The sequence below is a fragment of the Platalea leucorodia genome (assembly GCF_965183815.1).
Source record: "Platalea leucorodia genome assembly, contig: HAP1_HAP1_SCAFFOLD_71, whole genome shotgun sequence".
Taxonomy (NCBI): domain Eukaryota; kingdom Metazoa; phylum Chordata; class Aves; order Pelecaniformes; family Threskiornithidae; genus Platalea; species Platalea leucorodia.
In genome coordinates, this window is record NW_028121444.1 from 380211 (window position 1) to 505070 (window position 124860).

A 124860-nucleotide genomic window follows, 5' to 3' on the forward strand; every position below is an offset into this window, starting at 1 on the left:
CTGCTCTCCTTAGAGACCTGGCTGCACACAGGCACAGAAGGGTTTTTCCTATTTACAAGCAAAGGAAAAGTCAAGCATGGTCAAGTTCCATAATGAAAACCGACTCTGCAAGCATCTGCTAAGTACAAGCTGCCTCTAATGAGGTTGCCTTTCTACAAGGGATGATCTTAGGAGAACTATTTCAAATAGGGAGATCCAAAGAAGAGAGATATAAACATAATTAAAGAGTTGGCTAAGGAGACAATTAGACTGCTGCAAGACAGGCAAACTTTTAAGTCCCTGATGTCAGAGCAGCAACTGGATGGGTGAGAGGAATCTGAATGAACAAAGAGTAAGGGGAGGAGAAAACTGAAGGATAAGGGAAAGGGCTTTTGTCTGGGCAGTCTGCATCTGAAAAGATGACATTAGAAATGGTTCTTCTATCAAGAAAGGTGAAAACATATGAAAGATAAAAATTAAATTAATATAAATAATTTTAATTTATTTTAATAATTTAAATTTAAATTTAATTTGAATAAAAATTCAATACACTGTATAACAGGCAGAATAGTGGTAATGAAGTGACACTGGAAGATTGATATTTCTTTGGAATATCCCTTTTGAAAGGTCACGGGATTGGCAGAGGTCTCTTGGGAGTGAGGACAAGCCAGTGCTGCAGCCATCTTTGAAGAGGCCAAAAGTGCAGCCCTGGGAACCCCAGGCTGTACACGCTCACTTGGGGGAGGAGTGAGCCTTCCCATGAGTGCTCTTGGGGGACATTGCTGGGCACCTCAAAGAGCAGAAGGTGTCCAAATGCAGTCAGCATGGATTAGCCAAGGGTAAATCCTGCCTCACCAACCTGATGGCCTTCCTGATGAAGGAACTGCTTTTATGCACAAGGGGAGAACAGTGGCTGTCCTTTACCTCTACTCCAGCAAGACTTTTGGCATGGTCTCCCTCGATAGCCTGGTACCCACATTGGGCCATTACAGTCTGGATGGGTCGACAAACAGATGGGTAAAACAGCAGTTGGAGGATGAGGCTGAGAGAGCAGTGGAGAAGGGGTCATACCCCACCTGGAGGCCAGTGGGCCATACTGGGGCATTGTGGGGCAGCACAGGGGACTCTCCTGAGCCCTGTGCAGTTTAACACCTGTATCCATGACCCAGAGGAGGCAACTGTCACCACGTTTGTCGATGGCACTAAATTGGGAGGACCATTCCTGTGCCCTAGGGATGCCATTCAGGGCAAACCTGACAGGCAGAAGGACTGTCCTGTCAGGAACTTCAGGAGACAGAAGAAGGACAAAGAACAGGTCCTGTGCCTGGGAGAGCCTAACAGCCTGCAGTTGCAGGGGCTGGGGACAGCCTGGTTGGGGAGCAGCTCTGCGGAAAAGGCCCTGGTGGTGGTGGGGGACAGAAGGCAAAACATGACCCAGCAGTGCAACCTGGTAGCAAAGGCAGCCAGCAGTGTCCCAGTGTCCTTTAAAACCAGAACTTTTGATCCAATGGAATGCAGTGTTACCTTGAGTTTAACCCCAATACCACTGAGAACAAAAGGAGAACAAAATATATAAAAGACCAATTTCTTAGACATTTTCTTGGAAGCAACTCTGGTGGAAGACCCCAGCCTTCAGGCACTGCACCCAGGAGATCCCCTTTTATTGAAGAGTTGCAATCTGACAGGCCACATCTGACACAGTATTGTGCAAGGGTCAGACTCAACAGGATCAAATCTCCACACAGAAGGAATATAAACCCAGAAAAATATCTCAAAGTAGAATTATGAAAAGAGAAAAAAGCAGACTTGTGACATAAGATAAACTCTGGGAAATGTGCAGAGGAGGGAAGGCAGGTTATTGTCAGTGAAACAGCACCGACTGGATCAGTTGCCATACTGCATCCTTGATTTCCTTGTTCCTCATGCTGTAGATGAGGGGGTTCATTGCAGGGGGCACAATGAAGTACAGCACTGCCACCACCAGGTCTTGAAATGGGGAGGTGATGGAGGGGGGCTTCAGGTAGGCAAAAAATGAGGTGCTGATAAACAGGGAGACCACGGCCAGGTGAGGGAGGCATGTGCAAAAGGTTTTGTGGTGTCCCTGCTCGGAGGGGATCCTCAGCACGGCCCTGATGATCTGTACATAGGACAGAACAATGAAAAGAAAACATCCCAAAAAAAGAAAACCACTAACCACAAGAAGCCCAATCTCCCAGAGGTAGGAGTGTGAGCAGGAGAGCTTGAGGATCTGGGGGATTTCACAGAAGAACTGGTCCACAACATTACCGTGGCAGAGGGGGAGGGAAAATGTATTGGCAGTGTTCAGGACAGCATAGAGGAACCCAGTGCCCCCGGCAGCTGCTGCCATGTGGACACAAGCTCTGCTGCCCAGGAGGGTCCCGTAGTGCAGGGGTTTGCAGATGGCAACATAGTGGTCATAGGCCATGATGATGAGAATAAAATACTCTGCTGAAATCAAAACTTACAATAGGAAAACTTGGGCAGCACATCCCGTGTAGGAGATGGCCCTGGTGTCCCAGAGGGAACTGGCCATGGATTTGGGGAGAGTGGTGGAGATGGAGCCCAGGCCAAGGACGGAGAGGTTGAGGAGGAAGAAGTACATGGGAGTGTGGAGGTGATGGTCGCGGGCTACGCTGGTGATGATGAGTCCGTTGCCCAGGAGGGCAGCCAGGTAGATGGCCAGGAAGAGCCAGAAGTGCAAGAGCTGCAGCTCCTGTGTGTCCGTGAAGGCCAGGAGAAGGAACTGGATGATGGAGCTGCTGTTGGACATTGTGTCCCTCTGCCCATGGGGATCTGTTCAAGGAGGTAAAAGCAGTCAGAATTTAGGGCAGACTGGTTTGTGAAAAATCTACTGACTTTCTTATAGAAAGTGCCCAAACAGCCTTTCACTTTTCAGGAAGAGCTTTGGTGAGCTCTGGTTGGTGCTGGCTGAGGGTGCCCCAGGGTGCAGGAGGCTCTGCTGGGGGCTCTGCAGGACTCAGTCCTGCCCTACAGCAATAAGGAAACAGGAACATGGGGTGATCTCAGATGTGATATCAAAGAGCTTTTCAGCATTGTGGCTCCCAAGTCACCTGACTGCAGAGCAGAGCTGTGGGAAGTTTGGTTTGTGCCTTCTGTTCTAGTTGCCCCAACACAGCTGAGTGGTTTGAATGCAGCAATACCTGGCATTTCTGCTGCACTGCAAGGGAAACCTTGTGGGTGCTGAGATTGGGCACAGGGACTGTCCCTTAGTGCAGAGTGAGGACAGCCGCTCTGTCCATCAGCCCTGCTCTCAGCTGCCCGGTGCTGGCAGCTCTTTCAGCTTGAGGACGATCGCACATGGGACTTGCCCCAAAGAGGTCAGTGCTGGGAGCAGAGGAATCCAGTTTCCAAGTGCAGATCTCCAACCTCCTCAGACACAGTCAGACACTTGAATTTTTCTCCTATTGTTGGTCAGGCTGATGTGAAGGCAACTTATGGCTGTGTCCCCATGACATTCAGGACAGGGGCTTTGCTGTGTGAGTGAGGAGACCAGAGGGTTGCTCCAGGGAAAGTATCTGCACTGCAGGGGATGGCAGGGAGATGCCTGAATCCCTCCTCCCACAGCATTTCTGGCAGCAGGTCTCTCTTCCTTCCTGCCCATGGCTCTGCTGCCTGGAGCTCTTCTTGGCCACAACCTCTTTCTCTGTCCCCACGGCTCCTCCCTCTCCACGCTCACACAGCCCATCCCACCTGCTGTGTGCTCAGCTCTGCCCTGCAGGCACCTCCTGGCAGCAGGGCACTGCCCAGGGGCATCTTTGTGTGTGCAGGGGCTAAGGAGTAGATCAGACAAGTCCTAGAGAGAACTGGGGTCTCATTGCCTACTCCAGAGCAGAGAAATAAATTCCCATCTCCCACTGCCCACCCAGCCAACCAAGAGCAGAAAACCCTGGGTCCTTAGACCTGGGTTTAGAAAGACATGCAGCTCTTTCTTGTCCATGCCATCTCTGCTCTGATGAAAAGCCTTTGTACACAGGGGGTCTTGGACTCCTGGTACCAGGATTCCTTATGGCAAGTCAGATTTTGTGTGGTTCCACAGCTTTGTTGCTTCAGCCCAAATGTGCAGCAGTGCCCTCAGCCAGGGGCACAGGCAGGAAGAGCTGGAGCTGTTCCTGAGCAGACAGAGCTGTGACATGGTGGCAGAGCTCAGGACAGCTGCTCTTCAAGGACAGCATCCTCCAAGCTCCGCAAGGGTCCAGATCAAAACTCAGTCTAAACTTGAAAGGCAATTGAAGGGCAGCATAAGGAGTGTTTACTGCTTCAGGAACAGTTAAAGGAAAAACAAAGATCCTGTGTGGCCACTGCTGAATTTAGGAAGAGCAGGTGCAGATAGATGTGAGATTCTGTGTGTCCTCTTTGCCTCAGACTTCCCCAGCAAGGTCTCCCAGGCCTCTGTGACTCAGGGCAGGACTCTGGAGGTGAACAGCCAGCGGTGGATGGGGATCAAGTAAGGGATCACTTGAGCAAACTCCAACCTTCCCAGTCTATGGGACAGGAGGGGCAGCATGGCAGGGAGCTGAGTGAGCAGGCCAATGGCACAGCCAGGCCACTCTCCATCATTAACTTTGAAAGGTCACGAAGACTCTGGGAACTCCCTGATCACTGGCAGCACCTCTACAATGCATACACCTTTCCAGAATGCCCAAATGATGAGCAGGGGAATGAAAGGTTGTGCTTCAGCACGTGTGCACTCGAATCCCATTTCTGGGTGTCTGAAAGAGAAGGGGACTGGGTTTACCTAGGGGAGCTTGTCTCTCACCATCCACTTTGCTTTCTGTGATGAAAGGACAGGATTGCTGGATGCAGGGAGAGCAGAGATGGTCTTTTACCTCAAAGTCATCAAGGCTTTCAGCATCATCCCTCCAGAAAGTTCTTGTGTCCAAGTTAGGATCGTATGAGCTGCATGGGTGGATAAGTAGCTGAGTAAAATACCCACTGGAGAGTACCTGGGCTTGGAGGAGTGTGGTACATGCGTGGTGCTCTGCCTGGAGGCATCTAGCTAGTAGGGTCCTGCAGGGGTCTAGCTTGCAACCTGCCCTGTTTCACATCTTTTGAGTGACCTGGAGGATAGGAGAGAGTCATTTTTGATACCATTTGTAGAAGACATCCCAGTGAGGAGAGCAGGGCAGGGCTGGAGGGCAGGGCTGGAGGGCAGGGCTGCCATCCCAAAGGACACAGACAGTTTAGAGGGATGGGCCAATAGGATCGTCACAATATCCAGTAAAGATTCAAACAAAGTCCTGCTCCTAAAGTGGACTGGCTCTGAAATGTCCTAGGACAGGGAGTGTCTAGGCAGGTAGCAGCTCTGCAGAAAAGGGTCTGCTGGTCTTTGGGTTCCATTAGGCAAAAGATGAGCCATCAGCAAAGATGGCCAACAACAGCCTGGGCTACATGAGCAGGAGCACAGCCAGGGCAAGTGATTCTCTCCTCTGGTCAGCACTTCTGACACCACATCCAGAATACTTGCCCAGGTTTTGGTTGCCCACAATACCAGAGAGACATTGGCAAGCTGGAGGATCCGCAGAAGTTCAGCGGAGGGCCACAGAGATGGTCAAGGCTGGAGCACTTGTCCTGTTAGGAGAGTCTGAGGGAGCTGGGCTTGTTCACCCTGGAGAATGGAGGGCTTTGTGGGGAGGATGGAAGACACTTGCTTTGCCTATAGTGAGGTTCCCAAGAAGACAGTGTGGTGCGAGGCAGGAGCACAGGAGGCAATGAGCTGAAACACGAGGGGGTCAGGCTCAATATAGGGAGAAGCGTTTGCTAGGTGAGGACGGTCAGTCATGGGAAGCCATTTCCCAGAGCGTGTGTGCTGCCTTCATCCCTGGAAGTTTCTCAGACCCATCTGGGTAAAACCATGAGCAACCTGGTGTGACCCTGCTTTGAGCAGGATGTTTCCTACAGGTATCTAGCAAGGTCCCTTCCAGCCTGAATGACGCTCTCATTCCTCACCCTTCATGTCCTCGACACTACGGAAAGCCCTCAGGTTCCCTCTGACTGTGGAAATAATTCACATCAGCTACAAGGCAGCAGCACAGGCACCACAAACGGTCCCGATGCCATCCCTGGCCTCATCTTTAATTTACTGCTTCCCTTTTCCCCCCTCTCAAATTCTTCACTGTTCTCATTCTCACACCATCCAAAAAGGCCAGCCTGCCCTGGCTGGCTGGGATGGAGTGCATTGTCTTCATAGCAGCCCGGAGGGTTCCATGTTTCGGATTTGTGATGAAAACTCTTTTAGCTATTGCTGAACAGTGCTTAAACAACAGGAAGGCCTTCTCTGTTTTTCATGCTGCCCTTCCAATGAGTGGGCTGGGCAAGAAGCTGTGAGGGGACGCAGCCAGGACAGCTGAACTCAAATGACCAAAGGGATATTCCATATCACAGGATATCACGCTCAGCAATAAAAGCCCAGGGAAAGGAGCAGGAAGGGGGGACATTTGTGGTTATGACATTTGCCTTCCCAAGTCACTTTTACATGAGAGGAAGGCCTGGAAGGTTTCCTGGAAATGGCTGAACATTTCCCTGCCAATGGCCTGAATTCCTTTTTTGCTTTGCTTGTGAAGGCAGCTTTGCTTCACTTATGAAACTGTTTTAATTCCAACCCATGAGTTTTTCTCACTTTTACCTTTCCAATTCTCTTCCCCAGGCTGCTGTTCGGGGAGTGACCGAGTGACTGGGTGGCTGATTAGTTACTGGCTGGGGTCAATCCACCATGCTAGTTAATCCTTTCCACATTGGCCATGCTTGTCTTCTTTTAGATCCTCCTGTGGTGTTGCTGAGATGGTTGCTGTGCCACTTTCTACCTTGGGCAGCAAATCCATGAAACAGGTCACCCCTTACATTACCTTTACTGTCCTGCAATTGCTCATGGTGTTATCTTGTCAGAGTGTCGGGCATCTGCACACATACCATGACATCGGAGCCACTGCCTTGCAGTGTTCCCAAAGAGAAGAGATTCAGCTGAAGCTGAGAGTCTCGACATCAGGCACTCATGGGAGCAGAATTCAATCATTGGCAGCCAGGAACGTCACCTTTATTAATTTCTTCTCCTCCCAAGACCTGAGCAAGTGATGGGGAGAAAGGAAGAAAGGAGAGGGTTCATCACTGCTTTTGCAGTCCACACACAGCTGAATTTTGTCCTACTATCAAAGGTTTAGTTCAGGTTAATGTTGCTACTAAGCAGGATTTTTTGAAAGTGTTCTGATACTGTGTGCCTCTCTTTTTAAGGAATAGGGAGTCTAGAAAGGCATCATCCAACATAAACAGCTGTCCTACAGACATCTGTGGAGAAGTAGTGAATTTTACTCATGAAGATAATTAACTAAAGAGTGCAAATCCTCAAATTATCATAAGGGGACTGAGGCACCTACATGCTGCTATGGAGGTCATAGATCCACACGACACAGGATGAGTAAGACCACCTAAAGGAGGCATCTGGAGGGCTGGCTGGTGCTGTCAATGAAGAAAATTAAACAGTATTGGAGAGCAATGAGGAAAGCCAATGTTCGGAATCAAGAGCTTGCTGGAAAGAGCCAAAATAAACATTGGGTGTGGCTGAAAGACACCTCATGCTCTGGGGGTAATGTATGGAGTTCGGATGGCTTCCCTGGTGGCTGATTCTCTGGACTAGAGTGGGGGCTGTGGCAGGGGCAGGAGGCAGGTTGGTGGCAGATTCTGTTTCTTGAATGACAAAACTGTGGTTTTCTGGAGATGTCCCAATGCATGTGAGTTCACAAAAACCATCTGGCTTCATAGATTTGCTATTTAGAAGCCTTACCCTTGTATGTAAGGGGGATGCCAAAGCCAAAGCTCCCATGAGCTTGAGAGTTGCAGGGATGGGTAGCAAAAGCAAAATGAGCTGACAGAGGCTTAGAGGGTCATGCAGAATGAGTCACACTCTGCCTGGAGGCCTGGAACAAGTAGGCTCTGCAGAGGTTTGCATCTTGAATGCATGCCTCAGCCTAGCAGATGGGGATTCCCCCTGATGGGGGTGGTTGTGCCAGTCCATCCCCATGGGTCTCAATGGTGCAGACTCTACTTGAAGACATTCCTATAACCCAAATACGCTGGGATTAATGCAGAACTGGCTTTTCAAAATCAAGCATTTGATTCACTTTGCGTCTTTGCTTTGACATCCTTTCACTTTGAATACACTCCTGAAATCTCTCTAGGAAGCCACATAAGAATTGACAACTAAAGGAAAGTTATGCCCAGGCTTGGCTCCTTGTGGTGCTTTGTGTGGCAATGAGCCCTCTGGTGCCGAGTTCCTGAACTGCAGCTCCTGAAAGACTGACCAAGCCTCCAGAGCAGTAAAAGCAGCACAGCTGAAGGTTTGGGAGGGTGTTAGCAGGCCCTGCTGAAGGCCATCACTGAAGAGACCATGCAGGGAATGAGCAGACAAGGTTCCTGTCCCTGGGGGCTGGTGGAGACATGAAGTCACAGGCACTTGGCACAGGAGGACATTTCAATGTGAAATGTTTTCCCACTGTGAAAGCTCTTGATGTGCTTCACCAAGCAGGATGGCCAAGCCCTGACCCCCATCCCCTGCAGAAGGGGCTCCTTTCCCTCTTGTGATGCTCTGGGCTCTTCCTGGGGGCATTGTTATGTGGGAGTGTGTGATGGCAGGCGCAGGTCAGTGGTAGGACACCTGCCAGGATCTATGGACGGTGGGTGAGGAGGAGGCAACAAGGCGCTGGAGCTGTAACGACCTCATGTCCTCTCGTGGGTCTCAGTGGAAGAGACAGAAGCCATAGCTGAGTGGACAAGGGCCCCAGTTCTGTTGGGGTGTCAAAGCCCCACCAAGGCCCTTGGCCATCCCCACCACAGCTACACTGTCCTGTGCCTGTGCCTGTGCCTGTGCCTGCTTCCTTGCTTCCAGCACCAAGCTCTGTGTTCCTGAGCATTTGCCAATGCCTCTGAGTTCCCCACAACCCATCCCGTTTCTTCCAAAGCCTTGCTAATGCTGCTTTCTCACCCAAGAGTTCCAAGCCTCAGACATGCTAGAATCCTCTGTTTAGCTCCCCATTCCAGCACTCAACTGCACATCCTCCTACTTCTGCTGCCTCCAAATGAAGACTCAACGTATTTCACTTCAGCATGACAGCCCCCGACATGTCAAGTCTTCTTCCTGCCTTTAACACACTCACTGCTGCACCTGCACTGCTCTCCCCCTGCATGCCCATGTGTCTCACCAACCCTTCCTCTTCCCCTGCAGTGGTGGGACCTCACCCCAGGAGGGCTGTGCATCCGCCAGGCTCAGGGAGGTTTCCTGACACCCACCCAAGTGTGAGGAGTGAAGGAGGGGAGGAGAGCCAGGTCAGCTCATGGGGCATGACTGAGCACAGACACCCCAAGCAGTGGGTGTTCCCTGTCTGTCAGGCTGAACCATGCACATGAAGTAAAAAAAATTTGTATGTGGTCAGGGCAGTTTGGGGACACCTGTCAAGCAGCCCTGAACCTGATGTGCATGACTTCTGGGGTCAGGGAGAACCTGAGAGCTCTCCCGAATTGGAAAACATGAAGGGGAAGGAAAGACAGCATCATTCTGTCTGGAAGGGACCTCGGGAGGTGTCTGGACCAACCTCCTGCTCAAAGCAGGGTCAGACAGAGTACTCAGGCCTTTATCCAAACATCTTGATCACATTCTAGGATAGAGCCAGTGCACGCTCCCTGGGAAACAGCTTCCACCGCTTGACTGTCCTCATGCTGGAATAATTTCTCCCTCTATCTAGCCTGACCCTCTCTTCTTTCAGCCCATTGCCTCTTGTCCTTGTGTCATGAACATGAGCCTGACTCCACCTTCCTGGGAACCGTGCGATGCTGCTGCATGTTTCCCACAAGATCTTCTCTACTCCTGTCTGAACAAGCCCAGCTCTCTAAGCCTCTTCTCACAGTACAATTTCTCCCACCCTACTCACCTTGGTGGCCCTCCACTGACCTGGCCCCAGTTTGTCCAGGTCTCTCTGACATTGTGGGATGTCAAAACCTAGGAAAATATTCTGGCTATGGTGTGAAAAGTGCTCAGCAGACTGGCTGTGCTCAGGCTCCTACAGCCCAGGATGCTGTTGGCCTTCTTTCCTGATTGCTCCTCTTTTGCCTAATGGAACCCAAGGACCACAAAGCCTTTCCCACACAGCTGCTGCCCACCTGGGCAGTCCCTGGCCTATGTTGTGTCATGGGCTTAGCCCACCTCAAGGGCACAACTTATTGGCTATCCTGGGGTTCCTGTTGGCCCATTACTCCAGCTTGTCTTTGTTCTTTGGGATGGCCACCCTGCCCTCCAATGTAGCGTCTGCTCTCCTCAATGTTATGCAAAAGCACTCTTTCATCTCCTCTGGGTCATTAAAAACGTATTAAACAGGGCAGGTGGCAGCACAGACCCCTGCAGGACCCTGCTAGCTAGATGGCTCCAGGCAGAGTACCATGCATTGACCACGTCCCTCTGAGCCCGACCATCCATCTGGTTATTTACCCACCAATTTTTCCAAACAGGCAGACCATAATATACTAACGTGGGCACAAGAATATTGGAGCAAGTGGGTGATGTTGAAAAGTTCACTGACTTCCAGGTCAAAAGACAACCACTGCTCTCCCTGCATCCAGCAATCCTGTCCTTTCAGCACAGAAAGCAAAGTGGATGGTGAGAGACAAGCTCCCCTGGGTAAATCTAATCCCCTTCTCATCCAGAAACCCAGAAATGGGATCCGAGTGGACACATTCTGGGGCACAACCTTTCACTCCTCTGCACATCCTTTGGGCATTTTGAAAGGTGCCTGCAATGCTTGCATTTTCCCCATTGTCAGGGAGTTCCCACAGACTCCCTGACCTCTGAAAGATGCTGGAGAGTGGCCTCGCTATGACATTGGCCTGCTCACTCAGCTCCCTGCCATGCTGCCCCTCCTGTCCCATAGACTGGGAAGGATGGAGTTTGCTCAAGTGATCCCTTACTTGATCCCCATCCACCGCTGGCTGTTCACCTCCAGAGTCCTGCCCTGAGTCACAGAGGCCTGGGAGACCTTGCTGGGGAAGTCTGAGGCAAAGAGGACACACAGAATCTCACATCTATCTGCACCTGCTCTTCCTAAATTCAGCAGTGGCCACACAGGATCTTTGTTTCTTCTTTAACTGTTCCTGAAGCAGTAAACACTCCTTCTGGTGCCCTTCAATTGCCTTTCAAGTTTAGACTGAGTTTTGATCTGGACCCTTGCGGAGCTTGGAGGATGCTGTCCTTGAAGAGCAGCTGTCCTGAGCTCTGCCACCATGTCACAGCTCTGTCTGCTCAGGAACAGCTCCAGCTCTTCCTGCCTGTGCCCCTGGCTGAGGGCACTGCTGCACATTTGGGCTGAAGCAACAGAGCTGTGCAACCACGCCAGCTCTGATTTGTCATAAGGAATCCCAGTGCCAAGTGTCCAAGACACTTTGAAAAGGCTTTTTGTCAGTGCAGAGAAAAGGCATGGAAAAAAGAGAGCTGCATGTCTTTCTAGCCCCAGGTCTAAAGACCCAGAATGAAATGCCTATTTCACTCAACTGAAGATATCCCCCTGGCTTGAAGAAATCAGATCTTTCCTTGTCACCTTCCTGGGTGTCCTGTCTAATGATGGGACAAAAAAAGGGGATTCTCATGCCAAAATCTATTTCTGATAGGAGAAATGACACTGCGGGAAGTAAGTGTCTCTCTCCCCCCAGCTGAGAGAGGGAACATCAGAGATGCCTTCAGCCTGTTTCACAGCAGGTTCCTTTGGAGCCCCAGGGACACCTGGAGGGAGCCCAGAGGGGCAGAGAAAGTGGTGCCTTGGGCTGGGCCTCTGCTGCTGAGCTGGGCTGGGCTCCTGGGATGGAGGGAGCTGCTGGCAAGTGGGCAGCGCTGCAGAGAGACAGCTCTGCCCAGGAGCAGCTCCTCTGCAAAGGGCAGCAGGGCTGAGGGCACTGCCTGCAGGCAGCGAGGGGAGATCTGCAAGGCTCAGAGAGGTTAAAGGCAGTGTGGAGTGGGAGGATGCTGAGAGCTCACTGGAGGAGAATTATTCACAGCCATTGACACAGTAAGTCTCTGGCAGTGGGGCAATGCACATGAGTGTCTTGGAGGGGTCTCCTAGACATGGCACATCATGCTGCAGATAGGAATTGGCAGGGTGGTTCTCAGGGTTTCTTTACTGTGGAGAAGGACATGCTCTCTCCTGCCACACTGTCAGAGGACAGGACATCATGGCTGCCTTCTCCAAAGGATTGCTACAAGGGTGTGCATCCAAGGGTGGCCAGGGCTGTCCTTCAGAGCAGGGTCCCTGCACCGCAGGGGGCTGTGTGCTGGGGCAGGGACTCTGCCACCTGCCAGGGTCGGCACTCAGCCCTCCCAGAGAGACGCCTACAGCTCTATGAGAAGAAGCTGTGGGTGGAAGGAGGGACCACTGGCAGGGCAGTGTAGGATCCTTATGATGCTGGGAGGGTGCTACATGGGACATTGCAGCTCACAGATTGAGCTCGTGCCCAAGTCATTTCCGAGGGGACTTTTCATGAGTCCATTCAGGGCAGGGCTTTCCTGCTTCAGTCTGTGCTTTCCTCAATTTGTGCTTCCACTTTTCTCTGGCTCGGCTTAGTGGGAATGGAAACACAGTTGTGTGCGTTAGAGAAAGGGCTGAGACTCCTAAGCCATCACACTGAGGTTTACTGGGAACTTCAGCAAGTGCCTTCACCCCCACCAGCCCACAGATAACACCAGCATCACCTTTCCAGGTTCATCAGGGTTTGTGCGACCTGTTCTTTAACACCTGCGCACACAGAGCAGCTGCAGGGTGTGCTGTGCCCTGAGGGTGCCTGCCCTGCACTGTCACCGTCTGGGAGGTGGTGCGCAGTGCTGGGTAAGCGAAAGGCTTTCCTGAGTGCCCCCTGCCTCTCTCCTTGCCTCCCTCAGCTGGTCTTGGTGTTGATGTCAGGCTCTCTGGGAATGGGAGTTTCAGCTGCAGAGTCAGGAACTGATCTTGTGGGTCCTCCCATTTGGGTGTGTTTATGGCAATGAGGTGTCCCAGCTTTCCTCCAACCTGTGACGCTCTGGGCAATGCAGTCTGTGAGGCTCGAGAATGAGCTGACCCTCCCTCAACCAGATGTCATCATTAGCACAGCTGGCTACCTCCTTGGGGTGTCCTTCCAAGCTGTGAGCTGCCTTCCAGGATGCAAACCTGCCCTATAGCACCTTTATGCTATCTGAAGGCCCCATGGAGAAGCGCAGAGATGCTACAACAGAGAAAATGCTGTTGAGTTTGTGAAAAGACCCATGTGTGCCCTAGGCTAAATATGGGGTGCTGAGAAATTGAGAAATGGCGAGACATTTAGTGGTCTGCAGTGGATCCCTCTGCTCTCACCGGTCTGGTGGCTTTTCAGGGTAAAGTGGGAGTGTGATCACCCTCCAACTCAGAAAGATGCAAGCACAAGGCAGCTGGGAACAAGATGAAGAAACAGACCGGCTCCCCTCACTCTGCACTAAGCCACAGGCACTCCTCTTGCCTCGCAGGGCTCCCTCTGTTCTCCCTGAGTGCAGCACAAATGCTGAGGCTTTCTGACATCCAAACACAATCCCCAGGAGAGATGGAGGGAAGCCGTAAAACTAACCTCTCCAACTGCCTTCTGCCATCCCCGTTCCTTAGCACTGGGAGTACAGATGCTGACAGGCCCTTCTGTGCTGGGAGCAGTTTCATTTGACAAAGTCAAACACCAGCACTGGACCCTGCACCCACCGTTCTCATGAACTCTGCTGCAGAGCAGGGCTGACTCCTTGGCAGCCAGCGGGCAGAGCCCCTGCTCCTCATGGCACACTCAGCCAGTGCCAACCTGAGCTCCAGCCACAGAGCTGAAGGAAGGTCTTCTTGAAAAGGAAAAGGGTGAGCATGTGTGCCAGGGAGAGGGTCCAGGGGAAATGGCTTTGATTTTGCTCAGAGAAGTTTATCCTAACTTGTCGCTGCCTTTTGCTCCTTGGACAGTGCCCCATGCCCAGAGGTAACAAATGTCCAACACCAGCTCCATCACCCACTTCCTTCTCCTGGCATTCGCAGGCACATGGGAGCTGCAGCTCTTGCACTTCTGGCTCTTCCTGGCCATCTACCTGGCTGCCCTCCTGGGCAACGGACTCATCATCACAGTCATAGCCTGCGATCACCGCCTCCCCATGTATTTCTTCCTCCTCAACATTTCTGTTCTTGACCTGGGATCCATCTCCACCACTCTCCCCAAAGCTATGGCCAATTCCCTCTGGGACACCAGGGACATCTCCTACATGGGATGTGCTGTCCAAGTCTTTCTGTTTGTCTTTTTGATGTCAGCAGAATTGTGTCTCCTCACCATCATGGCCTATGACTGGTATGTGACCATTTGCAAACCCCTGCACTACGGGACCCTCCTGGGCAGCAGAGCTTGTGTCCACATGGCAGCAGCTGCCTGGGGCACTGGGTTCCTCTATGCTGTCCTGAACACTGCCAATACATTTTCACTCCCCCTCTGCCAAGGCAATGCTGTGGACCAGTTCTTCTGTGAAATCCCCCAGATCCTCAAGCTCTCCTGCTCACACTCCCACATCAGGGAAGTTGGACTTCTTGTGGTTAGTGTCTTTGTGAACTGTGGGTGTTTTGTTTTCATCATGCTGTCCTATGTGCAGATCTTCAGGGCTGTGCTGAGGATCCCCTCTGAGCAGGGACGGCACAAAGCCTTTTCCACGTGCCTCCCTCACCTGGCTGTGGTCTCCCTGTTTATCAGCACCGCCATGTTTGCCCACCTGAAGCCCCCCTCCATCTCCTCCCCATCCTTGGATCTGGTGGTGGCAGTTCTTTACTCGGTGGTGCCTCCTGCAGTGAACCCCCTCATCTACAGCATGAGGAACCAGGAGCTCAAAGATGCAGTGTGGAAAATGATGACTGGGTGTTTTTCTGAAGCAATAAACTGTCCATTTTCTGATGCATACCGCTTATAACGTATCTCATTACAGCTCAGCCTTTCTTCTGGAAGTTTGGTGGTTGTGGTATTTTTTTTTTTTTATTCAGTTTTACTTGTGATAATGTTGTGCACAAAGAAATGTCATTTTTCATACTAATATTGTCTAATTCACTATATCTACCTTTCTAGTGTTTCCCACAGCCTTGAAATGAGAACCATGTTCTCTGTGCATTTAAAAAATAAAGCACCCCGCAGTGACTTTTTTGTCTGAAACTTTCCTTTTTCTGAGACTTTCTCTGGAGCTGCACGGCACTGCCTGTGTGCAGAGGTGGAGGAGAAAAGAGCCTCAGCACAGCAGCCTCCAGGTAGGGCATGACCCCTTCAGCGCTTGTCACGAATGAGCGGTTAGGTCGCTTAAATAATCACCGCCACAGATATTTGTAAATAGTGATTTTAATAGAAATTTAAGAAAGGGTGATTTAACAGAGTTCGATGGCAAGGTTCACTCTATTACTTAGTAAATGAATGGAATATATGGAGAGAGAGAGAGAGAGAGAGAGAGAGAATGGAATACAAGGAGGGGGTGGGTAAAGGAGGTCCTCGCGTTGAGCCACGAGGTTCAGAGTGGACCGCCATGCTTTCTAAACACCTTATCAGAGAGGAGCCTAGGTGCGGCTGGATCCAATCCTAGTCTCAGACTTGGTCAATGGTTTATGTCTAAGGATTATATGTATTTAGCAGCAACTTAGGTTTATTCACAATGAGGAGAGAATCACAAGAATTTAGTAGTCACTAATCATTGGTTACTCTAGCATCTACAAAGTGATTAAATGAAGCTTACTACAGTATTTGTATAATACACACACACACAATCACACAATAGGCCTAATAAAAGAATACCTCTTAAAATCCCTCGCGAGTTTGATATGCGCAGGTAAACATACCCATCAAAAATTGCCCTCGAGTTCAGTGAAATACTCACTTCAATGGTTGTCTCAACGGGTGAAGGGTTGAACCTCAAGGAGTGAAGGGCACTGGAGATCAGCCCAGGTCCTGTTGCCAGGCCTCTGTATGCAAACTTAAGGGTTCGCAGCTCTGAGAGGCGTCCCACTCCCAGGGAGATTCTGGCATAGTCCACTGCGGTCCAGGAGAGCACAAAGGGTCTCCCGTGGCACCGCTGTTGGGGTTGTGAGAAGATTGACATGAGGCATCAGAAAATTTCCATTCTGTCCACAGCTCCGGTTGGTAACTGCTGAGTTCTCAATAATCTCAGCAAGGCAGGTACGATCGTCCCGTACCGATCCGCCTGAGATATGATCCACAACGATACATTCCCATGCTGTCAGGGGGTGACTGATTTGGCCAGGTGAGCTCAAGGCATTCCTGTTCCCCAGCTCAGCTATGCCAGAATGCCTGGTACGACCAAGGGGCGCTTAACCGCCAGGCTCGTTGCTCAAAGGCCAAGCATTGACAGGAGTCCCTGTGATCGTAAGGTGGTCCAGAGGAGGGGGGGATGCACCACCACACAATGGCGCTCAATCACCTAAGCTGTCCCTGTCCCAGACTTGCTTGCCTCCTCAATTTGGATCCATATCCCAGCACTGCACTGCACACCCTCCTTATTCTGCTGCTCTCAAATCAAACACTGAATGATTCTACATTGATATGACTTCCCCTTGCTCTTTCAGGACTTCTTCTGGCCTGTCACACACTTCCTTCTACGCACACACCACTCTCTCCCTCCAGTCCCATTGGTCTCACAAAGCTTTCCCACCTCCCCTGCAGTAATGGGACCTCACTCCAGGAGGTTCATGCATTCTCCAGGATCATGCACGTGCAAGGCCTCGGGGGAGATTATCTGTTGCCCACGTTTGTATTGCAGATGGTTGGTCTGCACCGGACCAGGAAAGAGACAGAACTGCTGTCAGGAATGCCATGGGAGGGGAGACTCGGTGTCCTGGGTGGGGCTGGAGTGGAGTTAATTTTCTCCATAGTGGCCCCTACGGTGCTATGTTTTGGGGTTGTGACCAAACCAGTGTTGATAAAACACTGATGTTTTAGCTATTGCTGAACAGTAGCTGCACCGTGCCAAGGCTTTTGCTGTTTCTCCCACTGCCCCACCAACGAGCAGGCTGGGGGTGGGCAAGAAGCTGGGAGAGGAAACAGCCAGTACAGCTGACCCCAACTGACCAAAGAGATGTCCCACACTGTATGACATCATGCTCAGCAATAAAAGCTGGGGGAAGGAGGAAGACGTTTGGAGCTTTGGCATTTCTCTTCCCAGGTAATTGTTACTCACGATGGAGCCCTGCTTTTCTGGAAGTGACAAAACACCTGCCAATGGGAAGGAGCAAACGTATTCCTGATTTTGCTTTGCTTGTGGGCACAGCTTTTGATTTACCTATTCAAGTCTCCTCATCTTGACCCATGAGTTCTTCTCACTTTGCCATTCCAATTTTCTCCCAACCCCTCAGGAGAGGAGAGTGAGTGAGTGTCTGGATGGGGGCTTAGGGGCCACATTACGGACTTATTTCTGTTTTCATTAAGAGCAGTAATAGTACCATGCTCTAAAATTTCCTCTTCTTCTTCATGATGATAAAATTAATTTTGTTAATTTTATTTTTGTCATTCACTCTGAATTCACAAGATAGCTATAACTTAAGAGTATTTAGATTCTGGCATGAAGTGTTTAGAACACTGCTTTTTCTCTCATTGCTAACCCTTTCTTACCATTTCATGGTAATACCTTTCAGACAATGTTGCCTCAAATTCAATTCTGCTGTCTGTCTTTCATCCTTATTTCAAGTGTGTGTGGGTGTGAGGAGTTCATTGTTTTACAAAAAAATGTCAAGGGGCAGATCCCGAACTGTTGAAACGGAAAAAGCAAGGCAAATTTTTCTGTGGTGGACACTGACACAACACCGTTATCTTCATTTTGCATCTCTGAAGACCTAACCCTTCCACAGAGGGCCTGGAAGGTCTGAAGTCCCTCCATCTGCCCTGTACGTCAGCACTGAATGTGAAACTACTCAGTCAGAGGTGCTGTTTGGATTCCCCTCACAGCCTAAACCACCACATGGGTCAGGAGATATTCCAGGACTTCTCAAGGGCCATCATACTCCTCTGGACCAAAAAGTGGAATCTCAGGGGTCAGGGCATGCCAATACTTGTGTTCAGGGATCTGGTCACATGACCCATCTCCATTTCTGTAAAGGTGCTTGAGTTTCCTCAAGGAACCCTTGAGTCGATCCCCATCCACTGCTGGCTGTCCTCCTGCACAGGAGGAGAACACAGGGGGCATCTGCTCAACGCAGGGGGCATCCCCCAGACTCATCCTCTCTGCCAGTCTCTCAGCAGAGCCTGTTTTCCTCCACTGCAGAACCCCACATGAGCAAGCTGTCCCACCACGTCTCATTTCATCCCAAACCATCACAGTTGTGTGACAAGCCCCGGGGCTCCAGCTCCTCCTGCCTGCGATCTACCTCCTCCTGGCTGTGCACTGGTTGGCTGCATCAGCTCAGCTGTGGCACCAGGGTGGAGCGCAGACTTCTCACAGGGAAACCTGAGCAGTGATCCTGACCAGAAGACCACGGTACAGCCAGCTGGGCTGCGCTGCACGTACAGCCTGGCCTTCATGCCTGTGCTGTGCTGCACAGATCCCTTGGCCGCAGGACAACCTCAGCAGCTCATTGTCCCAAGCGGCCTGCAGGCAGCTCCCACTCAGGACCAGCCCTTCTGCCTCCTCTGTGGCCTTGCCTGTACCTAACAGTGCAGCAAGGAGTTCTCATGAGAACATCCTTGCTCTTTGACTGTAGAGATGAGGAAAAGAGGTGGTTTCTTGTAAACAAAGCTAAGAGCAGCTTGAATGACCAAACCAGGAGACTGTCTTCTATGGGTGGAGTCTGCATGGCATGCTGTGAGGGGGTCAGAGGCCTGTTCAATGCTACACCACCTGGGGGTCCCACCATCTAAAGGCACCTAAGATTATCTGCATGATTCTCTCCTTACAGGGTTAGTGCTAATGAACAGCATTTTAAAAGATCCCTCACAGCGTCCGAGTGCCTTTCTTACTGGAATTAGAATGGACCAGTACCTCCTGGTGAAAAACACTCTCTCAGCACCCTTGGGTGCAGCCCCTCTGGTCCCATAGACTGGTAAGGGTGTAGTTTGCTCAAGTAGCCCCTGCCTTGATCCTCATCCACTGCTGGGTGTTCTCCTCCAGAGTTCTGCCTCAAAGCGGAAAGGCCTGGGACACCTTGCTGGTGGCAACTGAGGCAAAGAGTGCATAGAGTATCTCAGTCTACCTACACCTACTCTAACATTTAGCAGTGGTCCCACAGTATTTCTGATTCTTCTGTAGCTTCTGTTTCTGAAGTAGAAACAGCTCATCTTGGTGCCCTTGCATGCCCTTTTCAGTTTCAGTTGAGTTTTGGTAGGACCCATTGCTGTGCTTGGAGGAGACTTTCTTTGAAGACAAGGTGTATCCAGGCACACGGTGAAAATGGTTCGTCTGTTCCTTGGCTGTGTCATTGTGGGTGTGAGTAAAGACCCCAGTGTGATGTGCTTTGTGTTCAGGCAATGCCTGCAGCTCTTGGGAAGAGAAGGGACAAACCTTGCCTCTCTGATGGCATCTGATGATTGATACCTCTGACTGATGGTATCAGTCAACAGCACACAGGCACCAAATCGCACTGCTTGCAATGCCTTCTGGGGTGTCTGTCACATACCCACCCTGAATGGGAATTGCTTTCCTGTTGGTCATAAAATCATGATAGATTCACAGAATGGTTTGGGTTGGAAGGGACCTTAAAGATGATCTGGTTCCAACACCCCTGCCATGGGCATGGACACCTTCCACTAGACCAGGTTGCTCAAGGCCCCCATCCTTGAACACTTCCAGGGAGGGGGCATCCACAACTTCTCTGGGCAACCTCTTCCAGTGCCTCAGCACCCTCAAGGTGAAGAATTTCTTCCTTGTATCTAATCTAAACCTACCCTCTTTCACTTTAAAGCTGTTACCCCTTGTCCTAGCACTACAATGCCCTTATAAAAAGTCCCTCTCCAGCTTTCTTACAGGCCCCCTTCAGGTACTGGAAAGTCTCCATGCAGCCTTCCCTTCTCCAGGCTGAACAATCCCAACTCTCTCAGCCTGTCTTCAGAGAGCTGCTCCAGCCCTCTGGTCACCTTCATGGCCCTCCTCTGGACTCACTCCAACAGGTCCATGTCCGTCTTCTATTGGGAGACCCAGACCTGAACTCCACACTCCGGGTGGGGCCTCACGAGAGTGAAGCAGAGGGGCAGAATCACCTTCCTCGACCTGCTGGTCATGCTTCTTTTGATGCAGCCCAGGATACAGGTGGCTTTCTGGGCTGCAAGTGCACATTGCTCGGTCATGTTGAGTTTCTGATTAACCAACACCTGCAAGTCCTTCTCCTTCAGGGCTGCTCTCAATCCGTTCTCGGCACAGCCTGTATTTGCGCTTGGGATTGCCCCGACCCATGTGCAGGACCTTGCACTTGGCCTTGTTGAACTTCATGATGTTCGCATGGGCCCAACTTTCAAGCCTGTCAAGGTCCCTCTGGATGGCATCCCTTCCCACCAGCGTATCGACCGCACCACACAGCTTGGTGTCATTGGCAAACTTGCTGAGGGTGCACCCAATCCCACTGTCCAAGTCACCGACAAAGATGTTAAACAGCGCCAGTCCCAAGACTGACCCCTGAGGAACACCACTCGTCACTGGCCCTGTGCTGTCTCTGCAAGCCTTGGCGTCTCATGGAGCTCTGTGGGACTGGATTTAAACATTAAATTGAGTAGACACCCTGATCTCTGTAAGGCAATGTGGGGATGAACATGAGGCAACTGCCAGCAGAGTGAGTGCAGACCTAGTAAATACAGCTGACGGAGAAGAGAGAGCCTGAGCTCTCCCTGTGGCACGTGGCTCCAGTGGTTCAGATGAATAACTCTCAAGGCTGCCCTGAACATAATGAGTGGGGACAGGTTCAGGTGCCCTCATTTGGGCATCAGCTGTCATTTCAGTTGGCAAAAGAAAATTCCCAGCAGCCTCTAAGAGGATTCCCCCAGATGTTGGCCTGTCTCTACGAACGGCTCCATTAGAGCTTGCAGCTGCCTCCACAGATCTTCGACCACCCCTTACACCTTCAATGTCGCCAGGTGTTGTGTCTGAACAGCCCAATCCTGCCCTCCATCCCCATTAACAGGCATGGGATCTGAGGCAAGGAGCTCCCATGCAGGTGCCTATTCTCTGCCCACCAGCACACCTGATGCAAGAGGACTCTCACCTCCTGTTGGTTTGTGTTGTGCGTGGGAGGGAGCTAAGTCCCCTTCTAGCCCCAGGACTGCAAACCCACAAATGAGATGCGTCTATTGACTCATCAGCATCCCTTCCCTCAGCAGGGGTAACGCAGATCCCTCCTTGTCACTGTCTGCTTGTCCTGTCTCATGATGGGACAAGGAAAGGTGATTCTCCTGCCCAAGTGTTTTCCTCATAGGAGAAATGACAGTGCTAGGAATAATTGTGTCTCCCCAGCTGAGGGAGGGAACATCAGTGACTCCTTCAGCCTGTTTCACAGCGGGTTCCCCTGGAGCCCCAGGGACACCTGGAGGGAGCCCAGAGGGGCAGAGAAAGTGGTGCCTTGGGCTGGGCCTCTGCTGCTGAGCTGGGCTGGGCTCCTGGGACAGAGGGAGCTGCTGGCAAGTGGGCAGCACTGCAGAGAGACAGCTCTGCCCAGGAGCAGCTCCTCTGCAAAGGGCAGCAGGGCTGAGGGCAGTGCCTGCAGGCACCGAGGGGTGAGGAGATAAGTAACAGAGATGTTAAAGGCAGTCTGGCATGGGAGGACAGGTGAGAGCTCACTGTGGGAGAGATCTTCACAGCCCTTGACATGGTAAGTCTCTGGCTGCAGGGCAATGCAGATGGGTTCCTGGAAGTGTCTCCGAGACCTGGCACATGCCACAGAGGACAGGACCTGTTAGGACGGCTCTCCTGGTTTTTCTGGTGTGGAGGAGGAGGAGGACATGCTCTGGAGCAGGGCTTTCCTGCTGCACCATCAGAGGGACAGGGCATCTCGACTCTCCTGGAGATGGCTGCAGGGGTGTGAAGCCAGGCCTGCAGGCAGGGGTGTCCAGGGCTATTCTGGGCAGTGTCCCTTGTACCCCAGGGGGCTGTGTGCCAGGGCAGGGACTCTGCTGTCTGCCAGGGTCAGTGCCCAGCCTGCCTGGGGTGCTCCCCCTGGGACTGTGGGAAGCTGTGGGTGGAAGGAGCAAGCCTCAGCAGGGCAGGGCAGGGTGCTGCATGGGTCAGGGTCGCTCACAGCTCCAGATCATGCCAGGACATTTCCGAGGGGACTTCTCAAGAGGAAGGTCAAGGTGTGGTTACATGAAAGGGAACGAGTTTGTGCTTTGAGTTTTCTCCTCCTGTTTGGCTGGGTGGGCATTAGGAGATGGGAATTTTTTTCTCCACTCTGGAGAAGGCACTGAGACCCCAGTTCTCATTACAACTTTTCTCAGCTGCTCCTTAGGTTCTGCACACACAGAGCTGTGTCCGGGGAGTGCCCTACTGCCAGGAGGTCTCTGCAGGGCAGAGCTGAGCACACAGTGGGTGGGATGGGCTCTGTGAGCACTGACAGGGAGGAGACCTGGGGATGAGGAAACAGCTGCTGGCAGGGAGAGCTCCAGGCAGCAGAGGCATGGGCAGGGAGTGAGAGGGAGCGTCTACCAGAAATGGCATGGGAGGGGGGATTCAGCATCTCCCTGCCATTCCCTGCAGTGCAGACACCTTCCCCAGAGCAAGCCCTGGTCTCCTCTCCCACCCTTAATGTCACAGGGACTTGATCATGAGCTTCTTTCCCAGCAGCCCAAACACAGAAGGGGAGAAACACTCTAAACTATAACAAAATGAACACAACAAAATTCCCACAGTGGTGCTCTGCAGTTGGGAAAACTGGATGGGACAATGCTGGAAAGCTTTTTCATATCACAAGTGGCTTCAATCTGAGATCACGCTGTGTTCCTGTTTACCTATTTCTATAGGGCAGGACTGACTCCTGCAGAGCCCCCTGCTCCCAGTGGCACCCTCAGCCAGCACCAGGCCAAGCTAATGAAAGGGACTGCTCAAGGTCTGTCTGAAATGGGAGAGGCAGGTGGGGGTGTGGGGGGGAAGTGTTTTTGTGAAATTGAATCAGTTGTTCTCAGAAAAGTCTACTGTAACTTGTCACTGTCTTTTCCTCCTTGCACAGGTCCCAATGCCGTGAGGCAGCAGATGTCCAACAACAGCTCCATCACCCAATTCCTCCTCCTGGCATTCACAGACACACGGGAGCTGCAGCTCTTGCACTTCTGGCTCTTCCTGGGCATCTACCTGGCTGCCCTCCTGGGCAATGGCCTCATCATCACTGCTGTAGCCTGCAACCACCACCTCCACACCCCCATGTACTTCTTCCTCCTCAACCTTTCTTTTCTTGACCTGGGCTCTGTCTCCACCACTGTCCCCAAAGCCATGGCCAATTCCCTGTGGGGCACCAGGGCCATCTCCTATGCAGGATGTGCTGCCCAGCTTTTTCTGTTTGCCTTCTTGATGTAAGCAGAGTTTTATATCCTCACTGTCATGGCGTACGACCGTTACATTGCCATCTGCAAACCCCTGCACTATGGGGCCCTCCTGGGCAGCAGAGTTTGTCTTAGAATGGCAGAAGCTGCCTGGGGCAGTGGGTTTCTCACTGCTGTGCTGCACACAGCCAATACATTTACAATTCCCCTCTGCCACGGCAATGTTGTGGGCCAGTTCTTCTGTGAAATTCCTCAGATCCTCAAGCTCTCCTGCTCACACTCCTACCTCAGGGATGCTACACTGACTGTTAGTGTCTGTTTAGTGTTGGGATGTTTTGTTTTCATTGTGCTGTTCTATGTGCAGGTCTTCAGGGCTGTGCTGAGGATCCCCTCACAGCAGGGATGCCACAAAGCCTTTTCCACGTGCCTCCCTCACCTGGCCATGGTCTCCCTGTTTGTCAGCACTATTATGGTTGCCTCCCTGAACCCCCTTTCCATCTCCTCCCCATCCTTGGATCTGTTGGTGGCAGTTCTGTACTCAGTGGTGCCTCCAGCAGTGAACGCCCTCATCTACAGCATGAGGAACCAGGAGCTCAAGGAGTCCATTAAGAAAATCTTTTCATGGTGGTTTGTCAATATTGATAAACTTTCCTTCACTCTCCAGAAACGAAATCTAGTGTATCCCAGTGCAGGCCTCTACTTTGTTTATTGATTTATCCTTTCTATTGTTAGTACTACCTGTTCTGTGATTTATGCTTGTTATGTTCCTACATAACCATTTGTATTCAGCTCACTCTCCTGAGAAATGAACTCATCTCTTTCTGTCACTGAAACTTGTATAAATGTTATTCTAGCACTGTTTCAGAGCCGCCTCTCTCATAGCATCTCTGTAGTAAAATGACATCTTCCCGATGCAGTTCCTGAAGATTTGGCTGTTCTTCCAAAGCTGATTTCAACAACAGGCCTGGGAATTGCACCTCAAAAGGGCCTGAGTTAAAAGCTCACTGTCACCTTGGTGGCTGTTAGAGAACAAGGGTTGGATTCAGGACACGTCCCTTGTTGTCTGTTGACAGTGGAAATGATGGTGAATGCTCACTGAGACACTGTCATACCATGCTGTCCCAATGCATGACAGGGCAGAGGATATCCTCCAGGAGAGGAATCTGGAGCTGCCTAGAGAGCCCGTGACATGTGCATGGACCACGTGTGCCTGGGGTGGTCACTGACTGGAGTCCCACGAAGTGAGAGATCGCCCGAGGTGGAGTCAACCAGAGGGAAAGCGCTAAATCCAGGTATCTGCAAGGAAACACAGATGGACACAGCCAACCCTACACAGACCAAATCCAACAGGCCACAGCACCTTGACAGCCACCACATCACCAGCAGCACTTACACAACCATGAGCAAAACAACCGTCCCCATCCCGTCCCCCTTCTCAGGCTGATCTGGTGTGAAGGTTGCACGAGTGGTCTGTGCATTCCCAGCAGAACTTACCCACAGGCTCACACACCCCTGCAGTCCTTCCAGCATGTGCTTGGGCTTAGATCTGCCCAGGCTCACAGATATTACCCAAGTGGTAGTTCCAGCCCTGGGTCTCTCCAGATCCTGGGGTCCTCCTCCTCCTTGCTAGCCCCACTTGGCCAGCAAAGCATGTACATACATTCACACCCAAACACATGTACACACACACCAGTGAGCCCAGGAAAGGTAAAAGTGAGACAACTCATGCGCTGACATAAAGATAGTTTAATAGGTAAAGCAAAAGCCGCACACGCGAGCAAAGCAAAATGAGGAATTCACTCACTGCTTCCCACCAGCAGGCAGATATTTAGCCATTTAAAGGAAAGCAGGGCTTCATCACTCCTAACAGTTACTTGGGAAGACAAATGCCATCACTGCAAACATCCTCACTTCCTCCTTCTTCCCACAGCTTTTATTGCTCAGCGTGATGTCCTATGGTCTGGGATACCCTTTTGGTTAGTTGGGGTCAGCTGTCCCAGCTGTGTCCCCTTCCAGCTTCTTGTGCACCCCCAGCCTACTCTCTGGCAGGGCAACGTGAGGAGCAGAAAAGGCCTTGGCGCTGTGCAAGGACTTCTCAGCAATGACTAAAGCATCGGTGTGTTATTAACACTCTCTTCATCACAAACCTAAACCGCAGCACCATACAAACTACTATCAAGATAACTCTACCCCAACTCAAACCAGTATAATAAGCAGGACAGACCATGGTGATCAGGCACAGGGTTTGGCCAGACCACCACTGACCAGCCACCTCCCCATGGGCACCTGGCCCCAACAATCCTCCTCCTCTCTTCTCTTCCACAGGCTGCTTCTTCCATGATCCACCTTGATTCCTGCTTCTCTCTGCCCACGTCTCCTCTCCAATTCATAACCCTCAGCAATTTCTTTTTCCCCGATGGTCTCAGGTTTTCTCCGTTTGTACCCAGATTTGATAGCTTGGATACCATTGCCTAGGTCCTCTGGGACTTCAATGGCGGCACTGATGGTTTCCCCAGGCACTGATGGCCTTGCAAGACTTGACTGCCCAGCAGGTCCCCAGTGCTCTCCTCCGTGCAGTTTGGCCACTTCTCAAGTCTGCAGCCACCTGCGAGACCCAGCCGGGACACACGGTGCTGCCCATACTTCTGGTCCCTTCTCACGCTGTTCTCTGTCACATCCCGCAATTTCTCATGCCGCGTCCCATAGGTTCCCATGTCATGTACAGGTGCCTTCACCCCAGGGCAGGGCCTCACCAGGGGCCCAGTCATCTGCCTGCAGCCTTCCCCATCTGGTGTCCTTGATGCCCTCATGACACCTGCCTGCTCCTGGCCAATCACACTGCTGTCATGAGGTGACCTCACAAGCAAAAGCCCAACCACGTTGGCTTTGCCTGCCTCTACCCCTTTCCACTGCCTGAGCAGCCATCTGTGTCATGTTGGGGTTTGTGATGCGTTTGATGATGTCACAGTATCTGCCTGCCTGCCGCAAGTCAGTCCGGTTACTGCAAGAGAAATGGCATCACAATCCACGTCCCAGCCATGTCATCTTCACCTTCCTCTGCATCTCCCCTCTCCCAGGCTCTTAGCACCGCTGCAGGGGTTTTCCGACAACCCAGGCGACATCCCTGGGCCTGCCCCAGCACCTGGCCAATTGGGTTGTTCCCAAAGAAGTGACTTCAAAAGCCACCTCCCAGCTATGATGCCTCTCCTTGCCTCATCCTCTTCTGGCAACATGAGTAACCTCCCAGCCAGCCTCCCAGAACCCTTCCCCTTTACCTGCCTCTCCTCTCCCCTCCCCAGCGCTGGCATTTCTGTTGGGCAGGCAGCAGCGTGCTCCCCCCCGGGGACTGCAGAGCCCTGCTGGGACAGCTGGAGTGGTGGGAGGGCAGCCATGGATGGCAAGGGCTCCTCAGGAAGGCAGGTAGGCAGGTGAGGAGGTGGAGGTGAGCTCTGTGTGAAGGGGAGGCTGGCATGCACAGAGCCTGGCCTTGGAGGAAGCCTCGTGGTCACAGGTCCTCAATTACGTGGCAAGTTAAGCCACTCCATGATCTGCTGGGAGGGCAACAGGGCTGGGCACAAGCAACCCAGGAGATTCCGGGAGGGTGTGGAAGACAACATTTTGACACAGACACTTGATGAGCTCCCTAGGGCTGGTCTCTTACTGACAGACAAGGTGGATCTGGCCGGGGCTGGGAAGGATGAGGGCAGCCATGGCTGCAATGACCATGGGATGGTGAAGAAGTAGGACAAGGAGCAGAATGACAGTGCAGGACTGCAGGAGAGCTGATTTCAGTTAGCTGAGGATCTGCTTGGACTGTCCTGGAGGACAAAGGGGCTGTGAGTCCCTCCTGGATCTTCAAGGACAACATCCTCAAAGCCCAGGAAGAAGCCAGTCTGATGCAGGGAGTCAAGCAGGGCCTGGCAAGAGGTCAGCGCAGATGAACAGGGACCCTCCTGACTTAGGAGGTCACACTCGCGAAGGAAGTGCAGGGAGGCTGGAGGGGGAACGGGCTGCCCAGGAGGGAGAGACCCCTGGCCTGTGGGTGCAGGGATGGAGCCAGCAAAGCCTTAGCTGAGCGGTGGCTGGAAATGGCCATGCGTGGGGAGGGCAGCCAGAAGGGCTTCTCTGAATGTGTTGTCAGCACAAGGAAGGCAGCTGAGGGAACCCTGGTCCCAGTGCCCAGCGGTGCAGGGGACGGAGAGACAAAGCCAGTACAAACAGAGTAATTCCTCAGAACAAAGCTTCTCCCTTGAGAGTGCTGGTAGGAAATGTATTTTGCTGAGTAACTGGACACACCTATACATTTTTCAATACATTACATTTACATTACATGGACAGAACTATAGATTTTTCCATAGACTCACATAGAAAGACAGATAACACAGATTTGATGAGAATTGTGCAAATTTGGCCATCAAAACACAGAGTGTTTCACTGAAGCTTTGTACCCTGCTTTCCTCCATCAGGCACGAGTGGTCAACACCTCCGAGCGTGACTCACTCTGTGCCAAGAGTTAGAAGTGGCATGGACAGTCCAGGGCAGGGAGTGTTTTGGGGCCCTGGGCTCTGTGCAAGCCACAAAAATTAATGCTGTAGGCCTCAGTATGATGGAAATGTTGAGACCATTTCCAAAAAATGAAGCAACAAAGAAACAGAATGAAAGACGTAGAGTGAAGGAGATGTCCTATTACAACTTTAAGCTTTGAAGACTGTTGATGTTGTTCTCCTCCTTGCTTTGTTTTGTCTTGTTTTAATGTACTGATCTCTGGGGGATTTTGTGTACTGCCTTTGTTTGCAAAGGAAAATGGTCCTAAAATTGGGGTGGGATGCACTTACAGGGACACAGGCTCCAGCTGCATATTCCAAGTGTCTCCTCTGTGACACTGCCAGGCCCAGGCTCTGGGCACTTCAGAGACACTGGGTCCTCCAGAAGCAGCACTGGATACTTATGGTCAGGCAGTGGAGCGCTGCCTGACAACCTGAGAAATTTTTACACGTGGTTAAAACTATGAGCATGAGCTCATCAGCTGAAACACTTGAATACTTTTAATAAAAAGTCAGTGTTTTCCCATGAGATCAAACTGAGGGGTTTTCAGGATGTACATTAATCGCAAGAGGAGAACTGTTGGCCTTCCACTATATTTGCATTGTCAGTACTTTCTCTCTTAGGCCGTGCATTTAATCTCCCTTATCTTTCACCTATTTCCACTTGTCCTAACTAAACTGACCATGTCTGAAGTCACCTTTCCAGCAGCCTATCCGCACATAAACACTTGCAGTTGCTCTCTAGATTTCCCTTCCCTTTACTCTTGGATCAGTCAGATACCTCTCAACAATCCAGTAGCTGCTTTGAGCACAATGGAGTTAAAAGCGTGCCTATCTTTCAGCAGTCTGTCTAATTCTGTCTTTAGCCAACACTTTGTGTTTATTTTATCATTTTCTTTCTGTGTAAAAGATTTCTTGCACAGTTATCCCTTGTGGAAGGTGAACCTCATTGGTGGCAGCTTGTACTTGGCATGCAGTTGAGGAGTGTGTTATACTGTAATGGTGAATCTTATCAGTTTTTTGTTTGTTCAAAAATCAGAAAAGTCCCTCTTTGCCTTTGTGCAGCCAGGTCTCTAAGGAAAGCAGGTGGGGGCTGCTGCAAAGGAGCTGTAACATCCAGCTGCAGACTGCAGAGGAGAAGTCAGATGTAAGGATATAAGTCCCAGGTGGCTGATGAGAGACATGAGGGGGTTGGGGAGGTGAGAAGCAAGTTGTCCATGCTGTGTCAGACCTCAAGGGACAGCTTCTTCTGCCAGTCCAGACCTCCTTAGGAGAGACCCTGCATCAATATCAATCAGAGAATGCTGTTATCGCCTCTTCTCTACACTGAAAAGTAATAAACTACACCCTTTAAAATAAAAATTCATTTTTATTGGAAGTTCTTTGAAGTCTTTCTCCATAACTGCACTAGGAAAACCTCTCTAATAAACTGTACAAGACTAGAAGAAAATTACAGGAAGAGATATAGCTTGTTAGGGCTTGCTTTATTTTAAAAAGCCCTGTGGTGTATTTGGTGCCAAGTCGTTGAACCTCAGGCACTGAGAGGAGATTGCACAAACCTCTGAAAGAGTCAGCATCAAAAGCAAAACCCAAAGTACCTTGAAGTATTCATAAGCCCCACTGAGGGCCATTACTGGCAAAGCCTCCCCAGGGACTCGTTAGAGCAGAGAATTGGAGGCCCTGATTGCAGGCAGGCAAAGGGAATGTGCAGGCAGCTCAGATGCTGAGAAAACCCTGCCTTTGTTTTATGAAGCAGAGAGGCCAAGCTCTGCCCCCCAGCCCCTGGGAAGGCAGGTCCTGTCCCTCACGCATTGCTCAGGGCTCTTCCCGGGGCAGTGGGATGTGGGAGGGTGATGCTGAGTGCAGGACAAGGCTATGACAGCTCCCAGCCTTACTGGGGGTGTGCAAGGAGGCAATGAGGCCCCCACTGCCTTAGGACAACATGTCTCCTCATAGGCCTTGGCAACAGAGACGATTGCTGTACCCAGGGGGACAAAACCTTGGGTTCTCTTGGCCATGTCCAGCCTTGCCAGTGCTCTTTGTCATCTCCACCACAGCTTGTCCTACGCTGTCCCACAGCTGCTTCTTTTGCCCTGCAGGCTGCAGACACCCATCTCGCTTCCTCACCTTGCTCTCACCCTGGCATTTCTATACATTCACTGACGGCTGGCCACCCTCACACTCTGTTCCTTGAAACACAAGGAGATGGACTGATCTCATACTCCTTCTGGAGGACTTCATGTACCACAGCACTACCCTCTGAGTGACGTTTCTTCCTATCATGTCCAGTCTCCATCTACCAAGCTGCACTGTGTGGAACTGTTTCTCTCTCCTGTTCTTTCCTACAACCACACGGGAAACAACCTTTCAAGCAGGCACCCCAACCCATCAGCCTTCTTGCAGCCCTTCACCTGACCAGACAGAAGTAACCTCACCGTGATCTTCCAAGGCTGCGAGCCTTTCTGCTTCTTGGATAGACACGACCAAGCTGTGTGCCTGCTGCTGTCCCATCCTGTACTCAGGCAGAAGAGACAGGACAGCCAAAATAGAAGCCCCCTTCCTGCACTGAGCCTAGGTCCTTCGGCAGAGGGGGTCTCCCAGCCAATGTGCAACCAGGTGCCTTCTGATGGCAGATGTGAGTTTAGAAGAACATATCCCAGCCATGAGTCAAGGGCTGACCTATTGGCTGTTTCAGGAAGAAGTGAGCTCACAGTGCCTTTCCCAGACACATTCCTGCTGTTGGCCTCTCACCTCCAGAGGCAGAAGTGACCTCACAGCTCCCTTCACAGCCATTGGCTTCCTACTGGATTATGAGTTTCTGAGACACAAATGACCACATGATACCGTATCCAGCCATCACCCTTCAGCAAGCAGATAGATGTACGTGAGCAGATAAAAGTAAGCTTGTTTCATCATATTTATCTAATAGATTTCCTACCAATGGTTTGATTAGAGAAATGTTCCTCAGAGGAACTGCTATATTGGTGCATTTTATGCCTCTACTTCTGCCTCTCTGTTTTTCCTTCTTCTTCTGTCTCTTCTGTCTTCAAAAACCTCTCCAAGGAAAACATTCATTGAATCCTAGAATAACTCTAGCTTGGAAGAGACCCCTGAACATCACCTTGTCCAGCTATCCTGCTCAAGGCAGGGTGAACAAGATGAGGCTGCTCAAGGGCTCTGCCCAGTTGGGCATCATCCACAAAGGAGCTGAAAAGGCACTCAGGCACATTATCCAGGCAGCTAATGAAGACATTAAAGAGTGTTGGCCCCAGTGCTTGCACTGAGGGATGCCACTAGGAAGTGGCCACCAGCAGGACTCTACCACTGCTGACATTTGGGCTGGATCCACCAGCCAGCTTCCCACCCACTACATCACCCACTTCTTCAATCCAGGTATCACCTATCTGGCTATAAAGAGATTATGGGAAACAATGTCAAAACCCTTGCTAAGGTCCAGGACCAAAACATCCCCTTCTTTCCACTACCCGCACAGGTTCAGCAATTCCTTTCTTGTCCTACAAGTACCTGGAAATGACTGCAGCAGTATTTGGCCCATCCCCTTCCCAGGGACCGAGGTGACGTTGACCAGCCTGTAATTCTCCCAGTCCTCCTTCTTGCACTTCTTGAAGAAAGGTTTGATATCTGCCTTTTCCAGGGACCTCAGAACCTCTCTGATGGCTCTGACACCTTTGAGGGCACAATCCAGAAAGGGTGACGTGAGCAGACAGGAGCATTTGCAATGAGCCCGTCCGAGGCATGGGAGATGAACCTCCCTGGGCCAGTGGGGTTTGTTCCTGGAGTCACACACAGAAAGTGCAGGGTTCTGTCGGGCGTCCACATCTGAGCTGGCCTCGTGGACTCCTTATGCACCCAGGGGTGTTCAGAGACACAGTCTTTCCCTCTTACGCACAGAGGCAGGGCACTGCAGCAGGCATAGGGACTCTCTGGCCTCCTGTTGCCAGTGCCAGAGCCTGGGAGGCACCTCAGCCCTGCGGTGTATTGCCCTGCTCTGCATTCATCTGAGATGCCCCTTGTCATGAGGAATGGACACAGGGAGCGCAGTTCAAGGAAGCACATCCCACTGCTGCCTTCAGGCAGTTTCCCATGGGACGTTGCTCCCATCGAGAAGTGACCTTGAGGCGCTGTCTGTCCCACAGGCCTCCATGGAACCCCAAGGAATAGCGGATGGCATTTGTGCTCACTCAGGACCATCTCAGCTCACGTACATGATGTGCATGCTTATATCTCCTCTGTACAATGCTGTCCTGGTTTCAGCTGGGATAGAGTTAATTTTCATCTTGGTAGCCGGTATGGGGCTGTGTTTTGGGTTTAGGATGAGAACAATGTCGATGATACACTGATGCTTTGGTTCTTGCTAAGTAGTGCTAAGCTGTTGCTAAATAGGTGCTAAGTGGCGCTCACACTGGTCAAGGGCTTTTCGGCTTCCCCTGCTCTGCCGGGTGCACAAGAAGCTGGGAGGGGGCACAGCCAGGGGGACTGACCCAGACTGGCCACAGGGCTATTCCATACCGTATGACGTCATGCTCAGTATATAAGCTGGGGGAAGAAGAAGAAGGAAGGGGGGGGACATTGGGCATGATGGCGTTTGTCTTCCCAAGTAACCATTACGCGTGAGGGAGCCCTGCTTTCCTGGGGATGGCTGAACACCTGCCTGCCGATGGGAAGTAGTGAATGAATTCCTTGTTCTGTTTTGTTTGCGTGCACGGTTTTTGCTTTGCCTATTTAACTGTTCTAATTTATTTTACTTCAATTATTAAACTGTTCTTATCTCAACCCAGGAGTTTCCTCCCTTTTACCCTTCTGATTCTCTCCCCATCCCACTGGTGGGGAGTGAGCGAGCGGCTGCGTGGTGCTTAGTTGCTGGCTAGGGTTAAACCACGACAGTCCTTTTTGGCGCCCAACGTGGGGCTCGAAGGGTTCGAGATAACAACAGATTTAATTGGAATGCGCTAGATCGAATTTATAGCTGTTATTGCTGTTTAGCTGTTAATCAGCAGGCTTCTGTGCTTGCCATGGGGCTTGCTTGCCTTACTGTATGTTAGAGTCATCTTACTGTGTTGTGCCTGGGAACATTTTGATAACAGCAATGGCCATGTACCCGGGCTGGCAGATGGCCAGGGCATCGCTGTTTTTTTGTGCTGCTGTACTGGACAGGCTGGAACTCCAGTGTCAACTCGAGTCGAAGTGACTGTGACCTGTGGACGAGTTCCTGCGGGAGCACGACACCCCAAAGCGTCTGTGGACGTGGATAATCCCATGTCAGAGCAGCCCATGGAAGTTAAGAGTGGAGCAGAGATCCACCTGCAGCCCATGGAGGACCCCATGCTGGAGCAGGTGGATGCCCGAAGGAGGCTGTGACCCCGTGGGAAGCCTGTGCTGGAGCAGGCTCCTGGAAGGACCTGTGGACCCCTGGAGAGAAGAGCCCACGCTGGAGCAGGTTTGCTGGCAGGACTTGTGACCCTGTGGGGGACCCACGCTGGAGCAGTTAGTGAAGAACTGCAGCCCGTGGGAAGGACTCACATTAGAGAAGTTCATGGACTGTGCTGTCAGAGGGACCCCATGCCGGAGCAGGGGCAAGGGGAGGACTCCATTGCAGTGTTAAATCCTATTAACCTGGCCCAAAGGGGCCAGGGGAGGAGACTGTAATGGAAATACCTTTAAATTGTTGTGACCTGGGATTTGAGTTGCATGTTATGGGAATTACTATAGCAGGAACCCCTTGTTGCTAGCCAGGCTAGGAGTAAGGGGAGGAGTTCATTGCAATGTTAAACCTGGCCCAAAGGGGCCAGGGGTGGAGATTGTGATGGAAATACCGTTAAATTGTTGTAACCCATGATCTGAGTTGCATGTTATAGGAACTACCATAGCAGGAACCACCTGAACCAATGGAGGAGAAGCCTTACAAGAAGCAGTGCAAGTGCAGCAGTGACCTGACCTGAGCTGGCTTTGGTGCCCAGTAACTCCACGCAACACACCACCTCTCCTGTCCCGAGTGACCACTATCACAGATGGAGCCCAAAGTCATGGACTAAATGAGCTCAATGGACATTTTTGGGACAACAGGGGTGGCGGTCAAAGAGGATGTATTGGATAATGTGGGACCTGAGCATGATGTAAATGGTATGGAATAAGGGGTGGATACTGTCCTGGTTTCAGCTGGGATAGAGTTAATTTTCGTCTTGGTAGCCGGTATGGGGCTGTGTTTTGGGTTTAGGATGAGAACAATGTCGATGATACACTGATGCTTTGGTTCTTGCTAAGTAGTGCTAAGCTGTCTCTAAATAGGTGCTAAGTGGCGCTCACACTGGTCAAGGACTTTTCAGCTTCCCCTGCTCTGCCGGGTGCACAAGAAGCTGGGAGGGGGCACAGCCAGGGGGAGTGCTGGCCCAGACTGGCCACAGGGCTATTCCATACCATATGACGTCATGCTCAGTATATAAGCTGGGGGAGGAAGAAGGAAGGGAGGGGGACATTGGGTATGATGGCGTTTTGTCTTCCCAAGTAACCATTACGCGTGAGGGAGCCCTGCTTTCCTGGAGATGGCTGAACTCCTGCCTGCCGATGGGAAGTAGTGAATGAATTCCTTGTTTTGCTGTGTTTGCGTGCACGGTTTTTGCTTTGCCTATTTAACTGTTCTAATTTATTTTACTTCAATTATTAAACTGTTCTTATCTCAACCCAGGAGTTTCCTCCCTTTTACCCTTCCGATTCTCTCCCCATCCCACTGGTGGGGAGTGAGCGAGCGGCTGCGTGGTGCTTAGTTGCTGGCTGGGGTTAAACCACGACAAATGCAAACATGGACTTCTGACCTAGTCATTCGGTGACCTTCTATGGAGGGGCAAAGAACCTCTCCGACCTGGAGTGAGAGGCCAGTGCTGGGAATGGTGGTTGTGAGGGGCTGGTCTGTGGCCATTGCCCTGGGGCACCTTGCCCAGGGTGTCAGGCAAACAAGGTCACAGACCAGATCCTGCTCTGCTGCTCCAAGTCTCTCGCAGGAGGCCTTGCTGTGCAAGGGACACTGCTGTGTGCCCCAGCCCTGCACACTCACACACTTTGGGTGTTCACTGGTGTTTTCGTTAATGGGGCACTATCTAGACCTTGTTCTTGACAGCGACTTTGGAAGAATACCTAAGCCTTCATGCACTGCCCTGAGGAGATCACCCTTCTTTATGGAAGCGCTGTTACGGAGGCCAGCTCCGTCACAGAAGTGCCCATTGCCTGTCCCTGGCTGCGGTCACAGGACGACCACACAACACGACTGTGACCAAGCTGCACTCAGGGCTGACAAGGGATCAGAAGGAGAGTATAGAAGTGGCAAGAGAACAGCCCTGGAAGACCAAGTGTTGGTGCTCCCTGGCAGAGCTGCCATGACGGGACTCTTTTCCTCTCCACCCGTGCATACAGGAACTGTCCCTGCAGCTCCAAAAAGGCCTTGGAGGAAAGATATCAGGAAAAAAAAAAGTCACTCAATGGCCCTTTATTTTGTTTAAACACACAGAGAGAACAGCTCCTCATTTACACAGCCACTCAATCAGAAAAGCAAAGCAACCAGTGAATTAGAAAGGGGATGACAACATTACAATGATTAAACCGTGACCAGCTGCTAGGCAGAAGATGATGGGAAGTTTATTGCTCCAGAAAAACATCCAGTTATAAGTTTCCACACTGCATCCTTGAGCTGCTGGTTCCTCATGCTGTAGATGAGGGGGTTCACAGCTGGAGGCACCACCGCGTACAGCACTGCCACCACCAGATCCAGGGACGGGGAGGAGATGGAGGGGGGCTTCAGGTAGGCAAACATGCCAGTGCTGATAAACAGGGTGACCACAGCCAGGTGAGGGAGGCACGTGGAAAAGGCTTTGTGACATCCCTCCTGTGAAGGGATCCTCAGCACAGCCCTGAAGATCTGCACATAGGACAGCATGATGAAAAGAAAACATCCCAAAAAAAGAAAACCACTAAATACAATAAGTTAAATCTCCCTGAGGTAGGAGTGTGAGCAGGAGAGCTTGAGGATGTGGGGGATTTCACAGAAGAACTGGTCCACAGCATTGCCTTGGCAGAGGGGGAGTGAAAATGTATTGGCAGTGTGCAGGAGAGAATTGAAGAACCCACTGCCCCAGGCAGCTGCTGCCATGTGGACACAAGCCCTGCTGCCCAGGAGGGTCCCGTAGTACAGGGGTTTGCAGATGGAACATAGCGGTCGTAGGCCATGATGGTGAGAAGACAATACTCTGCTGAAACCAAATATGCAAACAGAAAGAGCTGGGCAGCACATCCTGCATAGGAGATGGCCCTGGTGTCCCAGAGGGAATTGGCCATGGCTTTGGGGAGAATGGTGGAGATGGAGCCCAGGTCAAGGAGGGAGAGGTTGAGGAGGAAGAAGTACATGGGGGTATGGAGTTGGTGGTTGCAGGCTACAGCAGCGATGATGAGGCCGTTGCCCAGGAGGGCAGCCAGGTAGATGGCCAGGAAGAGCCAGAAGTGCAAGAGCTGCAGCTCCCTCGTGTCTGCGAATGCCAGGAGGAAGAACTGGATGATGGAGCTGCTGTTGAACATTTGCTGTCTATGGGCATGGGCACTGTAATAGGAGGAAAAGACAGTGACAAGTTAAGGGAGATTTCTCTGAGAAAAGTCAAAGCCATATCTCATACACCCTCGCCCTGCTACATGCAGACACCCTTTTCCAGTTCTAGGAGACCTTCCTTCAGCTCTGTGGCTGGAGCCCTGGTTGGTGCTGGCTGAATGTGCCATGAGGAGCAGGGCCTCTGCCCGCTGGCTGCCGAGAGGTCAGCCCTGCTCTGCAGCAGTGGGTTCATGGGAAGAGTGGGGGCAGGGGCCAGTCCTGGTGTTCGACCTTGTCTCATGAAACCACTCCTAGTGCAGAAGGGGCCGTCAGCATCTGCACTCCCAGTGATAAGGAATTGAGGTGGCAGAAGGCAGTCTGAGAGGTTGGGGTTTTTTACAGCTCCTCCTCCCCTCGTACCCTGGGGAGTGTTCTTGGATGTCAGAAAGCCTCAGCATTTGTGCTGCACTCAGGGAGAACAGAGGGAGTCCTGCGAGGCAGGAGGAGTGCCTGTGGCTTAGTGCAGAGTGAGGAGAGCCATTCTTTTTATCCATCTTGTTCCCAGCTTCTCTGGGCTTGCACCTTTCTGAGCTGGAGGGTGATCACACTCCCATACTACCCTGAAAAGCCACCAAGCGCTGCTGTGAGCAGAGGTATCCACTGCAGACCACTAAATTTCTCACCCTCTCCTAAGGTCTCAGCACCCCACTTCTAGCCAAGGACACACATAGCTCATTTCACAAACCCAAAAGAACGTTCTCTGTCATAGCATCTCTGATCTTCTCCATGGTGCCTTCAGATAACACAAAGGTGCTATAGGGCAGGTTTGCATCCTGGAGGGAAGCTCACAGCTTGGAAGGAATCCTCAAGGAGATAGCCAAGTGTCCTAATGATGGCATCTGATGAAGGGAGATTCAGCTCATTCTCGAGCCCCACAGACTGCATTGCCCACAGCCCCACAGGTTACAGGAAAGCTGGGACATGTGTTCCCATGGACACGAATGCATGAAAGGACCCACAAGATCCACCTGTGACTTTGCAGCTAAAAATTCCCATCCCCGGAGAGCCTGGCAGCAAGAACAAGAGAACAGCAGCAATAACACAGAGCAGTGGAGAAACAAGGCAAAAGACAGTGAGGATGTGGCTGAGAGAGGCCAGGGCAGAGGCATTGGGGCACTCAGACAGCGTTCCCCTTCCCCAGCTGTGCACGCCACCTCCCAGACACCACCATTGCCGGTCAGCTGCTCTCAGCCCCTATGCTCTGCAGAGGGAACTGGGCCCGTGGCTGGAGAGCTGCACCACGGCTCTGCTGGAGCTCTGGCTGCAGAGGAGGTGGTTCATGGCTTGGAGCCCCCAGCCCTGAGGGCAGAGGCTTTGGTGGGTGGGAGAGGAGGCAAGGGGTCTTGCTCAGAGGCAGGGGTCTGCATTGGAGGGGATCAAATGAAGGTTTCTGAATTCTCCCTCCCACAGCATTTCTGGTTTTAGTTTCCTCTCATTCCCAGATCATATCCCTGCTGCCTGGAGATTTTCCTGCTGGGAGGTGTTTCCCTGTGCCATGTCTTTTCCCTGTCAGCTATCACAGACCCCATCCCAATCTCTGTGCACTCACCTTGGTCATCCCCCTGTTTGCCGGGCACTGGCTGGGTGCGTGTTCCTGTTTGCAGGTGGAAAAGGGCAGGTGAGAAGAACCCTGATGTGTCCAGCAGAGGTGATGCTGGTGCTGTCCATAGGCAGAGCAGTGGCTGAAGGCATGTTACGTGGCTTCTGACAGATCTACTGATCACTCAGAGTTACAGTTCAGGAGTCTCAGTGACTTATTAAACTTCAGAGTTCCTTTTCCCTTTATCTTTTTCTCTCCCCCTCCCAACCCCCCTGGAACAGGAAACTGTAAAGACAGACTCAGGAAATCTCCTTATCTTTCTAGTATTCCTTGCCTTAATATTGTCCTTGAGACAAATATTCTCGGGATGATCTGGACCTGTGAGCAGCCCTGACCCATGCAGCACCCTCTCAACAGCAGAAGGACCCTGCCTTGCTGGGGGTTGCTCCTTCCACCCACAGCTTCTCCCCGCAGCAGCAGCATGGTGAATTCCTCAGACAGGCTGAGTGCTGACCCTGGCAGGCAGCAGAGTCCCTGCCCCAGCACACAGCCCCCTGGTGTCCAGGGACTCTGCTCGGAAGGGCAGCCCTGGGCACCCCTGGCTGCATACCCATTTTTACACCCCTGCAGCCATCCCTGGGAGAAGGCAGCCGTCCTGTTCTGTCCCTCTGATGGTGCAGCAGGGAGTCCCTGCTCTGGAGCATGTCCTCCTCCTCTGCACCAGAGAATCTCTGAGAGTGCTACTTACATATCTCACAGCCTGTGCCACATGCCAGCTTTAGGAGATCCCACCAGGATCTGCAGACGCAATGCCCCGCAGCCACAGACTTACTGTCTGTGAAGAAGATTTCTCTCCTGGTGAGTTCTCAGTATCCTCCCAGCCCAGGCTGCCTTTAACCTCTCTCTGCCTCGCTCCTCTCCCATCCGTGCCTGCAGGCACTGCCCTCAGCCCTGCTGCGCTTTGCAGAGAGCTGCTTCTGGGCAGAGCTGTCTCTCTGCAGTGCTGCCCACTTGCCAGCAGCTCCCTCCATCCCAGGAGCCCAGCCCAGCTCAGCAGCAGAGGCCCAGCCCAAGGCACCACTTTCTCTGCCCCTCTGGGCTCCCTCCAGGTGTCCCTGGGGCTCCAGGGGAACCCGCTGTGAAACAGGCTGAAGGAGTCACTGATGTTCCCTCCCTCAGCTGGGGAGACACAATTATTCCTAGCACTGTCATTTCTCCTATGAGGAAAACACTTGGGCAGGAGAATCACCTTTCCTTGTCCCATCATGAGACAGGACAAGCAGACAGTGACAAGGAGGGATCTGCGTTACCCCTGCTGAGGGAAGGGATGCTGATGAGTCAATAGACGCATCTCATTTGTGGGTTTGCAGTCCTGGGGCTAGAAGGGGACTTAGCTCCCTCCCACGCACAACACAAACCAACAGGAGGTGAGAGTCCTCTTGCATCAGGTGTGCTGGTGGGCAGAGAATAGGCACCTGCATGGGAGCTCCTTGCCTCAGATCCCATGCCTGTTAATGGGGATGGAGGGCAGGATTGGGCTGTTCAGACACAACACCTGGCGACATTGAAGGTGTAAGGGGTGGTCGAAGATCTGTGGAGGCAGCTGCAAGCTCTAATGGAGCCGTTCGTAGAGACAGGCCAACATCTGGGGGAATCCTCTTAGAGGCTGCTGGGAATTTTCTTTTGCCAACTGAAATGACAGCTGATGCCCAAATGAGGGCACCTGAACCTGTCCCCACTCATTATGTTCAGGGCAGCCTTGAGAGTTATTCATCTGAACCACTGGAGCCACGTGCCACAGGGAGAGCTCAGGCTCTCTCTTCTCCGTCAGCTGTATTTACTAGGTCTGCACTCACTCTGCTGGCAGTTGCCTCATGTTCATCCCCACATTGCCTTACAGAGATCAGGGTGTCTACTCAATTTAATGTTTAAATCCAGTCCCACAGAGCTCCATGAGACGCCAAGGCTTGCAGAGACAGCACAGGGCCAGTGACGAGTGGTGTTCCTCAGGGGTCAGTCTTGGGACTGGCGCTGTTTAACATCTTTGTCGGTGACTTGGACAGTGGGATTGGGTGCACCCTCAGCAAGTTTGCCAATGACACCAAGCTGTGTGGTGCGGTCGATACGCTGGTGGGAAGGGATGCCATCCAGAGGGACCTTGACAGGCTTGAAAGTTGGGCCCATGCGAACATCATGAAGTTCAACAAGGCCAAGTGCAAGGTCCTGCACATGGGTCGGGGCAATCCCAAGCGCAAATACAGGCTGTGCCGAGAACGGATTGAGAGCAGCCCTGAAGGAGAAGGACTTGCAGGTGTTGGTTAATCAGAAACTCAACATGACCGAGCAATGTGCACTTGCAGCCCAGAAAGCCACCTGTATCCTGGGCTGCATCAAAAGAAGCATGACCAGCAGGTCGAGGAAGGTGATTCTGCCCCTCTGCTTCACTCTCGTGAGGCCCCACCCGGAGTGTGGAGTTCAGGTCTGGGTCTCCCAATAGAAGACGGACATGGACCTGTTGGAGTGAGTCCAGAGGAGGGCCATGAAGGTGACCAGAGGGCTGGAGCAGCTCTCTGAAGACAGGCTGAGAGAGTTGGGATTGTTCAGCCTGGAGAAGGGAAGGCTGCATGGAGACTTTCCAGTACCTGAAGGGGGCCTGTAAGAAAGCTGGAGAGGGACTTTTTATAAGGGCATTGTAGTGCTAGGACAAGGGGTAACAGCTTTAAAGTGAAAGAGGGTAGGTTTAGATTAGATACAAGGAAGAAATTCTTCACCTTGAGGGTGCTGAGGCACTGGAAGAGGTTGCCCAGAGAAGTTGTGGATGCCCCCTCCCTGGAAGTGTTCAAGGATGGGGGCCTTGAGCAACCTGGTCTAGTGGAAGGTGTCCATGCCCATGGCAGGGGTGTTGGAACCAGATCATCTTTAAGGTCCCTTCCAACCCAAACCATTCTGTGAATCTATCATGATTTTATGACCAACAGGAAAGCAATTCCCATTCAGGGTGGGTATGTGACAGACACCCCAGAAGGCATTGCAAGCAGTGCGATTTGGTGCCTGTGTGCTGTTGACTGATACCATCAGTCAGAGGTATCAATCATCAGATGCCATCAGAGAGGCAAGGTTTGTCCCTTCTCTTCCCAAGAGCTGCAGGCATTGCCTGAACACAAAGCACATCACACTGGGGTCTTTACTCACACCCACAATGACACAGCCAAGGAACAGACGAACCATTTTCACCGTGTGCCTGGATACACCTTGTCTTCAAAGAAAGTCTCCTCCAAGCACAGCAATGGGTCCTACCAAAACTCAACTGAAACTGAAAAGGGCATGCAAGGGCACCAAGATGAGCTGTTTCTACTTCAGAAACAGAAGCTACAGAAGAATCAGAAATACTGTGGGACCACTGCTAAATGTTAGAGTAGGTGTAGGTAGACTGAGATACTCTATGCACTCTTTGCCTCAGTTGCCACCAGCAAGGTGTCCCAGGCCTTTCCGCTTTGAGGCAGAACTCTGGAGGAGAACACCCAGCAGTGGATGAGGATCAAGGCAGGGGCTACTTGAGCAAACTACACCCTTACCAGTCTATGGGACCAGAGGGGCTGCACCCAAGGGTGCTGAGAGAGTGTTTTTCACCAGGAGGTACTGGTCCATTCTAATTCCAGTAAGAAAGGCACTCGGACGCTGTGAGGGATCTTTTAAAATGCTGTTCATTAGCACTAACCCTGTAAGGAGAGAATCATGCAGATAATCTTAGGTGCCTTTAGATGGTGGGACCCCCAGGTGGTGTAGCATTGAACAGGCCTCTGACCCCCTCACAGCATGCCATGCAGACTCCACCCATAGAAGACAGTCTCCTGGTTTGGTCATTCAAGCTGCTCTTAGCTTTGTTTACAAGAAACCACCTCTTTTCCTCATCTCTACAGTCAAAGAGCAAGGATGTTCTCATGAGAACTCCTTGCTGCACTGTTAGGTACAGGCAAGGCCACAGAGGAGGCAGAAGGGCTGGTCCTGAGTGGGAGCTGCCTGCAGGCCGCTTGGGACAATGAGCTGCTGAGGTTGTCCTGCGGCCAAGGGATCTGTGCAGCACAGCACAGGCATGAAGGCCAGGCTGTACGTGCAGCGCAGCCCAGCTGGCTGTACCGTGGTCTTCTGGTCAGGATCACTGCTCAGGTTTCCCTGTGAGAAGTCTGCGCTCCACCCTGGTGCCACAGCTGAGCTGATGCAGCCAACCAGTGCACAGCCAGGAGGAGGTAGATCGCAGGCAGGAGGAGCTGGAGCCCCGGGGCTTGTCACACAACTGTGATGGTTTGGGATGAAATGAGACGTGGTGGGACAGCTTGCTCATGTGGGGTTCTGCAGTGGAGGAAAACAGGCTCTGCTGAGAGACTGGCAGAGAGGATGAGTCTGGGGGATGCCCCCTGCGTTGAGCAGATGCCCCCTGTGTTCTCCTCCTGTGCAGGAGGACAGCCAGCAGTGGATGGGGATCGACTCAAGGGTTCCTTGAGGAAACTCAAGCACCTTTACAGAAATGGAGATGGGTCATGTGACCAGATCCCTGAACACAAGTATTGGCATGCCCTGACCCCTGAGATTCCACTTTTTGGTCCAGAGGAGTATGATGGCCCTTGAGAAGTCCTGGAATATCTCCTGACCCATGTGGTGGTTTAGGCTGTGAGGGGAATCCAAACAGCACCTCTGACTGGAGTAGTTTCACATTCAGTGCTGACGTACAGGGCAGATGGAGGGACTTCAGACCTTCCAGGCCCTCTGTGGAAGGGTTAGGTCTTCAGAGATGCAAAATGAAGATAACGGTGTTGTGTCAGTGTCCACCACAGAAAAATTTGCCTTGCTTTTTCCGTTTCAACAGTTCGGGATCTGCCCCTTGACATTTTTTTGTAAAACAATGAACTCCTCACACCCACACACACTTGAAATAAGGATGAAAGACAGACAGCAGAATTGAATTTGAGGCAACATTGTCTGAAAGGTATTACCATGAAATGGTAAGAAAGGGTTAGCAATGAGAGAAAAAGCAGTGTTCTAAACACTTCATGCCAGAATCTAAATACTCTTAAGTTATAGCTATCTTGTGAATTCAGAGTGAATGACAAAAATAAAATTAACAAAATTAATTTTATCATCATGAAGAAGAAGAGGAAATTTTAGAGCATGGTACTATTACTGCTCTTAATGAAAACAGAAATAAGTCCGTAATGTGGCCCCTAAGCCCCCATCCAGACACTCACTCACTCTCTTCTCCTGAGGGGTTGGGAGAAAATTGGAATGGCAAAGTGAGAAGAACTCATGGGTCAAGATGAGGAGACTTGAATAGGTAAATCAAAAGCTGTGCCCACAAGCAAAGCAAAATCAGGAATACGTTTGCTCCTTCCCATTGGCAGGTGTTTTGTCACTTCCAGAAAAGCAGGGCTCCATCGTGAGTAACAATTACCTGGGAAGAGAAATGCCAAAGCTCCAAACGTCTTCCTCCTTCTTCCCCCAGCTTTTATTGCTGAGCATGATGTCATACAGTGTGGGACATCTCTTTGGTCAGTTGGGGTCAGCTGTCCTGGCTGTTTCCCCTCCTAACTTCTAGATAAAACCCCAGCCCACTCATTGGAAGGGCAGCGTGAGAAACAGAGAAGGCCTTCGTAATGTTTAAGCACTATTCAGCAATAGCTAAAAGAGTTTTGGTCAGAAATCTGAAACTTGGATCCCTCCGGGCTGCTATGAAGACAATGAACTCCACCCCAGCCAGCCAGGGCAGGCTGGCCTTTTTGGAAGGTGTGAGAATGAGAACAGTGAAGAATTTGAGAGGGGGGAAAAGGGAAGCAGTAAATTAAAGATGAGGCCAGGGATGGCATCGGGACTGCTTGGGGTGCCTGTGCTGCTGCCTTGTAGCTGATGTGAATTATTTCCACAGTCAGAGGGAACCTGAGGGCTTTCCGTAGTGTCGAGGACATGAAGGGTGAGGAATGAGAGCGTCATTCAGGCTGGAAGGGACCTTGCTAGATACCTTTAGGAAACATCCTGCTCAAAGCAGGGTCACACCAGGTTGCTCATGGTTTTATCCAGATGGGTCTGAGAAACTTCCAGGGATGGAGGCAGCACACACTCTCTGGGAAATGGCTTCCCATGACTGACCGTCCTCACCTAGCAAACGCTTCTCCCTATATTGAGCCTGACCCTCTCGCATTTCAGCTCATTGCCTCCTGTGCTCCTGCCTTGCACCACGGTGTCTTCTTGGGAACCTCACCGTAAGCAATGCAAGTCTCTTCCATCCTCCCCACAAAGCCCTCCATTCTCCAGGGTGAACAAGCCCAGCTCCCTCAGACTCTCCTAACAGGTCCTGTGCTCCAACCTTGACCATCTCTGTGGCCCTCCACTGAAATTTTGTGGCCCTCCAGCTTGCCAATGTCTCTCTGGCATTGCGGGCAACCAAAACCTGGGCAAGTATTCTGGATGTGGTGTCAGAAGTGCTGACCAGAGGGAGAGAATCACTTGCCCTGGCTTTGCTCCTGCTCACAAAGCCCAGGATGTTGTTGGCCATCTTTGCCGATGGCTCATCTTTTGCCTAATGGAACCCAAAGACAAGCAGACCCATTCCTGTGGAGCTGCTACCCGCCTAGACACTCCCTGTCCTAGGACATTTCAGAGCCTACATCTACTTCAGGAGCAGGACTTTGTTTGAATCTTTATTGGATATCATGCGTATCCTATTGGCCCATCCCTCTAGACTGTCTGTGTCCTTTGGGATGGCAGCCCTGCCCTCAAGCCCTGCCCGGCTCTCTGCAATGGGATGTTTTCTACAAATGTTACCAAAAAGTACACTCTCCTATCCTCCAGGTCACTCAAAAGATGTGAAACAGGGCAGGTTGCAAGCTAGACCCCTGCAGGACCCTACTAGCTAGATGCCTCCAGGCAGAGCACCACGCATGTACCACACTCCTCCAAGCCCAACTACTCTCCAGCTGGGTTTTTACTCAACTACTTATCCACACAGGCAGCCCATACTGTCCTGACTTGGACACAAGAAATTTCTGGAGGGATGATGCTGAAAGCCTTGATGACTTCCAGGTAAAAGACCATCTCTGCTCTTCCTGTGTCCAGCAATCCTGTCCTTTCATCACAGAAAGCAAAGAGGATGGCCAGGAACAAGCTCCCCTGGGTAAATCCAGTCGCCTTCTCTTTCAGACACCCAGAAATGGGATGCAAGTGGACACGTTCTGGGGCACAGCCTTTCATTCCCCTGCTCATCATTTGGGCATTCTTGAAAGGTACATGCAATGTGTGGGTGCTGCCAGTGATCAGGGAGTCCCCAGAGTCTCCGTGGCCTTTCAAAGATAATGCTGGAGAGTGGCCTTCCTGTGCCATTGGCCTGCTCACTCAGCTCCCTGGGATGCCACTTCTACACTCCCATAGACTCCCAAGAGTGTTTGGTCAAGTGACCCCTGACTTGATCCCCATCCACTGCTGGCTCTTCTCCTCCAGACCCTGCCTTGTACCTGTGGCCACACAGTATCTTTGTTCTTCCTTTAACTGTTTCTGAACTCGTAGACACTCATTGTGGTGCCCTTGAATTGCCTTTCAAGTCTAAATTGAGTTTTGATCTGGACCCTTGCTGTGCTTGCAAGACGATGTCCTTGAAGACCAGCTATATAGAGGTCTGCCACCACACCTTGGTAGTTTATTGCATCAGTGTCACAGCTCTGTCTGTGACTAACATCCAGCTCATCCTGTCTGTGCCCCTGGCTGAGGGCACTGCTGCACATTTGGGCTGAAGCACTGCAGCTGTGGAACCAGGGAAGCTCATATTTGCCTTAAGGAACCCTGATACCACGTGTCCAAGACCCCGTGTGTGCAAAGGCTTTGCTTCAGAGCAGAGACAAGGCATGGAGAAAAGAGAGCTGCACATCTTTCTAGCCCCAGGTCTAAAGACCCAGGATGAAATGCCTAAATTCACTCAACAAAACATGTCCTCCCAGCTTGGAGAAATTAGATCCTTCCCTGTCACCTTCCATGTGTCCTCTCTAATGATGGGACAATAAAAATGATTCTCATGCCCAAGTATTTTTCTGATAGGAGTAATGACTCTGCTGGAGGTAAGTCTCTCTCCCCCCAGCTGAGGGAGGGAACATCAGTGATGCCTTCAGCCTGTTTCACAGCAGGTTCCCCTGGAGCCCCAGGGACACCTGGAGGGAGCCCAGAGGGGCAGAGGAAGTGGTGCCTTGGGCTGGGCCTCTGCTGCTGAGCTGGGCTGGGCTCCTGGGATGGAGGGAGCTGCTGGCAAGTGGGCAGCACTGCAGAGAGACAGCTCTGCCCAGGAGCAGCTCCTCCGCAAAGGGCAGCAGGGCTGAGGGCACTGCCTGCAGGCACGGATGGGAGAGGAGTGAGGCAGAGAGAGGTTAAAGGCAGCGTGGAGTGGGAGGATGCTGAGAACTCACTGCAGGAAAGGATCTTCACATCCCTCTACATGGTAAGTCCCTGGTTGCAGGACAATGTAGCTGGTGTTCCTGGAGGGATATCCAAAAGCTGGTACATCTGACAGCACATAGGATCTTTCAGGAGGACTCTCACAGTTTCTCTAAGGTAGAGGCGGAGGATGGGCTACGGAGCAGGGCTTCCCTGCTGCACATCATGACAGGGCAGAATGGCTGCCTTCTGGGTACCACTCCGGGGTTTTGAAGATAGGTGTGCAGCCAAGAGTGCCCAGGGCTGTCCTTCAGAGTGCTGGGGAGAAGCTATGGGTGGAAGAAATGACCCTTGGCAGGGCAGGGTCCTCCTGCTGTCCAGAGGGTGCAGCATGGGTCAGGGCAGCTCAGACTTCTACATGACCTGGAGGACATTTGCAGAGGGTCATTTTAAAGATGGATATCATGTTAGGGGATTACATGAAAGGGAAGGTGTATGTGCATTGAGTTTTCTCCTGTTGGTTGGCTGGGTGGGCAGTGGGAGATGGGCATTTATTTCTCTCCTGTGGAGTAGGCAATGAGACCCCAGTTCTCTTTAGGATTTTCTGAGCTGCTCCTTAGCCTCTGCACACACAGAGATGCCCCTGGGCAGTGCCCTGCTGCCAGGAGGAGCCTGCAGGGCAGAGCTGAGCACACAGCAGGTGGGATGGGGTCTGTGAGCATGGAGAGGGAGGGGAAGTGGGGACAGAGAAAGAGGTCCTGGCCAAGAAGAGCTCCAGGCAGCAGACACATGGGCAGAAAGGAAGAGAGACAGGTGTGGGGGGTGAGGATTCAAGTGCAGCTCAGACACCAATGCTGTGTGTGCTGTCATGCACATATGGCCATGGAGGAAAAGCATCCAGCTCGCACCCTGTTCACCTGTGGGGCTCTGGGTGCCGCAGTGTGTGCGGCTGGCACTGATCTCACCCTCCCTTCAGGACATAACAAATGTAGGACAGGTGACTCTGTCCTTGGGAGGTCCTGCTGGGCTGCAGGCTGCCCTCCTGTGGGGCACAGCTCTCCCAGGGCATCTCTATGTTTTGCAGGAGCCCCATGGAGAACACACCTCGGTGCTAAGGCCATTGAAATGCTGCTGGGTGGCTGCATGTGGGCAGCTGTCATGAGCCCTCTGTGTCCCTGTTTGGGAGGGCAGAGCTGAGATCCTCCTCAGGTACGATGAGATGGGGTGAGGGTTTGGAGATCTGCACTTGGGAGCTGGATTCCTCTGCTCCCAGCAGTGGCCTCTTTCTTTTGGGGTGAACACCCGAGTGCGATAGTCCTCCAGCTGGAAGAGCTGCCAGCACAGGGCAGCTGAGAGCAGGGCTGATGGACAGAGCGGCTGTCCTCACTCTGCACTAAGGGACAGTCCCTGTGCCCAGTCTCAGCACCCACAAGGTTTCCCTTGCAGTGCAGCAGAAATGCCAGGCATTGCTGCATTCAAACCACTCCTCAGCTGTGCTGGGGCAACTAGAGCAGAAGGCACAACCCAAACTCCCCACAGCTCTGCTCTGCAGTCAGGTGAATTGGGAGTGACAATGCTGAAAAGCTCTTTGATATCAGGATTGGATTTAATCTGAGATCACCCCGTGTTCCTATTTACCTATTGCCGTAGGGCAGGACTGAGTCCTGCAGAGCCCCCAGCAGAGCCTCCTTCTCCCTGGGGCACCCTCAGCCAGCACCAAACAGAGCTCACCAAAGCTCTTTCTGAAAAGTGAAAGGCAGTTTGGGGGGGTTCTATGATAACTTGGGTAGAATTTTCTCGAAGCAGTCAGCCCTAACTTCTCCCTTCCTTTACCTCCTTGAACAGATCCCCATGCCCAGAGGGACAAAATGTCCAACAACAGTGCAGTGCCTGAAGGCTGGGCTCTTCTTCCAAAGTTCCTTCCAAGAAAATGTCCAAGGAATTGGTCTTTTAAAGTTTCTGTTCTCCTTTTGTTCTCAGTGGTTTTGGGGTTAAGCGCATGGTAAGGTTGGGTTCCACTGGACCAAGTGTTCTGATTTAAAGGAGCTCTTCTTGGTGTCCAATGGCAGTGGAGATGGTCCATGAGCTCCCCATTCTTTCCTCAGTTTGCTTCATGTATGACAGGACTGATGGCATGTACCAGACTCTCTGAAAATGAATTTGGAGGGGACAGGAGAGGATGGGCCTCACCACATAACTGACGTGGGACTGGAATGAATGGAAATGCAGAAGATGGAACACCCTCAAAGGTGAAGTCCCCCAAAAGTAAAGCACTAAATGGAGGTATCCACGAAGAAGGACTCTGCAGTGCCATGGGAGTCAGTGGGGACTCGGCAGGCACAGGGAAGGAAGAGTGGAGAGCTGCAGGAGCTGCCTGAGGAACCCCCAGGGCCAGGACTCTGGTGCTGTCCTGGGGAGTCAAGCTGGTGGCAGCAGAGGAGGGGGAAAATTCAGTTGGGGCTTGGGGATCAGCTAAAGATGAATTGAGGAGAGCCAGAGAGTGCCTAGCCTCTGGTTCCTCATGCCCTTGTGGCCAGCACCAGCCGTGGGGGCTGATGGGGAGCCTGAACCCCGCTGCCTGCCCCCCAGCAGCTGCTGTGGCCTTCAGAGGGGCTGGGGCTGTGGGGTGAGTGCCCAGAGCTCTGCAGCAGCCTGCGCTGGGCAGTGCCATGGAGCCAGCCCAGGCTGGGCTGCTCTGCTGGGCTGGGCTGGGCTGGGGAGAGGGCAGGGGAGGTGGGGAGAGGTGGGGAGGGGCTGGGCTGGAAACAGCCTGGGAGAGAAAAACACCAGTGTAGAGCTAAGGTGTGTGAGTGTGCAGGGTAGGGGCAGCCAGCACTCAGTGCGGAGCCAGGTGTCATGGTGAAGAAAGCAAGGCATCCAAGGTGCAGAAGAGAGGGTCCTGGTTTGTGCCATGTTTCCAGGACACCCTGGGGAAGCTGCCCCAGGAAATTGTCCCAGACCAGTCCCACACACCAGCCATTTCCATCTCTGGCCATACACCCCAGCCCTGAGGAGGATCCTTTGCTGCATGGTCACCCCCATCATCCTGTGAGTCTTAGTGATACCCAACTCCACTGCCATTAGTAATCAAAAGGAAACGAGTTACCTCCTGACTCTCATTACACACCAAGTCCCACAGCTCTTGCCGCAGCTGGACTCTCAGCCAAGCCTCTTCTCAGACACCTCCAGCCCAATCAGGTGCTTGTCTCAACCAATTTTGAAAATCTCCATTGACTGAGATCTCCCCAGCTGGCCTGGGTCCTTGCTCTGGTGTTTGGCTCTGAGGGATTTCTGATAAACCCAGCTCTCTCAGCCTGTCCTTCTCCATTATGTGCTCCAGGCCCCAGCCATCCTTCCGGCCTCTGCAGGACTTGCTTCAGTCTGTCAGGATCTTCCTTGTGCTGCTGAGCCCCAGACTGGACACAGCAGTCCTGCTGTGGTGGTCCTGTAGTGGGTTAGCCTTGACCAGCAGCCAGACACACACCCAGCTGCTCACTTGCATCCCCAGCTCAAAAGTACAAAGGCAGAAGATAAGGTGGACTAGCTCATGCATCAAGATAAAGACAGGGAGATCACTTACTCATTACTGTCATGGGCAAAGAAGAGCTGACCTGGGGAAGATCAATTGAATTTATTGCCAATTAAAAGAGATTCAGATAGAGAGAAAGCATAGCAAAAATATTGAAGACCATTTCCCCACCCCACTCCTTCTTCCCAGGCTCAAATTACTCCATTGCTCCCAATTCTTCTACCCACCCCAACCCCAAGAGGAGCTGGGGGGATGGTGAATGGGGCTTACGGTCAGCACAGAACATCTCTGCCACTCCTTCCTCCTCACACTTCTCCCCTGCTCCAGCGTGGGTCCTCTCCACAGAATCCTACTCTGTTTGCCATCAAGACTGTGTGTTGTTCCTTTCTTTCCATCTTACTTTTCTCCTTCACACTCACAGAATGACAGAGATGTTGAGATTGGAAGGCACCTCTGGAGTTCATCAAGTGCAACTTCCCAGCTGAGACACGGTCAGCTAGAACAGGTTGCTGAGGACCTTGTCTAGGAGGGTCTGGAATACCTCCACGGATGGAGGCTCTGCAGCCTCTGGGCAACCTGTTCCAGTGTTTGACCACCCTCACCGTGAAACAGTGTTTTCTTGGATTCAGATGGAATGTCATGTGTTTTTATCTGTGTCCACCACCTCTTGTCTCGTCAGTGGGAACTACTGAGAAGAGTTTGGCTCCCTTGTCTTCATTCCTTCCCTTCAGATATTTATGCACATTCGTAATATCCCCCAAGCAATTTTTTCTCCTGGAAAATTAGTGAAAAAAACATACTTTTTCTAATTTTTCTCCAGAGCGCTCCATACAGGAAAGACATGGACCTGTTGGAGCTGGTCTAGGGAGGGCCACAAAAATGATCAGAGGGATGGAACACCTCTGCTGTGAGGAAAGGCTGAGAGAGTTGGGGTTATTCAGCCTGGAGAAGAGAAGGCTCTGGGAAGGCCTTCTTGCTGCCTTTCGGTAATTAAAGGGGGCTTAGAAGCAAGATGGGAACAGACTTTTTATTAGGGCCTGTAGTGATAGGACAAGGGGCAATGGTTTCAAACTAAAGGAGGGGAGATTGAGACTAGATATAAGGAAGAACTTTTTTATGATGAGGGCAGTGAAACACTGGCACAGGTTGCCCAAAGAGGTGGTAGATGCCCCATCCCTGGAACCATTCAAGGTCAGGTTGGACGGGGCTCTGAGCAACCTGATCTAGTTGAAGATGGCCCTGCTCACTGCAGGGGGGGTTGGACTAGATGACCTTTAGAGGTCCCTTCCAACCCAAACCATTCTGTGATTCCATGATTCTTTCTGTGATTCTATAAGTAAGTACAGTGCTGGGATATCTTAGGTGACTGAGGAGCATTAGCTTTGAAAGCAGCTGGATGTGTTGCTTGGGGATTCACAGCTTTGGCAAATCCCCAGAAAACCACAGCTTTGTGTTAGAAGCAAAAGGCAGGCAGCACAAAAAGACATTTGTAAAGCCTGGGAGATCCTGGGTTCAGAGTAAGGTGGGGAGTCTGGGGGGTGGCCAAAGTCTGCAGGAGAACTGCTGCAGGCATGGGGCAGCATGGGAGAGCCCGTGCTGGGGATGACTGAGGGCCTTAGTGGGGCTGGGACTTGCCCAACACAACCAAGGCCTCTCTCCTCTCAGCTATGAATATAATCACTGCCACCAAGAGCCACGAGGGGACACCATTTCTTACAGCCCCATGGCCTTGGTGCCTCCTCATCCCCCCCTAGAGTCCAGGCAGTCCTAGGGTTGTCCTGCACTCGTCATCACACACCCCCACATCACACTGCTCCATCAAGAGCCCTGAGCAATGCAGGAGGAAAAGGATCCCCCTTCCCAGGTGCCAGGGATCAGAGCTTGCCCATCCTTCTGGATGAAACCCATCAAGGGCTGACGTGGCAGCAGAGCCACCTGCACATTGCCTTGGTCACCTGGAACCAGTGCTGACCTCTTGCCAGTTTAAGGCAGCCCCCAGGGAGGGGTACCTCCACCCGTGCTTCCCTTCATGGCTTCATCTGTGATGGCCCTCAGGGGGCCCACTGACACCCTCAGAGTCCTGGAGGTTTTAATCACATTTTAAAGACTTCTTCAGCGGCTTGTTCAATCTCCTTGCAGTAGCTGCAGCTCAGGAACTTGACAGCAGAGGGCTCATGGAAATGCAGATACCCTAACATGCCATGGCCCTCTGCAGTTTTCTTTAATGCCTCCCTTCTTGTGTGGTTCATTAGGGAGAGTTCAGGAGTATAGTCTAAATGAGAAGATGTCAAAAACAAATAACATTTGTAAAAGATTTATGCATTTTCATTATTTTCCTGCTTACAGAATAAACAATATAGACAATCTCCAAGTCATATTGATCCCGAGGGTCTCATGATGAAGTATGAACATTCAGGAAAAGCAAGACCCTTTCTGTCAGACACTCTAGAGACACTCTTCATCCCACCCACCCCCCTCCAACCTGCCATTTCTCTCACCGGTCACCTGAAACTCACACCACTCACATTAAAATCGAAGCTTTTCCCACTCAGGCTGGAGCTGAATGTCTCAGCCTCCATTTCCTTCTGCTTTCCTTGGAGAAGTGGCTGCACAGACACACAGCATTTCTCTTAGTTAACAAGAACAAAAACAACAAAAATGAAAAAGAAAAGAATAGTTCAGTAAAGAATAAAAAACATTCCTCAGCTGCCCATCAAGTCCACATTGCCTCCACTAAATCCCACTTGTACTTTTGAGGGGAAAATCTTCAGTGAGATTAGTAGGAAAGGACAGAGAGAAAGGCAATGAAGGAGTTGGCGACAGAGACAGTCAGGAGACAGGAGCAGCAAGCTTTCAACTGCCTGAAGCTCCAAGCAGCACCTGGGTACTTGGGAGGGGTCTGAGGGAATGGAGAGTAATGGGAGGAGGAAAACCAGAGGGACACTCAAAAAGGCATCTGTGCAGACAGTCTGCTGGAGAAGATGACTTGAGAAATGGTCAGTTGAATCAGGACATGTGGGAATACCTAGAAGATTAGTGAGATTCAGTAGACTCCATACTGCACAGAGCAGTGGTCAAGCAAGTGCCGGGAAGATCAAGATTTCTTCTCCCGAGAGCAGTACACATCCTGGAGAGTTTCATGATGGCAGCACAGGAAAACATTCTCTCTCTCTGAAAAGTATTCAAACATTTCAGCTGATGAAAATGTTCCCGTACTACATAAATGTTGAGAAAATATCCTCATCTTTCCAGGCCGATCTCAGTTCCTGACCAGAAGCCTCCAGTGCCACTTCAGGAGGTCCTGGTGTGCCTGATACACTCACCTGGGACTGGGAGTGACCAGAAGGGACCATGGAAGACCTGGACCCTCCAATGGAAACTGCAGATGGAGGGTGACACCAGGCATCTGTACTCCTGCAACTCAACCCAGCCTGGTTTCCAAAATTGTTCTTAAAAAAAAAAAAAAAAAAAAAAAGGACACTCCTATTTCTAAATGCCTCCAACTGAAGTGAGTCTCTGCACCCTCCTCCTCTCTGCTTCCATTACCTATGGAGCTTCCTCATGAGTTCCCTCTTCACCCAGGCTGGTCTTGTCAGCTATGTACTCACTGCTGCTCTTTGTGGGTCATTCTCTTGTTAAAGACCAGCTGTACTGAGTTGTGCTGCCCTTCACTGCTGCCCACAGGATCCCCACTAAAAGCCCCCTGAACAGGCCAAAGTCTTCCCCTCTCAGGTCTGACACCTGCACTCTGCTCCTCTCCCTCCTCAGGCTGCTCAAGAGCTGGGACCCCCTATTTCATGGCCACTACAGTCAAGGATGACCCTCGTTTTCACATCCCTGACCACTCTTCATGGTTTGCAAGGACCTGATGCAGGTGAGCATCATCTCTGTTGGTCCAGCTGGGGGCTTTGCAAAGAAATTGCTCCAACACCCTCCAGAAACCTATTGGTCTGTTTTCACAGTGCTGTGTTCCCCCTCCAATCAAGCTCAGCCTTGTCATGGTGAACAGGGACACCAAGCACCCAAGAGCCCATGTACGCAAAAGCTTTGCTGCATGGCAGAGACATGCTGGAGCGGATGGCAGATGGCATTGTAAGAAAGACATGAGGTGCCCCAAAAGAGAGCAATGCCTGCTGTCCCCAAGGTCAGAGAGAAACAGGGCTGGGCTGGGCAGCCCTGGCAGGAGAGGGCATGGCTGTCTGTGGTGTCTCTGCAGCCCTGGAGGGCCTTTGGTAGAGAGAGGCACTGATCTCCTGGAAGGACAAGGTGCTGCTGAAAGCGTCCTTGGGTGTGGACATCCTGTGATCTACGCCCACTCTAAATTCACTGGGCTCTTTGAAGACTGTATCGTCAAGAGGGTGAGTAAAGGATGGGGCAGAGGAGAACTAGGAGAAGCTGAGAACATAGGCCCACAAGTGGAGAGCCCAGTGCAATGTGCTTCTTATTTGTGCAGTGCCTTGCATCTGCTGGATAGAGATGAGACAGGGCTGGCCTCACTGCAGGGGTGGCAATCAGTCACTTGCACACAAGCACCGAAGGAATCTGAGATGCCGCCTGGGGTGTCTGTCACGCACCCGCTCGGAGGGGCCGTGGCTTTCCTGCAGGTCCTGTGCTGTCCCTGCCAGCCACAGGCAGTTTTGGTGGAGAGCCTTGGCGTCTCACAGAGCCCTACAGGCCTGTGTTTGGCCATTCAACGAGCAGCTGCCCTGAATTAGGTTTGGCTCTGTGGGGCTGTGTGAGACAACTCTTGTTATAGGCAACAGACAGCTAGTCAATACAGGTAAAGGAGGGGAGAAAGAGAAAGACTTCTCTCTCCCTCTGGCACAGAACTCCATTTGGTCAGCTGGACACCTCTCCAGGTGGCCCTGAACAGCGTGAGTAGGGACAGGGGGTGATGTCCTAAATGTGGGCGTCTGCCGTCATTTCAGCTGGCATCCTCACCAGGCTGCAGGATGATGCCCCCAGATGTTTCCCAGTCTCTCAGTATTGCTCCATTATCATGGACAACATCTGGTACCTCAGATGTCACCAGGTGTTTGTGTGTGACCTCCTGGTCTCCATCTCCATCAGTGACCATGGGACCACAGAAAAGGAGTGCAGGTGCCGATTTTTAGCAGACACCATGACTGAAGCAAGAGGAATCTCACCTCCTGTGGGTTTGTGGCAGGCGTGGGAGGGAGCTGAGGTCCCTTCCAGCCCCAGGACTACAAATCCAGGAGGAGATGCCTCCATTGCCTCAGCTGATTGCCTTCTCTCAGCATGGGTAAAGGAGATGTCTCCCTGGCAGTGTCCAGGTGTCCTGTCTGATGATGGGCCAAGGAAGGGGGATTCTCAGACCTAACTGTGACTCTGAGAGGAGAAAGGGCACTGCTGCAAAGAAAAATCTCTGCGGAGGTGAGACAAGCAGCATCAGTGATTGCTTCAGTCTCATTCCAAGGAGGTTCCTGGAGAGCCCCAGGGACACCTGGAGGGACCGCAGAGTGGGGTGGGGGGCAGAGCAAGTGATGTCTTGGGCAGGTCCCCTCCTCCTGGGCTGAGACGGGCTCCTGGGATGGAGGGAGCTCATGGGTAGCAGGCAGCAGTGCGGAGAGACAGCTGGGCCAAGGAGCAACTCCTCTGCCAAGCACAGGAGGGCTCTGGGCAAAGGAGTAGTGCAGAGAGAGATTAAAGGCAGCCTGGAGTGGGAGGAGAGAGGAGAGCTGCAAGGGAAGAAATTGTTCCAGCCCTTGTCACGGTAAGTCTCTTGGTGCATGGTAATGCAGCTCCCATTCCTGGAATGGTCTCCTGAATAAGCTGTCATAGCCTACAGGGTCTGTCAGGAGGCCTCTCACTCCAGGGGCTCATGTTAGACAAGGGTGAAGGCAAGGTGTGCATCCAGAGCTGCCCAGGGCATTTCAGAGGGGACTTTTCCAGAGGAAGAGCAAGGCAGGGGATCCCTTGAAGCTAAAGAGCTTTCCTGAGGCTGTGCTTTCAGTTTCCTGCTGTTTCAGGAAAAAGAGGAAAGGCGCTGCTACCTTTGGAGAGGGAGAGTGAGAGTCCTGAGCTGCTACACTGAGAGATCAGCAGGTCTGGTAGGAGCTGAGTAAACTACTTCCATCCCCTCCTCTACCTCCAGAGAGCACCAGCATCACCTTTGCTGTCTTCATCAGGGTTTGTCTGACCTGCTCCTCACTGACTGCAAACGGGGAGTACCTCTAGAGAGTGCCTGGAACGGGGAGGTTTCTTCAGGTGAGAGCTGAGCAGACGGGAGTTGGTGATGGGGTCTGTGATCCCTGACAGGGAAAACTTGGAGGGAGAAAACAGTTCCCACCAGGGACAGCTCCAGGCTGCAAACACATGGGCAGAGTGTTGTAGGAAACTCCAACCCGAAATGTCATGAGAGGGAGACTTTGGGAAGCTCCCTGTCAGCCCCTCCAATGCAGACACCTTCCTCTGAGCAAGACCCCTGCTCTCGTCTCCCACCCAGCACAGCCTCTGCCCTCAAGGCCGTGTGGTCCAGGGCAGGAGGTGCCTCCTCTGCAGCCAGAGCTCTGGCACAGCAGAGGGGCATCTCCCCTGACACGGGGCCGCTTCCCTCTGCAGGGCAAAGGGGCTGAGAGCGACTGCCCTGGGCTTTTGCTAACTGGGAGGTGCTGTGCTCTGCTGGGTGAGGAGAAGGCTTTCCTGAGTGCCCGGCTGCCTCTCCTCTCCTTGCTTCCCTTAGGAGGAGAGTCACAGGGTTCTTCTTTGTTTCTCCACGTGCTTGTGCTGCTCTTCTTCCTGCTCTTGGGCTCCCTGGCAGTAACAGTGGTGGTGTGGGGCAAGGGGTGGGGGTGGGGAGTGCCTGCTGTGGCACTGACCTGGAGGGCGCTGCCCTGGAGGTGTTTCCATGGGACCAAGGTGCCCAAGCCCTCTCTTCATTTTCCAGGCTTGAGACACTGCAGTGAGTGGTTGGGCAATGAGACACTGCTTCCCTTAGCAGACATCACCTTCAGACACCTGATCATGCTGGACAGGGAGTCCTGTGGGGCTGTGAGCATCACTCCAGAAGGGCACAGCTCTCCTGTAGGACCTTGGTGATGTCTGAGAGCACTCGATCTGCTCAAACAAAGCAGCATCCTTGTCCTGTGCTCTCCATCCTACTCTGCAGAGCTGTGCTGGAAAGGAGAGGTGTTTTGAAATCTGCACCTCGAACAGGACCCCTCTGCTCCCAGGACAGACCAGTGGCTTTTTCAGAGCAACCTCTGGGTGCAGTCCTCCTCCAGCTGGGAGCGGTGCAAGCACAGAGCAGGTGGGCACCAGGCTGATGGACAGAGCAGCCCTCCTGGATGGGAGCACTGACCCAAGTTTACACTGAGAGCAATTTTACCCTTTCCAAGAACATTTCCCAAGTGGGATGGGGGTGTCTGAATACTAAACCACAGCGTAACAAGACACATTTGCTACACCTCATCTCCCACCTTCCTCTGTAGAAGAAAGCATCCTTCGGAGCTTTCACCCTGCGCTGTAGTGCAGCACAGGGAACTCCTCCCCAGGAACCCTCCCTCCAAACACACTGGGCTGTTGCTGCCTCCATGGGTCATTGCTGTAGGGCAGGGCTGACCCTCAAGGAGCCCCTGGGGAGAGGGCACGGCTCTGCACAGCACACTCAGCCAGCACAAACCAGAGCTGAAGCCCCGGAGCTGCATAACAGTCCCCCAGGAAAGGAAAGCTCCCTTAGGTATTTCACAATGAAGGAATCAAATTTTGCTCAGAGAAGCTTCTCTGAATTTTTCTGGTTTATCTCCTTTGGCAGTTTCCATGCCCAGAAGCAGCAGACGTCCAATGGCAGCTCCATGAACGAGTTCCTTCTCCTGGCATTCAGAGACACACGGAGGTTGCAGCTCTTGCACTTCTGGCTCTTCCTGGCCATCTACCTGGCTGCCCTCCTGGGCAACGGCCTCATCATCACTGCTGTAGCCTGCAACCACCGCCTCCACACCCCCATGTACTTCTTCCTCCTCAACCTCTCCCTCCTCGACCTGGGCTGCATCTCCACCACTCTCCCCAGAGGCATGGCCAATTCCCTCGGGGACACCAGGGCCATCTCCTATGCAGGATGTGCTGCCCAGGTCGTCTTTGTATTCTTCTTGTTTGGTGCAGAGTATTCTCTTCTCACCATCATGGCCTATGACCGCTATGTGGCCATCTGCAAACCCCTGCACTACGGGACCCTCCTGGGCAGCAGAGCTTGTGTCCACATGGCAGCAGCTGCCTGGGGCACTGGGTTTCTCCATGCTCTCTTGCACACTGCCAATACATTGTCACTACCACTCTGCCAAGGCAATGCTGTGGACCAATTCTTCTTTGAACCTCTGCAGGTCCTCAAACTTTCTTGCTCCCATGCCTATCTCAGGGAAGTTGGGCTTGTCGTATTTAGCACCTTCTTTATTTTTGCTTGTTTTGTTTTCATTGTGCTGTCCTATGTGCAGATCTTCAGGGCCGTGCTGAGGATCCCCTCACAGCAGGGACGCCGCAAAGCCCTTTCCATGTGCCTCCCTCACCTGGCCGTGGTCTCCCTGTTAGTCAGCACTGCCATGTTTGCCTACCTGAAGCCCCCTTCCATCTCCTCCCCATCCCTGGACTTGGTAACAGCAGTGCTGTACTCGGTGGTGCCTCCAGCAGTGAACCCCTTCATCTACAGCATGAGGAAGAAGGAAATCAAGGATGCCTTATCGCATCATATATTTCTTGGTTTTCTCTTTGTTTATTTTACGTCATATATTACTTCCACTGAAATAATACTATTATTACCCCTCTGCCAGTGTTTTCTGACGCAAAACAACCTCACATAGATATGGAGCCAGGCTCCCTGTCTAAGTAAACACAATAAAGAATCCAGCAGAAAATCCTTTGACTCTGCTTCCATCCCATACAACTCCTCTGGAGCTGGGGGCGCAGCCCCAGCATACAGGAGGGGTCAAGGAGCCACTAGCCCAGCTGCCACATGGAAGAGCAGGTACTCGTGGACCTCAGGGATGCCCCTCGCTGCCTCAGTGGACAGATCCTTTCTGCCACCTTCATGTTGGGGCTGCTGCTTCCCTGGAGCCATGGCTGTGGACAACAGCAGGACCTGGTCTCTTCAGAGCAGCACTGCCAGCTCAGGGGCCTGTGGAGAGCACGGGGTGGGAACCAAGACAAGTTGGCCAGGGGAAAGGGATGGCCAGGGAAAAGAGCAAGGGAGCATTTCTGTGCCTGCAGGGGGAATCCATGAGAAAGAGAAACCTCTTTCTGCAGGCATCCACTTGGGGCAGGCTGCTCTGTGCCCTGGCCAGGACTCTTGTGCTGGCCTTGGGAGGGGGACTGGCAATGATGGGGCGTGGTCAGTCTGTGGCATCTCTTGGACCAGACACCATGCTTCCTGCCGTTTCCCTAACCTCCATTTCCTCATGCCATGGTGAGCCTCCAGCCCTGGGGCTGATGGGGAGGCTGACCCTTCTCTGCTCCCTTCAGAGGGGCTGGGGCTGTGGGTTGTGGGGGGCACTGCCGTGGGGCTGGCCCAGGCTGGGCTGCTCTGTGGGGCTGGGCTGGGGAGAGGGCCACCGCTGAAAGCTCCCTCCAGTCCCATTCCCGAACACATTGCCTCATGCCCTCCACCCCTTAGCCCATGGAGAACACCAGAACAGCAGCATGACCTCGTGGGGGACAACTTTCTTAGCCTGTTCCTGACCTCAGCTTTGGAAGAAGAGCCCAACCTCCAGACACTGACACTGGGGAAATCCCCTTTTTATTACAAAGATGTGAGACGGAAGGCCAGCTGTACCATCGTGCCAGCAGATGTGCAAAGACCTTTGTGTCAGACAGACTGGGTTCATGCCTCTGGAGAAGTGGACAGCATGCAGACATTCCTGGAGAAACAGAATTATCACAAATAAAACGCCCAAAGCACAGGAGATTCCCCAGATACATTGGAAATCACTTGTGAAGATACATGGGCAGCTTATTGCTGCTGAAAGACTATGGATTGAATGAGCTTCTTCAGTGCGTCTTTGAGCTCCTGGTTCCTCATGCTGTAGATGAGGGGGTTCACTGCTGGAGGCACCACCGCGTACAGCACTGCCACCACCAGATCCAGGGATGGGGAGGAGATGGAGCGGGGCTTCAGGTTGGCAAACATGCCAGTGCTGATAAAGAGGGAGACCACAGCCAGGTGAGGGAGGCACGTGGAAAAGGCTTTGTGCCATCCCTACTCAGAGGGGATCCTCAGCACAGCCCTCAAGATCTGCACATAGGACACCACAATGAAAACAAAACACCCAAAGCCCACACAGAAACTAACCACAAGAAGTGCAATCTCCTAGAGGTAGGAGTGTGAGCAGAAGAGCTTGAGGATCTGCGTAGGTTCACAGAAGAACTGGTCCACAGCATTGCCTTGGCAGAGGGGGAGTGAAAATGTATTGGCAGTGTGCAAGAGAGCATGGAGAAACCCAGTGCCCCAGGCAGCTGCTGCCATGTGGACACAAGCTCTGCTGCCCAGGAGGGTCCCGTAGTGCAGGGGTTTGCAGATGGCCACATAGCGGTCATAGGCCATGATTGTGAGAAGAAAATACTCTGCTCCTACCAAGAAGGCAAAGAGAAAGATCTGGACAGCACATCCTGCGTAGGAGATGGCCCTGGTGTTCCAGAGGGAATTGTCCATGGGTTTGGGGACAGTGGTGGAGATGGAGCCTACGTCAAGCACAGAGAGGTTGAGGAGGAAGAAGTACATGGGGGTGTGGAGGCGGTGGTTGCAGGCTACAGTGGTGATGATGATGCCGTTGCCCAGGAGGGCAGCCAGGTAGATGCCCAGGAAGAGCCAGAAGTGCAAGAGCTGCAGCTCCCGTGTGTCCGTGAATGCCAGGAGAAGGAACTCAGTGATGGAGCTGCTGTTGGATGAAGGGAATGAGACACGGACTCCGCATATGAGTTCAGGCGAAGACAAGCGAAGACCCTTTATTTTTACAATCTATTCCTTTTATAATATGATCTAGTGTTCACGAGCAAGCAAAGCCCATTTCATTGGCTACTGTCTTTTGTCCACGCGTCTCTTCAGCATTACTTATTGGTTCTTCAAGCTGGTGCACGCAAATTCCTCCTTCAGGGATGTATCCAATCTCATCCTTATTTTTCTGCCTCTGAGTTTCACAGACTTGTTTGTAACAAGCCTCAAGGCCACAGCTGCATTCCTGCGAACCTGTAACAAGCCTCAAGGGCACAGCTGCATCTTGTCAAAGTAAAACACAATCTCACTTATTCCTACAAATCCCCCTTTTTGTTTTTCTATCACAAAAGCTTGTTTCATCATATTGTATAGCATTTTCTATACCCAAGACACTAGACAAGAAACTATCATTATTATAGTGCAAAATATTAGTAACAAGAAAAAAACCATTTCGATTAGAGACATTATCCACCCGCCAATTCCCCAGCTTGTTACTAAGTGATTCAGCCAATCAAATCCATCACTGACTTGTAATTTGCTAACTTCAAATCTTTGATTGCTTTACGGATTAATTCAGAGTTATCTAATAAGTCATTCCCCATCAGTCTTCTCGGAGTTCAGTGTCTTCTGCTGTTCGTTCTTGTTATCCGATGCAAGAGCCGGTCTTATGCACCTTGCAGGTACCCACTTAGGTCCTACATCTGTTGAGACACAAGCATACCCTCGACCCCAAGTCAGTAGCCGATATGGCCCTTCCCAACACTCAGTATTTAAATTTTTTCATCATTACCATCGCCTTCTCCTCTGATATATGTGCCATTCCCAACTCCGTGTGTTTGACTATGGGTGTGACATCTTCATGTCGAAAAGGCAGCGATAAATGGTTTAGTACATATATAGCTTTTCCTAATCTGTTTTGGGGAGATTCCTGAGCTTCCCCCTCTTTTTGTTTTTGCAATAGAGTTTTTAAGGTTCTGTGTGCACGTTCTATAATAGCTTGCCCTGTGGGGGAATGGGGTATCCCTGTCTTATGAGTGATACCCCATGTGTGGAAAAATTTTTGTGTCGCATGGCTGACATATGCAGGGCCGTTATCTGTTTTTATTTCTTTTGGAATACCAAGCGCTGCAAAGGCAGCTCGGAAATGGCTTTGTACATGCCGGCTAGTTTCACCTGTCATTGCAGTGGCCCAGATTGCATGGGAGTTGGTATCTATGGAAACGTGAACATATCTCTGCCGACCAAAGTCGGGTACATGAGTCACGTCAGTTTGCCAGAGCTGAACGGAAGAGAGTCCCCTAGGGTTTGTCGCAAACAATGGGCGGGATGGTTGTTGTTGACAGTCTGGACATGTTTGCACAACGAGTTTTGCATTCCCCATAGAGATTGCAAATTGTTTCACAAGAGCTTTGGCAGATTGGTGGAAAAATTGATACGATAATTGAGCTTGAGAAAGTGTGTTTGGTACTGGGGTATTGTCCTGGTTTCAGCTGGGATAGAGTTAATTTTCTTCTTAGTAGCTGGTAGAGTGCTGTGTTTTGGATTTAGGATGAGAATAATGTTGATAAGACACTGATGTTTTGGTTCTTGCTGAGTAGAGTTTACACCAGTCAAGGACTTTTTAGCTTCTTGTGCTCTGCCAGGTGCATAAGAAGCTGGGAGGGAGCATAGCTAGGACAGCTGACCCAGACTGGCCAAAGGGCTATTCCATACCATATGACATCATGCTCAGTATATAAGCTGGGGGAAGAAGAAGGAAGGGGGGGACGTTCGGAGTGATGGCGTTTGTCTTCCCAAGTAACCGTTACGCGTGATGGAGCCCTGCTTTCCTGGAGATGGCTGAACACCTGCCTGCCGCTGGGAAGTAGTGAATGAATTCCTTGCTTTGCTTTGCTTGTGCGTGTGGCTTTTGCTTTACCTATTAAACTGTCTTTATCTCAACCCATGAGTTTTCTCACTTTTACTCTTCCGATTCTCTCCCCCATCCCACCGGGGGGGAGTGAGCGAGCGGCTGTGTGGTGCTTAGTTGCTGGCTGGGGTTAAACCACGACAGGTATGTAATGCAATGTTCGTTAGGTAGTCGGCTCGTGCATTTCCTTCTGTAAAGAACCCGGGTAAGTTTGTATGGCTTCTAATGTGGATTACACAATAGGGGTGTTTTCGTTGTTCTATTAAGAATAATAGCTCCTTAAACTTCAAAAACAAGGCTTCTTTCAGTATATGTTTTACTTGTGCCCTTTCAATGCGTTGCACAATTCCTACAGCGTATAGTGAGTCTGATACAGTATTTAATGGAGTTAGAGGCCATTCTCTAAAAGCCATGGTAATGGCATGCAACTCGACTAATTGAGGTGAACCCTCAATTTGTTCTGTTTTGTGTTGCCATTGACCTTCTTTTTGCCATGTGATGACTGCTTTTCCTGTTTTCCCTGAGCCATCGGTGAACACCGTTTGACCCTTAACCGGTTGCCACTGGTATAGTGGCGCCTCTTCAATTTTCACATTGTTGTAAAAGGTGAACATTTTATGGGGGGGGTGATGAGTATCAATTCTTCCACTAAACCCTGCCAAGGCCATTTGAAGTTCTAGACTGTTTTGTAAGCACCAATCTAAGTAGTCCTTTATGACAGGAAGGACAATGAGATGAGGCTCTTCTCCAGCCATTTCTACAATCCGTTCTCTGCCCTTTTTTATCAAGGCGGCGAACATTTCGATACGAGTAGCCAGGGTTTTCGCAGGTTGATGCGGCAAAAACACCCATTCCAACATTATGAGAGGGTCTATTCCTTTGTTCTCCCATTGTCCGATGATTGCTAGAGGCTGTTGGTTTTGGTTGCAGATATATAATTGTATGGGTAAATTTTCAAGTCACCGGTGACATTGTTGCAGTGAGAGTTTTTCATTTATGATTCTCAGTGTGGTTTTTGCTTCGGTCGTCCATTGGCGTGGTGTGTTAATATCGGTATCTCCTTTAAGTAGCTCAAATAAGGGTGTTAATGTGTAGTTATCAATACCACACTGCGCTCTAATCCAATTTATGTTTCCCAATAGTTTTTGTACATCATTCAAGGTTTTTATGTCTGCTGAAATGATCACATTTTGAGGTTGGATACTTTGTTGTAAGATTTTCCACCCAAGATATTTCCATGGTGCTTCCATTTGAATTTTTTCTGGTGCGATTTGCAGTCCTTTGCTTTGCAATGCATATTTTAAAACAGGTAGTGCTTCACGCACCATGGTGTTCGTGGGGCCTGCTAGTAAAATGTCGTCCATATAGTGATAGATATACATTTCCAGGAATTTTAGTCGTACAGGATGTATGGCTTTAGCCACATATGTTTGACAGATCGTTGGAGAATTCTTCATTCCTTGAGGCAGGACAGTCCAGAGGTATCTATCCATTGGCTCGCCTCAGTTAATTTTTGGTACTGAAAACGCAAAACGCGGTGCATCTGTAGGATGTAGTGCGATAGTAAAGAAGCAGTCTTTTAAGTCTGCTATGATTATGTCCCAATTTCGGGGTATCGTTGTTGGCGAGGGCAAGCCGGGTTGGAGCGCTCCCATTTCTTCCATAGCTTCGTTTATTTGTCTCAAGTCATGTAGCAGTCGCCATTTTCCACTCTTCTTTTTTATAACAAATACAGGAGAATTCCAGGGGCTGGTTGTAGGAGTGATAGGTCCTTGTTGAAGTTCTTCTTTGACCAGTTCTTGAAGGGCAGCGACCTTCTCTTTGGGGAGCAGCCATTGATCTATCCAAATGGGTGTTTCTTTTTTCCAAATAAGTTTCATTGTCGGTCGCTCATCAATGGCCGCTACTGAAAATTTTCAGGGCAATTTAAGGTGAAGACGCAGTGGGACATTACGTCTCGCCCCAACAGGCTCATGGGCAAATTTGTCACATATGGCCGTACAGTAAATGTAGACCCTTCTTCGGTATTGATATTGAGCAGGTGGGTACTTTGAAAGGTTTGAGAAAGGCTGCCGACTCCAATCAAGCCCTCTGTGGGGATGGCTATTAAATCTTTTGATTGAAGAGACAGAAAATGAGAGATAATAACAGGAATATTATTTTCAGACATATTCAGGTAGTTTAACACATACATGGCTTTACTTAGTCTGTCTGCTGGAGTGGCTCCTGGCATTCCCCCTTTTTGTTTTTGCAGGTTCAATTGTTTGTTGCAAGATTTTCCAGCCCAGATATTTCCAAGGCTCAGTTTTTTGCACTTTTTCAGGGTCTATTTCAAGTCCATATCTGTTTAGAGCTCGTCGTATCTCTTTTTCTTAGTTGTGGGCAATCTCTTTTAAAATGTCCAGTTCTACCACAGGAGAAACATGATTGCTGTACTTTCGTTGCGGTGGCAAAAGCTGTAGCTAATGTTTCCATATGATGGGACATTGACTCCACCTTTTGGGTAGCTTCTATCATATCCATTAAGGAGGGATTTTTTAGAGGCAAAAGCACTTTTTTTACAGTCCATATTCACATTTTCAAAGGCTAATTTTAAGAGTAGGACCTCTCTTGCTTCTGCATTTTTGACTTGTTTTTCCAAAGCCTCCTATAGACGATCTAAGAATGAGATAGATCCCTCTCCACTCCCTTGCTTTATTAATGTAAATGATTTTGTCGCTCTTCCGGCATCCGGCACTTTTAGTAATGCCTGTAAAGCAAGGTCTCTGCCTTGCGCTAATATCTCTGGTTGTAATCGTGCCTGTAACGTTGGGTGATTTAGGGGCGGATCCCCCATAACTTGTGGAAGTCCTGCCCCTTGTAAAGGGTCGCCTTGTTGTCGCTGCATATTGATAATTGTGGCGTTTTGGCAGGCGGTACGCCAGGTGCTTTCAAAGATCACCTTTTGCGTTGGGGTCAATATAAGATTAGTAAGCGTGCATATGTCAAATGGTACTATTTCATTTGTAAATATTCCCCGTAGCAGGGATTGTGTAAAAGGAGAACCCAGTCCATGCGCGGCAACTGTTTGTCGTAGATCTTTTAAAAAATTATAGCCAAAAAGTTCATGCTCATTGGGGACATTTGCGTTGCTGCATATGACAGGACATGCTATCGCTGAACAAAAAGCTGTATCCCCGGCTTGCAATGCTTGGTGTCTCATCTTTTGCCACCTCGCAGCAGCGGCTGATGCCTCCCATTCCTCGAGTGGCAATTGATTATGGGTTTGTGGAGTATTGGCATTAGAAGCGGTGGATCCCCAAAACGGGATCTCCCCCGTGCAGTGGGGAGATGAGCAGCAGCCATCCCCATCCAGCTGGAGCTGCTCCACACCCTGAGCAGCAAGGCCAGTGTGGAGTCGCCCTGTGACCCCAGGCACCACAGCCAAATCACTCCGCAGAGCAACATCGCTAGCTCGGGGCCCTGCAGGGGTGGTGGGGAGGGGGCGAGGAACGGCCAGGTAGATGGGAGGAGGGTTAGGGAGAGCTCAGAACAGAGATGACCTGGGCTGGAAATTGCCTCAGAGACAAAAATACCAGCATTCAGCTAATCCAAGACAATGCCCAGGGTGTGGGTCCCCTAAAGCATGGTCATGGTGCAGAGCCAGAAGTCCTTGCTGTCCGGGAGCTCCACCAGGCCTGGGAAGCGGATGAAGAAGGACTGGTGCTCACGACTGCGCATCCCTTCGTGCCATCGCCCCTCCTCAAGGGTGGCATCGAAAAGGAGGCTGGGACCCTGCATCAGGGCTTGCACTGAAGGAAGCATGACTCAACCCAGAGTTCCCCTCGGTCCCTAGCCAGGCAGGGCTGTCACCCCAGTCAGTGCAATTGCTCCGGACACCCAAGAGACATGGTGGGTTGGGAGATGCAGGGCAGCCAGGATGGACCCCAGCACTCCCAGTAGCCTCTCTGCAGCCAGAGCAGCTCTCCACAGCTGGGAGGAGATGCGCTGCTGCTGCTTTCTCCATGGTCAGGGCTCTTTGGGGGCTGTAGCCACTGGCACTGCCTGCTGGGAAGCCCAGACCTAGTTCTGAGCCCCGGTGCCCTGCACCACAGCTCTTAGTACCTCCCCTCCCATGCCACCATCCTCTCTCAGAAGCACCACCAAGTGCATTACTCCCTGAGCAGGTATGCAGAGGAGCTGCTGGAGGTCTTCTCTGCTCCCCCATGCTGCCCCCAGCTCTGCCTCAGTGTCAGCCCACAGGCACTGCCACATTCCCTCTCTGTTAGGTGCTGGGTGTCTCCACATGCCCTCCTCTGAGCCCATGCAGGGATCCCCAGGGTGTGTCTCTCCTTGGAGCTGTCACCAACGCCTGGCGGTGCAGTCGCAGGGGATCCCGGTGTTGCCACACTTGGAGAGAAGGTTGTGATTGTCCTTGGTCAGAGTAGGCATCAGGATCTGTCTAGCAGTCAGGAGGGAACAAGGAGGACAAGAGACAATGAGGACAAGAAGCAGGAGGGGGATTTTCAAATGAGGTTTAAGGAAAAAAACCCACACCTTTATAGTTGCTTCGTGTTGGGTCTGGGGCCCAGAAATTTTCAAAACTCAAGGGGAGAAAACACTGACCAGCCTGATCTAAGGGACAAGTTCTCCCTGCTCAGAGCAGATTGTGGCACTAGAGACCTCCATTGGTTCCTTCTGACTGTTCTTCATGGTATCTGTGGAGATTGCCTAGTCTAGTCTAGACTAGGGCACCTCCTGGGGTTGCCCAATACAGGGTGCAGCTGGGTTTGGAATATCTCCATGGATGGAGGCTCCACAACCTCTCTGGACAATCTGTTCCAGTGATCCACGCCCCTCACAGGAGAAAAGTGTTTTCTTGTGTTGAGATGGAAGCTCCTGTGCTTCCGTTTCTACCCATTGTCTGTCACTGGGCACCACGGAGAAAAGTCTGGCTCCCTCTTCTTCATGCCCTCCCATCAGGTGTTGATACACATTGATAAGATCCCCATGAGCCTTCTCTTCTCCAGGCTAAAAAGTCCCAGCTCTCTCAGCCTCTCCTCCTGAAGGATGCTTGTGTTCCTTCATCATCTTTGTGGCCCTTTGCTGGACTCGTTCCAGTAAGTTGATGTCTCTCCTGTACGGGGCAGCCCAGCACTGGACGTAGCTCTCCAGATGTGGCCTCACCAGCGCTGGCTAGAGGGGCAGGATCACCTCTCTCGACCTGCTGGCAAACCTCTCCTGAATGCGGCCCAGGAGGCTGTCGGCCTGCTTTGCCCCACAGCCACAGTGCTGGCTCGTGGTCAGCTGGTTGTCCACCAGGACCCCCTGATCCTTCTCTAGAAACCTGCTTTCCAGCCAGCCGTCCCCCAGCCTGTCCTGGTCCATGGGGTCCTTCCTGCCCAGGGGCAGGACTCTGTGTTTCCCTTTGTTGAACTTCATGAGGTTCCTCTCTGCCCAGTTCTCCAGCCTGCCCAGGTCCTTCTGAGCAGCAGTGCAACCAGCCGGTGTATCAGCCACTCCTCCCAATTTTAGATCATCCACAAACTTGCTCAGGATGCCCTTGGTCCCATCCTCCAGGACTGTAATGAAAGGCTGAATAAAATGGGACCCAGTATCAACCCTTGGGCTACCCCACTGGTGATTATCCTCCAGCTGGACCTTGTGCCACTGGACACAACCCTCTGGGACTCAGTCAGTTTTCAGTCCCTCTCATTTTCCATTTAGCCAGTCCATACTTGCTCAGCTTGTCTATAGGGGTAGAATGGGAGACAGGCTGACAGCTCCCTGCATCCTCTTTCTTGCTCTGCTCCAAGATAAGGTTTCCATTTGCTTTCTTCCCGTCCTCAGGAACCTCACCAAATCCCCTTGACCTTTCAAACCTGATTTCAAGTGGCCTTACAAGGACATCAGCCATCTTCCTCAGCACTCATGAGTGCATCCCCTCAGGTCCCAAGGACTTATGCATGTGTGGTTTGTTTCCATGTTCCCTAAGCTGAGACTCCTGCACCAAGGGTAAGTCTTCCTTGCTCCTTGCCTCTGGTCTTGGGGGCCTGGGATTCCTGAAGGTTGGTCTTACCAGTAAACGCAGAGAGGAAGAAGACGTGGAGTACCTTGGCCTCTTCTGTGTTCTCTGTCACCAGGCTCCCACCCCATCTAGCAGCAGGCCCACATTTTCCTGAGCCTTCTTTTTGCTGCTGGCATCATTGTTAAATCCTTTCTTGATGCCCTTCGTGTCCAGATGGAATCACCAGACTGAGATTGAGATGGGCTTTGGCTTTCCTAACACCCTCTCTGAATGCTCGGGAGGTTCTTGGTGCCCTCCAGAAACCTCCTGAGTGTCTTGTGCCCTGCTGTGCTGCCCCTCCGGCAGATGTCCAGCTGGGTAATGTCCCCCACGAGGACCAGGGCCTGCAAATGAGAAGCTGCTTCTACTTGTCTGAAGAAGGCCTCATCTGTTGCTTCTTCCTAACCCAGTTGGTCCACAGCAGACATCAACTACAACATTACCCATGGTAATGTTGCTCTGCCCACTAATCCTGATCCATTTGCTCTCATCTGGCTCCTCACCTGTCACTAGCAGAGCTCCATGCTTTCCTTCTGCTCGCCCACAGACAGGGCACCTTCCCCTCCTCACTGACCTGCCCCATTCTTCCTAAAGAGGCAGCTTCCATCCATGGCCAAGCTCCAGTGCTGTGAGCTATCTGACCATGTCTCTGATTCCTAAGTGAGATTACAGCTCAAGAACTGCCCACAGACTCCTAATTCCCTCTGTTTGCTCCCCAAGCCGTCTGCATTCCTGTGCAGGCCCATCAGAGGTGTGCCCAGCCATGCTGATTCCCTGCTGAGACCGAGGGCTACTTGACAGGTGCCCGCAAACAGCCCTGGTTGTACCCTTTGCTTCACCTCCAACTTTCTGATTCCCTGTTTCCCTTCTCCCAGGTTCTTCCCTTTGGTCATCCTCAATCCCTCTCATTCAAGAAGCCCACCCCTGATTTCCCTTTACCCGCTGGCCCTGGCTTTGCTTGCCTGTTGCCCTCCTTTGGTGTTTCTGGGCTGGCAGCATTGGGAATTCCTACCTTGGTCAGCAAGGCCATTAAACTACTACCTCCTTTTATTATCCATCATGGCCTCATGCTGTCATCTTGTTGGAGGCACCACAGGACAGGGTGAGCCACCTACACACACACGTGAACAGCTGATACAAGGAAGATTCAGTTCATGGGGACCCTGGGAAACTCTGGGATTTGGCCAACAGAAAGCTCATCAAGTTTGACAAGGAGAAGTGGCCAGTCCTGCATCAGGGGAAGAATAACCCCATGTATCAGGGCAAGCTTGGAGCTGACCAGCTGAGGAGTGAGCCTGAGGAGAAGGCCGTGGTCGCTACAAGGGATGCAATAGGAGCCAGTGGAGCATGCTGACCATGAATAAGGCCAGCTGCACACGGGGCTGAATTAGGATGAGCGTGACCACCCAGAGAAGGGGAGTTACCTTGACTCAGCGCTGTTGTGGCCACATCTGAAATAATCTGTCCTGGTGCGGGGCTCCATGTTCTGCAGGAGTGGGGAGGAACTGGAGAAGGTCCAGAGGTGGCCTGCCAAGCTGGGGTGAAGGGGCTGAATCACATGGCTTGTGTGGAGAGACCGAGGGACCTGGGATTCATTTGTCTTGTGGCATAGAGGCTCGGGGCAATGTCATAGTAGCCTGCAGGTGATTAAAAGGTGGTTTCAGAGAGGATGAAGATTTCCTTTGTAGAGGAAACAGCATGAGGAAGGAAAAGCTTTGGAGTCTGAGCCTGTGCATGAGGAAAAATGAAATGTCACTTGAAGGATAGTCCTGTGGTGCAACCGGTCACCGAGGGTAGTAAGGAGTGTGTGTCTGTGATCAGCCCGTGGCTTTCTGTTTCCAAGACAGACATTGTACAGGTAGGGACATGTGAGGATGAGAGCAAGGTGGGGAGGTTAGGACAGTGTGTCTACAGCCTGCAGGGAAACAGGCACAGGTGTGGGACAGTGTAGGACATCCTGTGGTGGAGATGGCGGACAATGATATCTGTACAAGAACTGTTTTAGACACAGAGATAGGAAGGGTTAGATATAAATGCAATTAAGGAGTTGATTAAAAGTTCAATCTGACTTCTGTAAGATGGGAAAGTTTCTAATTTCCTGAAGCTCAAAGCAGAAACCAGATAGTTGGGAGGTATCTGAATGAACAAAAAGCAAGATGAGGAGGAAATCTCTCCTCAGCACAAGACTGCTGGCCCAGGGGCTCCTCAGGGTACTCCTTCTGCCCCTGAGACAGAATAACCTGCCCCGAGCTGCTGCATTCAGAAATAAGTTTCTCCTTGTAATTTCTTCCCACCGTAAGCACAGAGTTGCTTCTTTGTTCTTCTCCAGGGGTTTCCCCATCTCCAGAGAGCCTTTCCTCAGGGGAGAGTGTCCTAGCCAGCCATTACTTCCCCTCTCTGTGCTCCCTGCAGGGCCCTGAACTGGCTGTGCTGCTCTGCAGGGCAAGTGGTGCCTGAAACCCACAAGGAGACAATCCCAGGCAGATCCCTGCTGAGCATTCAAGCACCTCCTGGGGTGCTGGGCATGTACCTGTGAAGGCTCAGCCCAGGGCCATTCCCTAAGACATGGCCCCGTGCCCTCCTCCCCTCAGCCCATGGAGAACTTGAGCACAGCACTACAGCTTTTTGAGTGGAAGTTTCTTCAGCCTGTCCTTCACTTCAGCTTTGGAAGAAGAGTCCAACGTCCAGACACCCTTCTATTGCAGAGATGGAACACGGGAAGCCAGCTATACTGTAGTGCCAGACACACACAAAGGCCTCTGGGTCAGATGGGCTGGGTTCATGCCCCTGGAGAAGTGGTGTGGATGCAGACATTCCTAGATAAACTTGGTTATCATAGCTCAAATACCCAAAGCACAAGAGGTTCCTAAGGTACACTGGAAATCACTTGTGAAGAGACATGTGCAGCTTATTGCTGCTGACAGAAAACTAATTGAATCAGTTTCTTCAGTGCGTCTTTGAGCTCCTTGTTCCTCATGCTGTAGATGAGGGGGTTCACTGCTGGAGGTACCACCGAGTACAGAACTGCCACCACCAGGTCCAGAGCTGATGAAAAGGTGGAGGGAGGCTTCAGGTAGGCAAACATGGCAGTGCTGAGAAACAGGGAGACCACAGCCATGTGAGGAAGGCACATGGAAAATGCTTTGTGCCGTCCGTGCTTAGACGGGATCCTCAGCACGGACCTGAAGATCTGCACATAAGACAGCACAATGAAAACAAAACACCCTGAAGATAAAGAAAAACCAAAGAGAAGCAGCCCAGCTTTCCTGAGGTAGGAGTGTGAGCAGGAGAGCTTGAGGATGTGGGGGATTTCACAGAAGAACTGGTCCACAGCATTGCCTTGGCAGAGGGGGAGTGAAAATGTATTGGCCGTGTGCAGCACAGCATTGAGAAACCCAGTGCCCCAGGCAGCTGCTGCCATGTGGACACAAGCTCTGCTGCCCAGGAGGGTCCCATAGTGCAGGGGTTTGCAGATGGCCATATAGCGGTCATAGGCCATGACGGTGAGAAGACAATACTCCCCTACCATCAAGAAGAGAAAGAAAAAGACCTGTGCAGCACATCCCGAGTAGGAGATGGCCCTGGTGTTCCAGAGGGAATTGGCCATGGCTTTGGGGACAGTGGTGGAGATGGAGCCCAGGTCGAGGAGGGAGAGGTTGAGGAGGAAGAAGTACATGGGGGTGTGGAGGTGGTGGTTGCAGGCTACAACAGTGATGATGAGGCCATTGCCCAGGAGGGCAGCCAGGTAGATGCCCAGGAAGAGCCAGAAGTGCAAGAGCTGCAGCTCCCGTGTGTCTGTGAATGCCAGGAGGAGGAACTTGGTGATGGAGCTGGCATTGGACATTTGCTTCCTCTGGACATGCGGCACTGTCGAAGGGGGAAAAGACAGTGACAAGTTAGGGTAGGCTTCTCTGAGCAAAATCACAGCCATTTCTCTTGGACCACCCTTCTTGGACCCCTTCCTCCCCCAGCTCCACACCTACCCTTTTTGTTTTCTAGGAGACCTTCAGCTCTGTGGCTTGAGCTCTGGTTGGTGCTGGCAGAGTGTGCTGTGGGGAGCAGAGCCTTTGGCCGTTGGCTGCCAGGAGTCAGCCCTGCTCTGCAGTAGTGGGATCATGGGAATAGTGGGGGCAGGGGCCTATCCTGGTGTTGGAATTTTTTCAGGTTAAACTGCTCCTAATACAGAAGGACTTGTCAGTATCTGCACTCTCTGTGCTGAGGAATGGGTATGACAGAAGGCAGTTTGAGAGGTTATTTTTAAAGCATTCCTCTATCTCACCTGTGGAATGTTCTTGGAAGTCAGAACCCCTCAGCATTTCTGCCACACTCAGGGAGAACAGACTGAGCCCTCCGAGGTAAGAGGGTTGCCTGCGGCTTAGCGCAGAGTGAGGGGAGCTGGTCCTTCTTTGTGTTTTGTTCCCAGTTTCCCTGTCGTTGCACCTTTCTGAGATGGAGGATGATCACGCTCCCATGTTACCCTGAAAAAAATCAGACACTGCTGAGAGCAGAAAGATCCACTGCAGACAACCAGATGTCTTACCCTTCCCCAAGATATCAGCACCCCACTTGTAGCCCAGGACGCACGTTTATGCTAACTTCACCAGCGCAACAGCATTTCCTCCATTGTAGCATCGCTGTGCCTCTCCATGAGGCTTTCAGATAACCCAAAGATGCTATGAGAAAGATTTGCATTCTAGAGGGCAGCTCACAGTTTGGAAGGACACCCCAAGGAGATAGCAAAATGTTCTAACCATGGCATCTGATTAAGGGAGAGTCAGCTCATTCCCTAGCTCCGCTGACTGCATTGCCCAGAGCCCCAGAGGTTAGAGGAAAGCTGGGACACTTGTGCCCATGGACCCACGCACAAGATCCGTGACTCTGCAGCTGAAACTCCCATCCCCAGAGACCCTGGCAGCAACGTCAAGAGCAGCCAAGAGAGACAAGGAGAGAAACAGACTGACACTCAGGAAAGATTTTCTTTACGCAACTCTGCACAATATCTCTCAGATCATGATAATGCAGGACAGTATCCCTCAGCCCAATTGATGGTCAGTGGGAAATGGGCATGTAGCAGGAGAGATGACTGTCACCTCTGAACATGGAGGAGACTCCCACACTACACCCCACAGCAATGAGGGCTGAGAGCTGTGCTGAGTGATGGAAGAGAGATGCGGATTGCTCAGGGAAGGCAACTGCACTGCAGGGAGTGGCCAGGAGGTGCCCATACCTTCCCTGCAACAGGGTTTCCCTTAGCAGTTCCCTGCCTCCCTGCCCATGTCTCTGCTGCCTGGAGCTGTCCCTGCCAGGAGCTCTTTCTCTGTCCGCATGTCTCCTCCCTGTCAGTGCTCACAGACCCCACTCCAGCCCCTGTGTTCCCGTCTCTTCCCTGCAGCCTCTCCATGAGTGCAGGGACTAAGCAGTAGGTGAAAAACCCTGATGAAACTTGAAAGGTGATGCTGGTGCTGTCTGTAGCCTCCAGAGTTGGAAACTGAAAACACAGAATCAGGAAAGCTCCTTGTCTTTACCATAATGCCTGCTTTTACCTTCCAATCGAAACATCCCGTGTGAAATGTCCCACTGCCCACGCAGTCAACCAAGAGGAGAAAACTCAAAGGGCAGACACCTTTCTTTTCAGGTAACTCCTGCCTTGATGTCCATCTTGAAAAGTCCTGAGGGCGAGCCAGAGCTGTGAGCAGCCCTGGTCCATGCAACACCCTCTCGACAGCAGAAGGACCCTGCCCGGCCCTGCCGGGGGTTGCTCCTTCCACCCACAGCTTCTCTCTACAGCACTGTTGGGAGCTCCCGGGCAGGCTGAGTGCTGACCCTGGCAGGAGGCAGAGTCCCTGCCCCAGCACACAGTCCCCTGGGGTGAAGCGGCCCTGCTCTGAAGAACAGCCCTGGGCACCCTTGGCTGCACACCTGGCTTCGCAGCTGTTCCTGAGAGAAGGCAGCCGTCATACCCTGTCCTCTGACAGTGCAGCAGGGAATCTATGCTCTGCAGCACACCCTCCTCTTCTACACTAGAGAAGCTATGAGAATCCTCATGGAAGATCCCATAGGCTGTGAGATGTGCCAGCTTTAAGAGATCCCTCCAGGAACCACAGCTGATTTGTCCTGCAACCAGAAACGTACCGTGTTAAGGGCTGTGAAAATTTCTCCCCCAGTGAGCTCTCAGCATCCTTCCACCCCAGAGTACCTGAAACCTCTCTCTGCCTTGCTCCTCTCTCCTCAGTGCCTGCAGGCAGTGCCCTCAGCCCTGCTGCACTTGGAAGAGGAGCTGCTCCTGGGCAGAGCTGTCTCTCTGCAGTGCTTCCCACTTGCCAGGAGCTCCCTCTGTCCCAGGAGCCTGATCCAGCTCAGCAGCAGAGGACCAGCCCAAGGTGGCACTTTCTCTGCCCGCTCTGGGCTCCCTCCAGGTGCCCCTGGGCTCCAGGGGAACCTGCTGTGAAACAGGCTGAAGCATGTTCCCTCCCTCAGCTGGGGAGAGACACTTCTTTCCAGCAGTGGCATTTCTCCTGTCAGGAAAAGAGTTGGGTATGAGACTCACCTTCCTGTGTGCCATCATTTGCAGTATACCCAGAGAGTGGCAGAGAGGAATCTCCTTTACCCCTGGGGAGGGAAAGGATTCAGCTAAGTCAATCGAGGCATCTCATCCTTGGTCTGTAGTCCTGGGGCTAGAAGGGGATTCAGCTCACTCCCATGCCTGCCACAAACCCCAGGAGCTGGGATTTCTCTTGTCTCAGTTCATGTGTGCATTTCTACAACTTTAGAAAATAGGCATCTGCATGTGAACTACTTGTCTCAGCTCCCGTGCAAATCAGTGGAGACGGAGGCCAGGAGTGATGCATACACCTGGTGACACTGGAAGTGTCAGAGGTGGACCAAGATAAGTGCAGGTAACTGCAAGCTCTAACAGAGCAGTTCATAGAGAAAGAACAGCATCTGGGGGCATCACCTTGGAGGCTGCTGGGGAATTCCTGTGGCCAACAGCAGATGCCCATTGAACTTTTCCCTACTTGTGATGTTTGGGACAGCCTATTGAAGGTAGTCAGCTAGTCAAATGGACTCATGTGCCATAGGGATATCTCAGTCCTTTTATAAAATTTTATTACTCCATCAGCTGTATATACTAGATTGTCACCAACTGTAATTGCAGTAGTCTCATGGACATCCCTACATTGCCTAACTAAATCCAGCGCAGATACCCAATGGCCGAACACAGGCCTTACTGCTACATGAGATGCCAGGGCACAAGTGCATGTGGCTGCTAATGATGGCATCTGATTAAGGGAAAATCAGCTCATTTCCTAGGCTCACAGACTGCATTGCCCAGAGCTTCACAAGTTAGAGGAAAGCTGGACACCTCATTGCCTTAAACACATCTGAATGGGAGGACCCACAAGATCCGTGCCTGACTCAGCTGAAACTATTATTCCCAGAGATCCTGACATCAACACCAAGAGCAGCTGAGGGAGGCAATGGAGAGGCAGAGGGACACTCAGGAAAGCCTTTTCCTTACCCAGCACTGCAGAGCCCTTCCCAGATGCTGATAACACAGGGCAATCACCTTCAGCCCCTGGTCAGTGGGAAATGCACTTGATCTCTCCTGCTGGCAGATGGACGAGGAGGTGACTAACACCCTAGATGCCATGGGCTGGCTGAGGGCTTTGCTAGGTGGGAGAGGAGACAAGAAGGGTGTTGCTCAGGGAAGGCATCTGTACTGCAGGGCATGGCTGGCAGGCACCCATATCTCCTCTGCAGCAGGGTTTCCCTTAGCATTTCCCTCCCTCCCTGCCCATGTCTCTACTGCCTGTGCTGTCCCAGCTGGGATCTGTTTCTCTGGCCCCACATCTCTTCCCTGCCAGTGCTCCCAGCCCCTATCCCAGCCCCTGTGTGCCCAGCTCTGCCCTGCAGCCTCTGTGTGTGTGTGCAGGGGCCAACGAGCAGGTCACGCAAACCCTGATGAAACTGGAAAGGTGATACCAGTTTTAGCTCTAGGCTGGTGGGGGGTGAAGGTACTTGCTGAGCTTCCTAGTAGACCGCAGGGTGATGGTTTAGGAGTCTCAGCCCCTTCTCTAACCTGCACAGCTGAGTTTCCATGCCCATCAAGCCAAGCCAGAGAAAAGTGGAAGCATAGATTCAGGAAAGCACAGACTCAAGCAGGAAACCCTGACCGTACTCATGAAAAGTCTCCTTGGAAATGACCTGGGCATGAGCTGGATCTGAGAGCAGCGTTGTCCCATGCAGTACCCTCTCAACAGCAGAACAACCCTGCCTGGCCATGGGTCACTCCTTCCATGCACAGCTTCTCCCCACAATGCCGTGGGGAGGCAGGCTGAGTGCTGACCCTGGCAGGCAGCAGAGTCCCTGCCCTGGCACACCGCCCCCTGGGGTGCAGGGACGCTGCTCGGAAGGACAGACTTGGGCATCCCTGGCTGCACGCCGAGATTCACACCTTGCGTCTGTCCCTGGGAGAAGGCAGCAGCCATGCCCTGTCCCTCTGATGGTGCAGCAGGGAAGCCCTGCTCTGGAGCACATCCTCCTCCTCTCCAATAGAGAAACTGTGAGAGTCCTCCTGAAAGATCTCATAGGCTGTGGGATGTGCCAGTTTTTGGACATCCCTCCAGGAACACAAGGTATGTTGCCCTGCATCCAGAGACTTACCATGTAGAGGGCTTTGAAGATCTCTCCCTCAGCGAGGTCTCGGCCATCTTCCCACTCATGCCTGCCTTTAACTTGTCTCTGCCTCACTCATGTCCCCTCCGTGCCTGCAGGCAGTGCCCTCAGCCCTGCTGCGCTTTGCAGAGCTGCTGCTCCTGGGCAGAGCTGTCTCTCTGCAGTGCTGCCCAGTTGCCAGGAGATCCCTCTGTCCCAGGAGCCCAGACCAGCTCAGCAGCAGAGGCCCAGCCCAAGGCAACACTATCTCTGCCCTCTCTGGGCTCCCTCCAGATGTCTCTGGGGCTCCAGGGGAACCTGCTGTGAAACAGGCTGAAGGCATCACTGGTGTTCCCTCCCTCAGCTGGGGAGAGGCACTACTTTCCAGCAGTGGCAGTTCTCCTCTTGGGAAAAGAGTTGGCCATGAGAATCACCTTTTGTTGTTCCATCATTAGACAGGACACCTGGCAGGTGACAGGCAGGGATCTAATTTCTGCAAGCTGGGGAATGTCTTCAGTTGGGTGAATTTAGGCATTTCATTCTGGGTTTGTGGTCCTAGGAATAGAAAGACATTCAGAATTCTTCTGTCCATGCCGTGTCTCTGCTCTGAAGCAAAGCCTTTGCACATTCAGGGTCTTGGACACTGGGTAACAGGTTTCCTTATGGCAAGTAGGAGCTTGCCTGCTGCCACAGCTGGGGTGCTTCAGCCCAGATGTGCACCAGTGCCCTCAGACAGGGGCACAGACAGGACGAGCTGGAGCCGATACTGTGGGAGACAGAGCTGTGACATGGTGGCAAAGCTCAGTACGGCTGGTCTTCAAGGACAGCATCCTCCAAGCTCAGCAATACTCCAGATCGCAACTCAATCTAACCTTGAAAGGCAATTCAAGGGCACCATCTGCGTGTTTACTACTTCTGGAACTGTTAAAGAAGAAACAAAGATTCTGTGTGGCCACTGCTGAGTTTTCTAAGAGCAGGTGTAGGTAAATATGAGAGTCTCTGTTATCCTCTTTGCCTCAGTCTTCCCCAGCAAGGTCTCTCAGGCCTCTGTGACTCAGGGCAGGGCTCTGGAGGAGATCAAGCAGTGGTGGATGTGGATCAAGTCAGGGGGCACTTGAACAAATGCAATCCTTGCCAGTCTATGGGAAAGGAGAGGTGGCATCCCAGGGAGCTGAGAGGGCAAGCCAGTCTCACAGCGATGACACTCTCCATCATCTTTATAAGGTCATGGAGACTGGGGGCACTCCCTGATGACTGGCAGCACCCAACCATTGCATGCACCTTTCAAAAATGCCCAAGGGATGACCAGGGAAACTCAAGGCTGTGTGTGAGTGTGTCTGAGTGTGTCCATTCAGACCCCATTTCTGGGTGTCTGAAAAAGAAGGTGACTGGTTTTCCCCAGGGTAGCTTGTGTCTTGCCATCCTCTTTGCTTTCCGGGATAAAAGGGCAGGATTGCTGGACAGCGGGAGAAGAGTGGCTGTCTTTTAACCTGCAAGTCAGTGAAGAGTTCAGCATCATCCCTCACAATATTCTTGTGCCCACGTTAGGATATTAGGGCCTGCATGGGTGCATAAGTAGAGGGAAAAAGAACGAGACGGCTGGTCAGGCTCAGAGGGATGTGGTCAATGTGTGGTACTCTTCCTGGAGGCATCTAGCTAGAAGGGTCATGCAAGGGTCTGTCCCACCACCTACCCTGTTTCACATGTTTATAATGACCTGGAGGAGATGAGAGAGCTCTTTTTCATGCCAATAGAGATGAAAGATTTTGAAGAGGAAAGATGTGTTTGGGTAATTTTGATGCCACCGTGATACTAAGAAAACATTCATGTTAGGCATCTACCCTATTTCTAACCAGGAAGCTTAAGCCCTAACCCTACGCCTACCCCTAAATGGCACCTTCCCCCTGACAGGAATCCACTACTCCAATCCCTAACCTCAAACCTTACCTTTAAACCAAAGCCCCAAACCTTAAACACTTACTCTCATCCTGCTACTCACTCTAATTCCTAGCCTTCATCCTGAACAGCCCTCAGTGGGGCCAATCAATGCTTCAAGGCTTTGCTTCTGCCTTTGACTTCTTGAGAGGTTTGTTCAGTCTGCTCTCAGTATCTGAGGTTCACAGACACAGGGCCAACTACAGCATGGGGGCTCATTAAAATACAGAAAGCCCTAACGAGCCATTTCTCTTCCTGTGATTTTCTTCAACTCTTCAAGACTCGTACAGCTAATTGTAGAGTCATTTCATAGTGCAGGTAGGGAGGAAGATTTCCAAGTGCACCTAATCAAAATCCTTTTTTTAAAGGTTATATTTTATTCATTTCAGTTGAGAGCAGAGGTGATAGCAGCATTCTCCAATTGATATTGATGCAGAGGGTCTCCTCGGGAGGTCTGGACAGCTAGGAAAAGCAGTCCCTTGAGGTCTGGCGCTGTAGTGACAACCTTGAGCCTTGCTTCCTGCCTTCCTCAACCTCACCATTTCTCTCACTGGCCACCTGGGATTTACATCAGTTTCCTTACATCAGGCTTCACTGACCTTTGGGAGCCAAATGTTACAGCTCCATTGCACCATCTCCCACCTCATCTCCTTAGACAACTGGCTGCACGCAGGCACAGAAGGATTCTTCCTGTTGGCCAGCAAAGAAAATTAAACTTGATAAAGTTTCATAAACAATAAAATACGCTCCTCGAGCATATGCTAAATACAAGCTATCTGTAATGAGGTTGCCTTTCTACAAGGGATAATCTTATGAGAAATGTTTTAGATACATAGCTACAGAAAGGTAGAGATAAACATAATTAAAGAATTGGCTAAGGAGACACTTGTCCTGCTGAAGGACAGGCAAGCTTTTAGTCCCTGAAGCTCAAAGCAGCAGCACAGGTGAGAAGGATCTGAATGAACAAAGAGTAAGGGCAGGAGAAAACTGGAGAATACTGGAAAAGGGCTGTTGTCTGCACAACCTGCTGAAAAGATGACTTTAGAAATGGTCGTTGTATTCGGACAGGTGAAAATATAGGAAAGATTAGAGAAATTAAATACAGAACACCATCCAGCATTTATCGGCTTGATCCAGTGCGACCTGGCAGCAAAGGCGGCCAGCAGTGTCCTGAAGTGCATAAAGAGAACCCTCGCCGAAAGTGCAAGGGAAGAGATTGTCTCCCCCTGCTCCTCACTCATTAGGCCACCTGTAAGCAACCGTGTCCATTTTTGGGCCCCCATTTCAAGTGGACTGGGTCTGGCTGGGATGGGGTTAACTTCCTTCATGGCAGCCCATATGGTGCTATGTTTTGCATTTGTGCCTAAACCAGTGTTGATAACACACCCGTGTTTTGGCTATTGCTGAACCGTGTTTGCACAGCGTCAAGGCCTTCTTTGGTTAAACCCGAGAGGCAGCTAAACCCCGCACAGCCGTTCGCTCACTCCCCCGCAGTGGGACGAGGGAGAGAATTGAAAACAAAAGGTAAAGCTCGTGGGTTGAGATAAAGGCAATTTAGCAGGACAGAAAAGAAAGGGAAAAGAATAACAATGATAAAAGAATATACAAAAGAAGTGATGCTGTCCAATGCCCAGCCAGTTCCTGAGCAGCGGACCCTCGGCCAGCTTTTCCCCCACCTTTATATGCTGAGCATGACATCATATGGTACAGAATATCCCTTTGGTCAGCTGGGGTCAGCTGTCCCAGCTGTGTCCCCTCACAACTTCTGTGCCCCTCCCAATGTACTCGCTGCTGGGGCAGTGTGAGAAGTATTACGTAGTGTAGAGAACCGGTACCAAATGCGGTTTTGTCTCGACATTGCCGCTGTAGCGCCATCCAGCGTAGCGCTTCGAGAAGACCATCTTCTCCACAGCTTTGAGAAAAAGCAACCTCGTGCGCCTGCGCAGGGACTAAAGGCACGAAAAGAGCTGAGGCGGGGACAAAAAGGCGCGAAAAGAGCAGAGGCGGGGGCAGCACGGCCGTGGCGAACCGCACGTACACATTTGTGATCTGCGCATGCGTGGGAGCCCCTATATAAGGAGCGCACGTGCCCCTCGGCGGGGGCGGCAGCGGCGCGCGCGAGACTCCTCCTTCTGTTCCTGCACCCTCAAGGCTCACCCCCTACCCGCTTCGATCCCCGCCAGAACCTGAGGCCACCGAAGACCCTGCGGAAGATCACCGGACTCGAAGTGGTGGTGACAAACTCCTCCTTCTCCTTCTCTTTCTAACTCTCTCTCCCCTATTCTTTTCCTCTCCTCCCTTGCCCTCCCTCCTCCCTCCGTTCTCTTCTCCCCTCCAATAAAAGTAAAAGGTTGTACGGCATTTGACCTCGTTTGCATCTTAATCTCGTCCTTGGGATCGTATCGAAACCTTCCCCGACATTGGATCGGGACATTTTAATTGGCGTCACGGACAGGATCCCTTGAGACGAGAGTGTCATACAACCTTACAGTGTGCTGAGCGAGTGTGTGTGAACGAGACGTACGAGCAAGTACGAAGCGAGTGCGGAGTTCCGATCCGCGGTTCTGCTCTCCCGCGAGGGAAGCAGCCGGAGACGAACGAAGCGCAAGGAAGGAGTGGATGTTGAGAGCTTTGTACTGAAACGCGCGTAGCAGTTTGTGATTTGAGCTCCTGAGGGCGTATAGGGGAGACTTGAATTTTATAGTGTGACCCCCTCAGGAGGATATCCCCTTTGTAGGCTCTGCTCTGTCTTACAGTAGTTTATGGTCTGGCCTCCTGGGGGAGTATAGGGGAAGTTTGGATTGTACGGTGTGACCCCCTCAGGACGATATCCCCTTTGTAGGCTTGTCTTTGTCTTGTAGTAGTGTGCGGATTGGCCTCCTGGGAGCGTATAGGGGAAACGTGTTTTTTTTTAAGGTTTGACCCTCCCGGGACGAACTCCCCTTTGTAGGATATGGCCGCCCAAAAGGCAGGCGATTTTTGTGAAGAGGCAGAGAAATTATATGAGTTTTTAGAAACGTACCGCTCTCGCCCCTCGCCCCCGGGACGAGATTGGGCACGGGACCACTGGTTCCAACTGCAAAGTGTTATGGACCGAATAGCGGTTTTGCAAAAAGAAGCTAGAGTGAAGAAGGGAAAAGGGAAGGCTGTTGTTTGTGCTGTGTTAGGAGCGTGTCTGGCAGCGGCAGTGGAGGACAAGAAACGAGCGCCCTGCCAATCGGAGGCTGTGGCCGCTGCGTTGCAAGCGGCGATAGCGCCGCTGCGCGAGCAACTACTAGAGACCAAACGGGCGCTAGAGGAGGAGAAGCGCCAAAATATGATTTTGAAGGAGGAGCTGAGGGTTCAGCTCCTGAGGGAGGCAGACACCCTCACTGAGGCGGAGGTAATGTTGGAGGAGAAAGGGGTATGCCAAATCTACCCCCAGAAAGACTTAAAGCAATTAAGGGAGACTGTGGATAACCCCCCCCATATGTGCCCGCTGGTAAAAACGGAATATATATATGAGGACGATAGCGACAACCGTCCCCAAGTTGTAACTAAAGAAATCCCTTTTACTGCCACCGAACTGGCTAAACTCCGAAAGGATTTTGCTAGGACGGCAAGGGAGTCCGAAACGGAGTATGTGTGGAGGGTATCCCTGTCGGGGGGGGATGGGATCATGCTATCGGAAAAAGAAGCAGAGGGGTATTGGGGCCCCGGCGTCTTCCTCACCACGGGCGATCGCCGAGCCCCATGGTCTCTGACCCAGAGGGCAGCATATTGGGCAGGGGGGCTGAACCCATTAGAAAGGGGGGATCCCCTAGCTATAACTGGTTCGGTTGAGCAACTGCTAGAAAACGTACAAAAGGCAGCATGCCTGCAAATGATGTATGACCGGGAACTTAAACCAAATTTAAGCTCTCCGATGTTGTTACCGGTAGACCCCGAGCGGCTGACACCGCTAATAAGAGGACTCCCCGACTCGTTAAAACCTATCGGGATCCAATTACAGGGGAAAATCCAAAATGTGCCTCGTGAAGAGCGAATTGCAGCTGCCCTGGAGGGAACAGTAACCCCCGAACAGCGGCAGTGGGGGAGGAAAGTGTGGACCTGGGGGGAGATAGCTCAGGAACTGATAAACTATGGAAGGAAATACGGGCCAGTAGGCAGAACTTACCACAAGGTGGAAACTAGGGCCATGCGGGCAGCGGAGCCGGCAAATAAACCGCTGGCTTTTTCGGGGACAAGCCCCGGCCCAACAAAAAGGGAAAAACCCCTGCTCCGACAAGATTTGTGGCAGAAGGGACTGCAAAAGGGGGTGCCCCGAGACCTAATGGATGGGCTCCCCACCAAAAAATTAGAGTTCCTTGTGCGGAGGTGGTCCGGGCAAGGACCCTCTCCCAAACCAAACGCGCCCTCCGTGCCGGCACTGGATAAGAAGGAGGGGTTCAAGGGGGATGAAAGGGTGGCGGAAAACTAAAACCTCCGCCCCCTCAGGGTGAGGAGGGAGGCGGAGGGTGGATGTTTATTAGACAACTCACCTGCAACAATAAAGGGGACCTCCTCATTACCGTCGCAGTACGGCCGAGGAAGAGGCCCATGACCTTTTTAATCGATACGGGGGCCCAAATCACAGCAATAAAACAAAGCGAGGCAGAACGGTGCGGCATCTCAACTCCTTCTAAGCGCCTGATAGTATTAAACGCCCTAGGGAAAACCCAATCTGTGCCCATGACCCCGGTAACCTTATGGCTACCAGGAGATGAGAGTCCGGTGAACACCATGGCAGCCATAGGACCCTTTCAAATGAACCTCTTGGGCATAGACGTTTTAAAGGGCAGGCAGTGGCGCGACACCCAGGGAAATTCGTGGTCTTTCGGCGTCCCGCAGATCAGGCGGCTGGCCGAAGCCCCCGGCGTGGGGGTGCGCCTGTTGCAAGCGGCGCCTGCCCTCCCCCCTTCCAAACTGACAAGCGTGAAACCCTACCCGCTACCGATAGGAGCAAGAGATGGAATCGTGCCAGTGCTGGAGGACTTAAAGGGGAGGGGGATTATAGTTCCCACCCACTCCCCCTTTAACTCCCCGGTATGGCCTGTCCGAAAACCAAAAGGCAAGTGGAGGTTGACAGTAGATTACCGGAGGCTGAATGCCAACACCGGCCCATTAACAGCTGCTGTACCGAACATTGCCGAGCTTATAGCCGCCATTCAAGAGCAATCACACCCTATTATGGTGACTACTGACGTTAAAGACATGTTCTCTATGGTCCCCCTGCAGCCGCAGGACCAGGACCGCTTTGCTTTTACCTGGGCGGGGCAACAGTACACCTTTACACGGCTCCCTCAGGGATACAAGCACTCCCCCACCTTAGCCCACCATGCTCTAGCACAGGAGCTGGAAGCAATTCCCATAAGGGCGGGGGTGAAAGTTTACCAATATATAGACGATGTACTCATAGGGGGAAATCAGGTGGAAGAGGTTGGGGAAGTCCAGAAGGACATCATCACCCATCTAGAGAGTATAGGATTGACAATCCCACCTGAGAAAATACAAACCCCTTCAAGTGAGGTGAAATTTTTAGGAATTTGGTGGAAGGGAGGGATGACATGTATCCCACCAGACACCCTTTCCTCCCTCGACCAAATTAAGATACCAGAATCAAAAAAAGACTTACAGCATGCGTTAGGGCTGCTTGTGTTCTGGAGAAAGCATATCCCTGATTTCTCAATTATCGCGAGACCCCTATATGATTTACTACGGAAAAGGGCGCAATGGGAGTGGACCCCGGTCCACGATGAGGCGCTACGGCTGTTGGTGTTCGAGGCAAATGCATACCAAGCCCTGGGGCCTATCCACCCGACAGACCCGGTGCAGATCGAATGGGGGTTTGCCGCAACCGGGCTATCGATTCATTTGTGGCAACGGGGGCCAGCAGGGCCCATCCGGCCCATTGGCTTTTATTCTCGGAGTTTCAAGGATGCAGAAAAACGGTACACTACGTGGGAAAAGGGGTTGTTCGTAGTCAGCCTGGCTTTACGAGAAGCAGAGCGCACCATTCGCCAGCAACCAATAGTGCTCAGAGGTCCTTTCAAAGTGATTAAGCCAGTTTTAACTGGGACACCTCCCCCTGACGGGGTGGCACAAAGAGCTTCGGTGCGGAAATGGTACGCACAAATAGAACATTATTGTGGTATTTTTGAAGTTTCTGAGGGCGCTGCCAAAAATTTAGTTATCCAAGAGGGAGTGGCCCCAGACCGGGAAGGTGACGTGCCTCCTTCTTCTGTGCAGGTAGCCCCCCCATTTTCAGAACAATTACAGAACGCTTGGTTCACTGATGCCTCTGCTAAACGAGAGGGCAGAACTTGGAAATACCGTGTAGTCGCCCTACAGATAAGGACCGACCAAAAAATAATTACCGAAGGAGAAGGCAGCGCTCAAGTATGGGAATTAGTGGCCGTATGGAGTGCCTTTCAACATGAAGCCCAATCTGCCTCTCCAATCTATATCTACACTGACTCCTTTGCTGTCTTTAAGGGGTGTACAGAGTGGCTCCCCTTTTGGGAACAAAATGGGTGGGAGGTTAACAGAATACCTGTATGGCAAAAGGAAAAGTGGCAAGATATTTTAACCATTGCCAGACAGGGGAACTTTGCGGTAGGATGGGTAGCCTCCCATCAGACGGGAGAAAATCCGTCCGGTCATTGGAACAATAGGGTTGATGAGCTGGCCCGCCTCGCCCCCTTGCAAAGTGATCCAGTAGCGGAGGATTGGGAGCGACTCCTGGAATGGTTGCACCTTAAGAGAGGGCACAGTGGAGCCCAAGACCTCTACCGAGAGGCTCAGGCCAGAGGCTGGCCGGTTACCCGAGAAAATTGCAAAACTTGCATTTCAGCCTGTGAGCAATGTCGTATCCGCTTAGACAGGCACCCCCTGGAAGACAGTCCCCTACATTTGAGAGAGGGAAAAGGTTTGTGGGAGGCCTGGCAGGTTGATTACATTGGTCTGTTCCGTAAATCAGAAGGAAAGTGCTATGTATTAGTGGGTGTTGAAATAGTATCTGGCCTAGCACAGGCTAAAGCCTGTGCTAAGGCAACAGGGGAGAATACGGTGAAGGCCCTGAAAGAATGGTTTGGGACCTTCCCTAAACCGCAGTTGATACAATCTGACAATGGCACACACTTCACAGCCAAGATGGTCCAGGAATGGGCGGCTCGGGAGGGGATTTCATGGGTATTCCACACTCCATACTACCCCCAAGCAAATGGGATTGTGGAGAGAACAAATGGCTTGCTGAAGCGCTTCCTGAAACCACACGAACCGGGGTGGGCTGAGCGGGTAGGAGAGGCGGTGACCAACGTCAATAATCGCTGGGGTGCAAACGGGTGCCCGAAAATTGCAGCATTTTGTCCACAAGCCCCAACCATGGTACCCGTCTCTCGAAACCCCAACTCCCCCAGGACACCATGTTATTCTCCTGGTCAACCGGTTCTGGTTGAGCTTCCCACTGTGGGAGCTGTGCCTCTTGTACTAGATACCCCCCTAAATAAACACATGTGGAAAGCGAAAGATACCAGTGGGAGAACCCACAAAATACACACCAAATGGATTATTCCCTCCTTCTAACCCAAGGAGCGAGTTTTGTTCCTGTTTCTGTTTTTAAGGGCAGCGATATGACCACGACGCACCTGCTGCTTTGGATCGTTTTGACTCAGGAACATCTCTCTGAAAGTGACGAGCGACCATTCCCTCCACCTTCCCCTCCTCCATATAATCCCTTCGAGGAAAACGAGTTTGTGTTATTAGCGAAAGCCGTGAGTCAAACTTTCAATCTGAGTCACTGTTGGGTGTGCGGCGGACCCCTAGGGCTATCAAGTTGGCCGTGGACATCCGCACCCCTCACCCCAGACCAAATCGTAAGCAAATATAGCGAAGCCGCAGACAATCCGTGGGATGACAGTGGGACCTGGCCAATTCAGTTTCCAGCTAAGGGGCAATACTGCTTGAATTGCACTCAGAAAGGAGGGGTCGAGGTGGGAGAAAGCAAATGCCAATGGACACTCACACGTAAGCCCCCCGACAAGGAAAGGGACCTGTGGGTGTGGCTTAATGAAACGGGGCGTAACCAGGGGTTTAAGGGATATTGGTCAAGCAAAAACGAAACCTTGATTCTCCAGCATTACAAACAAACTTGCAAATGGAGGGGTACTTATGGGGCTTGGTATTGTACCGGCCGAATAAGGGATGGGGCAATGACCTTTTTCAGCCCTCTGGGTGACAAAGACACAACTTATTTTCAATTTCCACCAGGGAAAGATGGGCCATTTTCTCAAGGAAATAAAGCCAGAAAAGGGCATTATTGGATTTGTGGAAACACGGCATACAAATTCTTACCCGCGGGGTGGTCGGGAGTTGTTATATAGGGATCATAAGACCCCTATTCTTCCTCCTGCCAGAAACTGGTGGACCCCAATTAGGCATAAAAGTGTATGATAACCTCGGAGATAGAAGTATTGCCCGTAAGACGCGATCTGCCAAGGTAAATTTAGGTGGGACACAAAAATGGGGGAATGACGAATGGCCCCCTGAGCGAATAATTGAACATTATGAACCAGCAACCTGGAATCCGAACGAGCCCATTGCAGGGGCAAGAGAACCAATCTATAATCTAAACCGAATAATCAGACTACAAGCGGCCCTAGAAATTATCACCAATAAAACCGCTGACGCCATAGACCTATTAACTCGGCAGTCTCAACAAATGCGCACGGCAATCCTTCAGCACCGCATGGTTCTAGATTATTTACTGGCTGAGGAGGGAGGGGTGTGTGGAAAATTAAATATCTCTAACTGCTGCCTAGAAATAGATGATGTGGGAGAAGTGGTTCTCCAACTGACCCAAGATATCAGGAAAATAGCCCATGTCCCTGTTCAAACTTGGAGTGGTTGGAATGGCGATTTGTGGTCCTGGTTACCAGGGGCACCGTGGGTCAAACAATTAATATTGTATTTGCTATGTGCAGCTGCCACCTTACTGTTCCTACCCTGTATAATTCCATGTTTTATTCAATTAATTCAACACGTTGTGTCAAATATGCAATTTGTTCCTAACACCTCACCTGATGGTGTAAGGAAAATCTGTACCATCCATCAGCCACAACCAACCTCAGTACCCATCATTTAAACCCATCCCCAATTCATTCTAAAGGAAGAAACCGCGTATTGCCAGTTACTGTTAACCCTATTTCTAATGTTTACTGTTGCCAGTTATTGTCAACCCTATTTCTAATGTTTACCCTTCAAAGTTGAAGAATTGTTAAAGTTGTTCAAGAATAAGCTTGCATTGAGCAATACCTCAGTTAATCTGTGTTAAGACATTCCTTCACCTGAAACAATGTTATTCCCGTTTCCCTTCCCACAACTTTCCTCCACCCTTATCTCCAACCCTTTCAACTCTGCATTTTCTTTCTTTCTCCTTTGTTTTCTTTCTCTCTCTGTCTTATACCACCAAGCTGCAATGTCGAGCCACGGGGTGGTGTAGAGAACCGGTACCAAATGCGGTTTTGTCTCGACATTGCCGCTGTAGCGCCATCCAGCGTAGCGCTTCGAGAAGACCATCTTCTCCACAGCTTTGAGAAAAAGCAACCTCGTGCGCCTGCGCAGGGACTAAAGGCACGAAAAGAGCTGAGGCGGGGACAAAAAGGCGCGAAAAGAGCAGAGGCGGGGGCAGCACGGCCGTGGCGAACTGCACGTACACATTTGTGATCTGCGCATGCGTGGGAGCCCCTATATAAGGAGCGCACGTGCCCCTCGGCGGGGGCGGCAGCGGCGCGCGCGAGACTCCTCCTTCTGTTCCTGCACCCTCAAGGCTCACCCCCTACCCGCTTCGATCCCCGCCAGAACCTGAGGCCACCGAAGACCCTGCGGAAGATCACCGGACTCGAAGTGGTGGTGACAAACTCCTCCTTCTCCTTCTCTTTCTAACTCTCTCTCCCCTATTCTTTTCCTCTCCTCCCTTGCCCTCCCTCCTCCCTCCGTTCTCTTCTCCCCTCCAATAAAAGTAAAAGGTTGTACGGCATTTGACCTCGTTTGCGTCTTAATCTCGTCCTTGGGATCGTATCGAAACCTCTCCCGACATTGGATCGGGACACGTAGCAATTAACATCATCCAATTCAAACCATTGGCTATTCTCACCCAAAATCAAATCCCCTTGAGGAACACATTGGACTTTCCCATCCTCCTGCATCACCCACCAAGTGCACCCAGGTCCTTGAGCAAAAGCAATCCCACGAATGGTTTTGCCTTTACCCAAGGCAGGAATAACCCAGACTGTCTTCCCCAGCATATTTTTTATGTGCGCTAGAGGGACTTTATCCCCCTCTACGGTACGTAAAAGTTTTGATTGGGCAGGGCCAACTCAATTGGCGGATCCCCTACTGTTGACTAACCAGGTGGCCTTTGCTAAATGTGTGTCCCAATGTTTGAACGTCCCAGCACCCATTGCTCTCGGTGTAGTCTTTAACACTCCGTTGTACTGTTTGATTTTCCCGGAGGCTGGTGCATGATAGGGGATGAGATATATCCACTCAATGCCGTGCTTTTGGGCCCAGGTGTCTATGAAGTTGTTTCGGAAATGAGTCCCGTTGTCTGACTCAGTTCTTTCTGGGGTGCCATGTCACCACAGGACTTGCTTTTCAAGGCCCAGGACAGTGTTCCGGGCAGTAGCATGAGGCACGGGATATGTCTCCAGCCATCCGGTGGTTGCTTCCATCACTGTAAGCACATGGCGCTTGCCTTGGTGGGTTTGTGGGAGTGTGATATCATCAATCTGCCAGGCCTCCCTAATATTTATATTTCAGCCATCGTCCTCCATCCCAGGGAGGCTTGCACCGCTTTGCTTGCTTGATTGCAGCGCATGTTTCACATTCATGTATAATCTGTGCAGTAGTGTCTGTGGTCAAGTTCACCCCTCAATCATGGGCCCATCTATATGTTGCATCTCTTCCTTGATGGCCTGAGGTGTCATGGGCCCACCCGGCTAGAAATAATTCACCCTTCTGTTGCCAGTCCAGATCCACTTCAATCTTAGCAGCCTGATCCACCTGCTGGTTGTTTTGATGTTCTTCAGTGGCCTGACTCTTGGCTATTTGAGCATCTACGTGACGTGCTTTTACAGCCAGGTTTTCTACCCAGGCAGCAGTATTTTGCCACAATGCAGCAGCCCAGATGGGTTTGCCTCTGCGCTATTAGTTACTCTGCTTCCATTGCTGTAACCACCCCCACAGGCCATTTGCCACCATGCATGAGTCAGTATAGAGATAGAGCATTGGCCATTTTTCTCCTTCAGCAATATCCAAAGCCAGCTGGATGGCTTTCACCTCTGCAAATTGACTCGATTCACCTTCTCATAGAATCATAGAATCCTGGAATGCTTTGGGTTGGAAGGGACCTTTAAAGGTCATCTAGTCCAACCCCCCTGCACTGAGCAGGGACATCTTCAACTAGATCAGGTTCCTTAGAGCCCCATCCAACCTGTCCTTGAATGTTTCCAGAGATGGGGCATCTACCACCTCTCTGGGCAACCTGTTCCAGTGTCTCACCATGCTCATTGTAAAAAATTTCTTCCTTATATCTAGTCTAAATCTAGCCTCGTTTAGTTTAAAACCATTACCCCTTGTCCTATTGCAAAAGGCCCTGCTAAAAAGTCTGTCCTCATCTATCTTATAAGAATCATAGAATCATAGAATCATAGAATGTCCTGAGTTGGAAGGGACCCACAAGGATCATTGAGTCCAACTCTTGTCCCTGCATAGGACAACTCCAAAATTCACACCCTATGTCTGAGGGCGTTGTCCAAATGCTTCTTGAATGTTGTCAGGCTTGGCGACGTGACTGCCTGCAGGGTCAGCCTGTTCCAGTGCTCCACCACCCTCTGGGTAAAGAACCTTTTCCTAATGTCCAACCTAAACCTCCCCTGGCATATCTTCCTGCCCTTCCCTTGGGTCCTGTCACTGGTCGTCAGGGAGAAGAGATCAGCACCTGCCCCTCCTCCTTCCCTTGTGAGGAAGGTGTAGACCGTGGTGAGGTCTCCCCTCAGTCTCCTCTTCTCCAGGCTGAACAGACCAAGTGACTTCAGCCGCTCCTCATACGGCTTCCGCTCTAAACCCTTTACCATCTTTGTGGCTCTCCTCTGGACACTCTCCAGCAGCTTTGTATATTTTTTGTACTGTGGCACCCAACACTGCACACAGTGCTCAAGGTGAGGCCGCACCAGTGCAGAATAGAGTGGGACAATCACCTCCCTCGCCCGGCTGGCAATGCAGTGCTTGATGCACCCCAGGACACGGTTGGCCCTCCTGGCTGCCAGGGCACACTGTTGGCTCATGTTCAACTTGCCGTTGGCCAGAACCCCCAGATCCCTCTCCATGGGGCTGCTCTCCAGCCTCTCATTCCCCAGTCTGTATGTACATCCAGGGTCGCCATGTCCCAGGTGCAAAATCTGGCACTTGCCCTTGTTAAACCTCATACTGTTGGTGATTGCCCAGCTCTCTAATTTGTCCAGATCCCTCTGCAGGGCCTCTCTGCCCTCGAGAATGTCAATGGCTCCTCCCAATTTTGTGTCATCGGCAAACTTTGATAACAAACCTTTGAGTCCTGCATCCAAGTCATTTATGAAGACATTAAAGAGCACTGGTCCCAACATGGATCCCTGGGGAACCCCGTTAGTGACTGATCGCCAGCCCAGTGTAACCCCATTTACTATAACCCTTTGAGCCCGACCCATCAGCCAATTGCTCACCCATTGCATTAGGTGTTTATCCAGCTGTATGCTGGACATTTTGTCCAGGAGGATACTGTGAGAGACAGTATCAAAGGCTTTACCGAAGTCCAAAAAGATGACATCGCCTGGCTTCCCTTGGTCAGCTAGGTGGGTAACCTTGTCATAGAAGGAAATCAAGTTTGTCAAGCAGGGCTTTCTCCTCGTGAACCCGTGCTGGCTGGGACCAATGACTTTGTCTTTCAGGTGTTTTTCAATAACTCCCAGAAGAATTTTCTCCTTCATTTTGCCAGGCACAGAGGTGAGACTGACAGGCCTGTAGTTACCGGGGTCATCCCTCTTGCCCTTCCTGAAGGTTGGGACAACGTTTGCCAGCTTCCAGTCGACTGGGACCTCCCCAGATTCCCAGGAGCATTGAAAAATCATTGAGAGAGGTCTCGCTATGACATCAGCGAGCTCTTTAAGTACCCTCAGATGAATCCCGTCCGGCCCCATTGACTTATCCAGCTGGAGCAGCAAATCCCGCACAAGTTCGGGGTTGGTTGGGAGTTTGTCGTTCTTGCAGTCATGGTTCTCTAGCCCAGAGAACACTTCATCGGTCTTGAAGACGGAGGCAAAGAAAGCATTAAACATCTCTGCTTTGTCTGTGTCCCTGTTTGTGAGGTGGCCATGCTCATCAAGTAATGGGCCAACGCATTTTCTCGCCTGCCTTTTGCTATTTATTTATTTTAAAAAGCCCTTTTTATTGTCCTTGAGCTTTGAGCTTTGGTACTTTACCTTTAAGTACTAAAAGGCTGCAATAATATCACTTTTCCTTACATCAGACTTCTCCACTGAAGTCTGCAACTGGGTGTTACAGCTCCATCGCGCCATCTCCCTCCTGATCTCCTTAGACAACCGGCTGCACACAGGCACAGAAGGATTTTTCCTATTTGCAAGCAAAGAAAAGTAAAGCATGATAAAGTTTCAGAAACAATACAATACACTCCTCAAGCATATGCTACTGATAAGCTACCTTTAATGAGGTTGCCTTTCTACAAGGGATAATCTTATGAGAAATGTTTTACATAGATAGCTACAGAAAAGTAGAGGTAAACATAAGAGTTTGCTACAAAGGCAATTGTCCTACTGAAAGACATGAAAGCTTTAACTCCCTGAAACCCAAAGCAGCAGCATACGTGAGAGGTATCTGAATGAACAAAGAGTAAGGGCAGGAGAAAACTGGAGAATAATGGAAAGGGCCTTTGTCTAGACAGTCTACTGGTAAGATGACTTTAGAAATGGTCATTGTATCAGGACAGATGAAAACACAAGAACAATTAGAGAAAGTAAATACAGCATATAACAGGCAGAATAGTGGTAATGAAGTTACAGGGGAAGACATATTTCTGTGGAATATCCCTTTGGAAAGGTCATGGGATTGGTAGAGGTCTCTTGTGAGCGAGGACAAAGCAATGTTGCACCCATCTCTGAAAGAAGCCAAAGGAGCAACCCAGGGAACCCCAGGCTGTACGAGCTCACTTTGGTGAGGAGTAATCTATCGATATCTCTTGGGTGGTATTTCTGGGACCATTAAAGAAAAGAATGTGTCCAAAAGCAGTCAGCATGGACTTTCAAAGGGTAAAGCATGCCTCACCAGGCTGACTGCCTTCATGATGAAGTAACTGCATTTGTGCATGAGGGGACAATAGTGGATGTTGGTCACCTCAACTTCAGCAAGATTTGTGACATGTTCTCCCTCACTATTCTTGTACCCAAGTTAGGACGTTACATTCTGGAAGGGCAGACAAACAGATGGGTGAAACACCAGTTGGATGATCAGGCTGAGAAAGCAGTGGTGAAGGGGTCATACCCTACCTGAAGGCCAGTGGGACATACTGGGGCATCATGGGGCAGCACAGGGAACACTCCTGGGCCCTGTGCAATTGAAAAGCTGTATCCATGACCCAGAGGAGGCAACTCTCACCATGTTCAGCAAGAACAAATGCTGGATTCTGCACCTCAGATGAAATAATGCCGGGCACAAGTATAGACTGGGAGAGGAGTGGCTGGAGAGCAGCCCTGCAGAGAGGGATCTGGGGGTGCTGGCTGGCAGGGGGCTCAACAGGAGTCAGCAGTGTGCCCTGGCAGCCAAGAGGGCAAACCGCACCCTGGGGTGCAGTATAACGAGGGGCTCAAAAGAGGGGATGTTGTGGTTTAACCCCAGTCGTCAACTAAGCACCACCCAGCCGCTCGCTCACCCTCCCTCCCACAGTGGGATGGGGGAAAGAATCAGAAAAAAAAAAGTAAAACCCGTGGGTTGAGATAAAGACAGTTTAATATGACCGCAGAGAAAGGGGAAATACTAATACTAATACTAATACTAATACTAATAAAAAAAAGAATATACCAAACAAGTGATGCACAATCACCACCTGCTGACCGATGCCCAGACCGTCCCCGAGCATCGATCGCTGCCCCCCGGCAAACTCTCTCCAGTACATATACTGAGCATAATGTCATACGGTATGGAATATCCCTTTGGCCAGTTTGGGTCAGCTGTCCTGGCTGTGCTCCCTCCCAACTTCTTGTGCACCTGGCAGAGCATGGGAAGCTGTAAAATCCTTGACTTGGATAAAGACTGCTTAGGAACAAGTAAACCATCAGTGTGTTATCAACATTATTCTCATCCTAAACCCAAACCACAGCACTATACCAAGTACTAGGAAGAAAATTAATTCTATCCCAGCTGAAACCAGGACAGAGGATTATCCTGTTCTATTTAGCAGTGGTGCAGACTCACTTGGAGTACTGCGTGCAGTTCTGGGCCCCACAACTGAAGAAGGATGTAAGGTACTTGAATACGTCCAGAGGAGGGCACCAAAGCTGGTGAAAGGGCCGGAAGAAATGTCCTCCGAGGAGCTCCTGAGGGCACTGGGCTGGTCCAGTTTGGAGAAAAGGAGGTGGAGGGGTGACCTCATTGCCCTCTACAGCTTCCTGAGGAGGGGAAGTGGAGAGGGAGGCGATGATTGCTTCAACCTGGGATCCAGGGACAGGACACGGGGAAATGGTTCAAAGCTGCACCAGGGGAGGTTTAGACTGGACATTAGGAAGCATTTCTTTACCAAGAGGGTGGTCAAACGCTGGAACAGGCTTCCTAGAGAGGTGGTTGATGCCCCATGCGTGTCAGTGTTTAAGAGGCATTTGGACAATGCCCTTAATAACATGATTTATCTTTTGGTCAGACCTGAAGTGGCCAGGTATTTGGACAAGATGATCCTTGTAGGTCCCTTCCAAATGAACTATTCCGTTCTATGCTATTCTGTTCTGTTCTATTCTATTCCGTTCTCTATATATACCCATACAGGATGGATCCCTCCAGCAGCTGGGCTCAGACGCTCAGTCTCCTCAGTAGCTGCCTGGGATACCAGCCTCCCCAGGTGCACGCACCTGGACATATGACCCCCTGAGGCTGCAGCCCCATTCCAGATGCTGCTACAGACCACCCAGTCACACACACACACACACACACACACACACACAAACTCTTAGGTCCAGTCACTCCAGTCTCTCAGTTGCTGGCACTAATGACATACGGGCTGCCTGACCCCATGGTCCTTCTCCAGTTGCTGCACTCATCCCCCTGTGCTCACATGTTCACACAGAAGAGAGATTCCCCCACACAGGAATGAGCTAGAAATTAAGTTTAATGAGGAGACAGGACAGACTGCACTGGTCGGGGTCCTCCCCTACACTTCCCATAATAAATCCTGTGCAGCCCAAAAATGCTCTTCCCCTGCATCCCATAATGTGTCCTACGCCCCTAGGCAACAATTCCCTTAGTCCAAATGGTGATCCAGAGAGCTGCTCGCAGTGACTCCTCTTGGTGGGTTTCACACCTGGACAACGGGGCTGACGGCTCTCCCAGGGCAGCCCTGGAAGGAGCCGGGACAAAACGTTCCTTCCTCAGGAGCCTGTCATTTGGGTTCCCACCTGCCACGGTGCCTCTGTGCTCTTCTGGCTTTGTGGAGATGGGATCTTGATGAGCTGGTGGCTCTCCTGGGATGGCTCTGGGAGCAGCTGGGGCAGGGTGTTAACTGAGTTACTCCTCCTGCCATTGGTAGTGCCTTCTTTGTGTGTGCAGATGAGCTTCTTCTCACTTAACCTAACACAACCCAACAAGAACATGCATCTCCTGAGGCAGCTGTATTTGCAGGTTACATACCTATGCACTGGTATTATTTAGCATATTCTAACATAGCAGCTCATTGGAATTGCTGTCCAGAAATGCATCAGGATTAGGGGAAAAGCTGTGCTGTTACACGGGCAATGGCTTCATTCAGGGCCAGTAGCACAGTCTTGTTTCTAAGACTGTAGATGAACGGATTTAAGACTGGGTACAAGACAGTGTTCAGCAAAGCCAGAATTCTGTTTGTCTCCAAGGAAACATCTCTGGAAGGACGCACATAGAGAGCAATGCAGCTCCCATATGCAATGGCCAAGGTGGTGAGGTGGGAAGAACATGTAGTAAAAGCTTTTTTCCTCCCAGCGGCTGCTGGCAGGTGCAGAATACAGAAAAGGATGCCCATGTAAAATGCCAGAGTTAAACATAAGGAACCTAGTAGGATAAACGATAACAAAACAGAGTCTGTTTTCCAAAGCAGGCTGGGGTCAGAGCAGGACAATGTGAACAAGGGGGAGTTGTCACAAAAAAAATGGTGGATCTTGTTCGAACCACAGAAAGTCAGCTTGTAGAGGAGGACCAGACGGTAACTCAAGACTGTGATGCCAATGACCCAAGTAGCAACAACCAGGTTGATGCAGAGCTGAGGCTTCATGATGGCAGCATAACGCAAAGGCTGGCAGATGGCAACGTAGCGGTCAAAGGACATGACAACAAGTAGAACAAACTCTATACAGCCCAGGACAAAATAGAAACAGGACTGGGTAAAGCAGCTGCTTAGTGAGATCATTCTCCTACCAGAACTCAGGATCACAAACAATCTGATGCTTGTGGAGGTTGTAAACCAGATTTCCAGGAAGGCCAGATTGCTGATGAAAAAGTACATGGGGGTTTGCAGGCGGTGATCTACACACACGAGGAAAATGATGGTTGCGTTCCCCATCACTGTTGTCAGGTATATGAGCAGAAGGAGCAGAGAGAGAAATAGCTGCAGGCTTTGATCAAGCCCTGAGAAACCCTCTAGGATGAACTCAGTAACTGCAGTTTCATTTTCTGCTCCCATGCTGAATTTCAGTTCATCCTGCCGAGACAGGAAGGTGGCAAAACCCAAGTGTGATTATTTCACCGTCTGGATGAAAGGAATCCTTCCTTCTCTGCTTCTTTCCTTTCTTGCAGTCTTCCTCCTATAGAGCACAGAGAGTGAGTCCTTCAAGCCTTTCTCACCCCCTGATTTTTCTGGTTTACATTTCAGTTTGAGTCCTCAGAGAATTTGTTGTCATCTTTCTACATTTCTCAAACACTCCTAAAGGATTCTTTCTCCAGAGCAGAAGATTTAAAGAGGCTGCGAGCTATTTCACCCCATTCCTGGCAAATTCCACATTCACTCAGACCTATTGCAAACATCTGTCACACCTATGTGCCAAACTCATCTCTTCTATTGCACAAATGCTAAACCATCAAATGAAATGAAATGAAATCAAATCAAATGTGTATGTTGAAAGCTATTCTTTCTACTTTTCAGAGGTACTTGCCTTTTTGCACTAGGAATCCCTGAGAGTCTCTTGTTTTCAAAATAAGTAATATCCAGCATCTCTTTTGTAATCCCCTGCTTCCTTCCACACCTTCTTGCTCTCTGTTTCTTCAGGAAAGGGGGAGGGGGTGGAATAGGGACCAAGTATAACTTGTCTTCTTTCGTACTCTAAATAGTGACTGAAAGGTATGATGACTCCACACAGCCTGTCACACAATCTCATCTGACATCCGTCTGCACTGAAGCACGGTTGTTTCCAAAGAGTTGCTCATTGCTATTGCCATCAAATGTCCTGACCTAAACGCAGAGCAAGAGAAGAGTGTCTGGAAGAGATTTGTAACCTTTCTTTTGCATGCCAGTTATAGGTTGGGAGGAACCAGCCTCTAGCATGTTCTCTTGTTTCCATTGACTCTAGAGGGAGCCTAGGGAAAACCAGTTCGCACAGGCACCTGCAGCCAAGTACATGAAACTCACTATTCAAGTCTCAAATCACTCATTTATTAAGTTACTTTTTTTTAAAATCAAAATACATATCTAACAGAAGGAAGCACAAGAAAACTATATGCAAAAAAGACTGATGTTTTTCCCTTCATCTTTATATTTGTTTTTAGACATGGAAAGGAGCAGAGCAGATGACTGCAAAAGCGGGATGATTCCAAGTGCAAGGAGAGGAGAGGGAGAAGAGGAGATGGTGAGTTTGAAGCAGTGAAAGAGATCTTCTCCACAGGCTGTGTTGTCCCCTTAGGCTCTGTCCCAGGCCAGAATGGGTAGCACTTCCACAAGGAGTAAAATGGGAAGATCAGTACAGGGCAGTGCTCCATGTTTGCACTGACATTTTAGCTTGGGGTTCAGGTTAGTCTTAGATCCCAAATGCCCAGCTTGTTCTTTGCCTCTAGTCTGGCATAGGGGAAACTCTGCACTGGGTTCGTGTGGAACATTTTCTGAGATTAAACCCCTGGCTGTATTTGAGCAAAAGCTCAAGCTCATTCACCTACAGCAGTATGAGCGTAGTGAATCGGTGAATGAGAGGGGACAGTCCCAGTGTCCATTTTCTGGGTCAGTTCAAACACTCAAAGGCTTGTGTCTTCTTACTCTCCTGGGTGACACCTCAATTCTCTAAAATTGTTCTTCTCCTGAATGCACTTTCTTAGGGGAACCTGCAAATTTGCAGGCAGCTTACAAGAAAGCAGCTTCTCTTCAGGCCCCGCATCGTCAAGCATGCAGCCAGCATATGCCATAGTGAGTGAAGAAATATAGGGTATGCAGGTGAAGGATATCCAGGTGAAGAAGGCCTTGTTGTGGCTTTGCACAGAGGTTATCCTCAGGACGATGCATATAATGTAGGCATAAACCACAGAGGTCAGTGTGAAGGAGCTCAACAACACAGTGGAGAAGAGAGCAACGCTCATGTTTCATAGTAGCTGGTGCCCATGCGGGCTGCTCTCAGCAAAGGGATGATGCCGCAGAAGAAGCAGTCTCTACAGTGGGCACTGAGGGTCTAATCGCATACAGGATGGTGGGGCTGAGCGTGGAGAGAGATGCCATTCCCCAGCAGCTAAAGATGAGCATGGAGCACAGCCAGGAGTTGGTAAGGACAGAGTCGTGTGAGGGGCTGCAAATGGCCCTGCAGCAATCAAAACACATCACAACACATAGGTTAAACTCAGCTGTGCTGATGGAGAAGGAGGGACTTGTAAGCAGCTGCAGAGATATCTTAATCTCCAGCATGAGACTGACAAACATGTCAGGGGGAATGACCAGAGTGAACCAAATATCCAAGAAGGACAAGGTTTGGCGGAAGGGATGCCTGGGGGTGTGGCACTAGTGGTGGAGCCAAAGGATGGCAATGGTGACTGCATTCCCCATGACAGCGAGCAGAGAAATCACCAGCAGCAGTGTGAAAAGGAGGGTTTTTAACTCGTGAAGGACTGAAAAGGCCTTCAAGAAAAATATTCTTGCTCTGGTATGGTTGTGAGGATCCATTTTGGTACCCGGTCAGTTGAAGGTCTGGCAAGGGTAACTAATATCGTGCTTGGTGAATTCATCTTGTTACCTTTGTCAACATTCCCTTCCCTTTTCTTAGGTTTCCTCCTCCTTCTTTCGTGGGCCTCAGAGCAGATGCCTAATTTCTCCAGTGTGGCAATCTGCTATACTTCCACTATCCTGCCCAGGCTGCTGGCCAGCTTCCTAACCAGGGACAGAACCATTTCTGCTCAAGGCTGCATGACACAATTCTTTTTTTTTGCCTGTTGTGCAGGTACCTAGTGTCATCTGCTGGCCACCATGTCCTAGGATCGGTACTTGGCCATATGCCACCCCCTGCTCTATGCCAGCCTCATGCAGCAGAAGCTCTGTCTCCAGCTAGCAGCTGGGTCTTGGCTAGCAGGATTACTAATGTCTACCAGAGTCACTGGGCTATTTTCCAACTTACACTTCTGTGGTCCCAATGCAATTGATCACTTCTTCTGTGATTTTGCCCCATTGCTGGAGCTCGCCTGCAGTGACACCACCGTGCTTAGACTGGTTACTTTCATCATCTGCTTTCTGCATGTGGTCTTCTCCTTTGTGTTCACCTTGGTATCCTATATCTGCATCATACTTGTGATCCTAAGGATTCCAGCCACCACGGGGAGGCAGAAGGCCTTCTCCACCTGCTCCTCTCACCTCATCATGGTCACTGCTTTCTATGGTACCCTCGTCGTTGTCTATATGACACCCAGAACAGCCTCACTGAGGCAGCTCAATACAGTGCTATCCTTTTTCTACACCATCCTCACGCCCATGGCCAATCCACTCCTCTGCAGCCTGCGGAACAGGCAAGTCAAGGGGACTCTTGGAAATGCCCTCAGAAAGACTGTGGCCTGCACCGAGAGCTCCTACCAGTTGTGACCCACCAGGAATAAACAGGTTGTGATTGTGTCAAGTGTGGACAAGTGCATATTTTGTGTACCAGGTATATCTTTAGAAGTGCAGAATCTGGGGACTGCTTGGGGAATGAGAAGTGGGAAAATTTGTGTCTTAAAGACATACAGGTCTGGTACTGAAGAGTGTAAAAAACTTCCCTGGCTTTCTTCTTGCTTTAAAGTAACCACAGTTGTGATCCTGCAAGTGGGAGCTGTTGAAATGCCACACCTGCCCAGGAGTGGCAGAAAGCTTACTCTAAACATGCTGTTTTCTCTTCCGTTACCCAGCCAAGCTGAGGGGTGGGGGTCCTGTGTGTCTGGGATTCCTCAGGACATCTTCGTATTGACAGTGGGGAGGGGGAAGCTGAATCAAGCCCTTCCACTGGACATGTCTAAATCTGAGTAGATGAATCCCATCCCTCCTGTTCTCTGGGCTGTCTGGCAGAGGAGAACTGTGAAAGCTAGTCTGATAGGGCCAGCATCTCGGAAAAAAAAAAAAAAAAATAGATCCTTCTTCAGAAGAAAGATCCACACAAGCTGGGTCTCAGCTTCCCAAATTTTTAACACAGAAATCATTACTTCCCACTTCTTTCCTTCTCCTAATCTGACCCCCCTCCAGCCCCCCTCCCCCAATGTAATTACGTATTTGTTTCCCACTGGCTGACTTAGATATTGCAACCTGAGTCCTCCTATTTTCTCTTTCTTGCAAAAGAGAGTGACGTCATGCTCATGGGCCATGACTGAGAACATCCACCCCCAGCAGCGGGCTTTCCCCATTTCCTAGGCTGAGGCATGCGCACAAGATGGAAATGTCTCCATCGTCCCTGATTTGCACAAGGGCCTTCAGCCCTGACATACTCCCACAACACACTTATTCCTCCTCCACCCACAGACATAAATCCCTTCCCACTTCCAGGCTTAAATCATGGTTGCAAGAATTTGCGTCACTTGAAGAACTGAGAAGTGAGAGTGAGTGAAGAAGTGAGAAGACGCATTGAGCTTCCTGGATCTTCTTTGTGGTTATGGCAATGTTCCTGGCTCCCTCCAGATCTGACGGACTTCCTGTCTATAACAAGGGCTTTATGACAAGCTTTTATGAAATGTTTGCTTTTCTGTCATTCCTGTGTGTGGAAAGAGTAGACACAATAAAAAAAGAAATATCCACCAAAACGCATGCTGAGTGAAGTGCCAGTAAGAACCAGGTGAGGCACCCCCCTGGCTGTGGCTTCCTGGCAAGAAGTCTGTCCTGAGAAGGGGATCCAGCCTCTGCCACTCTGGAGTGGGGAATCAGCAGTGTCCATGCCACCTGGCAGAGACTGTCTGTCCAAGCACAGTTCCTGTCTTCTCAGCTTTGAGCGCGAGCTTGAAAATGCTTGGCTGCAGGGGTAGTGCCTGCGGGATTATCAGTGCTCCAAAAGAGCAGTCCTTCCAGGTCTTTCTTGAGCAAAAACGGGAGAGTCATTGCAGAGGATGGGCTTTGGGGCCATGTGGGCAAAGCAGAATAGATGAGCAGCCCATCCCCTTAACTCCACTCACCCACTCCAGAAGGTCACAGTGACTGTGCTCTGGTTTTGATTCCCCTAAACCCTCTCTGCTAGGCAGGGGCTCAGCAGGGAAAAATCTATGGCACTGGGCAACACAATTGCCCCAGCTGTACCAGCGTGAGGACACCATCCCTGCGTGTGGTCAAACCATCAGCCTTTGGGTTAACAGCCGAACACGCTCACCCACCCTGCCACAGGGACCCCAGCCAGGGCTGTCCCCGGGCACTGCTTTGCTGTCAGGACAGACATCAGTGCTGAAGGAATGGGAAGGTCCCTGAGCCCAATGCCCATGCCCAGTCCCATGGAGACGGAAGCCTGCTGTTCACCTCGCCTGCAGGGCTGCTGGGGAACAGAGGGGTGCAGGGGGAGGCCTGGTGCCTGGAGGAGGGGGTATAAGATTTCTGCCTCCATGTGCCCTCCACGGCATGCCCTAGGATGCCATCGGAGCCTGGGGGCACATCAGTCCAGGGAGGGCATTTCCCTCACCCTGTTGCACTGCTGCTGCTGCAGAGTTGGGGACAGATGTGGCACAGACGGCTGTTGCCCTGGGTGGCAGAAAAGGCTCCTCTCCATTGACCCATCCCGGAGTGGGCCAGAGTGTGGGAGCAGCACCTGCAGCAAGAGCCTCCTTCTGCCCCATTGCCCTGCAGAGACCTTGAAGGGGCAGTGCTCTGCAGTGCAGCCCTGTGCCAGGATCAGGCCCCAGCAGAGAGGCAGTCCCAACTTGCCCCACATCACAAGGATTCAAGTGCTGTTTGCTGCAGAGGGTCCCTGGGCACCCAGGGGAATACAGGACTTGTCATAGGCACATCACGGGAGGAGAGTGCCTCTCCTGCTGGCAGGTGTCAAGGGGATGTAGCTCAGTGGCAGAGCACCTGCTTCGCATGTGGGAGGTCCTGGGTTCAATCCCCAGCATCTCCAGGGGTACTTTTGCCCTGACTCCCCAGCCTCAGGCGGGTGCGGGCTGGAGCTCGGGCACTGGTCCTCTCCAGGCCCTGTGGGCCTGCCCTGCCCACCCAGGGCTTGACTGTGGGGTGAGGAGGGCTGTGGGAGGGCTGTGTGTGCTGCCTTTGCTGAGCGCCCTCTTGGAGGAGAAGCAGGCAGCTGTGCTGGACCTGAGCTCAGGTCACTGCCCTGCACCACAGGCCCACCCCACCGCCCAGGGACAATGCTTGGCAGCAGAGTGTGGGGAGACCTCAGGGAGGGGAGAGGTGTCAGCAGCACACTAGGAATCATTTCTGGCTGTGCTGAGAGATGTGGTGTGAGGGTGCTGGTCCAGCCCTTTTAGGACCAGGGCCACACTGCCCTGGTGGCTTTCCAGGGATAAGGGTCTGAGATTGTCCTGTCTCCAGGTGGAGATCCCATACCACATGGGAAGCACTCCTCTGTGCCTGCAGGTAGGGCTGTCTGAGTTGGACGAGCCTGGGCAGGGCTGTGGGACTCTCAGCTGGAGGAATGACATTTCTTATCCTGACGCTGTCTCCAGGTCCTTCTCCCTCCACCATCATCACTGGCTTAAGCAGAGCCTCAGCTCAGAGCACCTGCAACTGCTGAGGTCAGGCACAGCCCTGCAGAGGTGGGGCTGGTAGGGCCGGTGCCCACCTCTTGTTCCTGGGGTGTTTGGTGTCTCTGTTGATGCTGCACTGGTGGGATCAGGGAGGCACAGGCCTGTCCACAGCCGTGCACAGGCAGGAAGGGCCAGATTGTGCCTTGGCTGGTCCCCCAGCTAAAACACCCACAACCAAAACAGAGTGTGAGACATGGCCTTTCCCTGCAGGGTGCTCAGCCCCTGGGAACAGTGAGCCCAAACTAAGAGAAATAAGGCTGCCCTCCTGTGGGTTTTCCACAGCCATGCTCTGCCCAGCGTGGGGCAGCAGTGCTGAGAGTCGGGGGTCTCACTGTGACCCCCCTCAGGTAGGTCCTCAGGAGCTGCAGGAGCAAGCACAGATCTGGGGCACAGTGACAATCCTGCTTTGCTGCAGAGAACAGACCCAGCCCACAGGGCCAGACTCTTCAGGTCCCAAAATGCCAGGGCTGGAGCTTATCCCATTGGGAGTTTTCCAGGGGATGGAGGCTGTGCTTGCAATGCCCATGTTGTCACCCATCACCGTGGGAGTCTCTCCCTGGGAACACTGCTCTCCCGTGGGGGCTGCCAGCAGGAACGCTCCAGGGTATGGAGCAGAGGGATGTGTGAGCCTGGGCTTCCTCCAGATACCCCCAGGGTCCCCCCAGGGGTGGAGGAGCTCCCAGCAGGGAATGGGGCAATGTGGAAGTGGGAGAGGATGTTGGCGACAGCCACCCCCTCCCCTCTTCTCCTCGAGGGCCAGATCCTGCTGTTGGCAGCAGTACTGAGCTGCAGCAACTCCCCATAGGGAGCCAACACCCCTTCCAGCCTGCAGCAGAGGAGCCTTTCAGGGAAGAGCTGGAGGGGTGTGGACACCCACCAGTGGGAGCAGGGAAGGCAGTCTAGGCTCCGGGTCCTGCCCAAGTATCAAACTCTTCTCCTCGCCTGGCTTCTCTGGGTTTCTCTGCCCATGGGTGCTAGGGCTGGCGAAAGCCCTGGCCAAGGGAGAGGGACCCTGGCTCAGCTCCCAGCAGTGCCTGTGTTAGGGGAGGGACACAAAATCTCCTCTGCCATGGAAACGTGCCCACATGAGCATCCTCCTGCATGGGTCCTTCTCCAGGCCAGGGGCCAGACCACGGCTTTTGGCTGCAGCACACGTCTCATGGAGATCTCTTCTCCATCCCCAGCCCTCCAACAGCGCTGAGGGAAAGGTGCCCCCATGTCCCCTGCTCCCATCCCTCCTGTACCTGCACACAAGTACTGCCCCGACACAAATCCAAACTGACACCCCTGGCGAGGCAGCAGGAGGGCAGGGGTGGGGGCTGGAGGGGAGCAGGAGGAGGGGGTCCCAGGGCTGCCGTGGGGCCTTACAGCCCCTGCTCAGGAAGGAGGCAGCTCTGTGCCTGTGACAAGAGTGCTCGGGGGTCTGTGAGGGCCCAAGAGAGCAGGAACAGCCCATGGAGACTGGGGTCCTGGCAGAGCATGAGGAGAGGGAATTCCAGCCCCGTGTGTCCCAGAAAGTGGCTCTGCACCCTGTGCTGGGGCAGTGTGGAGCACAGCTGCCTCCTAACCTTTGTGGGAGGTAATCCATGGGCCATGATCCCCGCTGGGGCTGTCTGGGGTGTTCAGGGCACTGCGGCCACCTTAGGGCTCACTTCTGTGGGGCCACAGCCCAGGGCTTACCCTGACATGGCAGCTCTGCACTGTGGGACCAGTGTGGCCCAGGCAGGGCCTGGGGGAAAGAGCAGCTGGAAACCCCAGGGTGAGGAAATGGGTGCTCCCACCGGGGTGCATCACGGCACCTATCAGAGAGCCATTTTGACTAGAAACTGCCTGTGGCCAGCAGGATGGAAATGGCTCTGTCAGCAGGATTATTCCCCAGGCACCAGGGGCTCTCGCAGCCCCACAGCCTGACCCCAAGCCTGCTGTCCCTGAGACGCACCCCTTCCCTACCACTGTGTCTTTGTTCTCTGCTCCCCCGATCAGCCTCAGGGAGATGACCCGACACCTCGGCAGGCAAGCAGCAGCTCTGGGTCAAAGCCCCCAGAGACTTTTAATAAGAACCAATATGGATGCACAGTGTGAAAATGGGAATAAAAACAGAGGAAACTCCCAGCCATTTCTGCTGCCCATGGTAAAGGAAGACGGTTCCCTGGTGCTCACAGCTCTCCCAGCTGCACAGGCCTCTCCTCCCTCCTGCCTGCACCCAGCTGCACAGCAGGGATGGGCTCTCCTGGCCTGGGGCTCAGGGACTGTTGGGCACCAAGCTCCGCTGTCACAGCCTTTGTGTTCTCACGGGGATGTGCCAGAGACGCCTCTTCAGCATCATCATAGCCCATGCTCCCCAGGGACACGGACGAGGTGTCTCCTTCAGCTCCAGGGACACCAGCACTTCTCCAGGAGTGCAGGCTGCTCCCTGCAAGCAGCAAGGCAGGGCATTGCAGTTCGCCCCATGGGGTCTGTGCATCACCTTCCTCCCCACTCCTCACCACATTCAGCTCCTTCTCCCACCCCCAGTCCCTCCAAGGAAAACTCCTGGGTCAGGTTCCCCCTTCCCAGGAGGTCTGGGTGTCAGTACGGTAGCAACTTGGGTGGCACCAGGGATGGCACCCCAGGAACCAGCAGCGCTATCTTTCCCTCTCACCTCCGAATGCATCCCTGGGCCCTGCTCCCTCCTCTGGTGCCCCGGGCATTTCCCAAGCTCCCTGCCCAGGGGCAGCATCATCCCCAGGGTCAGAAACCTCCCTGGCATCATCATAGCCATCCACTGGGTCACCTCCGGGCAGGACAAGAACATCTGAAAGGAGAGGGGAGCTGGTGACAGTGAGAAGACACGTCCTGCAGAGCAGAGGGTGGGAGGATGCACAGGGACACAGGGCTGACACACTGGTGGTGGCAGCACCACAGGAAGCCCCCATGTCCTCCCCATCTGTGATGGTGACACCTCTGTCCATCACATGGCTGCAGGGAGATCACCCCTTCCTGCCTCCGTTACCTGGTGCTGATCCCACACCATCCTCCTCCTCGCTGTCCCCAGGGGAGGGCTGCAGCTGGGTCAGGGATTCCTCTGAATAGGAGCCTGGAGAGATGCACAGCGGGTGTTAGGGAGCGAGCCCCACGGACCTGTCTCATGGTCAGTGCTGCTGGGGAAGGGGGACCCACAGAGCTGGGGATGCATGGGGAGGAGGACTGGGAATCTACCCTGCTCCCCCGGGACAAACACCATCTCAAAGGTGCTCCCAGAGCTGCCCTAGTGCAGCCCCTTCCCTCACTCCTCGGGTGTCACATGGGGTGCAGGGGCAGGAAGAGAGGGGCTGTCCAGCTGGGATGGGCAAAGCTGGTTGGGAGGAAGCTCCTCTCCCGGGCCCAGGACCTGGATGCTCTCCCCACAGACCACATGGCCCCAGCACTGCAGGGACCATGGGCTGGGAGGCTTCAGGGGATCAGCCCTGTGTTGGGGCCAGGGGAAAGGGTCCTGCAGATGGGCCTCCAGGGAGGACCCACACCCACCTGAGTGACCAAACCTTGCCTGCTTCTCCCACACCGGGCTGTAACCAATCCCCTCATACACGGCCTCGGGGAAGAGCTCCTGAGCCCTCCTGGAGCCTGGGGACAGAGGCAGGGCTGGCACAGGGACAGGCAGAGGGGCGATGGGACCTCACTGTGCTCCCCCAAACCTGTTCCTTCGGCCAGCCCAGGACTGGTCTGACAGCACAGCCCCACTGCACTGTCCAGGCACGGCCGCCACATCCCCAGTGAGGGCAACATTGCTGTGGAGATTATCTGGGGCAGCGTCACCCTCGCATCATCCTTTCGGAGACAGTGCTCATGCCCCTCTGGCCCCTGGGCCATTCCCTGCCTTGTCTGACCTTGGAGCAGCTCCCATGTTTCCTCTCCACCTGGAGCTGCCCCTTGTCTGCCCCATGGGTCTACAGCAGGGCCCCTGCCCTGCCAGGGGATGGGCGAGGATGGGCAGGGCTGGGCAGAGGGACAGCTTGGGGGCCTGACACCATGGACATGGAATCTACTGCCCCATGCTCCTCCTGCCATCTCCCTTGCCCCAGAGCCCCCTCCAGCACTACCCAGAGCACTGCCAGCCTTGGCCATCTCCACTCTGCCGTTTCTCTCCTCGCCCCATCACTAGCTTCCCTCGCCTCTGGGCTCTCTCCACCCCTTGCTGCTGGTGCCCCATGGCCAGGCAGTCAATGGGGTGGTGCATGGGACAGGTGGCAGCACACAGTCTCATCCCCCCAGCTCTGCCTGTGCCCCTCAGTGACACCCCGCAGCACCCCACAGCCCTTCCAGGAGGCATGGTCCCTGGGACAGCTATGGAAGGACCCACCTCTGCGCCCAGCCCTGGTGCTTAGCACTTGCCCAGCCAGGAGGGCCAGGAGCAGGCAGAGAAGGGCCCCCAGGATGATGCAGATGATGACGGGCACTGAGACTCTCCTGCTTCTGGTCAAACGCCCTCGGGTAGGATCTGCATGGGCAAGAACATGGAAGGGGCAACACCAGGCCTGGGAGAGGTGGGGGCAGCACCAGTCCTGACTCCCATCACTCAAGGCAGCAGAGGGTGGAGGACCCCAGGGCTGAGTAATGGGGAAGCTTCCAGCCTGCTGAGGAAATTACAGCCCTCCCCAACTCTCCCACCCCCACCCCAGTGCCTCCTCCTGGGAGCTTCACACTCCAGCAAGGAGCCCCTTCCATCCAGCTGTGGGTCACAGCCTGGTGCTGGGGATACCCAGCCTCGGGCGGGAGAACGAGTTACCTGCTCGGGGTGGGGATGCTGCTGTCCTGGCTGGAGCTGCAGAGGAGGAAAAGGAGAGCTGGGCTGAGAGGACGGGTGTGCGGGTACTGGGGAGCCTCCTTCCCAACACGCCCTGGGTGTGTCTGGACATGTCCCTGACACATCCCACCCAAATTGCCCCTCCAGTAGTGCTAGAAAGGGAGGCCAGGACAGGGCCCACGGCCTTTGCTCTGGGCAGCAGGCAGGATGGCACAGGCAGCCCAGGGGACAGCCCTGGGGCTGCAGGGCCCCACAGGCAGTGGCCTGAGGACACCCAGCTCCACTGAGGCTGCTCCCCACCTGGCACCAGGCTCCTGCACTCTGCAGGATTGGTCTCGCTCCTGGGAGGTCAGGGGCCATGCCAGGACCAAGTGGGTGAACGGCCTTCTCTAGCTCCCTGCCAACACCTGAACAAGAGGTCCCAGCCCTGCCGCTCACCTGAGCAGCGCACAGCAGTGTCTTCCTTATGCCGGCAAGCACCGCCATCCCCGGGACGGGCCCAGCAGTCCTGCAGGGACAGATCTGTCCCCCGGCACTCCACCTGTTCCAGCCAGATGGGGCCTTGCCCCTACCCTCCGGTGGTGGTGGTGCCTGTGCTCCTGGCGTGTTCCAGGGCCGTGACCCAAACGAGCACAAGGAAGGCCCGTGGTGAGGTAAAAATGCTCCTTTGAACCGCTGTCAGAGAACGGGTCACTGCGATGTCAGAGCTTCAGTGTCTGTGCCTGACGTGAGAACTTTCCCGCCTCCCTGTGCTTCCAGGCTGCACAACCCTTCTCCAAAAAACTGCTGCAGGACCCTCCTGTGTCTCATGGGAAAATGTGCACGACTGTGCTGAGGATCCCCTGGGAGCAGGGACAGCACAAAGCCTTTTCCGCGTGCCTCCTCCCCTGGCCATGGTCTCCCTCTTTATCAGCACCTGAAGCCCTCCTCCATCTCGTCCCCATCCCTGGGTCTGGTGATGGCGGCTCTGTACTCAGTGGTGCCTCCAGCAGTGACCCCCTCATCTACAGCATGAGGAACCAGGAGCTCAAGGGTGGAATTAGCATTACATGAAAGTTTCTGCAATAGTGATCAACTCTCCATCTCTCTCTGCAAACAACTCCCAGGATATCCCATCCAAACCTGGTGCTTTGGTGTATAATCATTATTGTTACCAATACCATTGTCATTACCTTTCCCATTGTTGTTACTTGTGGTTATGATGTTCCTAGAGAAATGTTTGGATTTGTCTCACTTCTCCAGAGGCTTGAACCTGCTCTGTCTCACCTGCAGCCTGGGTAAGAGTGTGCCTAACACCGGGGCGGAGCTGACTGCCCCATAGCCTCTCTGTAATAAAACGGGATCTCCCCCGTGCAGTGGGGAGATGAGCAGCAGCCATCCCCATCCAGCTGGAGCTGCTCCACACCCTGAGCAGCAAGGCCAGTGTGGAGTCGCCCTGTGACCCCAGGCACCACAGCCAAATCACTCTGCAGAGCAGCATCGCCAGCTCGGGGCCCTGCAGGGGTGGTGGGGAGGGGGCGAGGAATGGCCAGGTGGATGAGAGAAAGGTTAGGGAGAGATCAGAACAGAGATGACCTGGGCTAGAAATTGCCTCAGGGTCAAAAACACCAGCGTTCACCTAATCCAAGACAATGCCCATACTGTAGGTCCCCTAAAGCATGGTCATGGTGCAGAGCCAGAAGTCCTTGCTGTCCGGGAGCTCCACCAGGCCTGGGAAGTGGATGAAGAAGGACTGGTGCTCACGACTGTGCATCCCTTCATGCCATCGCCCCTCCTCAAGGGTGGCATCAAAAGGGAGGCTGGGACCCTGCGTCAGGGCTTGCACTGAAGGAAGCATGACTCAGCCCAGAGTTCCCCTCAGTCCCTAGCCAGGCAGGGCTGTCACCCCAGTCAGTGCAATTGCTCCGGGCACCCAAGAGACATGCTGGGTTGGGAGATGCAGGGCAGCCAGGATGGACCCCAGCACTCCCAGTAGCCTCTCTGTAGCCAGAGCAGCTCTCCACAGCTGGGAGGAGATGCGCTGTTGCTTTCTCCATGGTCAGGGCTCTTTGGGGGCTGTAGCCACTGGCACTGCCTGCTGGGAAGCCCAGACCTAGTTCTGAGCCCCAGCGCCCTGCACCACAGCTCTTAGTACCTCCGCTCCCATGCCACCATCCTCTCTCAGAAGCACCACCAAGTGCATTACTCCCTGAGCAGGTATGCAGAGGAGCTGCTGGAGGTCTTCTCTGCTCCCCCATGCTGCCCCCAGCTCTGCCTCAGTGTCAGCCCACAGGCACTGCCACATTCCCTCTCTGTTAGGTGCTGGGTGTCTCCACATGCCCTCCTCTGAGCCCATGCAGGGATCCCTGGGGTGTCTCTCTCCTTGGAGCTGTCCACCAACGCCTGGCGGTGCAGTCGCAGGGGATCCCGGTGTTGCCACACTTGGAGAGAAGCTTGTGATTGTCCTTGGTCAGAGTAGGCGTCAGGATCTGTCTAGCGGTCAGGAGGGAACAAGGAGGACAAGAGACAACGAGGACAAGAAGCAGGAGGGGGATTTTCAAATGAGGTTTAAGGAAAAAAGCCCACACCTTTATAGTTGCTTAGTGTTGGGTCTGGGGCCCAGAGATTTTCAAAACTCAAGGGGAGAAAACACTGACCAGCCTGATCTAAGGGACAAGCTCTCCCTGCTCAGAGCAGATTGTGGCACTAGAGACCTCCATTGGTTCCTTCTGACTCTTCTTCGCGGTATCTGTGGAGATTGCCTAGTCTAGTCTAGACTAGGGCACCTCCTGGGGTTGCCCAATACAGGGTGCAGCTGGGTTTGGAATATCTCCATGGACAGAGGCTCCACAACCTCTCTGGACAATCTGTTCCAGTGATCCACCCCTCTCACAGGAGAAAAGTGTTTTCTTGTGTTGAGACGGAAGCTCCTGTGCTTCCGTTTCTACCCATTGTCTGTCACTGGGCACCACGGAGAAAAGTCTGGCTCCCTCTTCTTCATGCCCTCCCATCAGGTGTTGATACACATTGATAAGATCCCCAGGAGCCTTTCCTTCTCCAGGCTAAAAAGTCCCAGCTCTCTCAGCTTCTCCTCCTGACGGATTCTTGTGTGCCTTCATCATCTTTGTGGCCCTTTGCTGGACTCGCTCCAGTAAGTTAATGTGTCTCTTGTACTGGATAGCCCAGCACTGGAGGTAGTGCTCCAGATGTGGCCTCACCAGCGCTGACTAGAGGGGCAGGATCACCTCTCTCGACCTGCTGGCCAACCTCTCCTGAATGCGGCCCAGGAGGCTGTCGGCCTGCTTTGCCACACAGCCACACTGCTGGCTCGTGGTCAGCTTGCTGTCCACCAGGACCCCCTGATCCTTCTCTAGAAACCTGCTTTCCAGCCAGCCGTCCCCCAGCCTGTCCTGGTCCATGGGGTCCTTCCTGCCCAGGGGCAGGACTCTGTGTTTCCCTTTGTTGAACTTCATGAGGTTCCTCTCTGCCCAGTTCTCCAGCCTGCCCAGGTCCTTCTGAGCAGCAGTGCAACAAGCCGATGTATCAGCCACTCCTCCCAAGTTTAGATCATCCACAAACTTGCTCAGGATGCCCTTGGTCCCATCCTCCAGGACTGTAATGAAAGGCTGAACAAAATGGGACCCAGTATCAACCCTTGGGCTACCCCACTGGTGATTATCCTCCAGCTGGACCTTGTGCCACTGGACACAACCCTCTGGGACTCAGTCAGTTTTCAGTCCCTCTCATTTTCCACTTAGCCAGTCCATACTCGCTCAGCTTGTCTATAGGGGTAGAATGGGAGACAGGCTGACAGCTCCCTGCATCCTCTTTCTTGCTCTGCTTCAAGATAAGGTTTCCATTTGCTGTCTTCCCGTCCTCAGGAACCTCACCAAATTCCCTTGACCTTTCAAACCTGATTTCAAGGGGCCTTACAAGGACATCAGCCATCTTCCTCAGCACTCATGAGTGCATCCCCTCAGGTCCCACGGACTTATGCATGTGCAGTTTGTTTCAATGTTCCCTAAGCTGAGACTCCTGCACCAAGGGTAAGTCTTCCTTGCTCCTTGCCTCTGGTCTTGGGGGCCTGGGATTCCTGAAGGTTGGTCTTACCAGTAAACGCAGAGTGGAAGAAGGCATGGAGTACCTTGGCCCTCTCTGTGTTCTCTGTCACCAGGGTCCCACCCCATCTAGCAGCAGACCCACATTTTCCTGAGCCTTCCTTTTGCTGCTGGCATCATTGTTAAATCCTTTCTTGATGCCCTTCATGTCCAGATGGAATTACCAGATTGAGATCGAGATGGGCTTTGGCTTTCCTAACACCCTCTCTGAATGCTCGGGAGGTTCTTGGTGCCCTCCAGAAACCTCCTGAGTGTCTTGTGCCCTGCTGTGCTGCCCCTCCGGCAGATGTCCAGCTGGGTAATGTCCCCCACGAGGACCAGGGCCTGCAAATGAGAAGCTGCTTCTACTTGTCTGAAGAAGGCCTCATCTGTTGCTTCTTCCTAATACAGCTGGTCCACAGCAGACACCAACTACAACATTACCCATGGTAATGTTGCTCTGCCCACTAATCCTGATCCATCGGCTCTCATCTGGCTCCTCACCTGTCACTAGCAGAGCTCCATGCTTTCCTTCTGCTCGCCCACAGACAGGGCACCTTCCCCTCCTCACTGACCTGCCCCATCCTTCCTAAAGAGGCAGCTTCCATCCATGGCGACGCTCCAGTGGTGTGAGCTATCTGACCATGTCTCTGATTCCTAAGTGAGATTACAGCTCAAGAACTGCCCACAGACTCCTAATTCCTCCTGTTTGCTCCCCAAGCCGTCTGCATTCCTGTGCAGGCCCATCGGAGGTGTCCCCAGCCATGCTGATTCCCCACTGAGACAGGGCTACTTGACAGGTGCCCACAAACAGCCCTGGTTGTACCCTTTGCTTCACCTCCAACCTTCCTATTCCCTGTGTCCCCCCTCCCAGGTTCTTCCCTTTGGTCATCCTCAATCCCTCTCATTCAAGAAGCCCACGTCTGATTTCCCTTTACCCGCTGGCCCTGGCTTTGCTTGCCTGTTGCCCTCCTTTGGTGTTTCTGGGCTGGCAGCATTGGGAATTCCTACCTTGGTCAGCAAGGCCGTTAAACTACTACCTCCTTTTATTATCCATCATGGCCTTCAATTCCTCATGCTGTCATCTTGTTGGAGGCACCACAGGACAGGGTGAGCCACCTACATGCACATATGAACAGCTGACACAAGGAAGATTCAGTTCATGGGGACCCTGGGAAACTCTGGGATTTGGCCAACAGAAAGCTCATCAAGTTTGGCAAGGAGAAGTGGCCAGTCCTGCATCAGGGGAAGAATAACCGCATGTATCAGGGCAAGCTTGGAGCTGACCAGCTGAGGAGTGACCCTGCGGAGAAGGCCGTGGTCGCTACAAGGGATGCTATAGGAGCCAGTGGAGCATGCTGGCCATGAATAAGGCCAGCTGCACATGGGGCTGAATTTGGATGTGCGAGACCACCCAAACAAGGGGAGTTACCTTGACTCAGCGCTGTTGTGGCCACATCTGAAATAATCTGTCCTGGTGTGGGGCTCCATGTTCTGCAGGAGTGGGGAGGAACTGGAGAAGGTCCAGAGGTGGCCTGCCAAGCTGGGCTGAAGGGGCTGAATCACATGGCTTGTGTGGAGAGACCGAGGGACCTGGGCTGCTTTGGCCTCATGGCATAGAGGCCAAGGGCAAGGTTGTAGTAGCCTGCAATCGCTTGAGAGGTGGTTTCAGGGAGGATGAAGATTTCCTTTGTAGAGGAAACAGCATGAGGAAGGAAAGGCTTTGGAGTCTGAGCCTGGGCATGAGGAAGATGAAATGTCACTTGAAGGGTAGTGGCGTGGTGCAACGGGTCACTGGTGGTGGTGGTGTTTGTCTGCGATCAGCCCGTGGCTTTCTGTTTCAGAGAGAGATATTGGTACAGGCAGGGACATGGGAGGATGAGAGCAAGGTGGGGAAGTGGATCGTGTGTCTACAGCCTGCAGGGAAACAGGCACAGGCGTGGGACAGTGTAGGACATCCTGGGGTGGAGATGGCCAACGACGACAGCCATACAAGAACTGTTTTTGACAGAGAGATAGGAAGGGATAGATATAAATGCCATGAAGGAGCTGATTAAAGAGTTCATTTGACTTCTGAAAGATGGGGCGAGTTTCTAATTTCCTGAAGCTCAAAGCATCAACGAGATAATTGGGAGGCATCTGAATGAACAAAAAGCAGGGGGAGGGGGAGAGCAATGGGAAGGGCAAATGTCCTGATAGGTCTGCTGAGAAGATGCCCTTAGACATGGTCATTTAATCAAGAGAGGTGGGAAGACCTGAAAGATAAGGGAGATGGAATACGCAGCGTAATATCATAGATAGAGCAGCCATAATGCAAGAACAGGAGATCAATATTTTTTCTCCTATGATTAATGCACTCCCTGCAAATTCCCATTCTGGCATGATGGGAAAACCCTGCCACTATATTAAAAGTACTCAATTGTTTCAGCTGGTGAAAATGGGCTCCTATTTTTTTCTCAGTGTTGCAGATTTGTTCACCTTTCCAGGCAGACCTTCTTTGCCTGACCATAAAACATCCAGGGCGGCTTTTAGAGGCCTCCGTGTACCTGAGGTGTTTGCCAGGGGCTGGCAGCTCTCAGACAGGGCATGTGGGAGAGCAGAGCCCCTCGGGATCTGCAGGCAGAGGCTGGGCAGGGGATTCCCAGGGCATCTGCACTGGCAGGAGGTGTCTGTGTCCCTGTAGCTGAAGGCATTTGGGTCCTACATCCAACCACAATAAGATCTAAAAGCTGAAAAGTGTTTTTAAACATTTTCTTTGCTTTGCATCTTTGTGTTTAATTCTTTCTTTTATGTTTACTGATATTTTCTAAACATTTTTCTTTTCAGGCTAGCAACATTTAAAAAAAAAGGTCATCCCAGAGCCCTGTGCCCCCAAGACAGTTCCTGCCCAGGACTGTCAGCGATACCCCTCAGTCTTTGCCGAGAGAGAGTCACACTGGGGTATCGGCCTCTTTTCGCTGGCTGAGATGTTAGTTTAGGTGGTCACATACAGCACAGGAAGATTCCTGCCCCATAAACACTTGCTCTGTGGTTATCAGAGAAGGGGCCTGACACCATAGGATCAGTTCAAGTTGGAGGGGACCTCGGGACTTCTGCAGTCCAACCTGCCAGAAAAAAAAGGGTCAGACCAGGTTGTTCATGGCTTGATCCAGTCTGAGTCTGGAAACCTCCAAGGACGGAGTCTGCACAGCATCTCTGGGTGACCTGCTCCAACGCTTGGCTCAGCTCACACTGAAACAGACTTTCCTTATCTGCAGGCTTAATCTCTCCTCTTTCACCTTCCACCCCCTGTCTTTTGTCCTCCCACCATGCCCCATGGTGAAAAGCCTGTCTCTCTATTCTCCATCAAGTCCTTGTAGGTACTGGCAGGCCACAGTGAGGTCCTCTCAGCCTTCATTTCTCCAGGCTGGACAGGCTCATCTCCCTCAGCCTCTCCTCAGGGGAAAGGTGCTCCAGTCCCTGACCATCTTGGAGGTCCTTTGCTTCAAGCAGAGGGATTCAAGCACTGAGCCCAGCAGGAGGCTGGAAGCGGCCAAACAGGACAATTCACCCATAAACTTGGGGTGTGCTGCCAGTGCTGGAAATGGCCAGGGAGAAAGGCTGGGGGGTTACAAATGCCCTGGGGCACCTGCCCCAACTCTCCATGGCACCAAAGGCACAGAGCAGCCTCCTCTCTCCTGCGTCTGCAAGTCTCAGCTCCCTTCCACGAGCCCTGGCTCTGCAGCACCAGCCCCTGGTGTGAGTCCTCACCCTGCAAGGTCGGACAGCTCAGCTAACTTCAGTGCGTTCCTCTCCTGAGCACTTTCCAGCCCAGCCCAGTCCCTCTCTGGCTCTCCCCATCACTTCCCGCCCCCTACCCATCTCCCCCCTGTCCAGCCCAGAAAAGCAGCCCATTCTGGGCTGACCCCATGGCAGTGCCCATTGATGGGTACTGCAGAGCTCTGCACACTCAACCCCACAGCCCCAGCCCCTCTGAAGGTCACAGTAGCTCCTGGGAGGCAGAGAGGTGTCTCAGCCTCCCCATCAGCCCCAGGGCTGAGGGGCAGCCATGGCATGAGGAGATGGAAGCCAGTGGCTGCTCCTGTCTCCAAGACATCCTTATTGTCCACTGCCAGCAAGCCCCTCTGTGCCAGTCCCTCTCCCAGGAAAAGACTCCTGGCCCAGGGGATCCTCAGGATGCTCCGGCTGCCCAAGCAATAGAAAAGCCTGCCCGAGCTGGTGCATTCAGAAATAGATTTCTCTTTGCCATTTATAACCCTCTGGAAGCAGAGAGGTGCTTCTTTGCTCTTCTCCAGGCATGTCCCTGCCCCCAGAGAGCCTTTCACCAGGGAAGTTTGTCCATACTGGCCTGACCTGCCACTCCTACCCCCTCCCTGTCCTCTCCACAGGGCCCCAAGCTGTTGGTACTGCTCTGCAGAGCGATTGGGCTGTGGTGCCTGAAAGCCATGGGGTGATGTCCCAGGCAGATCCCTGTTGATCATTCACCATCTCCAGAGGAACTGGGCACCCACAGGTGAAGGCTCAGCCCAGGCCCATTCTCTAACACATTGCCCCATGCCCTCCTCCCCCCATCCCATGGAGAAGCCAAGCAAAGCAGCATGGCATTGTGGGGGCAATTTGTTCAGCTTGACCTCAGCTTTGGCAGAAGAGCCCAACCTCCAGGCACCAGCACTGAGGAAATCCCCTTTTATTCCAGAGATGCGACATGGGAGGCGAGCTGTACCATTGTGCCAGCCACATGTGAACAGGCCTCTGGGTCAGACAGGCTGGGTTCAGGCCTCTGGTGGAGTGGAGTGGATGCAGGCATGGACAGACACGGTTATCACAGATCAATAGCCCAAAGCACAGGAGGTTCCGGAGCTGAATTTGAAATCACTTCTGAAGAGACACGAGCTTGTTAATGCTGCTGAAAAGAGCTGATTGAATCAGCTGCTTCAATGTGTCTTTAAGCTCCTGGTTCCTCATGCTGTAGATGAGGGGGTTCACTGCTGGAGGCACCACTGAGTAGAGAGCTGCCACCACCAGATCCAGGGATGGGGAGGAGATGGAGGGAGGCTTCAGGTAGGCAAACATGGCAGTGCTGATAAACAGGGAGACCACGGCCAGGTGAGGGAGGCACGTGGAAAAGGCTTTGTGCCGTCCCTGCTCAGAGGGGATCTTCAGCACAGCCCTGAAGATCTGCGCATAGGACAGCACAATGAAAACAAAACACACAAAGGTCACAAAGATACTAACCACAATAACCCAAACTTCCCTGAGGTAGGCATCTGAGCAGGAGAGCTTGAGGATCTGGGGAACTTCACAGAAGAACTGGTCCATGGCATTGCCTTGGCAGAGTGGGAGTGAAAATGTATTGGCCGTGTGCAGCACAGCATAGAAACACGCACTGCCCCAGGCAGCTGCTGCCATGTGGACACAAGCTCTGCTGCCCAGGATGGTCCCATAGTGCAGGGGTTTGCAGATGGCAACGTAGCGGTCGTAGGACATGATGGTGAGAATAGAAAACTCTGCTGACATCAAAAAGACAAACAGAAAGAGCTGTGCAGCACATCCCTGGTAGGAGATGGCCCTGGTGTCCCACAGGGAATTGACCATGGCTTTGGGGACAGTGGTGGAAATGGAGCCCAGGTCAAGGAGGGACAGGTTGAGGAGGAAGAAATACATCAGGGTGTGGAGGTGGCGGTCGCAGGCTATGGCGGTGATGATGAGGCCGTTGCCCAGGAGGGCAGCCAGGTAGATGCCCAGGAAGAGCCAGAAGTGCAAGAGCTGCAGCTCCCGTGTGTCTGCGAATGCCAGGAGGAAGAACTCGGTGATGGAGCTGCCATTGGACATTTGCTGCTTCTGGGCATGGGGACCTGTGCAAGGAGGAAAAGTCATTGACAAGTTAGGGGAGACTTTTCTGAGCAAAACTAAAAGCCATTTCCTACAGACCCTCCCCTTGCTGCACACAAACACGCATAAACACACACACATTTTCCTTTTCTAGGAGACCTTCCTTCAGCTCCATGGCTGAAGCTGTGCTTTGCGCTGGTTGAATGTGCCATGAGGAGCTGGGCCTCTGCCCTCTGGCTGCTCAGGTGTCAGCCCTGCTCTGCAGCAGTGCGTTCATGGGAATGGTGGAAGCAGGGTCCAGTCCTGGTATTCAGCTTTGTCATATGAAACCTCCCCTAAAACAGAAGGGCTTGTCAGCATCTGCACTCCCAGTGCTAAGGAATGAGGATTGCAGAAGGCAGACTGAAAGCATTTTTTTAAAAAGAATTTCCCCCCTCTTGCTTGAGGATTGTTTTGGGATGTCAGAAACCCTCAGCATTTCTGTTGCACTCAGGGAGAACAGAGCGAATCCTGCAAGGCAAGAGGATTGCCTTGAGATTAGAGCAGAGTGAGGGGAGCTGGTCTGTCCCTCAGTCCGAGAGGCCCTGGCCTTGCACCTTTCTGAGACTGAGGGTGATCACACTGCTGTGTTCCTGTGAAAAGCCAGCAGACACTGCTGAGAGCAGAGGGATCCAGTGCAGACCAACAAATGTCCCACCCTTTCTCAAGGCCTCAGCAGCCCACTTCCAGCCAAGGACACACAGGGCTCATTTCACCAACCCCAGAGCATTTCCTTGGCCATTGCATCTCTGTGCTTCTCCATGGGGCTTTCAGGTAACACAAAGATGCTATGGGACAGATTTGCCTTCTGGAGGGCAGCTCACAGCTTGGAAGGATACCTCAAGGAGATGCCTCAGTTTTTTCATGATGGTATCTCCCTAAGGGCAAACCAGCTCATGCCCCAGCCCCACAGCCTGCATTGTCCACAGCCTCACAGATGAGAGGAAGGCTGGGACACTTGTTCCCAGGGACACAGCTGCACAAAAGGCCCCACAAGATCAGTGTGTGACTCTGCAGATGAAACTGCCACCCCCAGAGAGCGTGACAGCAAGACCAGGATAACAAGAGCAATCACACAGACAAGTGGAGAAAGAAGGAAGAATACAGGGAGGGTCTGGCTGAGAGAGGCCAGGGCAGAGGCATTGGGGCACTCAGACAGCGTTCCCCTTCCCCAGCTGTGCACGCCACCTCCCAGACACCACCATTGCCGGGCAGCTGCTCTCAGCCCCTGTGCTCTGCAGAGGGAAGTGGGCCCGTGGCTGGAGAGCTGCACCACGGCTCTGCTGGAGCTCTGGCTGCAGAGGAGGTGGTTCATGGCTTGGACCCCACAGCCCTGAGGGCAGAGGCTTTGGTGGGTGGGAGAGGAGGCAAGGGGGCTTGCTCAGAGGCAGGGGTCTGCGTTGGAGGGGATGATATGGAGTTTTCTGAATTCTCCCTCCCACAACATTGCTCTTTTAAGTAAGTTTCCTCTCATTCCCTGATCATAACCCTGCTGCCTGGAGATTTTCCTCCTGGGAAGTGATTCCCTGTGCCATGTCTTTTCCCTGTCAGCACTCACAGACCCCATGCCAACCTCTGTGCACTCCCCTTGGCCCTACAGAAACCTGCCTGTTTGCAGGGCACTGGCTGGGCACATGTTCCTGTCGGGAGGTTCAGACGGGCAGGTCAGAACAGCCCTGATGGTGCAGCAGAGGTGATGCTGGTGCTGTCCCTAGGCAGAGGAGGGGCTGAAGGCACTTTAGGAGGCTGTTAGATGACCTACTGGCCACTCCAAGTTACAGCTCAGGAGTCTCAAAGACTTGTCCAAACTTGACAGGTCCTTTTCTATTTCTCTTTCCCTTCCCCAGCCCCACCCCTGCTCCTGTTCCCTGCCCTCAGAATAGGGCACTGAAAACACATGCTCGGGAAATCTCTTTATAGCAAACTCTGCCTTGACCTTCCTCTTGAAACAGCCCCTTGGAAGTTTCCTGGTGGTGATCTGGAGCTGTGAGCAGCCCTGGCCCACGCAGCACCCTCTCGACAACAGAAGGACCCTGCCCTGCCAGAAGTTGTTCCTTCCACCCACAGCTTCTTTCCGCAGCGCCATGGGGAGCTGCCAAGGGAGGCTGAGTGCTGACCCTGGCAGGCAGCAGAGTCCCTGCCCCGGCACACAGCCCCCTGGGGCACAGGGACCCTGCTCTGAAGGACAGCCCCAGGCACCCCTGGCTGCACGCACACAGTCACCCCCTGCAGCTGTCCCTGGGAGAAGGCAGCTGTGATGCCCTGTCCCTCTGAGGGTGCAGCAGGGAAGCCCTGCTGTGCAGCACGTCCTTCTCCTCTACACTAGAGAAGCTGGGGCAGTCCTCCTGACTCTGGGATGTGCCAGCTTTTGGAGATCTTTCCACCAGCTGCAGATACATTGCCCTTCCTGCAGGTACTTACCACGTAGAGGGCTGTGAAGATTTCTCCCCCAGTGAGCTCTCAACTTCCCTTACACCCCAGACTGCCTTTAAGCTCTCCCTGCCCTGCTCCTCTCCCCTTGGTGCCTGCAGGCACTGCCCTCAGCCCTGCTGCACTTTGCAGAGCTGCTGCTCCTGGGCAGAGCTGTTTCCCATGAGCTCCCTGTGTCCCAGGAGCCTGGCCCAGCTCAGCAGCAGAGGACCAGCCCAAGGTGGCAATTTCTCTGCCCACTCTGGGCTCCCTTGATTTGTCCCTGGGACTCCAGGGGAACCTGCTGTGAAACAGGCTGAAGCAATCACTGATGTGCCCTCCCTCAGCTGGGGAGAGACGCTTCTTTCCAGCAATGGCATTTCCCTGCTGAGAGACAAAGTTAGGTCTAAATATCAACTTTTCTTGGCCCATCATTAGACAGGACATGAGACAGGGCTCTTCTTCACCCCTGCTGAGGAAAGGGATTCAGTGGAGGCAAGGCATCCTCTCCATGGCTTGTAGTCCTGGGGCTGGCAGGGGACTCTGCTCCCTCCCATGCACACCACCAACCCACAGGAGGCGGGATTCCTCTTGCCTCTGTTCAGGTGGGCATTAAATAGGCACCTGCATGTGAGATCCTTGCCTCAGCTCCCATGGTAATTAATGGTGGTGGAGGCCAGGAGTGAGCTGTTCAGGTGCAAATGTGTGGTCACAGTTGAGGTGCTAGAGGTGGTCAAAGATAGGTGCAAGCAATAGAGAGGGATTGAAGATAGGTGCTGGCAGATGTAGAGAAAGGACAACATCAGACACTGACAGCATCTTCTTGGGGACTCTTGGGAGTTTGGCCAACTAAAATGACAGCTGATGCCCAAATTAAGGGCAACGGAACCTCTCCCTACTCATTATGTTCAGGGTGGCCTATGGAGGTATTCCTATGATGGAATGGAGTCATGTGCCGTAGGGAGAGCTCAGGCTCTCTCTTTCTCTTCTCCATGAGGTGTATTTACTAGGTCTCCACTCACTCTGCTGGCAGTTGCTTCATGTTCATCCCCACATTGCCTTACAGAATTCTGGGTGTCGACTCAATCTAATTTTCAAACGCAGGCCCACAGAGCAACCTGAGACGCCAGGGCTGGCAGGGACAGCACAGCACCTACAGGAAAGCAATCCCCATTCAGGGCAGGTGTGTGACAGACACCCCTGATGGCATCGCAGAGAGTGGGATTTGGTGCCTGTGTGCCATTGGCTGATGCTATCAGTCAGAGGCATCAGCCATCAGGTGCCATCAGGTGCCATCAGAGAAACAAGGTCTGTCCCTTCTCTACGCAATAGCTGCCTGCATTGCATGAACATAAAGCACCCTGCACCGGGGTCTTTACTCCCCCCCTTGGTGATTCAATCAAGGAACGGGCCAATCATGTTAAGAGCGTGCCTGGATACATCTTGTCTTCAAGGACAGCATAATCCAAGCACTGCCAGGGTTCATCTCAAAACTTAATTGAAGCTGCAAAGGGAATCCAAGGGCATTAAGATGAGCTGTTGCTACTTCAGGAGGAGCTAAGGAAGAGTCAGAAATACTGTGAGACCACTGCTAAATTTAGTAAGAGTAGGTGTAGATAGATCTGAGATACTCTACATCCTCTTTGCCTCAGTTACCACCAGCGAGGTCTCCCAGGCCTCGGTGCTTTGAGGCAGGATGCTGGAGGAGGGTGACCAGCGGTGGATGAGGATCAAGCCAGGGGTTCCTTGAGCAAACTGCACCCTTACCAGTCCATGGGACTGGAGGGGCTGCATGCAAGGGTGCTGCGAGAGTGTTTTTCACTGCTGGTTCATTGTAATTCGAGTAAGAAAGGCAGTCAGACTCTGCGAGGTATCATTTTACATGCTGTTCATTAGCGCTAATACTATGAAGAGAGAATCATGCAGATCATCTTAGGTCCCTTTTAGATGGTGGGACCCCCAGGTGGTGTAGCATTGAACAGGCCTCTGACCCACACACAGCGTGCCATGCGCACCCCGCCCATAGAAGCCATTCCCCTCTTTTGATCATTCAAGCTACTGGAGGCATTTATTACAAAAGAAGAACTCTTTCAATCATCTCTACAGTCTAACAGAAACGATGTTCTCATGAGAACTCCTTGCTGCATTGTTAGACACAGGCAAGGCCACGCAGGAGGTGTAAGGGCAGTACTGAGTGGGAGCTGCCTGCAGGCTCCTCTGTGACAATGAGTTGCTGAAGTTGTCCTGCTGCCAAAGGCTCCGTTCTGCACGGCACAGGCGTGAAGGCCAGGCTGTACGTGCAGCGCAGCACAGCTCGCTGTCCAATGGTCTTCTGGTCAGGGTCACTGCTCAGGTTTCCCTGTGAGAAGTCTGCACTCCACCCAGGTGCCACAGCTGAGCTGTGGAGGAGGAGGTGGATCAGAGCCAGGAGGAGGTGGATCAGAGTCAGGAGGAGCTGGAGCCCCGTGGCTTGTCACACAACTGTGACGGATTTGGATGAAATGAGATGTGGTGGGACAGCTTGCTCACATGGGGTTCTGCAGTGGAGGAATACAGGCTCTGCTGGAGAGACTGGCAAGGAGGATGAGGATGGGGGATGCCCCCTGTGTTCTCTTCCTGTGGAGGAGGACAACGAGAAGTCGATGGGAATCAACTCAAGGGTTACTTGAGCAAACTCAAGCGAAAAGGAGATGGGTGTTTTGACCAGGTCCCTGAACACAAGTATTGGTATGCCATGACACCTGAGATTCCCCTTTTGGGTCCAGAGGAGCATGATGCCCCTTGAGGTGTCCTGGAATATCTCCTGACCCAGGTGATGCTTTAGGCTGAGAAGAGAATCAAAACACCACCTCTGACCGCAGTGATTTCCCCTTCAGTGCTGACCTACAGGGCAGGTGGAAGGACTTCAGACCTTTGAGGTATGCTGCTGAAGGATGAGGTCTTCAGAGATCCAAAAGGAAGATAATGGTGTTGTATCAGTGTCTGTCTCGTAAATCTTTGGCCTGCTTTGTGCTTTCACCAGTTTGGGATCTGTCCCTTGACATCTTTTTGATAAAAAAATAAACTCCTCTCGCACACACTTGAAATAAGGATGAAAGAGAGCAGAAATGAATTAGGGGCAATATTGTCTAAGAGGTGTTACCATGGAATGAGAAGAAAGAGCTCGCAATGAGAGAAAAACCATTGTTCTAAAAACTTCATGCCAAGGGCTAAATTCTGTTAAGTTATAGCTGTCTTGTCAATTAAGAACGAAGGAGAGGAATAAAAGTAAAGAAATTAAGTATATCATCATCAAGAAGGAGAAAAGAAATGTTAGAGCATGCTACTGTTACTGTTTTTAGTGAAAATAGAAATAAGTCCATAATGTAGCCGCTAAGCCCCCAGCCAGCTGCTCGCTCGCTCCCCTCTCCTGAGGGATGTCCTGGTTTCAGCTGGGATAGTGTTAATTTTCTTCCTAGCAGCTGGTAGAGTGCTGTGTTTTGGATTTAGGATGAGAATAATGTTGATAACACACTGATGTTTTCGTTGTTGCTAAGTAGTGCTTCCACTGGTCAAGGACTTTTCAGCTTCCCATGCTCTGCCGGGTGCACAAGAAGCTGGGAGGGGGCACAGC

General features: G+C 52.1%; 4 protein-coding genes and 2 pseudogenes across 6 annotated transcripts; 2 read left to right on the top strand and 4 right to left on the bottom strand.

Moving 5' to 3' along the window:
• Positions 1–14008: 14008 nt before the first annotated feature.
• On the top strand, positions 14009–14968 carry LOC309603391 (olfactory receptor 14C36-like; the record flags this gene model as incomplete). Its single annotated transcript, XM_082338250.1, has 1 exon — positions 14009–14968. One exon carries the CDS (start codon positions 14009–14011, stop codon positions 14966–14968), a length of 960 nt encoding a protein of 319 aa, XP_082194376.1.
• Positions 14969–35664: 20696 nt separating this feature from the next.
• On the bottom strand, positions 35665–36620 carry LOC309603392 (olfactory receptor 14A16-like; annotated as a pseudogene). The gene has a single exon. The product of its transcript is annotated as an olfactory receptor 14A16-like (transcript).
• Positions 36621–39036: 2416 nt separating this feature from the next.
• LOC309603394 (olfactory receptor 5G29-like) lies at positions 39037–100983 on the top strand (the record flags this gene model as incomplete). Its single annotated transcript, XM_082338251.1, is given in 5 exon segments — positions 39037–39085; positions 58101–58155; positions 100230–100356; positions 100360–100383; positions 100387–100983. Coding segments are annotated over 5 exon segments (852 nt in total).
• Positions 60121–77767, bottom strand: LOC309603384 (olfactory receptor 14A16-like; annotated as a pseudogene). Its single transcript has 4 exons — positions 77721–77767; positions 75604–75665; positions 75017–75170; positions 60121–61045 (listed from the first exon to the last, which is right to left on the bottom strand). The product of its transcript is annotated as an olfactory receptor 14A16-like (transcript).
• LOC309603385 (olfactory receptor 6E1-like) lies at positions 96679–97626 on the bottom strand (the record flags this gene model as incomplete). The annotated part of the gene is made up of 1 exon (XM_082338246.1): positions 96679–97626. The coding sequence occupies one exon, from the start codon at positions 97624–97626 to the stop codon at positions 96679–96681; it is 948 nt and encodes a 315-aa protein (XP_082194372.1).
• Positions 100984–117839: 16856 nt separating the features above from the next.
• Positions 117840–118631, bottom strand: LOC309603395 (olfactory receptor 14C36-like; the record flags this gene model as incomplete). The annotated part of the gene is made up of 1 exon (XM_082338252.1): positions 117840–118631. One exon carries the CDS (start codon positions 118629–118631, stop codon positions 117840–117842), a length of 792 nt encoding a protein of 263 aa, XP_082194378.1.
• Between the last annotated feature and the right edge of the window lie 6229 nt (positions 118632–124860).